Below are 124,444 nucleotides of genomic sequence, written 5' to 3'. Positions count from 1 at the left end.
TGTTAGAATTTCTGTCAGTGTGAAAACTGTTATGATATGTGAAGGTGGTTGAGTGTTACCCAGCGTAGTTATGAGAAAGAATCTCATAGGAGGGGAGTCAATATTGAGAAAAAAAAGGTTTTCCTGAAATTATTGTGTTATGTTATGACCTAAGAGTTTTGAAAAATCACCATAGGTTTTAGGAGTGCAAAATTTGCAAAACAGTCTGTTTCAGAAACCACAGTTGCCATTGAAATGTTCTTCCTTTTCTGTTGACTCCAGCTGAAATTCCAGCTCTTTCTTTCCTGTAGCACTTCGAAAGGGCCACGCCTCAGATCTGCTGACCCTGAAAAGTCTGAGATGAAAGCACTGACATTGGCACTTAGGAGTGCATCTCCCAATCATCAGTTGAATATATATTTTTTTGATCCTACTGAAGAAAACAAATACCTTAGACACCATCTGAGAAATAATTTTCACACAGTGGTGACTTGCCATAATTGTTAACATGACTTGTGAAGTATGTCAGCCATTTTTGTGGTAGCTGTAGTTTGTTTGTGCCTGTATTTCTAGTAGTTCTAATTGTCCTCAGTTGAAAGATTTAGTCTCCAGTTTTCCTGGTTCAAAGTTTAGTTTTCTATTTCATGGGAATTTTGACTGAAAGTTTTCAATATGCAAGATATGCCATCCAGTATTGAGTATATCAAGCACTGGTTGGCCTATCAGTGGCAACAACCATAAAATATCATGAATAATTTTGGAATTAAAAATAGAACTTTAATGCAGTTCTTAAATTATTCAATTTAAGACAGGAATCTGCTCTCAAGGGTTAGAAATTCATTTTGATTGTAGGTGAATAAACAAATATTGTGAGAGATAAATCTGATCTTGAAGATGCAGGGTAGTGACCTTTTTATACAGCTGTGAGAGCCAGTTATGTCTCGAAAAAATTATGGCAGTGGCCTAATTTGACCTCATACTAAATGGTTGTAAAACCACAAAGCTGACTTTTGTACTGCGGCTAGAATGTTTGTATGTGCATGCACACGCGTGTGTGTGCATGTGTGCGTGTATGCATGTTTGCGTATGTGTCAGAACACATGTTGTGACAGGAAGTGAATGCTGTTCTTGGCTGGTAACGACATAAGATTCATACAAAATGTATCTGAGCTGCCAGTGGTAATCAGAATTAGTGAATGCATCAATGTCATTTTTTCAGATTTCTGCTCTCCTCTTCTTCCTCTCCAGTCAGTGTGAGGTTCCATGCATAACTGCAAAAGTGCATAACTGCAACTTGCTCTTGTCAGGGAAACACGAAGGGAGACAGACTAAAGAAAATGTCTGTACATATATATTCAGGTCATTCCTGGAACTTTCTTGCTTTTTTGTTTCAGAGGAAGGTAGAATGCAAACAAGGTGTAATCTTCCACAAGAGAAGCACAGAACTCCAATGCTAAAATGTGTCTGTCTACCAAAAAGCGAGGTTGTGATTTTTATGATGCAATTAAGGTCTCTTTTCCTGCAGAAAAAAAATACATAAGCTATTCTTCTTCATTTCTTTCAAGTACTTTCAAATGTTAGTATTATTGCGTCTGTTCTGTGACACACATTTAAAGTTCCTCTCCTCGGCTTTGTTTCATTGATGCAGGTGGAGGTGGTTGGCGTTTGCTATTGTGCAGTGGAGACAAGGAATGCCTAATATCACTAAAAGTATCTTATCTTTCTAGCCAAAGGCAGAAAAGAATCACTAGCAGGATCTGTCATTCATAAACTGCAACCAGAGAGTAACAACGTGTTTATTCACCAGCTGACCAGATGGTAGTGCAGGGTGCATTCAAAAAAAAACACAAAAGTCGTCGTCTTCTTTTAGGGGTACAGCCCACACAGTACGCCTCACAGTATACCATGAGATGCAGCTAGCATGATGAGCTAAAGATCCAGGCCTACAGCTAAGGGAACCAGTTGCACTCTTTCTGCATGCAGTTCAAGGGAGCCTCCGGTAGAAGACTGCTTAGCGCTGCTATGGTGGCAGTTCATACTGAAGCTTGAAATTGTCTCACTTTGCTGGAATGGCTGTTGCCGTCTGATGTTGATGCCACGGGTCGCCGTCTCTTGAGCCTCAAAAGCCCAGCTACCTCCACTCAGGCGATGTGTGTTAACTTCCTATTTCTACGTTAGTTAAGTCTTTACTGTATTATTTCTTACGGCTCTATTATGCAAAAGAAGACAAACTGAAGCCCCCCCCCCCTTTAAAAACGTGGAATGGATAGCAAATTACAAATTCTTACAAGGTAGCTTTAATGCACTCAAAGTGGCTTCAATGCTTCCCATAAGCTAAAGCATGACCTCTTGATCAGAGGAGTGGACATGCGGAGCAGGGCCTTACCCAGAATGCCTTGCTCTCTGCAGCCTCCCAGGCCCCTCTCTGAAGAAGCTGTATGCTGTTTACTGAACAGCTAGCTCAGCACACTGCTAAGTTTCTGTCTCTGCTGTCATTGCCACTAGAAGTGTTCTGATTCACTGGCTTGACATGCTTCATTAAGAGGAACGTTTCAGACAGATCATCTACGGCTAGCACAGAAATGCAGGCATTACAGGTACCTCCTGACAAAAGCATTTTAGACAGGGAGGTTTTCAAAGGACAGAAGCAACACAGAGTTGAACATCAGGAAATAGAACGTCCCCTGTTCAAGCTACCCACTCCATGCCTGCTATGGTTCTGTGTTTCCATGATGACTGGGGGTAAAAGGAGAGGGTTGTCTCTCAGGTCTCCAGATTTCCCTTCTACCAAATAAGCTTGTGCTCTGTCACTATGGTAGCACGATGACATAACTCATTTTTCTACTGAGCAGTGGTCCGATGCTCTCTAAAAATGTCTCAGGGTGCCAACAATATACGATTTGCTTTCACCCATCTATGATTCTGTAACAGACTTTTCTAGTATTAGATTGTTAGTCATTTTATTGCAAAGTTGCTTCCTTTTTTGCCTCTTAGAAATTACCCTGAATCCCCTGCATTCTGTATTATCTGAACAGATCATCCCCCTGTACATGCTAATAAATTAGATTTGCACAGTATAGTTAACTCCCTCTTAAGGGCTACCATGAGACCTATTTCAAAGTTAACACTTTTTAAATTGATTAGTAGCTAACAGTTGCTGGTTGAAAGGTGGCGCAGTAGGTCTATTGTGCATCTGAAACTGCAGTCCTCACATTCAATGAGGCACAGCAAGAAATATGATCAACTTGCCAAACTGAAGACCAAGCTGTACAGCTAAGGGAACTAGTTGTACTACTATTGTAGCTCCAGGAGGTGGCACCACCTTCTTTTGTGGATGCTTTGCGTATTTACTCTCTTTTCTGAACTCTGTTACACTGGGAAGGTATTAGGAAACAGAGAAGATTTTATGGGGTTCAGAGTCTACAGAGTTTTTACATACCAAACATATTCGCAGTGCATTCCTATGCAGGCTATGCTAATTTCGCAATAAATTTTAACATATATTGTTGCAAAGACAGAAGAGCCACCTCAGCTGAACACAAGGATTGCACCCTCACCAACTTGATTTCAAGATTCTTTTTTTGGGGGGCAGGGGTCTTTTTGGGGTCCTTCTGAAGGAAGCAAACACTGGTTTTCCTATATTCTTTATTTTTTGTTTCGGGGGATGTTGTGGGGGTGGAACTTGCCTTTGTTTTATTTGCTTAACTTTATATATTACCATTGTCCTCACAGGACACAATACGGTATGAGATCATTCAGTGAGGAGAAAGTATGTTTACATGTATAGGTGTCACGTTTTTTTGTGTGAAATAGATTTGCCACATGAATCAAACTCGCTAGACTGGGGTCACAGGCATTTTCAGTCATGTTTGAAACTGAAGAAAAAAAAAAAAAAAAAAAAGCTCATCGCTTTCTATGCGTTTCACAGCTTGTCCTGGTCTGACAAGGACACAAACGCACCTCTGTTTTTTTTTTTTTTTTTGTTTTTGTTTTTTTGTGTTTTTTTTGCCTTAGAACTTCCAGAGGCCATATTCACATTTGAGTGAATTGTGTGCACACAGGGGTGTGTGCTCCCCATCTCAGAGTCAACAGAATGGACTTTCTCACACGTATCTACCTGTAAAATCCGTCATACCTCTCATAACTGGTCAACGACTGTATCGACAAACTGCATCAGGTGTTTTTCTACATGCTTTTTACACGGACTCTGTGGCATTATCATATTAGTAGATTTTGGTGCTTTTTCATTTTTTCGTGTACTGGTTCTTGAGCTTGTAGTCTACAATTTTTTTTCTTTCTTTTGTGTCTTTTTTCCTGAATGACTGTGTTTTGTGTTAATTTACTCAATCTGAGATAGCTGTTATTTGCATATTCTGTTACTAAGAGTTTCTACCTTTTTTTAAAAAAAAAAAAATTAATGTCACATGACCCTAATGAATTTAATGACTTCCTGTACCCATTGTAAATAGAGTATTGTGCAAAAAACTTTTGTTCATTTGAATTGCAAGTGTTATAAAATGAAAATACAATTTTTTGTCTAGACACCATTTCTGTTAATGAAATAAAGAACATATCATGTACAACTTCGTTTGTCGTTCTTTTGGGGTTTGAGTCAGCCGTAATGTTGCTACTTAATAGTTATGCACCACTGTAAAAAAGACATTTGGGGATGACTGAGATTATTCGTTGGTTTGTTGCGGGAGTCATCCACAGCTTAGTCCTTACTTACATTCATATGACTTGTTTCAGTGAAATTAAGTCCTGTGGAAGAAGTCTGTGACAACTTATCTCTTTGGTCTTTAAATTTCTTGCTGCCCTCTAGAGGAGACTACAATATAAGGTGTTTATATGCAGAGCACAAGATCTGATAGCCAACATAGTGTTTCAAGTCAAAATCCTTTACTGGGAGAGTTGGTTTATTACAGTTCCCAGTTTATTCCATGGTTCTGCACCCTGACTTTTGAGGAGCACAGTCTGCATGTTTGAAATTGTGAAACACATTTAAAACTCATAATTTTTCACTACTTCTTACAAAAACATATGTATTACAATAACCTCCTATGCAGCAAAACATACAATGCAGTGCTGTTTGAATGAAGATCATTAAATCAATACACGGTAGTTATGTCTCACAAGCTGAAATATATTGCTTCACTCAAAACATTTCTCTCCCAAGCACTCAGCTAGTTGTGCGTGTCAATCACGAACGTGACAATATATGGAATGAACCAATTGGCTGGGTATACATTCTAACTTTTGAAATATATGTGCCTGATTGCAAAAAGGTATGTGCAGTCTGTTATAATTGAAGCTGATCTTCTGTAGTAAAATAGAAGAAGACTATAAACAGGGTTTTTACCATTCTTTGTAACTAGCACAGTGTTTGCCCAGTAATCCTGCACAGGAGTCTGGAATTCCATGATTGAGCCACGCTGTAAAAGACTTTTTCTGGATCTTGAAAAGCACCTTATGTATGTGAAGTGAAGCTAATCATGAATTCCTAGTGATGTGTTAAAACAGTAGTTTAACGGAAGAGCACACTGTATTTAAACCTGCAATAATGTAGCAGAATTGCAATTGCAATTCTGCTACAGTACTGAAGCAATGAAGCAATGAAGACAACTAATGCATTCCAATTGTTAGCATATGTGTGTGTGTGTGCATATGTGTGTGTGTGTGGTGTGTGTGTGTGTGTGTGTCTGTGCTGTGTAATTCATGATTAATCCTGTTTTTTTGTAATTCTGATTTTATTCTCATCTCTTTGAGATACATGTTAAAAGTCATTTTAGGATGCGCACAAGAAGTCCATCATTTCTTACATTTACAATTACATTAATATAAAAATTTTATAAATTGAGTGTGTTGCAAACTCCTTAATTTTGCAAGCAGGTGTGCTAAAGTGCTCAAGCCATTAACCAGTAAAAGCTAATGCAAAAGAAATGCAATCGACCGCACTAAATATGCCAACAGTATCAAAGTAGAGTTTTGTATTATTGAATCAATGTGTTTTAATGTGACTGTATCAAGCATAAGGGTGAGCAAAGCCGAGTGACTATCCACGATTCCAGAGGGACACTTCAACGATACATCACCGCACATGTCCCGCTCGCCATCTTTTACAACGTTCATTTTTTCATGACAGAAGAGAGTTCCAAGAACACACTCTGAAAGAGAGGAAGAAAAGGTTCATTGTTAAATACGGCATTAAGCTGGTCCTTTTTGCCAGGCATTGCTTTGTAGTGAAATGGACTGTGAAGGCTTTGGTCACATTCATGTTCAAGACGTAACAGTAACACTTCATGATATTGTGCAGTTCTAAACCATGTATAAAGCAGTAATAATCACATTGTTCACTGTTGATGTTTGTATATGTTGTTGCAGATGAGGCCAGGGTTCTTTTGATGCTGTCATCATAATGTCCACCTCAACACTTTATCTCGTAATCTTATGTGGAATGTTATATGGCAACTCTGGCTTCGTCCGTAACCAAACATCAAAAACCTTTATCTGGTTTTGGGCTATACATCAAAAATGTATTATTATGTATTAATGACGTGCAGTTTCATGAATGGTTTATTCAGTATTTATAACCAGACCTCATTATAAGGTGGTAGTGAAATCATTTATAAATGTGTTATTACTCATGAGTAGTCATACAACAGGAGCCCCAGGACAGCAGTGGAAGCTGTAAATGTGTCCTTAATGTGATTTTGATTGTTTTATGTGATAAACATTCTGTGTGTGTGCGTATCTGTTTAAATCAGTATCCCCAGCAGCTGATTCTGTACTGAATACTTGCATCTACTTGCACCTACTGCATCAACTTCACATAGTAAATACTCATCACAGTAAGAAATGTCAGTCTCCAAACTCATTCTAATAATGAATCATTTGCAGCACGACCCAATCTATTTGTTATAATAAAAATGATCTGAAGTAATGCAGCTATATTATCTAGTCATAAGGGAATCAGTTACATATGGGTGATCCCTATTAAACTGGTGTACTGTATGTGTTCATAACACAGTCAAAAAAACATATTAGGACAGTTTGGCAGATGAATGCAGTTAGCAGATTGTGAATTTGAAGCCATCTCTGTGTAAAGCTCACTGTTTAGTCCAGCTCTGAACACAGAACCCTGTCCAGAGATTCCCCTCCTTACTTCTTTTCAGCTTTCATAAAACATAAAGGAAAATACCCTCCCAAACTTGGACTGCAACAAGCGCTCAAAGAACACAAGAAGTCACAACTGCAGCCTTTTTGACCTGTAGCAAAAGTGTAAGACACAGCTGTAAATGTAATAACCTGCAGCAGCATTAATGCTAACCAGTCTATCCTATGGGTCAGGAATCAGAGCTGCTTACAATCTGCTCATGTCTTCTACTGAAAGGAAGTTGTTAAATATTTAATTGTAGTTTTTTCATGTTGCACTTTTGCCCAGTACACACGCTGCAGGGAATCCCATGAATGAAAGACCTTTTACAGGGAGTGATGGGAAATGTAATGATATAGACAACATAAATATATCTTACTGGCAAAAGCATCAGCCAATGTTAACATCTGCCAAAGTTACAGCAGCAACTCCCATGCATTGAGGCATTCCACTCAAGAACATTACAAGCGTTTAATTTTTGCTTCCACAACCACAAATGCACCTGTTCACTATAGGTAGGGTAGGGTTTTTACCAGAGCTTGTCCTGCATTTGTGGGTGCTCTGGTCTGAAAACCCATAAATTGTGTGCTATTTTAAAATTGGCATCATTATGACTTTTGTTCATTTTGTTGCTCTGCATTCAAAAATTGGTAATACTGCCATGTATTTTAAGATAAAAATGTTTTTCATACAGCAGATGATCTTGAAACCCTGATAATACATAAGGCAACACCTTAACAAGTTATTATAATATTTTAGTTCACTGTCAAATATATTTCTTTCCTTTGATATTCAAATGTATTTATTTAGCAACAGATATATCTGTAGGATGTACAATGTATGATTTTTTTTTCTTTTAGAAGACAATTCAATTCAGCAACTAAATAGACTAATGAATGCATGTGAGTAAAACTGACTTACAAATGGCAATGAGTTTGTATTACCGCAGTGCTGCAATGGTTGTAATGCTCTTTAGTTTTAGGTCTTCCAAAAATAGATTCTGACAGTCAGAGCAGATCTAAGTTTTGTTATAATTGTTTAAAATTAAGGTTCAATCACATGCTTATTGAAAGGACAAAGGGAAAAGGTGTGCCTTATATGACGAGGTCAGAGGCCGCCTGTCGTTTGGCTCTACTTGCCATTCTCCTCCCAATGTGGGGTGGGGTCATGGGTTTGTAGCCATCTTGGGAGAGGAAGTCCGACTCAGACCCCAAGCTGCTCCGTGAAACAGCGCCGCTGGACCCGCTGGGTGGCTCGCTGTCGGGGCGAGACAAAGGGTAGGGCCCGCCGTTTGGGGGAGAGCTGCCCCGGTTCCCGCCGAAGTCCCCGCAGAAGCTGGCCCGCTGGCTCCTCGCGCACAGCGCCTCGCGGATGGCGGCCGGTATCTCCGGGCGACCGGACGGAAGGGACACCCTCGGAGGCGGGCAGCGCGTCATCAGGTGGGCGGAGCTCTGCAGCCCGTCCCCGCCATTCAGGTGGTCGCTGCTGTTGGAGTGGTCCCGCTCCTCCGAGGTGCTGCCGCGCTCGGTGGCGGATCGGAGGTGGAGGGCGCGGATGTCGCCTTGGCTGGGTCGGCCGGGCGGGCGGGGGAGCGGGTGCGACCCGTTGGCACAGGGCGGGCCGCCGGGGACGCCATCCCACCTGGACACGTCCTCGTTCGGTTTGTGCCCACCCGGCGGCACGTAGGCCGGCAGGTGGTCCGTCTGCCAGTCGGGCGGGACCTTGAAAGTCGCCTGGGTCAGTGGAACAGAGGCGCGTGGGGACAGGTTGCTCAGTACACATATCTGCTGTATCGTAGGCTTCCTCTTCAAACGGTGGCTTTCGTCGTCTACATAGTCTTTCACAGGGCCGTACAGAGTCTGCTTGATTTTTCTCGCCCCCAGGTGCGTTATCTCGAGGACGTTCAGGAAGAGCGAGACGCCGGCAATGACCAGCATGAAGACCATGAAGATGGTCTTCTCGGTGGGCCTGGAGACGAAGCAGTCCACCACGTTGGGGCAGGGCGCCCTCTCGCACTTGTAGAGGGGATCCAGCCCGATCCCGTACAAGGCGTACTGCCCCACTATAAAGCCCACCTCCACCACCGACCGCGTCAAGATATGCAGAACGTAGGTGCGCAGCAGGGACCCGCGCAGCGGAGCCTTCTTCACCTTCTTCTGCTCCTCCAGCTTCCTCAGCTCCCGCTCGATCCTGCGGTGCTCCTCCAGCAGGGGCTCGGTCCCGCCCAGCTCCTCCCTCAGCTGCACGCGCCTCCGGTGCCTCTCCTTCTCCAGGGCGCGGAGCCGGAACAGGGCGTGGCCCATGTAGACCAGCGACGGCGAGGAGACGAAGACGATCTGCAGCACCCAGTAGCGGATGAGCGAGATGGGGAAGGCGCGGTCGTAGCAGACGTTGCGGCATCCGGGCTGTTCCGTGTTGCAGACGAAGGCGCTCTGCTCGTCGTCCCACACGTCCTCGGCCGCCACGCCCAGCACCAGCATGCGGAAGATGAAGAGGATGGTCAGCCAGATCTTCCCCACGATGGTGGAGTGGATGTGGACCTCCTCCAAGATTCTCCCAAGCAGGTTCCAGTCCCCCATGTCTACCTCCACATATCCTTTTCCCGAAGCAACTAAGTCCGGACGATCTCAATGAAGGCTTTCGTGGTGATGTGGAGCACTGGGTTTAGACATTTTTAAATGGCAAAACCACAACCATGTTGCCAAGTCCCAACACAGCATTATCTATGGATTTATCTGCAACAAGAGTCAGTGAAGAAGCAATAGAGTTATGAGGTTCATTCTCTGTGCCATCAAATCCTGAAAGGTAAAAAAAAATGAAACAGAATAAAATATTTCCAAAGCTTACTTTTTAGTAGAATATCCGGTTCCCTTGTCTTGTTGCACAAGTGACCATGTTGAATGGTGGAAGACGGATAGTGTGTTCGCAGTCGAGTACAAGTCTATTTTTCTCCGCCACAGTAGGAGCAGACGATTCCTCTCTCGACAGCACATGTTGTGAATGCTTCCTAGATCTGTTGCATGCAGGGTTGGCAGAATGCATAGATCAATTTGGAAACGACAGGACAATGCCCTAAGGCCGGTTATACCAGGCAATTGTAGAAACCCATGCTCCACGCTGAAGTTTAGCCACAGTGCCACCCGCCCCCTCGTTTCTCCTGAGCCACACAACAGTGCACAATGTCACATGTTCGTGAATGCAACCTTTAGTTTTGAGCCACAGCATCCATTTTCAGCAATATATACATAAAACTTTTTATGCAGCACTAATAACAGTTTTTCTGGTCTTTTTTGTTGTCTTTTGGAGGTACATCTAATTATATAAGAGTACAAATCTCTGATATTTGATTAATGTAATGCACAATCTATAGAGCCAGACAAAATGATCAATGAGTTACGTCCAATTTCATAGCGGGCTGCGTAGTGTGCTATTTTGAGAGGGAAGCTTGACTGCCTATCAGATGAAAACTCCCCTTAGCGACAGCAGAGAGCTTTTTGTCCCTGTGAGGTCACTCATCGCTGCTTAGGTCAGGAAAAACACATAGGAAAGAGTAGCTAATTGCATCGTGATTGAGAAATTAGCTGAAGTTTGCAGAGTTCATATGGCCGAATGTGCTTCATTTTGAATAATAGAGTAAATAAATGCTATCAACTGTGAATTGATTGCTGACAGATTACAAACAAAAATGGTCATAAATGACCAGTGTTAAACAGCACTGATTGAACCTCAGCATTGACAGAACAACATCCAATCCTGAAATTGTCTTTTAATTCTCTGCTATAAAGTCCAGATTGTGTAATTATTAAACCCTTCAATGCCCACCTACAAAAGCCAGCATATACAATTTAAATATATCAAGAAAGTATGTATAACAACAAATATGTAAATATTAAATGGTATGCATGAAATCAATTTTATGTGGTGAAAAAGCTGATGCAGAAACAAGATCTGTGAAGGTTGGCAGGTCAAATCCAGGGTGGTCAGTGCCACTGTGCATTTATGAAATAGAATTACTACTGTACAATTACTATATAATTGCTATTGTATAATTATCATCTCCAAAGGTCAGTCTCAGATGACTCTTCAATGTGCTTGCAAACATGTGCAGATTTCAGCTGTTACTATATTTATCTGGGGTGAAAAAAAAAACTGACACCAGCTACATTTTACTCTTTAGCACAGATTACTCTTTAACATATTATGATGGCCATTTATAATGTCTCATAGTGTGTGACTCTGTACGCATTTCCAGGGCAGGTTTCACTGTATTTGGTTGCATTCACTCGCATTGCAGGTATTGCATAGATAAGGATCTCCAAGATGAATCTCCCAGGTTTGCACCCACAGACCACTCCTTTCCACCCTTGCAACACTTATGCTGACACTTCAGAGGAGAAAAGATAGCAGGTCACTCACCAAAAACTGTTTTTTGGTCCAAAAATTGTCAGGGATGGGGTTTGGGAGAGACATACTACAACTTGTTTTATGCATATTACTTTCTTTTTTCTGTGACTCTGGTAAGACAAACACACAGATGGAAGGTTAGATAAAAGTGTTATTTTTCGCCTTTCCCAGTAAGTCAAAAACAATGCCATTTCTGTGTCTGCAATACGCACTTCTGAATAAAGATGTCACCTGCTTCCTCATGTGACAAACTTGGTGGGTAGGCTGCTCTCGAAGCTTTAATGCACGAAATAATTGACCTAACCAGCCAGGCTGGCCTTGGCTGAACTTACTGTTTTCATCTGACAGATGTGGCTTCGTTTTTTTTTTCTTTTTCAGCATCGATAGTTATGACTAACGACAAGTGCTTCTGAGGAGGGAACTCAGCTGAACATTAAAAAGCAAAAATAGCAATATTCAGACACAATGCATTTTTGACATACAAAAGAGATATACATTCACCTTTTGGGCCCTAAGATGTAAGAACTCTTTGCTTTAATCATACTGCCATCTAAGATTAAATCAATCATCATTTTGATCATTTGAGAAATGACAGCATGCATGTTTCAATGGCCCAATAGCACTAAACAGTCTTAGTCAACTGATACCCAGAATTCATAGCTGCCATCACAGTGGTTTGGTCTATCAAGAAGATGGAGCACATTTACTCACTCTTCTAGGTCCTACGTCATAGCAGTATGCAATGAGCAAGCAGCCCTTACCCAAAGCAGCTACCAGTTTACCTTTTGCATAGAATTCATTTAAACAGCTGAATATTTCTTGTATAGTGCAAAGTCCCTCCAAGGATTTGAAACTGCAAGCTTTGGGTTAAAAGCCTTTTTGTTTCCTAACCTCTCTTCTTTGCCAGTAGTGGTGTAGTAAGCTCACTTTGCCAGTGCCCACGTTTTAACCAGCTTCCCCTCAGGGCTTTAATTAGCTTTCCATCGGAGCCGGCCCGATCGATGGAGGACTGATTCGATTTTTCTCTGTAGGGGACCCAATCGCAGATGCCAGATGTCGCACTAGGGCAACTAGATTACATAACCAGTCCATACTCACTGATCTCCCCAATGCATTGTCTGCCTTTCCTTCTGTATTCCGGTCTGAGTTTTGTTTTATTTATATATTTATACGTATATGTATGTTAATTGCAGTTTTTTGTTAAAAATACTTGCTGTTGCAGCTCTCTTGCCGATTCAGCTCTGACACATTTTAGATCATCTCAATAAGCCGTGCTCAGTTTAGCTAAGTGGTAATGCTGGGTCATGCTTTTGCTCCCATCTGTTTTGCTCTGATCTGATGGATATTGTCACGCAATGTGAATTTGGAGAGCGAACTGATCTTCAAGGCAGAGCAGCAGCACTAAATTAAGCTTGTTGTACTTAAGTTGTTATTCCTCTCTCATGTGCACCAAAATTAAAATGAACTGCTTATGCTTGCTTTTCCTCAGAAAATGTTCACACAAAAGAATAGTGGAATCATATGCTGTGTAATAGGGTTTGCTGTGGAATAGTGCTTCTTCGGCTTGTGTAAGTAATGTGGCGTAAACTGTTCAGTAAAACTGGGTTTCATCTTGATATCGGTCATTTTAATGGCAGACCTACTCCTGCAAGTGTTTCTACATACTTACAGGGAATAAATACACGTGAATAACTTGATAGCATATTTGTGAAAATATGATTTATTTTACTATACAGTAGGGGTCTGAATGATACAAGACATATTGATGTATCGACAATTGACATAGTGTAAGAGAGGCAAACAGTAGCAGTATTGTTGGTCAGTGAGGGTATTTAGCCATTATGACTTCATAGTCCTTAAATGGGGAATTTTTGCATATTAGGACATGGATGCATTACGTTTTTTTAAAATTTGGTATTATCAAGCAACTATAGTTCATAGGTTTTTAAATGAATACATGATTATGGGCTTTATGAATAATTATATACAATTATAATTATATACAGTATTAAAATACCTGTTCCTAGATGGCTTATATATTAGGTAGTAGCTCAGGTGATGCATACAGTTTAATCTTGCTTTTTAAAAAATTGTTAATTAAATTTTACAAAACCTTGCATTCTAGTTAGCTACAGTAGCAAGTTAGCCACCTAGCTAATAACTAAGGAGTTAGCTCATGTGCAAGCAAGCTGGTGGATAATTGACTAGAAGAACAATTAGTTAGTGATTTAGGTACATAACCAATAAGTTAGCTAGTGAGCCACTGGCTGAAAATATAGCTAACTATCCATTAACTTGTGTTAGAATTAATTTGCACAGCCATGTGATATTGTATCAAAATTCTGTGTTTTCAAACTAGGTTAGGTTAGATGAGGGCTCCTGAGAGGTTCAGTCAGCAAGGCACTTGTCTTGAGTGCAGGCTGACCCTATGGCCCAGGTTCGCAACCGGCCATTTCATTTGAGCCGGAGCCCGTGATACCAGAACAGGTTAGCCTTGTACTGCCAGGAATTGGGGGCTAGAGGTTGGGCTTATTTCTCGAAGGCACCGCGTGATTCTTCAGGCACTTGCGAGTTACTTGGATGATGTCAGCGGTGTAGGACCTAATCTTCTAGAGCCCACTGCATTGTTCCGCACTGTGGGACTTGCAAGTGTGAGAAACAGTCACGTTGGCATGTGGATGTATCAGAGGATTGTTTTCGCCTCACCTGACATGCCGTGAGTGTAGGGGGCTGTCGTGGGAAGGCAAGCCTAAAGTACAATTGCTAACTGCAAAAAGTTGGGTGCAAAACCAGCTGTTATCCAGCTGTATAAATGGATAACATTGTAAAGAACTGTAACCTATGTAAGTCGCTTTGGATAAAAGCGTCTGCCAAATGAATAAATGTAAATGTAAATGTAAAACGAGGGATTCTAGATAGAGGAAGAGACCCCTTTCAGTGTTCAATACCAGGCTCGACACAAAGCTGTACGCATTAGGATCTAGACTATAGGCAGAATGAGGAGCCCAGTCGGGCTGAATGGCCTGTTATCATCATTTAATTTATGGTCTTACACATCTGTTTATCTGGCAGAAACCCTTATCTAGGGCAAATAACAAACCCATAATAGCATATGTTAAATCCATTTCATAGCATCAACAAGGACAAGAATATGGGTGCCAATAACATGGTGACATCAAGCTAAAAAAAAAAACAGTGCAATAAAATGCAAGTGAACAATACTTGGGCTGTTGTGGACATAGTGTGCAACCATCATTGTCAAGAACAACATGCATGATGCTACGTCATACTGTTGTGCATACAAAGATTAATGATTACCTGTACACTGATGTCAGTTAGACCTTTTGGCTCTTGAAGTTTTGATAGGGGTCTCTTTCCAAAGCCTACTGCAAACAGGGGTTGTGAGAAGACCATGGGATGCCCTACGGGCTGGCCACTGTCCTTCCTGGTGAACTTGCCCTGTCTTTCCAGGGTGTACCCTTCCTGGCCAAGGGTAGAGGTAATGCCCTTTTTTCAGCCAGTTTTCAGCCAGAGCCTTGTGTTAATTGACAGCTATTGACCCAGGACATTAGTCTTAACTCCAGTGTTAAAGAGCTGGTTATGCACTGTGATATCTACATAGTGTAAGGAGGACAATTACAACTGACAAAATACAGAGAAGAGCTATGGTTCTTAAATTTAGCACTGTGTCCTATGTGCCATTCAACCACTCAGAACTGGTGCTGGATGCTAAACTACTCCAATCTAGACAGTGATTGGTTGAATCAGCTGTTTTAGTGTTTGACTGACAGATACTGTGTAATAGTAGTATGTAATAATAGTAGTGTAATAATAGTATGTCTGGATACTGTGGCTCTATGTAGCCAATGGCACAATTACTCCAGCTGATTGTCAGACCAATCACACTTTTTGCCACTAGAGGGCAGTATTATATTAGCAATAGTCATTTCAAGGTGACTACTTGCTGAGAAAAACATATAACATGATAGTTACATGCACAAATGTCGTAGTAGCACAGGCTTTAATTTCATTTTGTTACCCAGCACTTACACAATAATGTAACTGCTTAATGCAATTCAACCAAATAACTTCTCAGTGTATGTAACTTCAACATAACATAATAAGAAAATATTCTTGTATTCTCACTATTGTAAGGCACCAAGCTTCAGTATCGGTAATTCTGCTGGGGGAAAAAAGTAAAAGCATTCGATATTTCACAACTGTGATGCTAGATATAGAGAATATCAAAACAGTAGTAGATAAAACCATTCAATGGACCTTGTATCAAACTAGACATGCAGGTTGCAACTCACCTTTAGTAGGAAGCACATAACCTCAACGTGTGCCTGTATTTCCACCAGATGTTTACGGTTGCCTGCTGTGTTCTGTTTAAGAGCTTGTAAAACTCAGATGAAAAATCATTTATATTTTCTGCCTGGACTGGACACAATCCATCTGGAAGCAAGATTGCTGTGCATGATGAAGCTCTGCTAATCAAACAAATGTCTACTCTTTAATTAGGAATGGTCAGAGAAAGCTGGGGCAAAGCTGGTAGAGACCTGTTCAAGGTGCACAATAAAATCTGGTCATTAAAGCTCTTGTTAGAGCGGTGCAATGTTCTCACTGTTTAGCAACCACAGCTATATTTCTGTGCATTTGACTTGTTATTATATATATATCAGTAGGCCCTTAGATTAATAAAACATATTACAGGATTAAACAATTCCAGGGAATAAGTCTATTTGGATGTAGTGTAAAATACACCAAGAAGAGAACCTTCATCTGGCTGATTGAAAAAAGCCCAGCAAAACTCCCTCCTTGTGTCTAATTTCAAAGAAGTGACGTCTTTTTTCAGAAGAAAAAAAGATGCCCTTTAAGACATTTTCATTTTTGACAGTAATAGAATTTTGTGCCAATTCCATAACTCATATGTTATGTTGATAACATCAAAGACGCAAAAGACACAATCCAGCTTATTAAAAAACATTCAACTACCTTCAGACTATCAAAGCAATAATAAGCCTTCCTCTGTATTGAAAATGCAATAACAAAAGTCAATCTCAATTGGGCTCACCTCAATTGCATTTTCTGCCACATCTTGAGGGCACTGAATTTTCAATGCGGTTTTCTCTTTCAGAGTGTTTAGGAAGGCTATACGCAGAATATGTTCATGACCCTGCTTTATAACATGAATAACACTGACATAATGAAAACCAATCCTGTCTTACTACTCACTGTAAAATGGGATATAAATTAATGGAACAAACATTCAGTGCTTACCTGTTCACACATAAACATTCAATTTTCTTAACCCCTCACATTTTTGCCCCCCCCCCCCCCCCCCCTAAAAAAAATATATAACTGAAAAAGTTCTCAGAAGTTCTGGAATTACAGACTGTTTATTTTTAATTTAGTTACAGGAAGGGAATGTTGTTTTTCACAATGGCAGTTTCAAGGGCAGTCTAGGGGGCACACCGTGTAAGTGTTTTTTTTTTTTTTGTTCAAACTTTCTTTGGGTTAATTTGAGCTGTTGATTAAATACTGATCTCTGCTTCTCACCTTTTTTCCAGGTAATCTGTGACCCTACATGAAAGGAGAGTACTGGTTGTGGTTTCAACAAAAGGATGCAAGCAAACAAAGTTTTTTTTTTTTTACCAATGTCTGTCCCTTATATAAATTTCTGTTAGCTGTCTCAATTAATCTAAAAATACTCCAATTAAAATGTTCAAGAGTAACTGGTGGAAAACTGGCTCAAATGGTGAACCAGCTACACACATAATCTACTGCACAGAATCCATTTAGAATGCCTGCAGTTCACCAACTCTCTTAGCTGATGTTAAGGACAAAAGGAAAACTGTCTTCAAGCCCAATTCAGCTCAAGAGACCCTATGGGCTCAATTGGGTCAGACATAAGAGCTTTCGATACTTGTTTCAGGTCCTGCATAGGAAGATACTATATCTGGCCCTCTGAGGGCTGAGCTAGCATTGAGAAACTGTCTAATTATGCAGTTATCCCCGGTGGATAGCCCAAAGGTAGATGTGCAGGCAGCATTAATTGCTAATTTGAAACCTTTCACTGTCCCTGACGACTTTTTACCCCATTGAAAAAGTTCTTGTCGGAGAACTGGGGCAGCGCAGGACAATGAATTCTTTCGTGCTTGGCTTGCATCATGGCTGAAGCGCATGCCACCTGTCGGACCATGCTGCTCATGTCGAAGGTGCCTGGGCACTCTGTATGGTTTGCGCTACAGGTAAGTGTACGGTAGGTCCAGTGATAAGGCCTGGGCCCTCTCAGAGACCATATACATACATATGGGTTGAACCCCTGTGGAAAAGAGGTGAAATAACACAGTTAAGTCTTGAGACAGGACATCCCACTCCACTGGGAAGTCCTCTGGTTTCCTGTCCTGGAAATCCCTGTGTCCAGAGAACCATGGCATAGATCTAGATCATAGATCATGTTCTACGTAAGGATGTTGCATGTAAGATATTTAGCTCCATATTACATTATTTTCATTTAGCAAAGCTTCTTATCCAGAGTGACTTACACATAGCAGGTTACAATTTTATCCATTTATGCAGCTTGATATTTACTGAAGAAATTCTGGGTTAAGTACCTTGCCCGAGCGCACAACAGCAGCGCCCCAGCGGGTAATCAAACCAGCAAACCAGTGTTCTGCATCTGGCCATTTTGTGGAAGCACGTCCAGGTTAGGTGAGAGTGTTCGACTATAATTCATACAGCTGTGTGTTAATTCGTCCTTCTTGTGACAGGCCTTCTGGACAGTTTTCCGCTCACCTTTGACGGAACAAGTTCTACTGGAAACACTTTGGCTTTCATATTCAAATTCCAAATCACCTTTCCTTCCATTGTCCAGATTCCGTAAGGTTTTTATAGTTTAGGCAGCTGACAGTTCACTCTCTACAGGATATAAAATCTATTCTTACACTGCTCTCCAATAGGCCACCTGACAAATGGCACATCCAGGAACAAGTAGGAACTACTTCCAGTCAACTTTGTAGAAGCTGGAACTTTAAAATTGGCAAAAATTGAGCTTTAAGAGACCCAATTCTTGACTGCTGGGTCAGCCTAACCTGCCTGCTTTTGACAACTGTCAAGACCATTTTGTCAGTCCAAATAGGGCCTGTCTATCAATGCCATTTTTTACCGGCAGGTTATTTCATCAAGCTGTACAGCACATGCAGTCTTTTTTTTTTTTTTTCTTTTCATTTTTTTTTGCATGGGACAATTGTAAAGCAGCAGATCACATATTCACAAGGTAGCACTGGCTGTCTTATTCAGTGAAGCTTTACATTTCAGCTTCTTAGAAATAGAGCTTTCTCGTGTTGGCCAAAAATGTAATATCTTGAGCTGTCTTTTTTCCCCCACATTCACATGCATTTCGCCATGTTCTGTATAAGGAGAGGTACAATGGACAGGCCAACAAGTAATTTTCTTTTCTTTCCATTTTTTCATAATTATATACTGTAACACCCATTTAACATAATAATGTACCTTAATTATAGCATATTTATAGCGATTATTTATAGTTTATATTAATCAAGGTGTATTGTGGAAAACAATAATCATAATCAACAATCAAAAACAATAATCATAATCAACAGTCAATCAGGACTTGTTAAGAATAAAAATAGCCATTAAATGAGTCCTCCTGAGAAGGTAACAGTGACATTTTCCTAAATGTCTCGAGACAAAGCACATACTGTCCAGCAGTCATGGGGTATGGGGTCATATGAGGTAGTAGAAAATGTATCCCTGTGTATCCCACACAGAGTACATTAAAGCAGAATTGAGGACGCAGGATATCACAGCCTTGCTCACAGTAAAAACATGAGCGCCCGCTGTTTTAAAATTATTTATTGTGCTGCAAAGGAAAAAAAAATACAAGAAATCGCAAAAAAAAAAAATAATCTGCTGTGATAATTTTACATCATTCATATCAACATTTTTTTGTTTCTCTTTATACAGGAGCAAAAAAAACACCAGGAGGAAACAGACAGTGTCTTGTCTTTTTGAATAATTAAACAAGAGAAGAAAGGGGTCCAAATAAAGGAGTCGCTGGCATCTCCCACTCTGTGGATTTTCCTTTTCTGTCAGGTTAGGTTCTCCACAAAATCTGACAAGGCAAATCCACAAAAGACACAAAAACTGACAAAAGATCAGGAGTTTGTATCCTTAAGGTCTTCCACTACAGATAAACTTTATTTTTTAACAGAAGAGAACAACAGAACTCCAAACCATAGACTCTTTTTCACACATCACTCTTCTCGAAACAAAGGAGGATTGAAACGCCAGGACACTATAATCAAAGGTGGCATGACGTTGCAGTGTCTAAGCACTTAAATAATTCCCACATCCAAAAATGAAGAACTGTGAAAAACTCAAAGCTGTCCTCATCAAACCCTTTTCTTTCACTGTGCATTTGTTGTTTGGAGCCTATTTTAGCAACCTGCTGGGCAGAATATGGCCAGCTGGCTTGGCTTTCCACACCGATGAGGTAGGAAACCTTGTCCTTTTATGTGACAATAAATATGGCGGTAGCTAACAAGTGGCAGACAACTTCAAACATTTCATCCTGCCTTACCAGCTAGGTGTTCAACAAGAGTTAAGAACAAGCAAGAAAGGTAGCTAGCTATATTGCTAAAAACCTGCACATTCAAAGTATGTGCCATGAATGAGGTGGCTTGGTTAACTAGCTAGCTAGTTGGCTAAGTAGGCGACAAAGACTTTTAGTGGTAAGAGATGTCAAATGTGTCTGAAGCTGCATAAAAACCCAGAGTAGCCTGGTAAAAGGTAAATATACTGTAATAGACCAGGTCAGTCTGCTTTTGCATCAGGATCTTTGTACTGTTTAAGGAGGGCTAAGCAAGTAGTTAGCAAGCTAACATGGAAGCCCTTTGTCAATAGGCTAATAATTACCAAAACAGGCTACACTTAGCCTGCAATACAACAGAGGTAGCAACAAAGTAATAAGCTAGCTGGCTATTCATGCTAAAATATAGCCACCTAGGCCGCTAACAAACAAACCAGCTACTTCATGTAATTATCTTTCCGCATAATTGCAGTAATTTAATTGTTGCTTTGCCTTTGTAATTTCACCACATCAGTCATCGAATTAGCTACAGGATCTTGGGTGATTTTTTATTAACTGGAGTTTTGGGCCCCGCAGGAGTGCTGGTGACTGCGACCATGGAGTGCAGTAGGTAAAGCCCGATTCCATGCGACGTAGCAACGTTTCAAACCTCACTTTCAACTCATCCTGGCTCTGGTATGAAGAGAGTCTATTTCACAATGTCATCTGCGTACTCTTCACCTTTTCTGTTTTCTGATTTTTTAAAAAAAATTTTTTGCAAATCAATAAATTATATGGTCATTACACAATAAATTAAATCTTTTTTTTATTTCTCTCTTTAGAACCACTTTTGTTTTGGCAAGTGACACAAGTATTTACAACAATACTTGGAAGATGCACATTTAAAAAAAAAAAAAAAAACTTCAAGACTTACCCTGTGAGACCCATTTCAGTTCCATCATTTATTTCAGCTACTTTCAGTGTTAGGGGCCATGCAGTAGCTAAAATTGCACATTTTAACTCCTTAGACCCCTCGAGTCCTCTTTAAAATCCTTGCAGCAGTTCTTCCAAATATATCATTTTTTTGCTGTTCCTGGAGATTTGAAAGGGTTTAAGCTAGCTGTGTTGCTATTTTTTCACCTCCATTCCAGAATCATCACAAAAGATGCAGATATCTCTAAATTGTCTCCCAACTGAAATGTGTAAGTGTTGTTGGCTTGTCAAACCTACAAGTCCGAGATATGAAGACAGACAAACTCGTCTGTGATGTGTGGGTCTCACAAGATTATTGTAAAAAAAAAAAAAAGTCTACTCTTTCATGAAAAGCGTGAAAAAAAAAAAAACAAAACAAAACACAAACACAACAGGTTATTTATAAAAGTGCCAAGATGTAGGAGTCTAATTACATACTTATCAGACAGAGATTAAGGTACACCCAAGACAAACTATCATAGCTATCACCCCCCCCGTCCCCTTCTGCTCACAGCTTATGTCTGTGAACTTTCCAGTAGTTCTGACATGAGAAGCAATCCATAACAGAGACATGGAGCAAGAAGCTACAAGTTCAGTTCAACGCTTGACAAATATATGATTGGCACCAGGACAGCTTTCTGTCCTCGCTTTGTCTACTCACGGAAGCTCGTGGAAGCAAAGGACATAATCGAGTCGAGCGAATCATGAAAAAACACAAACGTGAAAACAAAAAGATGAAAAATAGAATGAGATGTTTGTCATTTTCTTTCTGTTGTTTTTTCTCTCTTCTGCCTCGAAATTTTTCAAACAGGCAAAGCCTGTTTTGCGTTCCCCCCCCCCCCCCCCCCCCCCCCATTATAAGGTCTCTCCTCTTATCCATAAATACATTCAATTGTAAATTCATAGAGAAATTTACACGTGAAGAAAAATTATGGGTGCATGCATATGTGTGTATACACATATACGTACATACATGCATACACATATACATACACACGTACACACACATTAAACACAAAAAAATCACCTTTTCATATCAGCATAAAATATGTACATAAATGTTCCTATAATGTTTAAGTAGCCAAAAACGTTTGCTGCAAAAAGAAAAAAAAAAAACAAACAAACACAAAAGTGCTTAGGCAACAGAACTGCTCCCAGACAGGGAAGCAGCTGTACAACCGGTAAAGCATTTCTTTTTCTTCCTCCAGACCTTCAAAACCCTCTTGAAGACATACTGACACAGATTTTTTTTTTTTAATTGTTTTTATGTCATTGTTGTTATTGTTGTTTGGGATGCGGGTGTTCCCCAGAGTAACAGCTGACCTTTTCCCTGTGTACTTATATCCTGAAAAAAACAGGGCATTCAGAAACTAAAAGCAGCACTTATAAAAGAATATGCTCAAATTCAACTCATAAGTAGCACTAAAATTTATATTAACTTTATATTTTTTTCAACCCTTTATTTTTAAACATTTAACCGTTATGAGGGTAAGGAAAAAGTGAATCCACCCTTAGATGTGAAATATATATATATTTGCCTATGGCCTTGAGGAACAGAAACTGTGTATACTTATACCCGGAAGAGAAATACTTAAAACAACATAAAACCCAAACAACCAGAGGGGAAAAAGTCAGGTTGACAGGATAGCGTTGCTTCTTCCTATTGTTCTTTAGCGGATGAAGTTTCATTGAAGAACAGTTTTTTTTTCTTAAGGAAAAGAGATGGAAGTGTCGGCTATTGACAGGCAACCGACACTCAGCTTAGCCTTCACCCAGACTGCTCTTTTTCTCATAGCTAACCAGAGTCAAGCAGTTTCCTCAATCACCTTCAAGGGAGACACCAGCAGTTGGTTTGTTTGACAGAAACACAAGCGCTTTGGCATGAGTGTTTGCAGAAACACCTTCTCCAAATTTTTGCATTCTTTTAACTGGAGGCAGGAATGCGGCGAAATGACAGTCGCAAGAGGCCAGGCGTTCCTAATCCCAAAGCTTTTACGTTAAAATTTTGCGCGAAAAAAAAAAACAAAACAAAAACAAACAAAAAAAAAATTCATCCAGGGAAAACAGAAGAAAGATAAATTTTAAACTGTCTCAGCTCGTCCCGTGTCTTTTAGCTTTTTTTTTTTTTTTTTTTTTTTTCGAATTGGAGCGTTTCGTTTGGCCGCGTCGCGACTTCGTCGGACTGTTGGTTCTGTTTTCATTTGGAGCAAGAAGCTTGTCGGGTCTTGTTTTTACTTACTTATTTATTATTTTTTGTTGGGAGTGATTCTCTGGTTCTGGCGGCGAGCGTCCTTCAGTGTGCACGGCCCTCCTGGCCGCCGCTTCGCTCACGCGGTCTGGTAGAAGTTGTCCGCCTGCAGGTTGTTCTGCTTCTGCATGCTGTAGTACCCGCTGTACCTGGAATCAGGATCCGCGATTCGCAGCATACGCTGGGAGCTGTCCACCTGCACCCGAGTCCCCTTCTGGCAGTCCACGTACACGAGCTGGTTGTTCAGACAGGTGGGCTGCTGCAACCAAGCACAGAGCAAGAGGCTCAATACAAATAAAAAAACATTTTTTTAGTACTATTATTTCTTTCAGGCAGGGCAAGGGCATCACTTTATCAGGACTTACACTCCGTAATTCAGTCACTTTGATATCATCGTAGCACTAGCCTGAGTTTGTCTTTGTGATGTGAATGCCACCCGCTTGAAAGGTTTGGAACGATGCACTCAATTCTATGGTTCCGTGACCCGTGTCATTTTTAAAATATGTCTGAGGACGCGGTCAATTTGAACGAATTGCATACAAAAAAACCACTGAAAAAAATAACAATGAGATTCCATTTTATTTCACTTGTTTTTTCATCCTCTCCCCTGCCACAAACTAATTTTCAAACAAGCAACATAACAATAAATTATTTATTTTCCGTCTGGAAGGGAAGGTGGAGTGCTTTACTAGAACTGATGTTAGAGCCCTAGCTGTTCATAATTTAAGATGCTAACTAGAACAGACCACAGAGTAACTGACTTTTGTCACATGAATGTCACTGCCTGAGACAGACAGATACCTAGTTCTTAAACCTATCTTACTGCGGTGAACATGAAAAATAGTTGATGAATAAACATATGTGGTTGCATGAGAAATATAAATGCCATTATTACAAAAGCATGTTTTTAATGGTAATTTATCTTGAAAACATGCTGTACCTAAGCTGACATGATTTAAAATGTCTTTTCCACAATTTAAAGATTCCCTGTAGTATCCCCAACAATTTATAACTGAGCCATGGAACATACTGTAAGTAATAAAAAAGTATTGATTTTGACTGTTGCCTCCAACACGTCGTATGGAAGCTGGTTTCCAAATCTTTATTAAAGTCTCACATTAAATCACTAAACAAAAAAAGACATACTCCTTGTGTCCTGACAGTGAGAAATATCTGGATTCAATATTTCTTCACATGAGATCAGTCAACTTTACCTTCCGATTTATAGAATTATTTAACAGAGCACTGTAACTGTAAGGACATGGTACAAAAAGATTGTTTTTTTAATCGGTGCAGTTTATTAAGCTATTAAACATATTATTATTAGTAATAGTGGTAATAGTAGTAGTAGTTGTCATGGACAGGGGAACAGCTATCTTTTATGAGTCGGAAACATGACCGTAACCATACCTTCGTCGGGGTACGATAGCAGGGCACCGGGAGCCACTGCTTCTTCTGGTTGATGACCAGCAGAGCTGCGATCATGACCACCATCATGAGGACGGGCAGCGCCACCCACGCCACCGAGTGGAAGGTGTCATCGTTGCTGGCCACCAGCGTCTTTCCGTCCAAGTAGGGCATCTGCAGGCTTCCAAAGTCCCCTGCAGCAGCGAGGCATTCGTTAACAGTCAAGACACACATTACAAACACGCACTGTTGCAACACTACTGCGCTTAAGCACGCAGATCTTCAGGTGAGAGAGGTGAGAGAGGTGGGGTGGAATTCTGCCCAGGATGTTGAACAACTAATGTGATCCTAACAATTTTTTTTTGTAGGCATTAAGAAAGCTGACACAGATGTGTTTGACCAGCAAATTAAATTACAACCTCCAACATTTGGTAACAGAAGGTCATATGTGTGTATGTAACATGCAATATAACACCAACGACCGCAAATATCATTTAACAGGTGTTTTCCAATCAATCTTTCCAATGATTTTGCAATGACTGAGTAAAATGTGTAAAATGTGAGGAGAACCATCAGTTTTCCATTGCATCTTGACTGAGAACGCGTATGATGAAATACGAAATGTTTAGGATAAAAACAGCTCTGAGCTCTGACCTCTGAACTGGGGCATGATGTCATTTTCACTCCGTGTTGGCCAGGCCGGTTGGCGCATCTGGGTGTCCCCTCGCTGGTCTGTCTTCTCAATCGGTATGTTTGTTGGGGCGTACATTTCTGAATGAGCACACACACACACACACACACACACACACAAACACGAACACAAAGAGAGATTAATACAAGATCACAATGCGTAACAGAAGACTGTGAGAACACACATAAGAACATACGTTTAATGATAAAAATGAACCATTCAGGGGGAATACTGTGCTGTAGTCAAAACACAGCAGAGAATACACGCTAGAGTACATGCTGCTAGTTTATTCTCTTTAATGGACATTTAAGGGAGCCTCTACTCAACCATGGCATATATAAAATGGTAAAAAAAATTCTTGCCCCAAAGGGATTCTTAAATAATTAATTTTTTAAAAAAAATCTCCCAGGCGATGGCTGCAAAATTAACAAAAGGGGAGAAAGTGAAGTTGTTTTTTATATGAAGAGAAGGAAAGGTGCTTCACATCGATCTGTTGCTGTAGAGTTCAATAGTCAGAGTCTGAGAGGGCCAATAATTGATCAAGAACCGTGACAATGATAATTACTCGGTTCAAACAAATGGGGAGGCATTGAAGCACCAGGCATTTGTCATACAGAAATGTATTACCATCTTAGCGGCCACCAGTCCGAACATTTATCATGACTTTTCCTTGTACTTATTAAAATCCCTATGGGGCACCTCATACTCTGAATGCATGAATTTTGCAATGGCCAAGCAGAGTGTGATGAGCACAGTTTTTGGCAAAAGCAAAGGTTTATATATTCTGAGTCAATGGGGCAAGAACAAAAACTGTCATTTTAACTGATGGCTGCTACACATACAACCCAGCCTTATAGTGTGCATAACAGACCACTAAAGTTTCTGCGGTTTCTGGAAAAAAAATGACAAAGCCTTTGCATGGTTATTGTATAGTTACTGTATAGCTTGGAGAAGAACTAGAAATACAAATATTACATAGTGATTTTAGAGAGGGGTTTGAAAGTGCGGTTACAACTGTGTCCATGAACTGGTACACGTTATCAGCCAGACTGATTTTTTTCTCCACTGCTCCAGGTGCTGTTGCATGGTGCTCGATTATTCTGACTCACATCCACCATTACTTGCTTTTGAATGTAAACCAGCTACTGTTGGAATGGCATTGGATTCTGCTTATACCACCTGAGTTGCACCATTTTACCGGTCATGCTAAAGGGCTGATAGCATAGAAAACTATGGCAATATTGTATTGCTGTATATATATATATATATATATATACATATATATAATATATATATATAGAAAGAGAGAGAGAGAGAGAGAAAATGACAGAGAGCTTCATTTTAATACCAATTACATAAATATGTAAAATACTGAGTCATCCAAGGCATTCAACATTTGTATTTATTATTTATTTGTTTCTTACTGTCAGAAAGACCATAATTTAATTTTATGGGTAGGAGTCAGCTATTCTTTTTGCAGTTAGGAGGAACATTTATGTTACTCTCTCATTGGATGTTAAAATCCAATAACCAACAGCTGAGCCATTAATCTCAGGTTGTTTTCACAGCATGAGAGCGCCCTTAGCTGGCGAAAGTAGAGAAGTGCGAGAGCCGAGTTCCTCCGTCACGGCAACCTGGCATCACAATGCCACTGGCTCTTGCTCCTCACCTGGGCACATGGGGCAGCAGCTGCCCTCCACGGTGATTGGCTCGCGGCAAGGCAGGGCGGGGCAGCTGACGGTGGAGCAGAGAGTCTGGCCCTGCAGGCAGTAGCAGTGGGTGCAACTGTCTATGTCCCAGCGCTCTTCGTCCGCGTATGTCTTCCCATTAAAGTGGCACACCGCCCTTGCGACTGTGTCCTCTGGGAATAGACAAGCCATACAAGGACATGTACTTTAGCATTCAGGTACGTTTGCATGTCTGCGTGCGTCTTGCCATTAAAGTGCCAGACGGTCTTTGGTACTGTGTCCTCTAGGTACAGACAAGCAACAGACAGGGAGGGGGAGGGATTTTTACTGTTAAGACATTCATGTACATTCACATGAGCAAGGACATGAGTAGTTAACTCAAGCCTAACAAGCCTTTAATCCAGTTCATGTGTGTTTTATTCCTTCACACTGACTTCTGGGGCCAGGACTGCAGTTTAACCATTCCTGAGCTAGGGTGTTCTTCCTGGCCTTACCCAAACAGTACACCATTCAGACACACTCACAGATTATTTGTACATGCACAGTCAGCTCGATGCGCTTAACAACGAACATTCTCTATACGCTACTATAGGAGATACAAGTGTTCTGATTTGCTGGATCGTCATGAACATTACAGAAGGGGCGTGGTCTAAGAACAGAACATTCATAGTTAGCAAAGGAACGCAGACAGTAACAGGAACTCCCGTTACCAACTGGAACCTCTGGAAGCGTAGGACTGAGTGAACGCTGGAGCTGGATATCCGTTTGTGGTGGACCAACTATGCACTCTATACTCTACGCACTCTAGCACAGCTCTTTATTTGCCGCTTTGCGTTGCGCGTGGCAGCAGCGGTTCTTACCCAGGCAGTACGGGCAGCACTGCCCCTTTCGGAGAACCGGTCTGCTGCAGCCAACCAGCGGGCAGGACTCCGAGAAGCAGCTGATGACGCCGTCCAGGCAGATGCAGCTGGAGCACATGTTGGGCTTCCAGGACTCGGCGGCGAGGAAGATGTCCCCCTCCTCGTTCCGGCAGTAGCTGGGCATGCTGTCGTTGCCGGGGGAGCGGGGGGTGGAGGGTTCCTCTGCGAGAGGCCGCGCAGAGAGAAAGCGGGGTTAACTCTGTCGAACGCTACCGTACCCTGAGTCTGTTTATGCACTGTGTGAGAAACATGCAGTACTTTCCTTTACAGAGATTACATTACATTACTGGCATTTACATTACATTTATTGGCATCTTATCCATAATGACCTACATGAGTTACAGTTTTTTTTACATGTTACCCATTTATACAGCTGGATATTTACTGGGGCAGTTCTACCCTTTGCCCAAGGGTACAGCAGCAGTGCCCCAGTGGGGAATTGAACTGGCAACCTTTCGGTTATGAGTCCTGCTCCTTACCACCATGCTACAATGCCGCCCCTATGTGATATTTTTATTTAAAACTGCTGTGTGATGTAAAGTATCTTTGTGGTAAATGAAAACATTGGTGATGTTATGAGTCATCAGGCTGGTAGAGATATATCTACAAATGTAGTGGGATTTCATGATTGTCACTGTCATCTCCCTTCATTGATAAGCACCTCCATGTGAAATATCCAGGGATTATGGCCACAAGCCAGCCCTGAGGAATGGAACACCTTTCAGGCACTTCAGCGAACACCTGTCTGTTGCATCAGTTTCAAACTGCTATTTTTTTAGTAGAAGATTGACATTGTGTGATCCTAAAAGACTGAAAACACTGGACATTAATATAACAACAATGTGGGTGTAGCCCTTGGCTCTCCCTGTGCAGTGAACTGTTCTGATCCGACAGGAACACAGGTGCACCTTGCTGTGCTTTCCATCTCTTCCTTTACAGAGGGTAAATTCATAGAATATGTATTTACTGTATAAACATATTAATGGATTGAACTGAATAATTAAAATGATGATATCAATTATACAGTGAAAACGTTCATGAAATAATCATGAGGTGACAGATACAATTAGGTTACACGCAATATCTTTCCTTAAAAATTCAAGCATATGCTTTGTGATTTACAAGAGCGGTCAAATTGTTGTACATCATAAAATATGACTGCTGTATTAGTATTCTCAGATTGTCTTGGGAGTTCAGGCTTAAAAATGTATTTACTTGCAGCTGACTGTGATACTGGCTATGTTTGCTGTCAAGAAGCACAATTAATTTGCTTTGGATGGAGTAAGACAAGTGTAAGTATTAAAGCTTGTAGCACTGTCAATAGCTGTACTGCACTTTAAAAACAGGAGGAGCAGGTGTTGCTGAAGGTTGCATTTACTTGGAGTTATAAGTCTCACTTCTGTTAAATGAAATGTGTGCGAAGCGGGAGATGACTGTCTCTGTCTCTGAAGTGCTCAGCCTGGATACTCAGCTACATTTCTGTGTACCTTCCGAAAGAAGGGGAACCTGGGAGCTACCTTCAGCTCTCCCCATCCCAACGTACTGTGCACCGGTTGGAAGGTAGGAGTAGCATTGAATAAGGCTCTACATTTTGACATTCTGTCAAGTTTGGTTTTGCCCCAGGTGAGAACCTTTGTGCTCACCTGGCCCATGTTCCATCTTACCTGGGCAGTGCGGGCAGCAGGAGTCCCGCGTTCTGATTGGGTTCTGGCAGAGGAGGGGTGGGCACACCTCGGTCTCGCACAGCACCCGGCCGCTGTGGCACGTGCACTGCGTGCACGAGTCGATGTTCCAGGTCTCGCCCTCCACGTAGTACTCCCCGCCAGGGGCGAGGCACACCGAGGAGTCGCCCAGCTCCGTCCTGTGGGTGTTGGGGTCATCTGAAGAGGACGCAAAAACACAGGGGCCAGAGATGAACAACAGTCCTCAGACTGATTAAGATGAGTAGAAATGGCAATAATTTACTTTCCCTGTAAGAAAGCATCTTGTGTATTAACAGGCATGCTGAATCTAGCAACCCTGTAACATTACAATCACTGAACTGCACTGGACTGCAGTTGTAAAGGAGCAAACATTGCGAGACTGATTAATAAAGATTCAGCAATTTACACTTGCGAGTGTGGAAGTTGTCCTGTAGTGTCTTACCAGGGCAGGACGGGCAACACTGCCCAGGCCGAATGGTGGGGTTGGCACAGACCGGCACGGGGCAGGAGATGAGGGCGCACATCTCCCGGCTGTTGTGGCAATAGCAGTCCCGGCAGCCATCGTGCCAGTTCTCTCCATTCTCGTGCCGACGCCCATCCATGGAGAGACAGGACCCCTGCTTCACCGGGGGAGCCACAGATGAGACGCTGTGCTCTAGGGAAGGAGAGAGGTTCAAAAGACAGCCGGGGGAGACGTGAAGTGCATGTCAATCCTCAGAAGAGAAGTCAAGTAACAAGAGGGGTCAAAATTCTTGGAACAGAAGTTGAGTAAGTAAAAAAGTAAAAAATTTCACCAAGAAACCTGCCTTGGCTTCTTAACACGGCTGCCTCACCATAATTATTCCTCATGTTCCTCCCAGCCTGACAAAATGACCACCGAATGCAGTGAAAGAACTCGGACTTAAAACAACAATGAGGTGGTGGCCAGGGCTGGACATGTTATCCTGAGTCGGGAAATGATTTCCTGAAGGTTGTTAAATCCAGCTAACAAATTGTTGATTTGATTTAAATAAAACTGCACACAGCAGAACACAAATAATAGATGATGACATGGAATATATCGACTTCCATAATAAATATTCATGATCTACTAGGAGCCACCTCTCAACAAAGGTTACGGTTATTGTTTATATTCACCCTTTGGGAGGATGACTGTTATATATTGATAATAAAATATTGAATAAAACGAGCCAAAAAGATAAATACCCTATTGACAGCACAGTTGTGAAAAAATGTAGTTCTGGATCTATAATCTGTTAGCCACACCCTGGCATGTTGTCCTTGTCTTGCACTGTCTAAAAGGTAGCACCATGGGTCTCAGGGAAGCATTATTTCAACCCTACTGTATACTTGTAAATGGATGGGCTGACAATAAAGCTCTCTTGACCTGACTTGGTAATCCTGCCCTACCAAAACCAATCACAAATAAATTATTTCAAGAAATCAAAAGCTGAAGTTGACATTACATCACTACAGCATTTAAGCATATATTTAAACACACCTACAGGTCTGAAGGGTTTCAAAAGCTTTTTTTGGGGAAAACACTATGTTTAAAAGATGGAGGCTTGTGCATGCCCCTTTCCTTTTAAACTTGGGAGAAATTATTCTGGGAAACAGCACTTGAGGCTGACCAAAACTGACACATCCCGAGTTAACCTCCAAGTTCCAAGCGGACAAAGGAGCAGAGTAGAATGTTACCTCACATATGAATCATTATGTTGAGCTTCATGTTATGTTCAGTTTTACTTGTACATACAATCAAAACATACCTGGTTTAGTAAAATCCTGCGCTACAAAATCTGGCCATCCATGGATGGCAAAAAAATCATCTCTCAAGGAGTATGAAGTGATTAATACTCCAGAATGAACTAGCTCCTACAGGGAGCACTTTACTTTTAACTCAAGATTTCACATTTGAATGCTTTCAGCCATCTATTTTGGCGAGCTGGCTCAGTGATCCCATTGACAATGCACTCCGCGTATTGACCTGCTTTCCTTCCATCTTCGACCACATCCGTGGCTCAGACAGTGAGCATGGGCCCGTCTTCACAAGCTGGTCAAACGTGCCGCTGCACTGGGGTACTTTGCTTTTCTGCATTCAATGCAGCCCGGAACGGTTTGACTGCGTGTTCTGACCACAATACGCTGTTGCTCCTACTCCTCTGGGGCTAGAAGAGCCTAGCACGGTGAGTCTTAGCAACATTTCTGCAGTGTGTGCAAAATACATACTATCAAAATATTGCCAGACAATGGATCTTTTCTGATGATGCAGGTGACACTATGCGAAAACAATTTAATTATAAATGAATTATGGTTATGAATGTTTTTTTATGGTTTCAGGCTCCAGACAAAAGCAAACGCTGCTGCCAGCTTTACATTGCACAATATGAAAAGTGCACTTTCGTTAACCCACAAAAGATAGTTATTACAAGCAACAGCAAGTTTTAAAGAGTGAATGTTCATTTAAATGCATTGTTCAACCCAATTGTTTTCCTATAATTATTTGTTGATCCATTACATTAGCATATTTCCAGAGGTGCTATTAACGTTCAAACACTTGTTCTGTTTGAGTTCATGACTTGTGTCCATCTCTGATACAATGCTCTGTGTTGTCAGCCCTGAAGCCTTCCTTCCCTCACATTAAAAGCTCTGCCAACAACCTTGTCCCTCAAAACCTCCGTTTTAGAAAGCTCTGCCAACAAGGCTGAAATCAATATGTCTATGCAAAAAAAAAAAAGATGAAAGAGAGAGAGGGAGAGAGAAAACACACCTTGATTTACATCCTGCAGTTGAGATACAGAGAGGATGCGTCATGTTTAAAAATTAAAATGGGAGATTAACAGAGGGGCCTCATTAGCCAGAATGCGCTGCTCTCTTTCATGAATATTTCACACTCAGAATTCATTATTTAACGCCAAATCACATATAACATCAGAAGAATATAAATAATAAAAAAACAGGGTAAACAGCACCTGCCCTCTCTGGACAACAGGTGGGCTTAAAAACAAAGCAGAGAGGACCCTATACCCTTAAGCCATTGTGCGGTACCTGTCACGGTCGATGTGTGGATTCAATCGTGTAATGTAATGTAATATAATGTGAATGTAATGTAAATGTTCACAGATATTGTCAGAGTGCTACCTTCATTTCTTTGTCCTTCTATGCCACTGAAGTCACAGGGTGCAATAAACTAACACACTTTCTATGAACTGTGTGTGAGATGGGGCCAGAGACAAACACACACAAACTGAGAGTCTGTGGTCCTGCTTCTCAATAACACACTATAAGCGCACCAAGTGTGATCTTAATGAATGTATTCACAGACTGACATGAAAAAAATGACATCACATCCTACTGATTTGAACTCAGCAGAATAAAAGAACATTATGTGTACATTATGTGTCTATCTGTAAAATGCGGGGAGTTAAATGTTGGGAGTATGCAGGTCACAATAAGTCATGCCTAAAGATGGTTGCAATGTTACTCACGTGAAAAGAATCACTGCCAAGTGCACATATGCACGATGAGTATCTGGAATCTTACCTAAACCCTACCAACTGCACCCTACCTAAGCCAAACACAAACTGTTTCATGGAATCAAAACAAAGCTTTTGTTAATATTATACTGCTACTGTATGAAGTATATATTTAAATGTACTTACAAATTTTGACTGACAACTTTTTGAGGCCACAACTGTTTTTCTTTTCTTTTTTTTTTTTTTAATAGGGAGACTAGCAAGCCACCCCTGTCGGAAATTTACCTCTGCACTGACAGATGAGGCAGCCATGTTCATCCTGCTGGAAGCCGATTGGACAGGACTTGTCACATGGTAGCTCCGGACACTTCTTGCAGCGGCAGATGTCACAGCCATGTTTGTTCTTTCTGAGGGCAGACAGTTCGTGGTTCAGAACAGACAGAAGAATATTTAGGAAAGTTCCACATAAAGAGCCAGTGACCTCTTAGAGGAAAAAAAAAAATCAAAAAAACGTCTTAGCTATCATTGATATAATAATTCTAAATATTTGAAATGCTGAGATCCAAGCAGTTTTTGTTGGGTAATGAAATCAAATTAAAAATGCAACTAAACTTTGGCTGTAATATTTCCCCAAAATAATGCCATTCACTCATTGCCAACCTAAGGGAAGGAGTATGTCTCAGGTTGCCAGATACTTTGGCCTGCAGACATGATACAACAGCCAAGACCATGCTGGATTAACTACACAGGCGAACATGCCACACCCTTAGGTCTTATACCCCTCACAGGTCCAGAGAATTGAGGTCAATCTGGACTGCATACAGTCTAATCATCAGTGAAACGGTAAATATTAGACACCCACAAAGATATAGATGAACAACGACACTAAACATAACAACAATATATGCTTTTTATAAACATTATTGCACCATAAATGTAGTCTTGCAATGTCCTAGAACACCCTTTCACATGAAGTACAGGGGCATACAGGTACATTGAGATATGAGTTAATTATCCACCAAACACCAAACATTCTGCCTAGATACTTTTCCAGCAAAGTGTTCTAAGGGTTTTGGAGGACCGACTGAGAGGTCTTGTGCATGCTTTAAAATGTTTCAAAGCTTGTACAAAACCAGCGCTGTTCTGAATTCATTCTGCACAATGCAGGAATAATATGGGGTGACAGCAGCCAGGGTTGAGCAGGTGTACTTGGGCCACCGATGACACGAGCAGTTGAGAGGCGGGAGGTGCTGCCTGTGCTCACAGCTAGCAATTATTGCAGCAATAGGGGGACTCGCTCATGTGCAGTTTACCACAAAAAGCCTCCTAGCTCTGAAGCAGCCACTGTCAGAGGCGGCCAGTTCCTGCTCTGGAGATGTATGGGCCGAAGCACTTTCATCTCGTCTCCTTCAGATGCAGCGAGCTCAGTGAATAGAGTGGGCGGTCCAAGAGATTTTAAGATCCGTGAACCTGCACAGCACTTCTCTATAAAAACAACCGTTTATTATAAACAGTTTTTCTTTTTCCTATGCCAGGAATAAGAGCCTTGTTTTTTTATTTACTTTTTTATCTTTTTTTTTTTTTTTAACACTGCAGTACATTCTAACCGCGAAAATATAATTCTTTAATATGAAACAACATTCAGAGTAGGGTACAGGGTAATACAGTTTTTTTAATGTACTTTATTGGTAAGACACTTCCAAATGTAATCAAAATGCTAACCTCATTCAAAGGTTAGGTTTACTCATACTATTTTGGATCTGAACCTACCCAACGCAAGTACCATGAGCCCTTTGAGTCTCTGAAAAAGACATCAGAGATGAAGACAAACAAAACTCTGTCCCAAGCGTGCAATATGATTAACAATGGTAGGCTTGCTCATTTTATCTGTGGATCTGTACTTTGCCATAAACATATCTGTACTTTGTAGTAACTTTTTTCCCCATATCACTTACACTACATACAACTTTTACATGTTATCCATGTATACAACTCAATCTGGGGCAGCAGTGTAGCATAGTGGTAAGGAGCAGGACTCGTAACCAAAAGGTTGCTGGTTTGATACCCTGCTGGGGCACTGCTGTTGTACCCTTGGGCGAGGTATTTAACCCAGAATTGCCTCAGTAAATATGCAGCTGTATAAATGTGTAACATGTAAAAAACTGTAACCTATGTAAGTTGCTCTGGATAAGGGCATCTGCTAAATGCCAATAATGTAATGTATATACAGAAATTTGGGTTAAGGATCTTGTCCACAGGTGCAACAGCAGTGACCCACCTGAGAACTGAAATGGCAACTGTTAGGTTACAAGTGCTACTCCATACAACTATATCACAGTTTCTGCCTATTTGGCTTTCCATTTCCAGTACAATTTTCATTTATTTCCTGTGTAACACACTGTAACATACCCATTACTGATAGCCATAAACCAAAATGGTTCCACTGCATACCATACAAGAAATAACAACTTTGCAAAACTTGCAGATAATGAGCACCGAGTTGAAAAAGTTCTGCTGGAAGGGTAAACCTCGGTCTCTGTACAAATCAACTGCATGCATTCCCAGGGAAGATTAGGGTGTTTAAGGCAAATTATGTAAAGAGAATGGTACCATTTGCCTCTCCCCCCTGCAACCAATCACAGTGCAAGCAGCACTCTCACTCATTTGCATTCGTATTAACAGCCTGTCACCAAATTGCGGCACCAAAGTGAGGCCACTTGAGGTTAGAACAACCTTAAATAGAACTCATTACCATTCTGTGACAATTGGATGGTCGTCTGTCCCTCACAGGTGTAGCTTAATGAAATATTTTACTGCCAACATGAGCAGGGAGAACAATTTCCCCTTCTTGAAATTTGGAGCTGTGCATTTTTAGCACTCACGTCCATATGTTTAACTCTGATGACTTTGAATAAGGCTCACTCAGTAATATTGTATTTAATATTGATATGATTTAAAAACAGCAACAACAACATAGGAAATGATGTTTTGACTGCACTGGGACTCTATATCACGTAAGCACATTTCTGTTTTATTTCAGAAAACGTATATACAGTATGTTAACCTATTCCTACTGCATGGGGATCTGAAAAAAAAGAAAAACCTGATTGCATTTAAATGCCTTTTCAGCATGATCTACCAAATTGGATCTCTGTCACAGTCAATAAGGAGACATTGTACTGAAAATTTGCTTTTCAAGGTGCAAAAATTGCATTGACCTCAAAACCACAATACCAAAGACTGATCTTGAAATATTCACAGTTGGTTTAAGGGAAAAAATTAAGCCATTAGAAAGAGCAACAAAAGGTGTGTTATAATAGAGCTGAATAATGGCTTTTAAAGTCTTTAAGGCAAATTCCTGCAGGAAAAACTGCAGAAAAAAATGTATTTTTTATTTTTTGGGAAACCGCAATTTTTCTAGTCACAGTAAAAAAAAGCACACAAATCATGTAAAAAAAACTATTTTTTTAGAGCAATGACATAGTGGGTCTCGGTTATTGATGGTGGATTGTCAGTGGGCTGAGGAGTATGTGACCAATCATGGAAAGGGGGTGGGACTCTTACATGAAGCCAAAGGGACAGTCCTTGTCGCACACTATGGGCTTGCACTTCTTTGGGCGTGGGCGACATCGGCACACTCCACAGCCGTGAGCGTCAATCTGGTAGCCAAAGGGGCACTCAAGGGTACACCCTTCAATGAGACCTCGGCAGAGCTCTTCTCCTGGAGAGAGAGAGAGAGAGAGAGAGAGAGGGGACAGACAAAGGACGGCATCAGTATAGCTGACATTCACCTCAACATGAGAGCGCAGACCGCATTTATTTTCATTACACAGTATTACACGGGCCGACTGAAACGACCTTAGCGGAGGTTTAAACCTCAGGATTAGACCACTAGGCCACTGAACTCTCTGAGGCCTGGAATGGCTGTTCCGAATGCCATTTATTAAGAACACCTGTTCCAATTCTGATAGAGTGCAGTGGCCTCATTGTTTAAACCTGTGGTTTAAACCCCTGCTAATGCCGCCGCAATTTGCCCGTATGCATTTGCCTGCAGAGGGCCCCTGTCAGGATTAAAATACTAACTATAACCAGAATGCTTTTATCACACTGGATTGCTTCATTGTATTCCATTTAAGTTTTAAAATGCTGCTTTTTTGAGTACCATTACAGCTTAAAGCATCCCTTAAACTTAAAATAAATACTGACCCTTTAGAACAAATAAAAAAAAGAACTAGATGAGTTCAGTGTTCTCTTTTATCTAGTCCTCTCTATATAGTACTCTATTATGTTTCTAAAAACCATGTTTATAAATGCTCCTCAAGAACTGTACTCTTAAACATGTTTGAAATGTAATAAAAAATCTCATATCCTCCACTCATCCCACTTTACAGTAATTGTTCTTTAAACTTAAGTAATAAAATAAATTGAGTTTACTTTATCACATGATGTTATTACCAAGGCTCTTGGATCCCAAATTAATTAGTTGAATATACATTTTTCTTTCATTTGTTGATGATACATTAATATAGTTTTTTAAATGATAAATTGCGCGTGCGCGCACACACACACAAATACACATTATATAACAGCATTAATATACTTCACGTGTCACACTCACATGTTCCTGCATATGTAAATATTGTCATTCACTGAGTGCTAACAATTTGATTCAAAAGGGAGGCATGGGCATATTGACAATACATGAATTAGCACACACTGGCTAAGATGTAATGTTCAACCACCTAATCACAGACTGATTACCTGCTTCAGTATCTGCACAACTGTTAAGTCAAAACAAGGAAATCCATGGTTGTATTCTTTTTCGTCAATATTCATGAGTGATATTCATGACAAGTTCCTCCACTAATCATGTGACCGAATGCAAATCTCCTTCCAGAAAGTCCTTATTTACACAGAGCAGGAGGTTCATACAGTGCTTTGGGGAAATATACATGTGCTGGGTATATTTAATGGGAACTGAGACATAGAATATTCTAATGTAAAATAATAGGAATGCTCATCCCTTGAACGGAACATATTTATTCTCTTGCATATAACCAATCTGATAGAGTCGATTCACAGAGCTACTAAAATGAATGGTACAAAAAGGCATCTTTATTACTCTTTTATTACTCTTTATTACTCTTTAATACTCCGATCAGTCAGTCACTCTGGTCACCAGCATTGTCTCTCGTGTCTGCTTCCTTGCTGCTCCTCCTCGGCTGGAGACTTTAAATTGATGGTAACGGGATTCAGCTCATCTTTTTTGATCAATTTTATTCATTTACCTTACTTTGCATTTTCTTAGACGATGCTCTTGTCCTTGGGGATTTGCACAGCACACAAGTTTTACATGTTACCCATTTATTTACCCGGGTGGATTGCCTCAGTAAATAAATCAAGGGTGTAACAGCAGTAACCCACTTGGAAATCGAACCAGAAACCTTGGACCTATGAACCCTGCTCCCTACTACCACGTCACATTCCTACCCATTTAGGTCAAGATACGCAAGGCACAGGGAGGACTACAGTGGGACATGACCACTGACATAGACGGAAGCAAAATGAAAAGGAATGAACAGAACAAAATAAAAAGAAAATTCCTGATGTTGAAAGATTTTCCACACTATTTTACCATGACATGAGTTACATACATCTACTCAAATGGAGAGAAAGAAAAAGAAAACACGCAAAGGCATATGTAAATAAAAAGCAAATAAGTAACTGAATAACAGAGAGAGGGGACCTCATTCATTACATGTCTGCTGATGCCATGGTTAGCTGAACAGATAGCAGACTACAGGAGTGGAGGCACAGATGTTGCTTCCAGGAGCCTAACCAGCAGCCTCCTGGGCCCAGCCCTGTGGACCTGGGCTGTAAATCACCTTGGCTGAATAACATCCAGAAACATGACTATCCAATGAGGTCAGGGCAAGGCGAGAAGCAGCTGCCAGCACAGTGCAGGCATGTTTTGGCCTGCTATGAGGCTGGCACATCTTCTCTTATCTTATCTTACTTCTGCTGGGCAGCTGCGTGGACATCCTGAGATGTGGTTCAGAACTAACATTCCCACACAAAGCGGGGTCTCAGGGTTATCAAAACGTTGAAATGAAACTGGTGCATCAGAAATGCACTACAAGTCCCACGGTGCATTTCAGCACATCTGTTGATGGCAGTGACTTAAGTGCACGCAGGCTGCTTATTTCCAATGAGATGAGGTACCCTGGCTGATGTACAGTGATACAACCCAAGGTGGCATGAAGCAGCTGTCAGTTTAAGTCACAGAATACTTGCAGACCATCGCCCGCCACACAAATTCCCCTTTCACTGCACTTAGGAGGCAAAAACGGACGGGCCCCGACCAGCACTGAAAAATTTACATGAAAAAATTGGAAAAACAACGGTGCTACTCTACAGTAGATGTAATTTTCCTGCTGCACTCCAGGTTGCAAGAAGGCAGGAAATTATAGGCCTGAAATGTACTGTAATCAGGACTGTTTTTAAAAAAAAAAAACGAAATACCAGATGATATGGAGCGTGTTCAATCTTGGAATTTCAGTGGATGTAGTATGCATCTCCACAGGCCTTCAGGAGAATGAGGCATTGTGGCCCTGCCAAGGTGAATGAGGGTGCCACACCAAAGAGGGAAGGACAGACGCCCAGTGGATCTTCCTCGCTGTAGTACAGCAGAATTAACACAGGGATGTTTCCCTCTCCATGTGAGCTTCAATGGGAAGTGCGGCTATTTAGTTAAACTAGTCCATTTACTTAAAGCTATGTTATTGTGTATTTTTATGTGAATATTCCTCTGCAGCCATGATTTAGGAACCCATTAACAACATTACCAACCACAGAGGCACTGGTAGGGGCAGTGAAATAACCTGCACACCTGTGGTGACATTTTAGAACTGAACATAAAATAGCAGCCAAAAGAGTATCATTATTTCACTGATGAATGCAGCAGACCGAAATGCTGGAATCTTGCAACCCCTCCAAAAATGTTCCTTGCTGATATTTTATGAATTAAATTTAAAAGTTATCTGGAAAATTATTCTGGGTGATCTAATGTAGCGAGAAATGATTATCCACACCGAGATATTTTAAGTGTTTGACCGCTGGGATCTGAATGTCTAAGGCAGTATTATTCACCAGTGGGGTTGGAGGCATCAATGTTGATTTATTTCACAGCCTGAGATAGAGATGAATTCTGCTAACGTAGACAGTAATCAGGGGGCTGATAGTGGTGCATTATTAAGGAATAATAACATGTCAACCGCTTGTGATATATGGTGAAGAGTATCAATAACACCAAAGGGAGAGATACTGTATGTGTGTATGTGCTGCCGAACTGCTCGAGAGGGAGCAAACCGGCAAAAGAGAGAACCCTTGACAGTTACCTGTCGAAAGAAGAGGACTAATAAAGGAACTGAGAAGAGCCACTGCTGACCCTTGAAGTTACATCACTGAAAGTCAATGCACTCACACACCTGAGCTCCAACACCAGACCTATATGATGGTTCCATCCAATGGTTCTCCCTCTCTCCTGTCATTAATATACCCCTATTCTGCAAATATATGAATAGAACTATGTAAATATGTAGATAAAAGCAAATAAGTAACTGAATAACAGAGAGGGTGGACATCGCTCAATACATGCCAGGTCAGTATAGATGAAGTATAGTATAGATGCAGTATAGTATAGTATAGATGAACCCCAGACCTACATGATGCTGGACTTCCCACAAATTCTCCCATTATGATTGTCTACCGTGGCTTTTTCTGTACAAGAATACAGAACAGTTCATATTGCTGGCAGAAAAGATGATGTGTAGAGGCCAAAGGAGAAGCTTAGTTCTCAAAAACTCTCAAAAACTGCCATTGCAGTGTCTCAAAAATTTCCGCAATTTTTCTCACTGCACATAACACAAATAAAGCCACTGATTACCACAAACAGCCTTGAGTATGTTGGCCCGTTGGTGATGTGTCAGACCAAATCTGTCAGCGGAAATTGTTGAAGGCCAGGTGGTATTTAATAAAGCAGTTCGAGGCCCGTCACGATTAAAAAGTTTAGAAAGTTTGACGCAGTTTGAACAAACCTTGACATGAAGTTTTACATCAGCATTGATCAATGAGAGAGGGAGGTAGCTCGCACAGTTAGCTGGGAGAGAAATAGCTGAGCTTAAAATTGAGGTTTAGTGGCAAAAATGTAGTCTATCCTTGGGTATATTTTATGCATGACTGAGACGAGGGTGGTTTCCTTGGAGGCTGATTTGAAAGGTGCTATACAAATCTATCACATTAAAATCAAAGACCGATTTTTCTGTTAAACCAGTTGCTTGAGATTGAGTATGCATGTTTTAATGATTACTGCAATCGATGGTTGGGTTCAAAACTGCATTCAGATCAGACCCAATAATCAAGAGAAAGTCTGACATCCTAGTACCGTCAGCAGGGGGGTTGGGGGGGGAACAAATCCCAAAATGACTGTGGGGGAAAAAAAAACTACTTAGATCTTTGCTTCCAACAACGGTGAGATAATAGCTTTTTTGCAGAGCCAGGAAAGAGTTCATTCACTTGCATGGCAGCGATGCTGACGTGAAAAGGTATTTGAGAGGGGGAAACACAAGCCGAGCAGAAGCCGCAACTCTGAGCTTTTTCTGGAAACCCAAGAATTCCTTCAATAATCAAGAATCTGCTGCTGAGCCCATGAATGAGAATCCATTTGAATTGGTTGCAGGTAGACAGCAAATCCTCCATGAAATCAGAAGCAAGGGTGGCAACACCGGGCTACATCATAAAGACGAACATGAATGCGAAAGGATATTGCCATTTTAAGAAGAATGTCCTTAACAATACAAATGTATCAGGGAATAAATATTATTTCAATGACCATATATGGATATGATTGCCCCGTAGCAAGGATTCAAAGGCATTAATGTTTACGGTCTTTGCATCGGCATTCATACGGCTCCCTCAGCTGTTGTCCCACTCTTGTGCACTGATCTGTAAATGTATCATGCATGTTATTTATTTATTTATTTGTTTGTTTGTTTATTTTTCCTTTCTTTTTAAAGATGCAACACACACTGCTGAGCGTAGCGGACTGAAATATCAGATGATTGATTTTACTCGTGCCTTTCTGAAAGATCAAAGCTTTAGCTGCCCAAGCCCTACCTGCCTGCCCTTTGACATCCACCCCCCCATTGCCACGAACCGATCAACCCACGTAACTACCCCATAGCAAATTAATAAAGTATTCTATGTTTACATTATGCTGGATCTGCTATACATGTGTGTGCGCTGAGAGGCCCATTAAAGCCAATTTGTCAGAACAGGAATATGCCATTGAATCTGACAGGGGGGCTCTTACTGCACAGACTAGATGCGTAAGCAAAAGAGGACGTGGCAGGTTTGCAGAAACCACATGGTGGGACTGCAAATAAAACATAATACTAAAATCAATCAGTTTCGTCTCTTTTATATTTAAAACACTGCTAACATTTTTAACTCAGAACTCGGAAGTTGGGAGTGAGGATGGAGATGGAAAAGGAAAACTGCTCACTACAAGAGCCACAGGGCGTTCTTATTTGAACTGGTGTGTTTGCTTTACGCCAAAAATGTACAAACCACAATAATGTTTACTTCTCTGTCAATACACTGTAAAGTTCTGCTCATTTACTGGAATTACACCCCCCCCCCCTCCCCATATTATCTTGGGGACAAAAATTGTCCCTGAAAAATAGTAAAAAAAAAAAAAAAAAATCTCTACAGTACAGGCTTTTCGAATGTTTGGAAACAGCACTCTAAGGAGTGTGTCAGGTAAGCAGCTTGTCACCATCCTGGGGCTGACACAATGTCAAGCCTGTCACATGATAAAGTCCCCTGGCACTTTGCAGCAATCCGTGACAAAATAAATGCGTATGCCAAATGACGGATGTTTCAAAACACATCCACAGGTTTCACACACTCAATTCTAATATCAGGGCTGTAATTGGTCACGGCTCTACATCTTGCCACACACGGCACAGGGTTTTAGGAGAGCTTAATTTAATTGACATACTTGTTTGTGTTTCATGGAGTTAAAGGGGCCGCAATAAAGATTTGTTTAGAGAGTTTGAAATACAATACATTAACAATATATTACAATTACAGAGTATAGGATCATTCATAAATCATATATCATGAGCAGAAACATTTCAGACAAGCAACCTCTATCCTCCCACAAATATGCATTTCCTTTGCTCCAGTTCATCTCATCTGTCTAGGTACATACATTTCTCAGACGCAAACCTTGCATACACACAAAGGCAGGGGCTTTATATAGCTACATTCACAGCTATGTGAATGTTTTATAGCTATATGGCAATCTTTTGTCACAAACTGAAAACAGCATTTTCAGGTTGCATCTTACATCGCTGAATGCAAGCTTCCCTCCTCTCTCCTACCACTTTAACCATTTTTCACTGGGCAGCCTTAGCACTAGTGTGTAGACCTGGATTATTCAGAACTGTAGCACTGTAAACGCAATAAATTACAATTCTTTGAATGTCTCGCTTGCACATGCCTGTATTAATGCTGATGTTATTGCTCCGTATGATATGCACTGAATGTTCTCCAACTTGTAAGTCGCTCTGGACAAGGCCTTCTGCAAAACCAATAAATGTGTGGGTGCTGTACATATTGGTGTGTGATAATCTGCAGATTTGTGGCTCATATGGTAATGGTATCCAGAGTCAATTTGTTTAAGACCCAATAAAATTTTTTTTTAAAAATTCACAAAAAATGCGGGATAGGAACTCACGTGTTTTGCACCTGCAGATGCGGCAGCTGTTCTGGTCCAGCTGGAACCCGTAGAAACAGTCCTTCTCTGTCAAGCTGCAGTTTTCCATGGAGCCACAGGCAGGGGGCGCCATAGTGATGTAGGTGGGCTCTTGGGGGGGGAAGAAGAAGAAAAAAAAACATTCAGAGATGGGAGTGAGTCACTGAAGGAGAAGGAGCACAACTTCCCTTCCTTGATGGAATTTACAGCAGTGATTATGAATCTAAAGCCTCATACGTAACACCCCACTCGCTCTGACAGCTCTGTCAATGTATTTCATAAGGTCTGTCACCTTGATATTAAATATTGCATTCCGAGGACTGCAGATAAATACGTAAAGGTTCCGAAGAGATAGAGGGATGTCGTAGTATATGGTGCGAATAATGTTCAAGGTCACTAGCGGATTTCCTGCTGCGTAATCGTAAAAAAAAGGAGATAAATTCTCAAATCAACCGCGAGAGTGATCGAAGAAATGTGTCAGCCCGTGGCTATGGATACTCAAAAATTACTCCCCTCAGGACAGAGTGCCAACTTAAAGATGAAACCAGATGAAATCTGTTGGCTGACATGATATAAAAGACATCCAATTTAATAATAAAAGAAAAAAAAGTAAATTAAAATGAAAAACATTTATTTCTGCAAAGCAGTAGGGGTCCCTTTGGTACAGAGGCCAATTCTATGCATGACGAAACATTGACAGCAGCAGTCCGGCAGCAATATTTCTCAGGTGAGTTAATTAAATAAAAACACAGAAACAATTGTATTTTTTTGCAGTTTCTCATTCCCCTGTGGTTCTTTCGTATTGAAAACAGCTGCAAATGCTTTTTCTTGATACAAATAATTATACAATAAAGAATTTATTTTCTTTCTGTCGGCATAGGCTCTGACTAAACACATGAGGTTTCCTCTTTCCATCTTGATAACAGACACGTACATTATTTTCCATCAGCCAAAGAGGCAATTGAAACTTTGCACTCAGCACAGTCTTTACTCATGGCCACAGGACATTCTTGTTCTACGGTAAGATTATGTTTAGCTGTATTGAGTGTTGTATAAAGCAACTGCCACTGGGAGCACAACCTTCAATATTCAAGACTCAAAGACATCAGTTTAGTCCTAGAACTTCTTCCAAGTGTCTACTGTGTCTAAAGACCCAGGCCTTACTTGACCTGGAGTAGCATCAGAGTCCGTTTCTGTCTTAATTTCCCACCAGCGTTTTACCATAGGGAAGTGTGACACAACACATCTCCAACATGCTACACAGTACACACACAAACAAACACAACCCAAGCACACACCCACTCTCTGTAAGTGCCTCATTTAGGCATCGTATCCTGTCTCTCTGAGAGGCATGTTGTGATAACTGCCACAGGCCTCCAAGGGGTTTTTTTTCCCTCCCACTCTGATGGCCTTCATTTACTTAATTACTCACACTGTGCCCAACAGAGTAACACCATGGCAGAGAGAGAGAGAGAGTGAGAGAGCGGGTGTCACCTTCAGGAAATGAGGTCTCGCAACAAATAATAATTAGGAAAATAAAAATGCATAATTCAAAGGCATGACATTGAGGGTGCTATATTAAGCCTCTCGGAGCAAAGACGTCAGCGGACCCATGCGAAGGGGACAGGGGCAGCTATGTCAGGGGTTGGCTTCCGTCCAAGGTTTTAGCCATGTTAACTTTGGCAGCGTCAAAATATGATCCATGCCTCGCCTTGGAAACTCTTCTCGGACATGAGTCAAGGAGTCAAAAGGACCCAGTCCTGTGCTGTTACTTTTATGTCATCTGTGGATTTGCTGAGCACATATCCATATCCCGAGCCACTTACTTAGCTTATATTTCCACCCATTTTTACAGTATTGCTGGATATTTACAGAAGGCACTCAGGTAAAGTGCCTTGTACAACCAACAGTGCCCCACCCACTAAAACATTTAGATGTGCCCTCCCCCAAATTCCAATGTGGAACACTGCAGACAAACACCCATTCCAAGACTTTTCAAACAGATGGTTGCAATTGCTTTTTTTTTCTTATGACATCACAATGCACTTATGAACTCTTTCATAAGAAGCTGAGATACCATCCCTGAAGGAACTGCATACTGATGTGAAGTGCATTAAAACTGACTCAAAATCAGACCAGACAAGCAGAGAGAAGGGAATCTCTCTACTGGGTGGTGAACTGATGTTACAGATCATTACTATAACTACTCTGAGCCATTTCATTTGACTGATAGCTCATGTGAAAGTAATTAATACTTACAAGTTAAATAACAATGCTACCAGGAGTATGACTCAGATCTGCAAAAACCATAAAAACCAAAAACCATAAGGCTTTGCAAAGCTTCAAGTCACATCTCATTGACGTAAGATTTTTAAAAGGTTACAGGATACAGCTTGTCTCTCAAATTTGTGACAACATAGAAACAACTATAAATAGAGCTTAGAGCATTAGATGTTCTTATCAGACATTTGGTAACAAGCTGTGATCTTTGCCAACTCACAAAACAGTATAAATCATATGCTAAATTTTGACAGTAGCTTGAATAACTCTTTGGTATTACAGAAAACATTTTAGCCATACTTTACATTTTATCACCTTTTATTAAGTTCACATTTTTCAGTAAGTTGACATGTCTTGACTCATCTATTATTACACTTTAGCTGAATATGTGAATAAGATGTAATTTGCAATTACTGCTGAGTTTCATATTGGCACACAATTTCTATGAGTACGTAAAGGGTTACGGCTGATTTGTGGTTAAGATTATGGTTGATTTGTGGTTAGATTTAGGGGCCACATCGAGTGAGAGATATAACTGAGGTCAGAGTGAGGGGTCAGGTTGAAAGGGTTGACAAGACCCAGATAACCAGGGTAATTACACAAACCACACAGCCTTGTCTACAGCCTTGTCTATGTGTACAGCAAAGTAAAAACGTGACACCAGTTCCGAAAGGAGTCACAATACACTGGCATAAGGTCAACTTAATGTAAAGTGTCACGTATTCTTGACATTTTCGACGAGTATGTCTTGGCATATTTAACCAGGTGCAACAAATGCAATTTCATGGCACTTGAGACACATTGTTGGGATGCGTTTTGCTGCATAATGCATCAGGTTGTATTCTCCCTCCACTGAAAATGACTTCCCCCTTCGGTCTTGGCCTCGGCCAGTGGAAACCAGCGTAGCCGCTTCTGTTGCAAGCCTACCCATGAAAGATTAACTGAGTGGGTGGAGGTGAATGTAAGACACTTCTTCACATTTTGAAAATAACCCACGGGCATAACGGATTGCCCGCGTCCACTCGAGAGTGTTTCGCCACCCGAGGCTGTCATTAAAGTGGCTCGGTAACTCTGATCCCCTCGGGCCTTTTCGCCACTCTAATTGAATCCTTTTGCATTCTGCTTAAAGCGAGACGAAAACTTCCTGTGAGGTTTAACGTGCCCCCCCCCCCCCCCCGCCACCAAGATCTCACATTTTATTAAGCTAATATGAAACGAAGCTTTGTTGTTTAGTCGGAACGTGCAATGTTGCAAAAGCAACAAACTGGCCAGAATTTAAAGGGGGGGGGCTCGATTGTGCCACTGAGATTATTGCCTCGGTTGCCAGATCAATACGGCGCTCCCGAGATGAGAGTTCCCCTAATAATCCCCCACCCAAAGCCAATCATCAGTCACCGTGTCTGTCAGAACGGCCCACGGCTGAATTAACAGTATGTGTTTTGTTTTATCGTGCAAGTGCAAGGGTAATAACCGGAGACGTCGCAACGCGAACGGGCAGAATGGCTCGTCCTATGACGCATCGCCACAACAAATCCTTCTAGAATGATCTGAATGCGCGCCTGGGGTTGTCCCGGCAAGCACCAACAGGTCGCGGTAACCTTGGAACACCATGTGGCACAAAGGTATTTTAATACAGGATGAAAGCGCATCGACTACATCGTCATTTTATTTGACGCAGACAAGGGTCAAAAAAGCAGGTGCTGGTTTTGATTTGTGGTGTGGTGGTGGTTGTTTGTTTCATATTGCCACTTAAACGGCTTCAATTTAATGGCTTTTAAAATGCATTTTTAATTAAATTAAAACTCAACCATTAAAAAAAAATGTTTTATTCAATTTCACTTTCACAAAAAATGTACTTATCAGCAAGGATACAAAGAATTATTTTTCTAAGAATACTACTGTTGACCATCACTCAACCTACCTTTGTTCCAGTCCTTAATTGGCCTTAATGGTGCTTTTAAATGAAATGTATATAATGAGCACTTAATTAATCACTATACACAATGTACATTTTAAAATGCATTCAGCCGCACTGCTGGATATTTGTTGAAGGAGAGGCGGTGCTTAGCTCAAGGGTACAACAGCTGTGCCCCACCTGGGAACTGATGACCTAACCTTTCAGATATGAGTGCAGTTCCCTAAAACTATACCACTCTACTGCCCTGCTTTCACGAACCACTGAACAACTGTTTTCCAAAGCAAACAAAATAAATACAAACAGAACTGCATATATTCCCCTAAAAGTATCACTATAAAATTACATGAAATGTATTTACATGTCAATGAATGACAAAATGGCAGTGAAATCTAATAAAAAAAATATATTTCCAACCTCAGATCAAGAGGAGTTTTTTTAGAACAGCAGCAACATCTTTCTCAAGCAACAGATAAATATATGACAAATAATATTGTCCCTCTCCCACTCAATCTGAGTTGAAACAGCGCCTAATCAGGTGGACCAAAAGAATGTGGGAGCTCAAAAAACATGGCCTGATTATCAAGAACATCTTGACAAAAATTAATAACTATAGGAAAGCTCCTGACCACCCTGTGACCTATAGGTTACCAGCTGTGATCTATGGCAAAGCATCTTGTCTTGTCTTCTGGATGAAGATCCACACGAATGCAATCCGAAGCACTTGACTGTCCCTTTCAGAGACAGCCAAAAAACTTACAGGTTTTTACTTTTACTTTTACAGACACAGGAAAAAAAGCCTTATTATACTACAGTATATTTAGTATCAATAACAACAATTACGTTTTTTCTTCTCAGCTGTGTTTTGAATGTCATTTTATGCTATTATGTTTGCAATCATGCCCGGTTCAGCTTAAATTAACTCAACATTAAAAATGTAACTCTTACACAGCAACTGAAACAACACAAAATTCCTTGCCACACTTGTTCTGTGACTCTGACCATATGAAAAGAAATAATACAATACAGAACAGTTTTATTTGCGCTTGACTTTTTTGTTTCAAGTGTGCAAATATTTCTGTCTATATCTGAAAATATAAATGTTGACAGTGCACAGCCAAAACTGCAAACTAGCTAAAACAATTTTGACTTGAAATCAAAAGGAATGAGCGTTCTGTGTCTTGGCTTGACAAGACCCTGGCATGGACGTACGATAAGGACACACATGCAAACACACACACACACACAAACACACAAACACACACACAGACACACACACACACACACACACACAGTTCAGAGACAGACAGCAGCCGTGGGGTTTCAGCAGGGGGGGTTAGCGAGCGTTACCTTCGCAGACGGGGCAGCACTCGCCCGGGACGGTGACGGGGTTGGCGCAGCTGTGCCCACACGCCGCCGCCACACAGCGGGCCTCGCCACTCATGCACTGACAGAACGTGCAGTCGTCCTCCCGCCAGTGGTCGCCGTGCGCCAGGATCTGCCCGTTCACGTAGCAACCGGCGTAATTCTGCACGGGGGAGACGGGGTCTGTGGGGATATAGTGAGAGGTCACATGACGAAGGTCACGATTTCAAAACCAAACATACACACGGCAACACAGTACCTAAAACTAAACTATTTCAGTACACTTCAGAAATTAATTGGATGATTTGTTCAATCAGAAAAGACTAAAACAAGATTGAAACATTAAAAGATTAAAAACACTGAAACATTAAGATTTAAACAAAGGATTATGATTATGATTATGATTTCAAAATTAAATGTACATACAGTAGCATGCTACCTAACATTAAACAGCTACAGTAAATGAAAGGAATGAACTGGACTTTTTACTCATTCAGAATAGACAAGGATTAAATCAAAGGATATTTAGGCCATTTTCAAAATCAAAAGCACCTACAGCAGCCCACTGCCTAAAATGACATAATGACATAATTGCAGCACATCACAGAAATGAACTGGAATTTTCCTTCCCTGCAAAAAGACAAGGGTTAACACTTGCTGTTTTCCCCTCTTTCATTCCGTTGATGGGCAGCTGGCTGTTGGCGCACGCCAATCCCAGACACGCTCGGTGAATCTCCAGCGGATTGAGACATGCCGCGTGAATTATTGAAGCGGGAGAGCCGGGCTCGCGGAGAGCCTGTGATGGATTTCGCACCTGCGTGTCACCGTGGCGAGCCGTCAAAGGCCACCCGACCCGGGCCCGGGCAGCTGACTGACAGCCCGCATTGTCACGTATTGACGTATGGATCTGGGTGTCATCCGCCACCGCGGGGCATCGCGAAGCAGACGCCGGCCGACGGATCGCCTTCGCGGCCTAACGGCTGCTAATGAGGACGTGTCAGTCACTCGCGTGTCGAGGGCCCGCCTCAGGAGGGATGACGCCTCACCCCGAGCGCTTTTGTCACTTTCGTCACTTTTTGACCTCAGCGAGGGCTAGACTGCCGGAGCAGGGCTCGGATGCAGGATGATGCGATTGTACCCGGGCCCCCGAGAGTCGACAGGGCGGGGGCAGCGATTTAGCCGGGAGCGATTCTGCTCTGCCATGTGCCAGAGGGAACCCAGACCCCGCCTCAGGCCAGGTTCGGGGCGCCGAATCAATGAGAGCGTGCCGGCGCTCTTTAGGGGAGTTGACACGGTGGCGGCGTGGCTTCCTACCTTCGCAGACCGGGCAGCACTCTCCCTCGGGGATGTAGTAGTGCTCGCAGTGAAGCGTGCCGCACTGGGCCGAGAAGCACACCGACACCCCGCCCTGGCAGCGGCAGAAGCGGCAGGCGTCCATTCGGAACATCTCCCCCTCGCGGTACTCCACGTCGCTGAAGACGCACACTGGCTTGCTCTCTGGGGGGGAGGGGGGGGCACGACACATAGTTGAAAGTTAAAACCAATTCATTAACTCAACCTGTGGACTGGGGCAGCAGTGCACCGTAGTGGTAAGGAGCAGGGTTCAAACCTGAAAGGTTGCTGGTTCGATTGCCTGCTGGGGCAGTTCTGCTGTACCCTTGGGCAAGGTACTTAGCCCACTATTACCTCAGTAAATATCCAGCTGTGTAAATAGATAACATTGTGAAAAAAAAATCTGTAACCGATGTAAGTAGCTCTGGATATGAACGTCTGCTAAATGCCAATAATGATGAACATTTTATGAATGGATCAATAGAAGCACAGCACAGACTACACACATCATGTTATTGTCATTTGCAGCCAGATCACTTTTAGCTGGATGCCAGGTATACCATATGCCATACACCTATAAAGTGTAGGGAGTTAGGCAGAATTCCTACAGTAATAACAGCTATGACCCTGAGGTCTGACCTTTATTTCTGTACCAATGTCATTTCAAAACTTCAAAACAAAAATGTGGATTCAGTCTCCAACAATCACACATTAAATGCCCAAAATCAGACCATTTGTACCCCTTTCCGCGTCTCATTTTTATTTCCCCACCTAAATACATCATTGCAAGACATCCAATGCCATTTCATAGGCCAGCTATTTCCTTATCTTCAGACAAGCAAACTGATTTAATCGATCCAGCACTGAAAAGCGCCTTTGTGTCTGTTCTGAACAAGAACACGGTGTCACTCAGTGTTGGCTGCGCCTGTGTGTGTACATGTCACTCGGTGGCTGGGTATTTAAAACATAAAAAAAAAAACATTTGAAAAGATGGATTGTGATGTTTAAGTCTAAGCGATGTGTTGTGACTTGCGGTCTCCCGGACTGCGGCCTATCGCTGACGTACGAGGGGTTTGGCTGTAACGTCCTGCCAAGTCAGATACCGCTGGCTTCAGGCACTGCAGATGGAGAGCGTGTGCGTGCCAAAATGAGCCGTCAGCACACCGAAGGCACAAGAAGATGGGCACGTCTGTTACCTCACGTCCTTCTCCCGCGATTTTCACTGGGCTTGTAGCTAAGCAGTTTAAATCTCATCATCGCCCGAGCCAAGACACTGCACCGACTACTGAATCCCCGCAGTAATGGATGATCAGTTCACATAATTGACACCAAACATTTAATCAACATACGAAACATGTATCCCCTGTAATTGCATAAGCATACATGTGAATGTTTGATAGAGTAAGGTGTCAACGGTAAGTGTCAAGACTGGATTCTCTTGATGATCAGTATAGCTGGAACGCATTTTCAACTGGAAAGAGGCAACTTCATTCAAAGGTGGAAATGGATTTCTTTTCTACTTTCCAGCAGTCTAAACAGGCCCATAAATTAAATGTGACCACCAAGTAAACGACAGTGAAGACAGGATGCCTATTATTGCTGTCTTTAATAAATTAAATATACGGTACATTAAAGTTTGCATGTTTATGTGGGCACATTGATTTTTATTCATATGAAATCCATTTTAGAAGTCATCATGAAATATGCACGGGCATCGGTGTAGTGCTCGAGAGTTGCAGACAGAATTTATAGGATGCATAATTCATTATCCTCTCAGACAATGACTGCCTGAGGACTCTCTGTTTAAATGCATCTCTGACGCTCCAAATGTACGCTGAGTGACACAGCTCACCCGTGGCAGTACTAGCAGGAGCAGGGATTTGACAACAGTCACAAGGGCCACATCTTTAGTGTACCTGCTGGTGAGTCTGCTAGGCTGCAGCATAAATGTTTCCATCAGGTCACCTGTTCAGGCTTGATCTAGATTCTCAATTCAGTAGGGTGGCAGTGGTTGCTGCCAACTTTTTCTTGACGGATGGGCTTTGATTTACTAGGAAGTGTCACCACATTCATGTCATGCGGTGTCTACTACGACGCTGTTACACAGACGTCACGCGTTGTCTGCATATCCACCAGACTTCCATCCACTGCAAGATTTCTTCCAACGGCAGATGATTTCAGAAAAATTTCAAAATCTGTACACTAAATCTGCTTTTGTTAATTTTGTGGCTGTTTCTGTTCTATCAGGTCAACATCAACAATCATGAAATAAGTGGGAGCAAAATTCCACAATATCTCGATACAAAACCCAATATGACAGCCGTGTCCTGTCAGTCACAAGTACACATTTTTGCTGTGAGTGGACAGCCCCCTGCCCAAATAAAGTAAAGTAAAAGGCCTACAGTATATTTTATGGCCATTTCAAGTCAGACATGAAATAGCAATAGTACAGTGAATACACAATAGTGCAGTAGTTGTAATATTAATAATAATAATTAAAGCTAGAAGAAAAACAATGGAGATTCTTAAAGGGTTATGTAGTAGCTGTTCCCTATTGCATGCTATCCTTACAGGCTGATTTTCAGTATTGACATGGTGCTCCATTCATAGCTGATTAAGCAACATGCTGGACCAGGGTCCCTGACCTACAATGAATGTCTAGAGTTCTGTACACAGCGTTCGCAGACTGACCGTGTAAAGACCACAGTAATGTGTTCAGACTGTGACGAGCCGCCTCAGTGTGTTGAATGGGAATTTCCACCATATTACGCCGTGGCTGCAGTTCACCCGGTGCCCTCTTTATGAAGGCTTCGAAGACGCACGGCACCGATGACTGGCTTTTGATTCCAGAGGAGGAGGTGAAGTGCAGAGTGAAGTCAGTGAGTGATTAACCCTTTCGCACATATGGTCACACCGGTGTGATTGGCCCGTTTTGATTAGAACACTAGATTGGAAAAAAATCTAGCTTTGAGGAAACAGTGATTTAATGTTACAAAGTAAAGCAAATGTGGCGGTGAACAATATGAGAAGCTTAATAATGAAAACATAAGGAAGCATGTAACGTACCATGTGTGCTTCATTGCATAAAATAAGGCACGTATGAAAGGATTAAATAATGAGAAAAGGACATGGTCCCACTCTCAAGTACCAATCCCTATCCACCACTCCAAGGTGGTTAGAAGGCACTGCATTTGAAAACATTTGCCAGTCCCTACAAGTACCCTCAATCCACCCATAATGACCCCTTCACCACCTTTGTTTTATGCTTAATCTCACTTATTTAAATTCCACGGCCAGCTGAACTGGAGTTATGGTTTTTCCAATTCCCACTGGAAAACTAATTCCGGCCAGCAACCTGTGATATACCATGTATTTACAGTGTGGTATCAAGTAACAAATGCTAATTGACTAGCTGGCTGTGTGGCTGGATGGTTGATTGATTGATTGATTGACTGATTCCTTTTTATGGGCGTGCTTTATCTTTCATTACTATTGATGCTTCACAGCATTGTGAGACTGGGATTGTGAGCAGCACGCTGTGAATCCTGTTGTCATAACAACACATCTTCTACAGTGCACCACTGTTTCTGTCCCATTCCCAGCACTGGTGCTGCCACACAGCCATGTGTAGTTTTTCTCTTTTCTGTTTTTTCTTTTTCACACCAGTGTACAAATATTATTTATATATGAATTGTACAACTACGCGTCAATCAGGCTGAGAGGGCCTTGGTTGCCATAGCAACGGTAATCAGAAAAGCTCTGGCTTTCCGTGGCGTGCCCTGCGGCGACCGAAACAGCTCTGGAAGGGGTTTTCACACTCCTGGAAGGTAACCATTAAAATTGCGCTCCCTGAACCCATTCCCTTCTCCGGCTTAAGGTCTGTTCTCCCACTGTTTCTACATAAATACAACGAATGACAGAGTCAACACAATCTTGGCACACTGAAGCTGAGGCTTCCTAATAAAAACACAAAATGACCACAGCGTCACAGACCACACACCTTAGCCTCACGGGACCCAGCATTTTGAATAAAAAAGGCACATTTCCATAAAAATACATTTAGAGATTTGAATGACAATCTGCCTCTGTACGCACAAGGAAATGTGTGTTCTATACTTTGTATTTCCTATATTTTGTATCAGTTTTCATGGCAACTGTAAAAACAATATGCACAGAAAATTAAATGGTCACCAGTTTGGGGACTTAAGGTGCTAAAAGTGGTTTCACATAAACAGAATCAGAATTTAGATGGGCCTCCATTCCCACTCTGAGTATCTACCCGAACAAATCAGAGGCATTCAAACCTTGGCCCAGCTGCGAACACACCTGCAGGATACAGCGTATGGAAGAACGTGTGACCTACAATTCTGACCTCAGCCATTACAAGCTGAACAGAAAAACTGGTTCTGGATCAGCTCTTACAGACAGCTTCCGCATGGAGCCAGAACCCACGGTGGAAACCACGTCCTGAACATTGAAGGGCAGAGGATGGACAGCATTGAACCCATGTGAACTAATCAGTCTAATTTTTCGCCCCCTCGTTTCACATGTGACACATCGTCTGGTTGGAATTCAAGCAGCACATGTGGAACGGCCGTAATGCACAGGAAATGGAGACAGGCACTGAGCTTATACCGGAGCCTTAAACTGTTATACGGGGACCTTCCCTCAAGCAAAACAGACATGGCTTACAGCTGTCAGGCATGTGGTATACCATCAGGGCGTCAGCCTAGCTCACATGAGCACAAATGGTACAGAGCTGTGTCCAAAAAGAGACCACATACAACTCCCTGATTTAAGAAAGGACTGCCAGTTCAGGTGTCTTCATGGAATGAATGTGAACACATAGTAACTGTTGGTGTAGCATGTAGCAGTTAGGGCCGAGGAGGGAAATTACAGTTTTCAAATGCTTTCCGGAAAATATCCCCACCTGTATAGAGTGCATTTATAGAAGAACCATTTTATAGGATTACCATGTGGGGAAAAAAAAAAAAAAAACATTAACACAGGAGCCTTTTCATGTCAGTTTTACCAATCAATTAATTCACTGCAGAGCTTTATGGCTGGGGAAGATGATTTCTTTACCAGAAGCCCCATTACTGCTTCTCTGACCAGTGATTCCCTGTTACTTCCTCTCCAGCTGGTTTCTCACTTCTGTCATGTGTTAAAAGCCAGCAGCCGAGACCACCTTGAGGAAAACAGCATTTAAACCGCAGTCTGCTCAAGAGTACCCCCCCTGCCGTGAGTCCATTTACACATATTGCTTTATATTTTATTTATTATTTTATTCGATCCATTTTAGTTTTATTTCTCTGTTACTGATTTTCAAAATGTGTATTTTTATTCAGAGGCTTCAACACTTTAACATGTTGATACTGGGTTGTCTTTAACACTGGGCTTTAACATTTTAACACTGCAGTGTGGGACCTCAAGAGTTTGGTGACTTGTTAGTCATTCTACTCTCACTATGGGACAAAACAAATCCTTCCACTAAGTTTGCAGCCACAGGTTCACCTGCTCCTGGTTGTTTGCCTCCACGTCTGTGAGGCGAGGCTGTTGTTGCTCTGCAGATTTATACCTGGTGATATAATCTTTATTTTCAAGCACAGGAATCCAAGGAACTCAATGAGATACAGTCCCCACCCAAACCTGATCTAAACCTCCCCCTTTCACCCCCCCCCCCCCTCCCCTGCCCCCCCACTCCCCACCATCCTCCCCTACGCAACGCCATTCTGTTTTGACTTTGAAGGAAACAGATTAAATAATGTGATATCACGCAATGGGCCAGGTGTTCTCTCACAGACATGCCCCGACTCTACACTCATCCAGTGGCACCAAATAGTTTTTTGTGGGAACAGCCTGTGTTTTTTTTTTTCTTCATGATGGCTTGTAAACACTTGCAGACAGGCGTACATTTGTTCATTGGAGGGGGGAGGGGAGAGATAAAACGAGCCCCATAGTACGGCTGTTAATTTGATTTTTTTCACATTGGTTCTTCATTGATGCCCTGAGAAACACCCAGCAGTGTATTTTCAGCAGAGAATGCCAGCTGCGAGCTATGCTGCAGGCTTCAGCAGGAGGCGGGTAACAGACAATATATCAAACATTACAATCTGACAGCCCTAGCATCGCAATAGGATGAAGGTTGGATCCCTTTTGAACACGTTCCCTGCTTAGTGAAATATTTTTCATCAGGTTAATCACCTGCCAATACTTCTCAATCTGTTATTAGTCATGATGCTAATCATATATTTGGTAATGGATGACTTGGGTTGCAGTAAACTTCACGTCTCGGTTTTGCGTAGCGCTAGTTCTTGTGGCAGCTTCTGCTAGCCCAGCTGGCTAGCAGCAGATATTCCACTGTAACTTCACCAACACCTCATATAGATATCTGCACACCAATGTGGGATCGTAGCCATACTGACCCAGAGTTTACATTGTGACAACTTGGATGGTGGTACCTGTTGCGCTTTCTGACCTAGTGACAGCTCATTGTGGGGGCTGAAAAAAAAAGAACTGTACCTCGCATTCATTACAAACACCAACACACAGCCCTACTTATCAGGCACAAAAGCCATAACAGCAACAAATACATTAAATTGGGGCTGTTATAGGCATCTATAGGCTTCCAAGATGAGGATCCCCGAACAAAAACATCTAAATTCAACATTTTCTTACTTTGACTATCATTCATATCTGAGGGAGTTCTGAGAAGCTCACTTTCCAACAAAATCTAGGATTTCACTCTTTTGTTTTTGGGGCAAATTATGACTGGTTTAATAACCTGATTCCAGTCAAATGTCTCCAAAATAGAGCCTTTCTGGATCTTAGCCAGAACACCATTGTTGGTGGAGTTCCGAACACTGAGAACTCCACCATTACATGTTTATGTAAAAATAATAATAAAAAACAAACAGGTTAAGTTCTTTCCTCTGGCTGAATTCTTTACTGAAACTCTCCCATGCATACTCCTGAAAAGACAGCTTGTGCTACAGCAAGGCCACGCTGATGGAGACATAGCTCCGATGCATCAGCAACTTAAAAACCCCAAGCAAAATCATTTGAACAACTTGCATCCCTGTCTACTGGAGTTGCTCTGGTGGGAGTGGACACCAAACAGGAAAACATTATGTACCGTGTGTGTCCTTGAAAGCACATTGACACTGGATTTCAATAGCTTGGCATGCATTATTTTGTGTGATATCCGGACTGCGCTTTCTATTTTTTCCTGCATTTAAGCCCATTGTTCTTGGCCTGTGGGGAGCAGGCACTTGCATTGGGGCTGAGAATTATGGTCAAATTAAAAAAAAGGAAACAAAGAACAAAAAAGTTCCTAAATGGACCAGCGGAAACAGAGCAAAATCACAGCCAGAATAAAAATTATCTTCATATCGTATTAATGCATTGGTTAACAATGAAACAGGTGCAGGGGATCAAGTATGCAATAAGAAGAATAACTTGCAGCGTTAAAGGCATTATTATTCACCACTGTCGACCCAGACAATCGTGGCATATAAATGAATCACAAACTAGGCATTTGCCTCATTTTTCTACACACTCCCTGGTATTAAATCCTTCAGTGTGGCTTAGTGATGTGAATCTCTCCATTACTTACATAAAACTATAATAGTAAAGTCTCAAGAGAAACTTTGTGTGCATACGAAAGCCCTTTTTGTATAAAGAACTTAATATGTGTTATGTATAAGTTTTTTGGAGAGTATAATATAGGGTGGGAACGGGCAGGACGGCACGGGAACATTGTTGCAAAAGTGAAAATTCAAGCAGGAATGATGTTGTCTGAGAGACAAATGTTTTCATCATTGACTGCAGACATTTCATTCACCCAACAGCACGTCTGAGCTCTCACAGTCTGGTTTGCCTCATTCTGGCTGGCTCACCTGCATGCCCTTTTCAAAGTTTCCTATCTGCATATCTGAGACAACTGATGAGATGACTCACTCGGTTTATCACTGTCTGTCTGAGGGCAGGCTAGTCAGGTAAACATCCTCTGTCTTGATTACTTTGATAAAACTAGCTATACAAACACCCCCTACAGTACTATATACTGTATATGACATTACCTGGCATTTAAACTGTCAGGGTGTAAACACTGATGATTAATGACAGGTTATGTAGTTAACAAGAGCACAGCAATAGCTTTATTAATGGAGTCTTCTGCATTAAGCTGTGTGTGTACGTGTGTGCATGTCAGGGGGCTGAATAACAGCATTATTATCAGAACATAAACATGACCATTCCACTCTTTTAAGCCTGTGACTGAAAGTTCTGATGTCCTGTCAAACTCTTAATTTATGCATAGGGGCCACAGTGTAGCACAGTGGTTAGGCACAGGGCTCATAACCAAAAAGGTTGCTGGTTCGAGTCCCTGCCGGGGTGCTGCTGTTGTACCCTTGGGCAAGTAAGTATGCTGTAAATTTTCCTCAGTAAATATGCAGCTGTATAAATGGATAACAGCATCTGCTAAATGTCAATAATGTAATGTAATAGTACTGGCAGCATACTCATTGGCTGGCAGATCTTCATAAAATACTACACTATTGCGGTTTAATACAACATTCAACCCTCCCCTGCCAAACCGTTATCAAAGAACCAGGCACATCCAATGGCATTACATTTTTGCACTGGCTTCCACTTAAAGGAATGCATTTACATTAAGACTATGGGCTGCTTAATACAAAAAGCTTTGGTCTTAAAATGTTTTGATTACAAGAGGAATCAAAAGTGCACACTTTTATGTCAGTCACTGTGGAAACTGGACCAGCCTCAGAATGATCAGGCTTAAAATATCACGTTTTGTGATCTGGCTCTTGGTGTCAGATAAGAAAGCATTCATTGTTCTCTGGTTTGTTTACTTCATGTGAATTGGAACAAAGAGCTCCCATCTGATTGGATTATCCCTGCACTAATTTCTTAAGGACTGGTAGATTACCATGGTACACTGGAGCTGATGTAGCATTATAATGATGGTGAAAAATGTAGACTACTTTTAATGATTGCAATTAACATTTACTCTTGTACAGATATTTCTACTGACCTTCCCCTGTTGTGCCCAGCAATTTTAATGCATATTAACACCTTAGACAACTAAGGTGTCACCACCTGATATTGGATCAGCACTTGCCGATTTTTACTTTACACTTATGTGCAAAACCAGTAGTTTTTATATCCCCTAATGCTGAGCCACACGCACTGTCGTTAAGGCAGTGAGCGAATGACACAGTGCGATTACCTAAGGCTGCTTAGTTACCACTGAAAAAACATCCAAGAGCACCACATGTTCTGGTTGCCCAGAAATTCTGAAATCTACAAGCCCCGTGGGCCAGTGCAAAAGTTTCTTTATTGTCAGGCCCTGTAGAAATAAGTGGAGATTTTTCCTTGGAGATGTTCTTCACGGAGAAATCTCATTCCTTAATCTTCAGTGTACTCGTCTAGGCTCTTCCCTTGAATCGTGCCCCGGTTATTGTCTAGTCTGAATTGTGCTCATTCTCCCAGCTCACTTTTTTCCTTCCCTTTTTCTGAGTCACTACCTTCCTCTCTCTCTTCCCCTAGAGTTATGTTCTCTTTCTCTCTCTCCCAAAAGCTTTCTCCCCGTCAAAAAACATTTCAGTCAGTGATCTGCTGTGCATTGCGCTCTCCCTGACTCATCAGCATAGTGTTACGCTGGCATTCATTACCTTTGTCACTGCCTTTAATTAAATATCTCACACAGACATAATAAAAATAATCACCATCATCATCGCCACCATCATCTTCATCCTCGTCTGAGCCTTTCTTTTAAAACCTATCATCTATGTGTTTTTCTGCCGTTCAGCAGGGTGTGACCACACCATATGGTGCAGCTCTGTGCATGTCATGGGGAAGAGTGTTGTCTTTCCGTCTCCTCGGATGTTGCTTCCTGTCTCTGCGCCCTTCGCATGCACTCTCACACAATGAGAAACAGACTTCGCACTCTAGCCTTTGGGACTCCTCAGACTGTCCCAGGATGATGCCTTCCGGTCAGTTACGCTCTGTATTGCCACCATCTCTCTGCAAGAGCACACGCAGGCTATTTAGCACAGTGTAACAGCCATCAGCTCAGTCAACCGGATCAGCTCAGTCAACACCCCCAGCAGAGCGTTTCTTTCCAAGTTACATTTCCAAGTTTACATCAACTGCAAATCAGGTAAATGGGGAGTCTTTCTGAGGTTAACCTTCAAGGTTACACAAGCAATGGTATTCACTCATATAGGCTCACAAGGAGGACAGGGGAGGCACACGACTTAGTGTAAAGTAAGTCAGAGTGCTGTGTTAAGCTCTCGGTACTGCAGCATAGGATAAAATGTATATCTCACACTGACACTTCACACTTCACGCTGAAGTAGTTTTTCGTGCAAAGTAGTGACCTCCAGGACCACAGCTGTTGCTTAATCATGACAAGTGCTCTAATAATTATTATTTTCATCTTTCATCTCTCACCTCCACAGTTCTACTGTCTTCATCCATTAGCTGTCATTGCTTACACTGACAATGTATACTGTAATACATTATGCTATCACCACTCGTACTACAAGTGTTCTGACACAAACATATCCACTACATCATTGCAAATGCAGATTTATTTGTCTCATTTGTTCTTATTAACAGAATACAAATATTTCAAATGTCTGTAAGTGACTACTGGGTCAGCCAGCATGGAATTATTTATGTCAAAATCAGTGTTACGCCATCTATGGCGAGCTCTATAGCGTTTGGCTCCCTAAAATGAATAATCAAAAAATAATCCTAACAAGAATAACACAGTTAGTAGGTACCTAAGGTACTTAGTTGTCTAGCAATATTACTATGACTATTGCTACTGCTATAATAACATCAACAGGATGATGAACTGTTGGTATTTGGCATTCAAAAATTATTCATAACAAAAAACAACAGGATTCCTACTTTGGTCCCCTAACTATTGCCATTCTTTTACCATAAACAGCTTGTGATTTACAAAGGTTTCAAATGCTATAATCTGCAAAGAAGCCTGGGGGAACCACAAAAAGTACCAGCGAGGGGGGCTTGGCATGTTTTCAGAGTAAAGAAATACAGAAACAACCTGAAATAAAATGCACCAGCACTTTCATGTTGCTCCTTTCTTTGTTTTCAATATAAGCACACATTATCCTCACATAAAGTGCATCCACCACATAAGGACGAGTGGATTATGGTTCCAGACTGGTGATCTTTTCCATGTCCCCCTGTCTGTCACCATCTCTCTGATTCAGCTCCCTGCTGCCACAGCTAAACACACAATCTCATTCTCTCCTGGTGCTCTGAATGTATCTCCACGCCTGTAGCTTCTTCAGAAACACTCACTGAATCCTTCAGGACTAGGCTTTAACAGCAGTTCATCACCAGGGATATGCTCATTTCCTATGCTTAAAACTTCCTGTGTTTCATTTTTTTTTTCCCTCCCTGCTTTCTCTCTTTCTGCTCCACGCTACAGTTTCCCCTCATCGATTTCGTATTACAAAAAAGCTTAGTTTTTAAATCCTCCTTTTGCACCCTCTTGTTGTACAATATGAATACAAAAGAAGCCTACGGTATTTTTCCAAGAGGAAGAGTAGAGAGAGTTTGAGAGACAGCAAACGCTTACCGTTGACGCATTCGAACACATCGCAGCACCTCCCAGGCGTGCCGTCACCATGGGAGATGATACGGGGAGTGCTTCCTGCAGCACACTGAGGAAAGCCGCACAGGCCAGGTAAGCATTCACACCTGGAGGAAGCGAGGGACAACAGAGGGACAAAATTTCAGCTAACCGCATTCTTTCATGGTATCATCTGCGTAGCAACAGGATAATGCCCTGCTAAACATCAGCTTCCTTTGGGGTTGCGATGGGGCAGAGCATCCAGACAGCTTGGTCTGAAACCTGAAATGTTTTGACAGCTAGACAGAGGACTGTCTTTGTAATCCTAAGCAGTAAACTTACCACAATCACTTCAATCTCTGTGCAAACGGATAAGTGAAAGCTGCGTTGTTGCCCTGAATAAGGATGCCTGCTGTGGGATGTGAAGTGTACACACACACACACACACACACACACACACACACACACACACGTGTGCGTGCGCTGCACACATGCACACACAAACACAACGGGCTGTCAACTGATCAAGAATAGTCTGCTTTTGTAGTTCCTAATTGCTTCAACTGCACTCCTGCAAGATAAAAAAGGCTTCAGAACATAACATATACTCATAAAACATAGATAACCCCATTTTGAAAGAGAGAAATGTATACAATTACAATTTCAAGTCATTTTTCTCTAACGTAAAGCAACGCTGACGCAGATCAATTCAGCTTTTCGGTGCCTTCATCCGACACTGAGCTGCAATAACAATCTTTTCCTCCCTCTCATCTGTCTATCTCGTCTTTAACAAGCATAGCAGAGTGGCACAGGGAAGTAAGGCTCATAACCCAACAGCTGCCAGTTTGTTTCCCATGTGGATGATGCTGTTGTACCCTTGATCAAGGTACTTAACCCAGACAGCACTGGTATTTATCTTGCTACATAAATGGATGCCATGCAAGTTGCTCTGGAAGAGGGTGTCTGCCAAAGAAAACACTGTAATGCAAATACCAAAGCAAATGATGCCTGCTCCCCTATCTGCTAAGGGTATGTAACAGAAGGAGGGAATCACTGTTAGGTAGTACACTGTTAGGTCCTGTACACGCTGTCAAACTACTGTAGTGACTTTATTGGTGATGCCTAGAGTGTGGGAAGAAGGGTGGTAAGGAGAAGGATAGATTATAATGTCATGATTCTGTCTCAATCCTTACCAAGCAGGAGGGTATGAAAGTACAGAGTCTGAGACCAAGCTGAAGCAAAAAGAAAAAAAAAATCCATACCAATTTTCCTTCAGCTGACTGAATCTGACGTGTCAGAGAAGTGGTTTGTTGCAAATAAGCCTGTGCTGAAGGAGGCAGACTCCTTTACCGTGTTATTTGGCAGGAGAAACACAACTGCATCCGTGGGTGACAAATTTGTTATTGAGGCAGAAGATGGTAGCTTCTGTAAACACTTAGGCATATGGACTGATTCTGAGCCATCCCATGAGAAACACAACCTAGCGTAAAGGTAAACGTTAAACTGAGACCAGTGTATGGATCTGAGCTTCGTTTAACAATGAGCGCAATGGGAAATTTGGTCATGCGACTGTTCACGCTTACTTTAGACTACAGAAACAAAATGTATCATAAAAAAACGTATCTATTGCAGTTGTAGCCAAAACCTTTATTTGTTCACGCTATGCTTCTTGTGTCTGGGCCAGCATCACTTGGTCATGCTCCAACAAAGCAATAACTGAATGAGCCAAGTGTGGCTATCACGGTTTACGAAGGAATCAGTAAGACAGTATTTGCAGCAATGTATACTTGACACAATACTTCAGATTTAGTAGTAGTAGTAGTAGTAGTAGTAAACTAATAGTAAAAAGTTAAAAAAGCAGTAAAGCAGTGAAAATGTTCATATAATGTGGACGATGAACCCAAAACACAATGTAATTACACTCAGTGAGAATGAGGTGAGGTGAGTGGTTCCATTGCACATGCTAAAACTCATTTAAAAATTCCAAGATAACTGTTACATAAATATATTCTGCACAAAGCTATTATAGGATAGCTTAGTTATATAATAGCCTCCGGATTTATTCATACTCTTGATAAACTGTGTGATAAAGATGAACCAACAAAAGAAAAACAGAAACCAAGCAGCATTTTAAGCAGATTAAATTCAGAATTGAACATGCTGAGCAAAACTGTACCGAACCAGGGTTTAAACTATATACCTACAATAAAATATACATTTAAATACATTTTTCCTTCAATTTTGTCAAGGACATCAGAGCCAGAAGAACCACCCCGATGTACATTAGGACCAGAAGACTGCACAAAACACTACAAATCCACCTCCAAATGGGAAAGGAGGATGTTCACCTCAACACAAGCTTCACTATTTTGCACTATTCACTATTCACTATTCACTATCACTTCACTATTATGTCTTTATAGCCCAATTTTTGGTTCATCTTACCACAAAGCATGGTAATGTCAGGAAGCTGCAGCCCTAATATCTCTGTAGGGCTGCTATTAACCACCACGGCTTTAAACAGGCTCACCTCTGCTTATTATAACAAGATCTCTTAATGCCCTGCAACCCACCAAGACTGATTTTGCTCACGAGGGGCTGGTTATTTGGTCGTTCCAAAAATAGCAAAACCCAAATCAGGTGGTAGAGCCTTCCTCCTAAGACACAGCCTCACTGCTCTGAATTCAAAGGCCAAATTTTGTCAGGGAATCTTAGAAAAGCTCAGTTCTTAAGTCTAGATTAAAATAATTTATTTAGCGGGCCCTATTCCCTCCCCCTCATACCACCTGGGTCCACCTGCAGCCCAGGCTCAGTGTGCAAAGGGTTACTGTAACAGCATTTATGTCACATTATTGGACCACATCATTGGATAGGAATCCAGCTGGATCAATGGACAGAAATAACCCTGTATCCCTCCCAGCTTACCCCTGGTTAAGGCCTTGCCCTGCCTTGAATACTTGGGTTTATAAAATAAAAACTCTAAAACCAAGGGCTTTGTTCTAATTAAGTCAAACAAACCTAATATTCACACGGCCTACTGTGATCTAAAGACTTAGCAATATTGCACTGAATATAAGCCAGTCCTGACTATAAAGTGACCCCCCTCGTGTTCAAAGAAAACTGTTTTAAACAACATATAACAAAAAATGCACTTAAAACCAAAAATTCCATAAAACCAAAAAAGTAACTATGGTAGATATATAATGGGACACACATGGCCAAGGAAAGTGGCTATAAGGCTCTGGACTTTAAAAGAAAAACATATGAAACAATAATTAATGTAGCTGTATTTAAATAACTAGGACAAAATGATGCAAAGGTTTGACCTGGAACATTGAGATGGTCTCACCTGGTCGGTAGGGTGCAACAGCCATCTGCCGTGAGGCGTACCTGGGTCTCATAGCTATCGGGAGGACACAGCACCTGCTGGACCGACGGGCACTCCACCGTACTACAGTCCACACTGAACACTGGAGAGGGAGAGAGAGAGGCATTTGGATACGGAGAGATGAGCGTGGGTCCATTTTGTTGCCCATTGCACTACCAAGGTCCTGCAAGTAAAGCAAAGTCCAAAACTCTCAACATCTTCAATTTCACATAAACCCAGAGTTTAAATAATTCTGCCACACAGAGTGTATTACATTTGACAGCCTTGTGTGAAAATGTTATTTCTTTTCTGTCAAGTCCAGTTTTGAAAAATCCCAGGATCCCTTTCTCTGACCACATTCATAGAAAATGTCTGAAACTGCAGAAAGTCGCTATGGCTGACTTACTTTACTAATCTTCTTCGTCCCGGCCCAGGAACATAAGGTTGTAACCCCCAAACTGGTGGGCCAGGGATTACCTTTTCCCTTGGTCTTTCACCTTCGACCTTTACGGCAGCGTAAGAAACGCCACGGACTTGTGAGCCCAGCACAGATCTCTGGGGTATCGAAGCATGCAATCCTCTCCAGAGCTGCAGGCCAGCACTGTGTGAGAGGATGCTGCGCCAGGCTATTCCCTAATTCAAAGCTCTGACATATTTTCCAGATGGTTTTGACAACGTTTTGTTTCACATTTATTGTACTCAATAAATAGCACAGGCTTTTTCTGACATACAGTATCACTCCATTTATTGTGCACTTTGTGTAAAAGATTGAATTAAATAAGTGTGATGTTTAATCAATGATCAATGCAGATTAAGCAAATGCTATCCATATGCATAAGACTGCTTTTGAAAACTGCTTTCTGTGTCAATCACATATAATGACATATTAATGCAAAGACAATGAAATATATATGCTCACATATAACTAAATACAGATTAATCAATTGTCCTTGTGGTGATAAATGTCTTGCTGCATGCATAACTTTGGTAACAAACATTAAAATGATGGCTTATTATTACTCTGATGGTAATAACAGGCAAGACAGTATACACTATACGCCACTACTCTTGTTTTAAAAGCAGCAGTTAAGCAGCCCAGCCTGGTATACCAATGTGGATATAAACCCAAAATAAAAGTTATAAAGAACACTGCTATACTGGCACAGTTAATGCACTTTACCCTCTACTCTCACATTTTACCTCACATTACTGTCCACAACCCACCAACTTAATCACAACAAATCCACTTTTTTGTGGTTTTCAGCATTGTGGCATAGTGGTAAGGAGCAGGGCCTGTCATTCCCAGGTGGGCTTCTGCTGTCATTTCCTGGTTCAAGGTACTTGAATATGAACCACCTCAGTAAGCATTCAGCTGCGTAAACGAACAAAATGTAAAAATCGCAAGCTACGCCAGTCTCTCTGGATGAGAGCATCTGTAGAGCTAAACGCCCTGCAGCGTGGTCTAACTGTCTCATCTGTGACCGGCCGGCCGGCCTGCCCGTACCTGGCTTGCACTCGTAGAGGTCGCAGCACTCGCCGGGCTTCCCTGAGCCCTTGGAGACCAGGATGTTGAGGTAGCCGGGCTGGCACACCTTCCGCAGGCAGCCGGCCGGGTTGCAGACGCAGCGGCTGGGCAGCGGGCAGCACTCCCCCGGCGGGGCGTACCCCTCGATCAGCACCGAGTCCTCGGGGCAGCGGGGCGAGAACTGGACCTCGCAGCGGGCCTTGGAGCAGTCCGGCCTCTCATCTGTTTGGGAGGGGAGAGGGAGAAATGAGAGTGACGTCACGTCAGAGCAATGTGACATATTGTAGTATGGCTTCCCTTGTCTAGTCTGGATAACACAAGCTTACTTGTGGTAGGGCTTGAACAGTGTTATGCTCACACTCACTGGTCTGTTCTTTTGTGCTGGAAGTCCCTGGATAAGAGCATCTGCTAAATGAATGGAATGTAATGTAATGTTTCCCTGGTCTAGTCCCGGGAAGGTTCTCTGTATTTCAGTTACCATTCGAATCAAATTCAAATCAGTGAAGTCTGACTGAACTGCTAACTGAATACCAACACAGGATTTGCTATCACTCGACAGTTGCTCCAGTTCTCCTTGAAACAAGGAAGATGCTCATAGTGCTACCATTAATAACAAATGAAAAAAGAATAATAAATTATTTAGGAAAATAAGATAAAAGAAAAGGTTCTACATATTTTTGGTAATATCTGCTGCTGCAACTTAAGGGGAGTTGTAATTAATCAAGCCTAATCACTGTTGACTTGTTTGAGACATCAAAAGATGGAAGAGGAAAAGATGAAAAAAAACAACAAAAACAGATTTGAATATCTTTACATTTATCTATTTGTAAGCAGAAATGCATATCTAGCAACACATCTTCCACAGAGGGCTCAAAGCAGGCATCAGGAAATTTCAGATCAAGATCAGTATTCAAATTAACAACCTGATTAACTGATCCCAGCATGATCAACCACTCAAAAGACTGTAAAGAAAGTAAAAAAGACAAAAAGTAAGGAAAGGCAAACAAATGCACGGTATTCCCTGTGAAAGCATCCATCAGACAAGCAGTCAGGCTTCCATAACAGAGCGATGAGTTCCCTCATTATGAGAGTACAGAGGGGCTGTTATGCTTAAGGGTCTACCTTGGCTCCCCTGTCTTTCAAAAAATGCTAATAATATCTACAACTAGCACAGAACCCCGTAATTCAACAGGGCTTTAGATCTTCCCAGTCAAAACCAAAGTTTGTATTACTGACATCCATACACCAGAGCAGCCTTCAAAGCATTAATGTTTTGACTACTGTGAGTGAGAGGAAAAAAAAACAAGGATGAAGGAATGAGGAAAATATACACTGTACAAGAGGGATGAGAAAAACAGGGACCCACACAACACTGTTTTTTTTCCCCCAGGGACAATAACTATAAGTGGTCAACCTTCAGAGTGCATAGTAACCTGGGTAGACTCTGGGCGTCAGTTTGTTTTGAAAAGTGCTGGGGACAACGACGGGTTCACACCTATTTTAAAGTCGTGGGGATGAAATGGGCCACGACAAAAAGTGGCGGGGACATGTCGCCAGCGTCGCCAGCGTCCCCAGCGCAAATGACACCTATGAATGTCAGCCGGAATTACAGTGTGTAACAGCTGTGTTTCCTGCAAAGCCCCTTGGCCACGCCAGAGCAGCAAGCAGAAGGACTGGCACAGCAGCTCTATCTGTACGGGTGCCGGAAGGATATCTGCAGCCCCGGCACGGCCGTTTTTAATGCACATCTCATGAGAGCCATCCATCCAGAGCTGCAGTCCTGCTCAGCCCCTGAAAATGTCATCCTTTCCAACCATAACGAGACCACCCAAAAGGGTGGGCGACAGTGATGAAGAGGGTGGACAGGGACAAATACAAAGACAAACAATGATGTCTCAAAACAAAAGAAATTTCACTCTGTTTGGTCTATGTTGTCTGAATTACTGCTGAGCCTCTACACGCGAGTCAAAAACAGTCACTGGAGCTAGACAGCTATTAGCCTTAATTCCAGTTACAGCCAACTAAGCTAACTGCAGTTGTGTGGATCCTTCAGCACAAAGCTTGGCGTGAGTGGTGTTACACAGAATTTTTCAGTGTTTAGACATTTAACAGAATACAGTAATTCCCCTGAGATGTAACATCTCATTTTCAAAGTGAATGTATTAAGGTCATACGACTGTAGCTACCCACTTCTGAATACCAATCACCATTTTCAGGTGCTGGCTAATGTTGTTTCAGACTGTGGCAAGCAAATGATGTTTTTGACAATAGCACACCGCATGCAAGGGATGTGAAATGAATAACAGCTACTACTTGTTTGAGGATATTCAACATACTATAATCACTTCTGCTATTGGAAACATAGTTCTACACTCAATGTTACTGTCTGGCTGACCCATTCAACCAGTGCTGTATATGGGGAACTGTAGGCTGACTTGATGGTTTCCTTGGACCATTTTTTTTATTTGATGCATTTTAAGATTGCCACATTGCCACATTGAGGTTATTTGAGAGTTGTTTTGTATGATTATTTCTGTTAAGAAAATAACCAATCATATAACAAAAAATAGTAATTACACTTTTTCCCAAAATTTAGCTTTGAAATTCAGAATTGCAGAATTGTAGAATTTCAGAATTGAAAGGAAACACATTGGTACAGGGGAAATTAATGAAGGAAGCTTGTGGCTGTGGACTACCACCTACTCAGGAAGCGTTTGCTACAGAATTTTTTCTCCCAGAAACCACCTCCCCGGGAGCTGGCTTCTGATCGCCTCCAGTTAACCCAGGGCTGTGTATTAGTCCTGTTATCCACACTCGGGGGGGGGGGAGAGACAAGCATCTGAACGCTGGGGGAATATGCATAAGCCCTCTTAATGAACATCATTCTCACAATGGATTAGCGCAGTGCTTCTCAGCTCCAGTCTAGGGGACCCTCTGTATGCAGATTCAGATTCCACATCAGATCTTAATTAATTCAGTTTGATTGAGCTGTCAACTGAATGGCCCGGAACTTGATATCTCAGCATTAACTGAGATTAATAAGGTGTCAAAAAATAATTAATTAAATAAAAGCCCTGAGATAATTAATAAAACAACTAATCACATTTAAGATTAATATTAATTGGGATTACTGATTTGTGAAAGGACCAGACATCTGCATAAATAAACCTAAAGAAACTTTCATATGTGTGTCTTGTTTTAAGTAGCATCAACATCTATCCATAAGAACATATTTCTACCACAATGAGGTTATGGCAAGAGAACCTGTCTATAGTCATGTTACAGATTAGCAGGTGATTATGCATTTCAAGTGAGGTGTTTATTTGCTTTCAATCACCAGCTTTTTAATTGCTTATTTAATTGCTGAATTTTGTAATCGGAACGGTTCAGACCAGCTCAGGAGCAATCTTATGTTCTGCATTTCAAATGTCTGCTGCCTTGTGACAAACCTTTCCGAGACAGTTTGTTGGGATGTGTCAGAAATAACAAATTGAGAAAAGAAATTCCGATGGGACCTGTGCTATATTGGTAATTGTTGCAAGGTTTTCTTTCATACAGAAGCAATTCAAGGCCAAAAATAAAAATGACACATTTCACCCATCTTGCTAGCTATCAAAGCAAACTCATAGATAAGACTGGAAGTGCTAGTACATGGAGCAGATTATCAGTCAAGTCAAGTCAAGTTTGCCTGGGGCTTGTCTTTTTTTTTTGAAGGGAGATCAACATCGGTAGGTTGGGGAGGTTATATCTACCTTTATAATAAATAAATATTATCACACCTTCGGACGCTGCAAGTCAAGTTCCGCTCTGATACACAGTCTGTCTGTTGTTTTGCTATAAACACCTCCTTTTTCAGGGCAAAAATATTCGGGGCTAGGCTTAAAATATTTGGGACCTGATGATCAGACCTAACAACACCATTGGTCAAGCTACTCAAGCACCTCTTGAACTGCTCACTGTTAGTTGTAGTCTAAAATGACTATGTATTATAGTAATCCAGTCATAAAAGTGTTATAAATACTATGCTTATCATAATGCTTTTTTCCTCTTAAAAAGCCTTTGAAATGTGGCAATAGAGATGTGACTAAACTTTTTAGATCCAGAACAGGTGTACCATGGCATTTAAAAGCTTGAAAACCACCGCATTATGAATCTAAAAATGTTGGTTTGTGTCAAACTCTTGTATGTAAGACTCTGAAAGCAGATCTGGCCATTCACCCCCACTGTTTCCTGTTTCCTGCCTCCTGCCCTGTTCCACTCGGCCCCTGAAATGTCAGTGATTGAAAGATGATGATAACGCACAGACTCATGGGTGATTCAATTCAACTGAGCCTATCAAAATTCAGACTTCAGGGTGGTTGTGGTCGAGGGGGGGGATGTGAATGGCATCAAGGGGGCTGGCATTTGCCAACTTATTTGTAGGTATTTGTACACACTTTCTGTTGAACTTTTGATCACTATTATCTGTGAACCACTCTGAGGAGGGCATGAGCTGCTGACTTCGATCTGGGCCACACATCTCTTCCGCACAAAATGTAAACATAATGTGCAATGGTGCCTGTCCTCCAGGGTAATGCTAGCCCCATTGACTGTTGCGGTTTCATTTTGACCTTGTCACTACGGCAACCATTTCCACTGGTTTCTCTGGCAACCACTTCCACCGCATGTTGTCCCTTCTCAGTGTGGACAGAAAAGATTAAGAGCTGATCTGCTGTGTGAAAGTAGACACAGCAGACCCATGTGGACCAAATTTATGGATGTCACTTGAAATTTAAATGCATTGATGCATATTTCAGTCTTTTACAGGATGAGACCAATATTTAATAAAATGGGTTTAACTGTATTCATTAATGCTGTGCTTCCTTGCATTCTATGTGCCATGTCACATGCATCTGAATCATCCAAAAATGCTTTAATGATTTTTATTGTGCACATTTTGAAGGCTTGTCAGTTCATCCCAGTGGTTGCTAATTATTATTTCATATGTATTCATATTATATTATCACTTATTAAATCACAGCAATACCTCCAATTAGTACACACACACCTGATCACAGGTAGTTATGGACACGACAAAACATTAAAGATTCACTGGTGGAAAGGAGAAGGGATACAAAAAAAAACAAAGAAAAGCCTCAATGAACAATTTCAGTGTAATACAGCAGGTATTAGGCAAGCATTTCACTGCAACGATACTAGAAAATTATTAGTGTAACGTAATTATGACTGGGCTGTAACTTTAATGTTGTCCTCTGGGGGTGATTAAGGTTGTAAAATCTGTCATAATTCTTTTTGTAATAGGGAAAATTGATTTGAAATCAACCTTTCCCTCCTGATTGGCATGGACCATTCAGATGAAGTGCTTCCTTCATGTCACACTCCTTTGTCTAATATTTGCTATGCCTTAGTTTGTAAAGTTATGTAAACTGTTGTTTATCTCTTGTAACTACCTCTTGTAACTATTGTTAAAACTGCTGTTCTGGGCCCCTGTGGGCCCGGAGCATAACCTGGCCTCACTATCACTGAAGCCTCTCACTGTGGAAAATTTCACATGCCAAAAATCACACACATTTATCTGGAGCACAACAGACCACAAGGGTAGTCCTATATTATTGTGGCCGTTTTGGAATAGATGAAACATCAAGCTGAAGCTATTCTTTCAATTTCCGTCAATTCTGTCAGAGGCTTCTCATCAATTTAATTATTCAATTCAAATCAAACTAGCCACCATTAGTTAACAATGAATATTTCCTGTTGAATCCGTCCACTGACTTGTGCTGTAGCGTGATCTCTAAACACTGAATGTAATGGAAAGCTTAGCACCTGATCAATCTGTACAACTTCATCAGGTGGAACCATTAGTGAAAGTTATTTAAGGATGCCAACAAATTACAGTTTAATACGGACCAATTAAAGAATAGGTTTCCGACAAACAGCTCCCTGGAAACGCAGCTGTTTGGGGTTTGCATAGTAGGCATTATTAAAACACCTTTTCCAAAGAAATGATTCTGTGATTCAAGTCACCCCCAACCACCACCCCCCTCCCTTTTTAATGGAGTTGGCATGCTGTTGAATTGATCAGTCTCTGTTAGTAACTTCTTATCAAAATGGCAGCCATTGGTCTGCTGTGGAGACATTTCAGCATTCTGTGGAACCCCACCATGCCATTATCCACAAAATTGCTTATTTGCCCCACCCCCTGCCACGAGTGCGATCCAAACAACCGACCTTGTCTCGCTCTTTGTTGGATGCGTTAAAAAACCCGATCGTCAAGCCCACTTCACCTGAGGTTTTTTTTTTATTTTTTTTTGCTCCAGCTGAAATCTCAATGGCTTAATCAAACCCTTGCCTGAGCCAACTTCAGTTGATCTTCCCAGCTGTGAATAGGAAAAAAAGGACAGATGAAGTGGTTACTGTTTCCGACCGGGTCATTTACAGCTCAGCTGGAATTGAAGCCCTAAGTAACGTCGGTAATAAAATACAGCTGGCATTTACAAACCAATGCCTAAAGAAAAAAAAATCCACAGCACTTCAGATAGCAGATAATGGCTGTGGGTTCTTATTCTAAATTATATTCCCTGCCACTGAAAGTGCGCATTCCAATTAAGAAGCTCTCCGCACGCCATTATTGCTTTATCAGTGAAAATTGAACAGCAGGATGAAAGATCATTTTTTAGAGTTTCCTTTAACATGTTTAAGTGACTGTGTGGGGAGGGAGGGGTTTCTGTTCTCTGAAGTACGAGCTCGCCAATTGTTAGAATGCACAATGGAGTTTGATGTTCTGGAAAGAAATGAAAGCGTGGCATCAAATTCACCCTCGGGCAACAATCAGAGGCTGAATCTACAAGGTCAATGGAAGCTCGTGACCGCTGTGATTGAGCGGCCTTTGAATGGGCCGACCAGTCTCTCCATCCCTTTATCACAGTTGTGGCAGGGCATTTAAACCCCCCGCAACACTCCATTCAATGACAACTCTTAGCAGTGAGTGCCTTTTGAGATTCCAGGAAATAGTACAGGCTCATGATCTGTGATTCTTAAAGCATACATGATAACTAAGAGATGAAATTTTGAGATGGAAGCAGATTCTACTTTTGGGAGAAGTACTGGTGGTGATTTCTTTTGTTTGCTTCTTTGGACATTTACAATTTAAACCTGAACCAGTGGCTACATGACTCCAAAAATATCATTTTGAGGAAACAAGTTTTACATATAGTCTCTGTAGTGAGTAGTTTTGCATGATTTGCTTAACCTACTATTACAGACACCAGAAAAAAAGAAATGATTCCATTTAGGCCCCCTAGTTGTTCCAAGATGTGAATCTACTGCGTGATTACTACTTCAAATGGGGGAGCCACCTATAACATGTTCCACAGACTTTTGGTTTCAGGCATACCAACCTACTGGTATTTGAATGTTAAGGCTCGGTATTTCCAGTCTCTTTCTCACAGATGAATGAGCATTTCAGTGTACTGGACCCTCTGTTTATGGACGCATCTCTGCCATTTTTGCTCCCAAGGTAAAAGGAACAGCGGCAGTGAGTCATCTCGACAACGGCTGAACTCTTTTACATGTTTATCTTCATGGCAGAGAATTGAGCAAGGATTCTGCATCTCTGGCTCTCGGCCCATAGAAACCAGGATCAATCTGTCCTGGCCCTGCCACGAAGACGCATATGAGTCCCATGAATAATGCAGTTTGATTCCCGGCAAGTTTGCTGTTACTTTGCATATGCACAATCATCTCAGGCTGATGAGCATCACCTGCAAATATGACATCGCTGTGGATTCAATACCCGGCTCAACGCAACCTTTCTACCGTTGCACCCATTTCAAATTATGAGAATTTCTTTTTCACTATCATTTTGAGAAACTGTTCCAGTGGATGCAAATCAAAATTTTAAAATATCTGTTGGGAAGACTCCAGTGTGGAAAAAAAGCAAAACAACTGCCTGAACCAGGAGCAAAAGGCGCCAGATGGCTTTATACCACAGCACACTTAATTGCTCAGATACTGTCAGCCACATTTAAGCGTCATTATGGGAGGACAAAAATGCTCCACGTTGATTTAATTCAATTAACCGCTCTTCAGCAGAGAACAGGTTCTGCATATAATGCAGCACAACAAGCTCCTGAAACAAATGATTTCATTCCAGCCCTCAATGGGGAAGTTCAAACACAGACACTTATCATGGTTCACTCTCCCTGTCTTTTGTGTTTCTGTGATAACACCAACACGGCTTTGTGTGCTAGTCGACAATGCCAAAAACATGCTGTCACAACCACCAAAATGGAAGCCAAAATCTCAACTATATTCCTCTTGGAAAATGTTCCAAAAGACATTCCAAAAAAATTCCAACTGGCTCCTTACAATAAACCAGCCACTACGGAAATACAAACATGACTGCTCAGAAAGAAGTCTACCTTTATACTGTAGCTCAAAAGGCTCAAAAACAGTCAAAATGACTGCTGTACTTTTCAGTTCCACATATATGTGTAAAATCAGGGCAATTCAGCCAATTTAGCTGAAAAAAAACAAAACTGACAACCATGGAAAAACACTGACTAAATCATAGCAACATCCAGACAAAAAACTAAGTAAATAAAAATAAATAAATAAATATAATAATAATAATAGAACTGGCAGAGCTGGAAGCACGTACGCTGCCTCCTGTTGGTTTCCACTCAACATTCAGAGTGATAAGGCACACAAGCCGCATACCAGCAGCATGATAGGTCAGCCGTCGCGCCAATCGCACACGCCAAGCCAGCAACACAAAGCGAAGATCCCACCACTCCACAGCGCCCCAGTGGAACCCGGCATTTCAAACTGCGCTCAGGCGAAGATAACGGTCTAATTTCCACACCCGAGATCGCATCATCGCTGTTGCGTAAACAGCAACCTCCTTTCACAGGGATGTCCAACTGGGTGAAACCCCGTCAGGTGGCAGACAGATTAACGCATTCCATTTCGTTAAAATCCCTCTGCGCTCAGAACCGCGTTCTGCATGACTTCCTGAAGGAAAGCGGAGCGTGAGCTTCAGAAAAAATCTGCAGTTCCGCCATAAGCAACAACCTCCAGCTGAACACTTGTTTACACAAACCACTGAGCTACAGGATTATTATGTCTCTGCGCTATCCATATCAGTGGGGAGGATGATGTTGCTTTGCCTAACTTTGCAGCTATATTAAAGCTCAGCCTAAAGCCGTGATCTGAGGATAACTGATCCATGTGTGGTTATGTTATGCGATTTTTGATTTAGACCTACAAAATCTTAAAATCAATCTCAAAACCATGTTAAAAGGCAATTTCACCAAAACGCTGAGGATGGTTTCCCATCCTGTTCTGGAGCACCTGCTGGTGCTTCAGATTGCTTCTGTGGCACAACCACCTGCTGATCTACCGGCCACAGCTAACAAGATGCCTCAACCATCGCCACATTGTCTATTGTCAGATGACGGGCCCACACGCATAGCCTGCCTGAGACCACAATGCCAACCCCTGCCCATCTCACTCTCTACGGACTGGGACTGCGGCAATGAGCTGATGCCTTTTATGTGTTATCCCAATGTTAACATCTCCAGTATTTTCCAGGATTTTTTCCCTACCTTTTTTCAGGATTAGTGTATAGTTTTCCTTTTTCCCCCCACAATTGGCCTGGGTTTTCATCATGTTTTACTCACTCTGGAAAATCCACTGTATCACAAAGCATCGCGCAGGCAGAAATGTCAATTATAAAAATGCGCTATAACAAATGAAATTTCACAAATAGGTTTACATGCAAGGGCCGCCATTTTATTATGACACTGCTGAATCTGGCGTTAAGCAAAAATAAATAACAAAAATATTGTCATGGCTTACAGAAAGAAAATCTATTACTTTTTTAAAGAATAAACTGCTACAACATCTAGGTTTGTTTGGTCATTGAAGGCCCTCCAACAGGTTGACTCCCCCTCAAGCAAGGACAACATCTACATCCCCCACAGTAATGAGCAGGCACTTCAAATAATGGGCTTCAGTCAAGGAATGTTAGAGATATGTCTCAGGCAAGAAATCACACCAACGCTTCTTGAGGTATGAAAAAAACACCCATTGTTTTTTTGCTGGTGTGAAGTTCCATTTAAAAAGATTGAATGCCCATGTGACTGCCATATTTCATGTCTCTCAGACAGAGCAGGCCATTACAGTAAATACAACTAATTAGCTGAAAATTAATGTTCTGACAATGTTCTTTACAGCAGTGTCTTTCAAGGGTAAAAAACCATGGCAAGCTCAGCGTATTCACCGACGCGTGTACTAACAGTTTCATTATTAATTTCATTTCATCATTTCATAAGTCATTATTAATTTCGTGTGCGTCTACCCAGAGTACACCACTGTCTATTACCAATTAATCGGTGAGCTGATGATTCTTTCAAAATCATTTTGAGGCAGTAAAGCTGGCATCTGTATTTAGCCTTACAGTTGCAGCCACTTGACACACGCTAAAGCCGCACGGCTTCAAAGTTACCCTGGTATCGGAAAGAAAATGAACAGATTTTATACACAAGGACAAAAGTCGACTGGAGGTTTCTAGCCGACGCTCACAGTCTTCCAGTGTTTGTCCATATGATTTCATCTTGTAAGGCTGTCAAAGCTTTACTTTTTAACCAGGATAAATGTGTGTCCCCTGTCTGCAAAATCTGACAGTTAAACAAGACACTGCTGGCTTTGACATGAACATACACTAACATTCTGTGCTGGCTCAGTCAACAAGCCAGGCAAGGAAAAAGTAACACTTTTATCAGTAATTTTATCATTTTAAGTTGTGCAGATCAATAGAGATATGGTTAAAGACATGGCCACTCGGATGATAAGCACAACCCAATCTTAATTCTTGCACATCATAGCCTGCTTGACATAGGCAAGCCTAAACTTACACATACTACCACACTCACAGTGGTTATCAAAAACCTGCAGGAGCTGTATAATACTACCACGCTCACAGTGGTTATCAAAAACCTGCAGGAGCTGTATAATACTACCACACTCACAGTGGTTATCAATGACCTACAGGAGCTGAATCATACTACCAAACTGATAGTGGCTATCAAAACCCTGCAGGAGCTGCATAATACTACCACACTCACAGTGGTTATCAATGACCTACAGGAGCTGAACCATACTACCATACTCACAGTAGCTATCAATGACGTGCAGAAGCTGCATCATTCCGCCATACTCACAGTAACTATCTGATGTTACAGTTATCTGATGGGGCTGCTTCATACTTACTTGCTATGGCTATTAATGATCTGCAGGACTTATATCATACTACCACACCCTCAGTAACTATCAATGGCCTGCAACAGCTGCACTGCACTACAGAAGAATTCACTTAAGGCAGTGTTTCTCAATCCTACTCCTGGAGGCCCACTGTCCTGCATATCTTCTATCTATCCTTGTTCCAAACACACCTGATTAGTGTAGTTAACATGCTCTTGATTAAATCAGGTGTGCTCAGCTAATCAAAAGTGCCACAGATGAGTTCAGTCAGGTAGGTAGAGCAAGGATATATAGAAGATATGCAGGACAGTGGGCCCCCAGGAGCAGGATTGAGAATCAGTGACTTAACGCACTGCATGTAGTATACACATTACACTTATACACTTAAGTTTAAACATCTACTGTTCGAAGTACAATTTGGCCACAGACATCGAACAGTTAGGGTGTGGCAAGAAGATGAAGGAAGTCATAGAGAAGACAGAGAAGTCAGGAAGTCACAGAGAAAATCACTTGCAGGCTGGTTTGTGGGTTAACGCTGTCCAGAAGCCACAAAGTGTAAGACATAAAAAGCATACAAAGGAGTGCTGAGGAATTCTGTCCCACGACCATGTAGTGGCCAGAGATGGCACCATCCATGCTAATGCTGGCCAATGCAGTGCCACACTCAACACCCAAACACCTGGGCTGTGTGGGAGGGATGGCCTTTCCCAGGTAAAAATCACCAGAGGCAGACTTGTGAACTCGCCACCACAGGACCAGGTTCGATTCAATCCCTCCCAGCTTAGAGGACCACCTGAGGGCATGTCCGGGTCTGGGGAGGTCCCGGCCTGGCTGCGTGGGTCCATTTATTCCAAGCTTCTTCCTCTGGGGTGATCCCATTGTCCCCCAAAGACTCCCCTCTGCTGCCCACCAAGTAGGGCCCAGTAGGGGCCCAAGGTGATATTCTCTGAACTCTGAAGTCCTGAACCACAGCCCCACTTTTAGCAATCACCATGATATTACATTACATTATTGTCATTTAGCAGATGCTCTTATCCAGAGGAACTTACATGGGTTACAACTTCACATGTTACCCATTTATACAGCTGGATATTTGCTGAGGCAATTCTGGGGTAAGTACCATGCACAAGCTTACAGCAGCAGTGCCTGAGCGGGGAATTGAACCTGCAACCTTTCGGTTACGAGCCCTGCTCTTTACCACTACACCACACTGCTGCCCCCCACCCCCACCCCCAACATGTCGTGAAGCGCTTGAACAGCTCTCTCACATCCCAAATGTGGCCAAGGCAGAGGATTTTGCAGAGGTCGTGACATTCTGCACCCTCTGATTTCTTGGTAAATTATTTATTCTTTCGCTTAAATAAAAGCTTTTTGACCTCACAGTTATTTTGAAGCAGTCGGTCAGCACCACCGCGTAGGGAAAAAAAAAACTCTGCAGAAAGATGAGCAGGATATATCTCAATCTCAAGCCTAAATCATAACGCTGATGCCCTGCAAAACTGAGAAATTCATATTATTCTGAGATAGATTCTAAAAATGGTTGCTCCTTACAATGAGATACAATTTAAACTTAGACTGAGCACCTCATAACTATGACTTTTTAAGTGAGTATTTCAGGATGATATCTCATAATAATGATGAGAAAAGATGTAATAATAATCACATTAGAATTTTATGGCAGAAATGGGTTCCAATATCATTTCTCACATGAACTGCATCAGCATGTAATGATTTCTGTCCTGCAGGCTGTATCTTGTACAGTCTCTTCCAACTGTATTTAATTTACATCAGGCAAGGAACACATCTAATGCTATGTTACTGCAGTGAGAACAGAAATTTGATATTGATCCTCACTGGTATTCAATCAATAACCAACAATGACTTGACCGCTACCACGCTCTATTAACTGTGATTGAGCAAACAATGACTGAAATTCATATAGGCTTTGTGCAGAGAGCTTAAGCACGCAATTCAAAATCGCTGCAAGCTACAAAAACCGTTGTGTTGACATCAAGAGATACTTAGGATTTTGAACAAATCCGTAAAATATTTGATAACGTCAAAATCCTGACCTGCATATTTCACCATCTCCTGACAGCCAAAGCCTAAAGCTTCGTTATACCACAAGGTCAACAAGCCGCCATGCGTTTAACGCTCTGCCACGGGGATTCACTTGAGAACGTTTCTAATGAGACCGTGGCTAAAACCATTACATGCGTCGGTAACACACGTCCACAGTGACAGCCGAGCAACACGCTTGGAACAGCGGGTCTGTTTACTCCATCGTTTACTCCAGAATGACAATAACAAATCTACCCAAGACATGACAAACGCGTTAATGATCCTTCACCGCCACCAACTGTGTTCCTAATATGGAACGACAAGGAATAATGGAAGCTACCGTCAGAATATAACCAAATGAGCACAATAGCGATAAGCAAATGCTGATCATAATCAGAACAAAAACGTATCTCCTGTTACTGTTGACGTGATGTGGATGATGTGGATCACTGGAGCAGGATAAGTGACACACTGAAATGAGCAAACTGGTGAGGGATTTGGTGATTCCATCCATCAGGTGACATTTGGGAATAAGACATGCCCACACACTGTACTTGACAACATGAACACATTCATGTAAAGAAAAAAAAAAAAAACACAGACCTCGACCCTTCCTTTCAGCCTCCAACGCCACACAGATTTCACATTTTCTTTGCTACGTTCAAAAATATTTCTTTAGAATTTCTCTCTACTAATGTGTCCACTGAATGAAACAGTGATGAATCGCCAGTTCATCTGCCGTTACACGAGCATGGACATGCCGTCTCCCAGACAAGGGCAGTTTTGTCTCGGCCCTGCACACATTTCAGCATCAGGACAGTGAGAGAACCTGCCACTTAAGCCAATTTTGAACTAATTTAGTGCAAATTTAGCCTAATCACCTCCATGATTAAAGGGCTGAATGGTTTAAGGCCACTTATTTCTCAGCACACACGAGCCAAGGTATATACCCCACCGATCCACAGTGTTATCTGACTGGCCCAACAAGCATTTTGGAGCTGGACCAGGGAACTGAAATACATCCTCAGATTACCTGGAGCTCTTCAAAGTCTCTCCAAAAAAAAAAAACGCTTTTCTTCTGCGCTTCAAGGGTTAAATGATAAAAGGCACTATGATGTCACGGTGTGGCTGCAAATAACACAAGGGAAGAATATGGGGTACAAATAGAAATGTGACACCTTTTGAAGATAATGCAACCCTTGCTTTACTCAGCTATGCATGAAAAGGTTCTACCACAAGCAAAGAGCAAATCTGTCGGGTGCATGCAGGCCTACATGATGTCACCGGGGCTTGAAGCTGGAAGCGCGGCATACAATGGCACACAAGGAATGACTCAACACATACCCATGTATAACATACAGAATATCAAATTATAGATTTTGATCAGCAACGTTCTTTAAGATACAATATCTCTTCATTGTTTTGTTTTTTTTTTTGTTGGTTAACTGAAGCAAGATGAACATGTTGAAAGTAATTACATCTATTTTTTATCGCTTACGGAGCAGTACAAGCATTCTCTGAGAACAGCTCATAATCTTATTTTGCACGTATCATAAAATGCCTCATCTCCTCGAAACCGGTACTCCTGGTACCGTTGCTGTCCATGACATGCAGGTCACAATCGCACAATAAAACAGCACTTTCCTTTCAATTTTCACATTTTCAAAATGCTAAAGGTACCTCCAATCTCCTACTACACGCAACAAACATTGATTTTCCTTTTTATTGTTCTTCAACAAATAAAGAGAACAATGTCATATTTCCAATTTATGAACATTGTATGGATACTCATACAGTTCACAGATTAAGAACTTTCTAATAAAAAAAACTTACTATCAATCACACTGAAGTGCATTACTATCGATATTCACAGCAAGAGAATGGTCAAGTGGGAGGCTTCACCATTCCCACACCTTTAAGTGAACACAGAAAACAAAGAAACCGTACATGGGAACCAAACAGTACACTTTGTGAAGGTCTGGATCAGAAACAACTGCTGTCACATTTTATTCACTGGTGGTGTGTCTACTCTCATTAACTTTAATGAAAGCAATGGTAAATTTTGCACTCACTGTCATTTTCTTGCTTAACGTTAAACACCTGCAAGGCCTTGCCCTTCATCAAGAGCAAGAAATCACTTACTCAAAGTTAGGGCTCATGTCCCCTTAAGTGAATTATAACTGCCTTACAAAATAAATTACAAACACCTATAGTATGGCAGAGAGATGAGGGCATTGTGGCCTCTTGCTCAGTTTTCAATTGGTTTATTGGCTTGTTTCTCTGTAAATTGCTCATTAACTCCTCATTTCCATTTTTTTATTTTATGTCCACTCAATAAAATTTTCCTCCACCATTTCACACCTTGATCTCTAGCCATTTTCACTGCATGTCAGACTGATCTGTCAGACATGCTACGTTGAGAGTAAAGACAGAACCAGAAATATCAACATATTTTACAAGCCTGTGCTTCGCCTTGACACTAAAGTACAAGCTGGGTTTGAAAATAAACATTTTGGGCCTGGCAGGGGGTGTGCCCAATCCCATATAATAGGTTTGCAACTTGGGCAATAAATTCAGCACAAACTCTTCATGTTTAGAGCAAAGTTTGTCCCCTACTCTAAAACAAAAGGCCTGTTTTGCCAAATCCACCATAGTGTTTATACCTTGTTCATACACAGCACTAGCAAATACATTACAGTCCTATATCCCATAATCCTCCAGTCCCAGCACTAAGAAAAAAAAGGGTTCCATTTAAAAATTACTCCTACGTGTTTTTCTCCAATATACCTCAGTTGAAATCCATACTATGGCAAGTAAACAAAAATGCAGGTAAAAATAGAACAGGGGCTCAGGAAAGTACCAGGAGAGGGAAATAAGGCAAAAATAAAAAAACAACAACAACTACATTTGTGACTGAGAAGCCAGCGGTGAATCAGGAGCCAGAACGGTGGCCCACCCAATCAGAAGTCACGAACCATTAGCCAACTTCAGCCTCGTTATCGACAGACATTTTGACTCCCTGTGGCGAGATGTGATGTGTGTGACTCAAACTCAAACACTGTTGTTCCTCTCTTGCTGCCTGCAGTGAATGCAAGTGTCTTTACAGCAACAGATTAGCACTGATATATATTTAGAATAAACAGATCTCAAATCTGTACAGTATTCAGAGGTAAATCCGTGAACATGTTAGAGATATAGTCTGATCAGTACATAGCAAATGGGTTATGATACTTTCATTGACTTTTTAATATTAATATTATTTCTTAACATTTTTTTCATATTCTTTCTTTTCTTAATATACCATGCTGAATAAAGCAGTCCTCTGATAGGGGATGGGTGGTGTAGACTAAAAATAACAATTTATAATCTGTCAATAATTAACAGATTAATGAAAACTTAAAAGTAAATAAAGTAATAACTATGCCATACATAAATTAAAAGTAAACTAAAATGTGTTACATTGGGGGCTTAAGGCAAAGGCTAGACTATTAATTTGAGGGACTGTCTGATGCCCTTTACGTAAATGCATTCACATACACACACTCCTATGGCCACTCTACCACAACACACAATAGCCACTAGGTGGCAACAGTTGCTCAGAAACACTCATACTTAAACTGGGACAAAAACAGGGAACGTTCTAACACATACGGGTCTTTGAACATGCCTCATATCACTATTTGCTCATTTTTGCTAGGTTTAGCTAGTTTATGTGACATTTATTTATACCTTTATAATGGTTATTTATGTAACTAGGGTTTGTGAGCTGGTTTTCTACTTTGGCAAGCTAACTAGCTGCTACCAATAGCTATGCTGAAATAGCTACCAGCAGAGATGCTGGAAATGTCTGCACATCCTATTCAACAGCTGAGCCAGTTCTAGCCAGGAAGACACTGGTGTTACAGCTCACAACATATAGAAACAGGTGCTCTAGGTATACAAAAACCAAACTCGAAGATTATTTTTTATTAATATTTCGATTTATGCTAGGAAAGACAGAATTTATGGGAGATGGCATGTTTATTTTTCTTTCCCCAGGTGATTGATTGAGATTGTGAATAGGTGAATTACATAACTACCATCTATGCACAGCAGGGCTTGTAATGAAAATACAGAGCACCCCATTCCCTTTAATTGGGCCTATATTCTCCTGTCCACTAGAGGGCAGCAGTCGTGAAATTCTCATACTTATTGTGAATGACAGGGGTGTCAGTGTCCTGTAAGCGCACAGCTGGGAGCTGCTGTCAACAGCCAAATCCTCTGCAATTAGGATGTGACCTTCGTTGACTACCAAAGGACATCTGCTTGAACTGCTTATGTCCTGTCGCAGTTCACCCGAGTCCTTTGGTAGCCCCGCCTTTCTGTGTGTGTTGATGAAGCAGAACGTGACACCTCTGAACGATTTGTGGACGTGGAAAACATTTGATGCTGAGGGTACAACAGAAATGCAGGGCTTTATTCTCTCTCCCTCTGGTTCTGACCTGTGGGTGCTTCAGGAGTGAAAAAGCCTCCATGTTAAAAGCTATGAGCGCCCTGACTTAGGGGGATATCACAATAAGAGGCACCTGCCCAAGGCTTCGGTATGACGAGACGTTGCTATGCCTCAATTTTTCTACAAGAGAGTTTTGGCCTTTCTGTTTAAATGTTTCAGGAAAAACTGTGCATAAAAATACCATGTCTACTTCGACAAATACTGCTTCTGCTATAATTTCACTGACGGCGCTGACAGGGCCCATCTTGCTCATAAAATGGCAGCTAGCCAAGGAGGCCCTGTGGCTGAGCGCTGCCTCAGGCCTGTTAGCAAGATAAAAAGGGCTGAAAACCCAAGGTGTCTCTTTTGCCTTCCAGGTAAAGCAAGTCTCTGGAAAAGCCCACTCCTCTTACACAGAATACAAAGCAAGTCAGGGTGTTTTCCCTAGTTAATCACAGCCATCCCACAATGCACTGCATGATTATTCCAAATCAAAGGTGCATTAATTCACTGTATTGTGAGCTGCAGTTCTGATACTTTTGTATTGCTCTGCCTTGTGTGTTGCTGTTTGGGCACCCCGCCTTGGCGGAGCAACCAAAGTCCGTCTCCATGACAATCTCCCGCTCGACACGCTGAAAATCCGTCTCCACGATGCTGCAAGGGGGGAAACGCGGTCTTTATCTCGGCGGACCCGCCTCAGCCTCTGATCTGCTCTCCGCATCTCGATCAAACACTAATATCGCTTTAACAAACACGGAGACTCTGACTAACTTATAACAACCACCATCCGGCTGTTATTGCATTGTGGGAGACCGTGACCGTTCCGTGATTATTTCCGTCTGTCCCCGGCGCTGCGGCTCATAATGCTGCAATTGCTTGTATCTGTCGCATCCCGCTTTCTGCTTGGACGAGCTTACCGCTCTATTCCGCTAAAAGGCAAGGTTGATTTGCTCTTAAAGCAAAGTCCTGGTTCCCTTCAGGGGCCAAGAGGGAATCTGCCACATTTTCCTCATGCTGTGTTCTTTTTTTTCCTGAGTGTGTGTTGCTTTTTTTTGGTCCCTGAAGAACACTTCTCACAAAACATCAAATTACCTTATCAGATATTTTTTCCCTACAGTTCATGTCAGCTTAGACTTATGAGGTTATTCACCCCCTTTTCCATTTCTGTGATTTCAATTTTATTTTTTCCCAATTTTTACTCTGTGGTAACATTATTGAACCCCACCATACCGCAACTTAACACATCTTGTTTATGTTGTACAAAAAACCGTTGTGATCCAGTGTACTATGTGACAGCTGTTTTCATTAAGCAATATGATTTGTTTATATAAGACTCTTAATTGATACTAGCTCTGCGAGAAGCATTCTTTTTTTCGTCCATTTCTTGTATCAGCTGTCTGACCATCAAAAGAATAAATCCATAAGCACTCTTTTCCCAAAGTCACAAATTACTGGAAATGAAAGCTAAGAGCTTATTTCTGTATACAGGAACTCCCCTCTTATATTACCAAGACAAATGGAACTTGACAAATGCAAGCTGACATTAGCCAGTTGGAAGCAGTCCTGTGCTATAATCTTGTCCGCTGAGTTCAGAACAAAAACCTGCTGCAGACTCACATGTCACAAGCCTGTCTGTCAAGAGCAAAGCGGTCACACATGACGACAGAGCGCTGTGCCATGGGAATTTGCCGTGCCTCTGGCAACGGCCACAGCCCACTTAAACGTCCTAGAACTTAGAGATGCTTTTGCTCGTTCAACATCACACACATGCAACATTCACAGAAGACAGAGAGACATTATCATTATCGATGACACCCAGCACCCTCGACAGCAGTCTGCAGAGGCTAAGCAGGCCTACGTGAGACAGGGTATGACTGCCATTTAGTAAAAAGGAAAAAAACACTACCTACTGTTCAACTCTGAGATTTCCTGCGGTTTCCTTTCATTTTCTGTTTGTTTGAAGTTATGAAAACCACCCTTTTCAAAGTCTAACGAATCTGAATATACATACGGTTATCTTAGGGCCATCTGTTTACAGGCTGGCCTTTGGTCACATAAATCACAAGCGTTACATTTTACTGTTTACTGCAGAGAACACAAAGCTGTACAAGCCAATAAACCCGGGTGATAATCAGAGAGGCATCCGCTCTTTGTGAATGCCTCATCGATCAGCAATCCCGGAGAACCCGCTCCAGTATGGGTAAACGTGCAGGGCTGGAACTCTACGCTAGGTACTACCTTCCACTCCAAAGCGGTCCTTTCAGAAAACTTTCTGGAAGGCATCCCAGGCATGCCTCTTCCAATTAGGAAAAAAATATTCCAAATTAGATCTTTGCTAGCATCCAAGGACGCTGACAACGATATTCAAGCTTCCACTTCCTCTAAGACTGGATCATGACAGCCCTGTTTTCCTGTGTCAAACTAGCCGTGATTTGTCCCAGTTACCACAAACAACAAATCTCTGCTGCACGAGGTCTGACCAGTACAAAAAGAGGACACTTCCCATTCAAATACTGCACTTTCATTCACCATCTGTTTATTGTTGTTTTGCAGGGGACATAAGTTTTGTTTAAAGATTTTATAAGTAGGGGGCTCCCTAGTGGCTCAGTCAGATGCTCGCTCTGGTCACAGAGTGAGGCCTACGGCCCAAGTTCAAGCCCCTCCTGTGCTTCAGTAGCATTCCTGCATGCCGGCACTGGTCTCTGCGGTGAGGGCCAGCCCAATCTGTAACACTGGCAATTCCAAAGCTGTAGGGCTTGTAGTTCCAAAGGGTGCACGCTTAAATTTGCATTAAAATATAAAAAAGCAAGAATATTTCAAACTGAATTTAAAGTGATTTTTTTTAAGATTTATGTTGCTGAATCTAACCTGATAAGTATTGGTTTAAAATCCATTTTTTACGGCAGTGAAACCTATGGCCCAGTGTGACAGAGCACCAACAATTAAATGAATACGCTGTGATCTGGGCTGAGGCAGAGAGCAGCCAGGGACACATGACGAACATGGGTTTTATGGAGGTATCAGGCAGTAGCATGATGGCTGCTGGGAGCAAAAAAAGGATCAGATTAGGCAAACTGCTAATTCTCTGTGGTGCTGAAGAACCCGTTTCAAACAACTAGAATATTTGTTTCTTCTCCACGTTCTCAGCAAACAACCAAAGCCAACTTGTGAAGATGGCTTGAGCAACAGCCTAAAATTGACAGCATCGAAACTAACACTTCAGAACTTCCTGTCCAGTAGATGTTAAACAATGTTACTACTGGTACTCACTGTCCTTTCTACCATTCCTTTCTGAAATTAGCATGCAGTATGTATGGCAGTATGGCAGTATCACTTCTTCCAGTGTAGAAAAGTCCAGTTTAGGAAAAGTGATATACCAACTGCCACAAGTCTTTAAAACAAATAACTTTCCTATTGTGCTGGGCTGTTTCTTTTTTAAAATCAAGTGTCAAAATCATAATTGTCCTGCGGCTCTGAATTGTATCTTCTTGTGGTTTTCCCCCCTCCCGTCCGCAAATGAGCTGTGAAAAGAATTTCCTCCTGCGAGGACGGCCGGGGAGATCTGAAATCTGAAAATACGAAATGACACTTGTCAGGTATGCTCCGCCGGGGCACGACACGGCTTCCCGCACATGAGGAATGTCGGGGGCACCCGCCCACTCGAAACGGCGCAGGAAACGCCGGCGATTCAGCGCGGCGCAGCGGAATGTTATTCACTCCGTGGAATGTCCCAACGCTGCATCTGAAACGGGGCCGCTCAGGGACTTTTTTTTTTCCTTTTGTAGTCCGGCGAGCTTTCATTACATTATTTTAACGCTACGGTTTCAAATTAGTTAACGCGGGCTGACCACTGCAAATTAACACTGATTGCCCGTGGCAACAGGCCCTATCTGCACAATCTTTGAATGTATTTAGTATTAAAAACCTGTGCGTGAAAAATTCATGTTCCATTTTGGTACTAGTCCAAACAGCCAGAGTGTGTCTAACACAAGCTACATGGATTCTTATTTTTAATAAACATACTTCATTACAGTTTGGGTGTAATCACTCAGATAATTACAAGTCCATTTTTCATTTGTAGAAAGGTTTTAACACCCAAAATAGCATATGTGTGGTCTAAATTTCACCTTTTTCACGCATAACAAGGCGCATAAAATACATTTAAAGCTGAAAGGTCTTTGACAAAAAAGATCCAAAACACAACATGTTTACTGCTACAGAGATACTACCGGTACATTTTCTGTCCAGGAATTCTTTACAATGTCTTTAGATGTCTGATGTCTTTGCTCACAAACTGATAAGCGTACTAACTGATAAGACTGGACTGAGCTTGTGATAATGTAGACATGATCCTCAGCAAAGGAACAGAACACACGCAAACCGTCTCAAGGGTGATACATCAGAAGGCAATTTCTGCAGTTTGGCGCGCTTAGCGTTTGAGGAGTCAGGTTGATGAAAAGGACACAAATCTGTGAGGTACTTCTGGTGTCGGACTTTCTCAAGGTCTTTGCCTCCAAGCCCCTCGACACTCCAATTCTCCGCTTTTATTAAATTCACCTGGATCAACTGTTCCCCTTGTGTGAAAATGAGCCTTTGTTCAAAATTAGTCATTTAGTTGCCATGATTGCTGGAGCTAATCTAAGCCCACTGCAGCCTTAACCACCCCCCCCCCCCCCCCCCCCAACCCCACATCTCCACCACCACCACCAATCACCACCTCTGCCCCGAGCTAGTGTATATCAACACCGCAGCCTTCAAAGAAGACAGGCACGACATACAGCATTAATCTTGAGATCCAAAGCAGTGCTGGAAGTCAGGTTTTATAAATGAAGGACACCAGGAGAGCAGCGGAGGGAGTTTTTGCAGAGGGTGCACATACAGGCCAGAGGGATGCACTTGTGGGTTGGTGTTTGGTTTTTTTTTTTGGGGGGGGGGGGGGGGGGGGGGGTGGCAGATGAGTGATTCAGAACTCCATGGCAGCCAGTCCACACCACACCCCCCTCACATGATGGGGGACAAATAGGGAGAAGTGCCGATGAGCAGACAAGCAGAATGAGACGGGTTTATTTATCACGTCTTTATCCCTGACGTCAATGCTTTTTTTTTTTTTGGTCCGCAAACACATCCTCTGTTCTTTGAGTGGCAAAGTGCCAGTTTTTGTTTAAACTATTAAAACAGTGAGAAAACAAAGGCTTAATATCAAATCCATGATTCACTAATGATTTAAAAGTCAACACATCACTTTTTTAGCGCCAGTTTGTATTTGGTAGCAGAACTCATCACGATCAAGTCATCTAATCGCCCACATGCTGTGACTCCTATCTGTCGCCTTGCTATTTATGACTGCATTCCACACAATGCGATGTGTACATTACAAAGGAATTACGTAGACAGAATGCTAAGTCATAAAGGCTGGCAGATAAGAATAAAGACTGCTGAAGAAAACCAGAGCCAATTACTCCTATTTGGTTTTTTTTTAAGATTCAAAGTCTCATCAGAAGAAAACCCTCTCTTCACACATGAAAGAAGATCAGTCACGCTTAAGATTCAATCCATAATTTCGTCATGAGTCAAAGACTTTGAGCTCCATTCTGACTCGACTTGCATGTATGAGGCGATTATGTTTTTTTTTCTGCTTTTTAATGAGGAAGGCACCTTTTCCACAGCTGCACACTCTTGGACTTGGAGTGCTTAGTGCTGTATCTCCTCCAACAGCATTTTTCGTTCACTTGTCCTCAGTGCTTCCTCTCAAGATGGCAGTGAATTACAGAACTGAGGGTGTCCCAAATGAGAAAGAGGAGCCTTCCCTTGCCCTTGTTCGTGCCCTCCAAAGGTGTTTTTGTTCACCTGCCCTAAGCACTTTCCCACGAAATGGTGGCAAGTCACGTAGCCAAGGGTGTCCCAAACAAGAAAGAGGCACCGTCACTTGCTCTGGATTCTGCCATTCAACCTGAAGTTTATGCAACCCTACATGTTTATGCAGACCTCTCTCTGAGAATTTCACAAGACATCCATTCAACTGCAGTGGCACCAAAAAAAAAAAAAAAAAAAACTCCCCATTTTAACCAGATTTACTATAGACGAAATTGAATCACGGTATCAATGAGGTTGTTTCACACACTAAACGAAACCGCGGTAATGTTCAGCCCAGCTATTTCAGTGTGTTTCAATTAGCCAAGTTAAAAGAAAAAATTACGACAAACAACTTTGCCACTGGATTTCAAGGCTAAACCAAACTTGAAACACTGCGACATTTATCTGGTCATCATGCAGAATTTGTCAAGAGCAAACCTTTTACACCAGTCATTGGTCTTATTTAGCAAAAAAGCCAGATTTAGACAAAATGCCCTTCCAATACAGCTTCCCAGTGAAATCATTTATAAACAATGTAACATTTACATTGCTGGGAGCAGAGGTCTCACATAAAAGCAATGTTGAGCTCTTAGTAAGCTATTCCTATCGCATCAAAGGTTATTTCCTGCAGATTGAGTTAAATGTTACCTCCGTACAGTTACTCAGTGATTGCGATTAATAGTGTGGGAACAGACAGATTTTAAAAAAAATTGTATGTAGTGTTAAAACCCACTTTCATATTTGTGCTTAATATTAACATTCTGACACAATTTCCAAAGGACACCATTTCTGCCACTTACATGGTTTTGTGCTTGGGCCTTTTTTTATATTGTTTTATTTTAATTTGTTTTTTTGAGTTTCTCCAGCTCTGCCACAAGGCAAAGCGCTGCAACGAGGACAGTGGAGTCTGTCGCAAATGCACTTCTGAGCAACACCCTTCCCCTCATTCCTCAAGTATGTGTTTGTGTGATATCACAGGAAGTGTGGAGTCATTCACTTGCACTTTTCTCACTGTGATCGGGACACAGCTTCAGTCTCATTGAAAGTGATGCACAGCTTGGGTGTAGCTTATTAAGTAGAGGTTCTCCACGCTACACATCCATTCTGACTGATTGCAGTGTGCCACTGAGGATAATGGCTTTGAAAGTTGGAATTAGAAGTTTTACACCCGCTTTTGAGCCCAGGCAAATATACCGCATCCAGCTGAAAAGAACTAACCTTATAAACAGATATGCATGAATGATCAAGACTGACTTGTCCAGCATTAATCTGTGAATGTATTCATATCATTAAGTATCCTTAAGATTTTCATTTCGATTAGACCTATATACAAAGTCATGTCTTGTTTCAACATTTTACACTAAATCAGTAGCAGTATGATCAAAAATAGTTTATACAAAATGAATGAAATGTCACACAATGCACTGACACACAATACCTCACGGCTACCTTACCACTAAAAACAAAAGGGCCTGCAAGCTATTGTTTTCACGTGAAAACAAATGTCTTTTATTAAGCAGACAAAAGTGTCTGGATCAGTTCCTGCTTAAGAAAGAGAATCAGAAGGAATTCTTGGCAATTACTTAACAGCCACAGACTAGGACTGCATCACTTTTGATGCCCCCAGGAGAGAAACGGGTGTGGTGTGGGTAAAACAGGCATGCGTCATTCCTCTCCACTCCCTGCTCCGTGCGTTACCTGATGTGTGCAGACCTGTTTGTGCGGCATCACATTTTAGTAACACGTAAGAGCCGAGCGCTGCAGCGACCGATCTTTCGCTTGGATTTGAAAAGCGGTCAGGATTTAAAGATTTAAAGACTGCCTTCCCAACCTCGCCCCCAAAAATAGGAATCTAAAAAAGAAAATGCGACAAAAGCAAGCAGCCACAAAAGTTGCAGCATTTAAATTTTAATCAGACTCGTTTCAGAGGACACAAATTCACTTTCAACATACCAACAAAGATATTGGTTTCCCCCGAAACTATCATAAAGGCAGCCCCACCACAGAGAAGTTCCAACCCTGAGGTAGTGACATATTTACACTTTGCTCTGCAATGCACTGGCTGTGTCTTAATGCATCTTGAAATCTACTCAATATTAAAATTGTTATTAATAATAACAATGATAAGAGCCACCCTCTTCACCCTAGTTAAAAGCTAAATAAATATGTTTTGGGCAGCAGTGGAGCATAGTGGCAAGAAGCAGGGTTTGTAACCCAGGGGTTGCTGGTTTGGTTCCCAGGTGGAACACAACACCACTGTTGTAACCTAGAACAAGGTATTTAACCTGAATTGCTACAGAAAAAACCTGGTGGTATTAATATGTGAACCATGCACCTCATCTAATCAGCAAACAGAGTAAAGAAAACATCCATTCTCACAATAAAAATCTGGGAAAATGTACAAAAGGTGGTTTGTTAATGTACCTGTGGTCGGTCCTGGAGGTAACCTCAGCAAGAAACGTGCAAAAACCATCTCAACATGTTTGCACCTCCAGGTTCCACACAAAATAAATTCTGGCCAAACTTATTTTGAAGATACAATTAAGCAATAAAAACAAAAAGTGGAAGGCTAGAACACCTTATCTTGAGTAAGGTGAGTCTAGAGGTCAAGACGGGGTCTGCAAACATTCCAAAATCAGGCTTTTATTTGCTGACCTATATAATTATCATATTTCAAGCAATGAAGCGATTTCAAGTACACAAGAAATCATGCCCACCCTTAATATCAAGTTAAAAAACCAAAACAAACTAAACAAAAATCAATATTGTCACAATCTCTGCTAACAGAAACCCAGCCCAAAAACATCTCATTCTGGCACCGAAATCTGATATGACGCCTCAGCAGACGGTCCCTTAATACAAGTGCCTTAGTCCCAGCAGTGAACCGAAGTGGGTACTTTCGAGAAATGGCTCTGTTTTCCTGAGGGGACCTCAAATGCACCGTACCGGTTTAATAAATCCCCAAACCGTGCGTGTGTGCATGCCATCTAATTAATTCCTGCCCAGCCCGGTGTAAGAATGATGTAAACACCATTAAATCCTACTTCCTCCATCTCCCTCCAGCTGAATCCCTCACACCAGTTACACCAAGTAGCATATTCGCACTTCTACACACGGCAGGTATTTTCACACATACAGAGTTATGTTTCATATGACATCTAGGAAACTGATGTGTGTTTGAGCAGTAGTGCCAGAAGGACCTACACAAAAGGGAGGGTGTGTTCATTCAAGAGGTTTTGTTACAGAACAAGACTTGGAGCAGTGGAAAACCAACCAGAAGTTGGAGTCTTCGAATTGTCAATGAGACACGCATTCTCCTGGATCGGTTTGTTCTACCCATTCTGTTGGATGACATTGGCAAACTTCAGATCACAGACTGATGTAAGGCACCACATATGACTTGCATAGTATCTTCTCAACGGCTGAAACTGACATACTCTCCACTTAGTTCCTGGTCGTCACAAAACCATTCCTGTTTTGCTTGCTTTTTAAAATTATGTCATTATCATGCTTACTACAGGACAGACTAGCCATACAACGAGGCTTGTGGAAGAGGCAGAATGTAGTTACAGGAAAGGTGAGACATGTCACTTTGCAAGGAAAAAGCCTCAGTGTTTCTTAGCAGTTATCAAGCTAATTAGTCACCAAACTCCAGGAAGAAACACTGAAGCACTCATTGTAGCCACGCAATAGCAAACACTCCCCGTTAGTCGTTAGTGCCAGTAACCCCTCAAATTGCGCAGTTTGGTTTCGTCATTGTTAGCTATAAAAAAAGACCTATTTAGCGCTAATTAAGTTGTTCAACATATACACACGGCTTGTTTGCTTGTCAGCAAGCAAATAATGGTACGCCAGGCCGTATAATAATGTGCCATTTTTTTGTCTTCATCTAGCGACTGAGGAATCAGCGGCCCACATACCAGCCTGTGGGTAGCTGCGAGAGCCAGAATCTGACAAGAGCTTTGTCTCGGTTGCAGCGCTCTGTGAAGTGCTCTGAAACGTGTTTGTTTGAGATCCCAACTAAGACCATACACCATTGATTGGGATAAAACACACAACTGACTTCTCATCTAGTTATGGTAACTGGCCCTCATCAGTCCCTTGTTAACCTGAGGAACTGTCAGTCAGCACCCCCGAGACAGTGTCACGGCTGTCCATCAAACAGATTTCAATGAGTTTATGAACAACCTGTTTCAAACAAAATAACCAACAAACACATCCAGTTATTTGGTCAACACTGTGAAACTTCATGTCACATGATTCAAAAATTCACAAAAGTCATGTGAAAGCCAAAAATCATATTACATTACATTAGATGTAAAAAACATCTTAAAGTGCACTTTTTGTACAAAAAGCGTGATTTTTACATGTTGTAACAAACAATTCCTTTTTTTTAATGTGGAAATAACACTATACTGTAGAGTATATGTGGTTTAATACGCCTACATATTGTAGTGAGGCATACTTAAGCTTCTGTGTGTACTCTTTTTTCCAGATGGTTTAAAGGCAAACAGCAAACAGCAGAAGCCAGATATGGAGGTACTTTATCTGAGTGTAATATCAGCCAATACAGTGGTCATCAGTCTACCTGCTCTCTAGAATATCAACATCGGCATCAACCTTTAAAAAAAAAAAAAAAAACAAATGCAACTGATATGGACTGACCTCTAATCTGAACTCGCATATGCATCTTTACGCTTTCGTTTCTACTGTTTGCTTACTGGTCACAGCTGCCATTTGGTGTTGCACCTGATCCAAACAATGCCGAACGGTTACAATTTCTCGGCAGTGGCTCGATTCCTCATTATAAATGCCTTGCTACCGGTATGCAGGTATGCAGCTCAGTGCAGGGATCTTGGCTGGGTTCGGGCTGAATTGAGCTACAGATGTTGAATGAGGCTCAGTTTAAACATACGAATGTTTACAAACGACCAGGGCCCAACACAAGATGTTCCGACAGGCGAATCTGGAAATGTTCCAACTACATTAGCAGCCAACAGAGATACAGAAGCAGCCTTGACTGGGGATAATTTTGGCATTTACACAGACTGAGGAAATTATCCTTTATTAAGGCTCCTTTTTGTGCTTGACTCGATAGGATTCTATCTAAAATTCAGACAAATTCAAAGCTACTCTTTTCACAGTCATGTGGACCAGGTATCTCCAACCTAATGTTTCTCCCTCGTAATCCTGATCTGACCGATTACGTCTCAACACACCAGTGCCAAATATGACGACACCTCACCATGAGCCTTTCCTTTGCCGTTAAGATGATGACATCACAAAGAGGCACTCCCACTCTATCAAATGCTTTACAGTCTCCAAGTCTCCTTTCCTGGTCTGGACAACGGTCTCAACCACATGAACGCAGTCAACCTCGGATGTGTGCAGCGGCTGTATCATAAGCGTTTTCGTTAACAGCCACAATGCACTGCAACAAAGCACCCTTGACACGGCTGCCTCACTAAGGCAAAAATCGGTTTTAGCCATGAGACACCTGCACTCTGATGCAGTCAGAAAGCACATCTGCTGAAGTGGTCATATTGCAGAGCAGTGCTCAAAGGGACGCCCGTGGTGCTGGAAATTTTCTGTTCCGGTGCAGAAAGACTTGGGGGGAGTTTTTGTGTGACTCATAAAATGCTTTCACAACCCCTACTGACCTAAGGTCATACTCCTTTCCTGACCACACCAAGGCCAACAAATAAATAGAAAATTTCTCAGGCACAGCCATAAGTAAAAAATAAATAAATAAATAAAAATTTTGGACCCATCCTTTTCGATACCTCACAGACTCACAAATAAGAATCTCCTTTTTTTTCTTTTACAAAATAATGATGACATTAGAAAAGCAAATCGATTGCAGCTGTGACTGCAAATATAATAAATGCAACGGATATGGTCAACAGCTCTCCTCGCTCTGCTGGGCCAGGGCAATTGTTGGTTGTTCTCCTTCACAGACGGGTCGGAACCAACCTAAACAGCAGTGACCTCTGAATTCTCTGAGCGTTTGTGTTTGGGGTATAAGTACGGCTTTAACAACATCAAATGCCACAGAATGCCACAAAAGTCCAGTCACTAGCCCACAGAGTTTACACACCCACGGACGAATGGGAAACAGGGCCGAACTCAGAACAGCGCAGGCTTGTGCGGTGCCAAAAATGTTAAGCGGTCACGGAACTGCTCAAGCAGTTTGTCTAAATCCATAACACGCTTTGCTGAAAAAGGAGGCTGGCAAAAAAAAATAACATTTTTCTTCGAGCAATAATTAACCAGAATCTCACTGTACCTGTTTGAATTGGCGGTTTGCAGTTGCGACACGGTAGCTTCACACCAGTTAACCAGAGATGGCAACAGCCCTGTGCTTTACGCAAGAAGGGTGTTCTGGGAGATTGCAATTTATTACTTCGGTACCGGTAAACCAACCCGACTATTCTCACAGCAGTGTTTATAAAGGAGTTTACTGGACGTGGTCGTCGTGGCTGTTAATGCGTATTTATGTGGATGTGTAATATTCCCCCATTTCCCGGATAGTAAACGCAAATTTCCATTCGAGATTGACCATAATTTCAGCTCCCCGAGGGAAATGGGCCATAAGCATAGGCCTTGTTTTCCTGGGCAGTGATTCAGCCCAGCTTCCTTCAAACATTCATTTTCTCACTCAGCCTTTCAATACTTTCTTTACTTTGAATTACGTTTCCCACAGACTCTTTCCCTCTCTCTCTCTCTCTTTCTCTTTCTCACTAAAACACATGCACTCACACGCGTGCGTGTGCACACACACAATGGCTTAGGGCTATTTACTCTGTAAACAACAAGAAGTGACCTCTCAAGAGCTGTTCTCAGTTGACAGAGAGCACACATTATCAGCACTTCACAGCTATTTTCCCATTTCAGTCATCTTTGTCTTTGAAGGGAAGAAAATTTAAAACGCTCCATGCATTAGAACGGAGCCCGCAAACAGGGGAGCTCCTTTTGAACGTCAACCAAATCAAATGGGATGAACGCTACAATTATGGACCTGAAGAATTCAATTTGAAAGGAGCTGCTAATACCACAGTCTCAAAATGAAGTCTCTCTGTTCAGTTGATTTTATCAGGAAGAAAAAAAAAAAAAAAAAACTTCAGCTGGTAACTGGATGTGGCCACTCTTAACAAGCTGAAACACACTCACCTAACAATGGAGTCACGCCACACGGATAATGGCACAAGCGCAACACGAAAACAAACAGACCACCAACACATAATACTGTCTCGTGATGTAGAACTTGTTTTCCCAGAATGTGCTTAACTGCGATGATAGACTGTTTTGTTCATCAGAAGTAACGTATTTTAGAGTTTTAAGGATTGTTACCAAAGCTAAACCATGTTATTTATGATTTCTGAGGGATATAGAGATATGTATCATGTTTGCATATGGGTCACGTGCAGCACTAATATGAGATATTTTCTTTGAGGCAATGGGGTTTGAAGCACAATGCCAATGTATAAAATTTCCTGACCTGAGGCTACAAAACTGCATTTGTTATAGCTGGAACTTCCTGTTTTTTCCCCATTCCCCATTCCTTTCTCTGTGTGTGACGTATACCAAATTCAGAGTTCCTACCATGTTTGGTTCAGTAGATGACATTAATAGTATTAATGCAAAAATGCACGGGCGCATTGCCTGGACAGGGGTACTTGTACTGAATGACGTGTATTTTTCCATCAAAATTCTGTGGGCCCTAGATAACAAAGTTATGTGACTCTTGGGACTTAAATTTTACATCATGATCCAATACATCTTCAACTAGTCAACAGATGATTCCTCAGTAATTCTAATATAAAAACCCCTTCTGACCACAAATTACATATCATTCTATATATAGCCAAAAGTAACTTTTATTAATCTAAACATTAGCCAATACTCAATCATTCAAAGGAATAAACATTGATTCATAACATTTTAAATTCTGTGGAAATGCTGAGTGAGCCATGTATGAAAATCGTACAAAGCCCTTACAGTATTATTTTTTTGTTTGTTTGTTTGTTTGTTTTTAGGACAAGGACAAAATATAAACCACTCCACTCAAATTAACAGTGTGAAGCACATTTTCACTGGAACAGGAACAGGAAGAGTAAACAATTATATTTTACCGTAATATCAAACTTATTTTCATGTCTGTTTCTAGGATCTGAAATAAAACCTTTAACTGCCTGGCAATAAATAAATAAATAAATAAATAAATAATGTCCGACTGAGTAAAACAAGAGATCTTCAATGCAAACAGCACAGTACTGGGAAACCTCCTTTTTAACCCCTCACACTGCTCTCAGGTATTGTCATACTGAAAGAAAATTGTGTGTTCTGGTTGTGCGGTAGCGCCGAGTTGCAAAAATATACTTTGTATGTACAACAATTACACCGAGTGTTAAAATGCACAATTATATGTTTGGCCTTGCATGAAGGAAAAGAAGAAAATTTGCACAAATTTGGCGTGCAGTCTGCCGTGGGCCATACAGGGTCATAAATTACACACTTTATCTTCCACAGCAGAACAGTGAGCTTCAGTACCCTAGTATCCCAGCTGTCATAACCATTCTGAATGAAAAATGTGCTTAACCAACCCCCCCCAATCCCCCACAAAACTATTAGAAAGACGTTGTAATTACAATAGGGTTTCCACACAGATGCTGCTTGACCCCCCTAATAGTAATCCCTACCAATACAATATGCCGCCTTAGCACCTGCTTTGCTTAACTCCCTCACAAAAGACAGAAGAAAAACAATATGGCTCCAGTACTTTCATGCTTGCCCCCCCCCCCCCCCCCCCAAAAAAAAACAAAAAAAACACGGTTCTTCAGCTTGTTCCTGACTGAGACCATTTAAGCTGGCAAACTATAACCAGGCATTGTATCATTTCGGATGACAAGTCATCATTGTTCTTAATATCAAGCAGAAAGAAATTCAGTACTGTGCAGTGGCTAGTCACTTAGACATGTAGCCAGCATTACCAGAATATTTCAAAAAACCATTAACAAGACCAAACTTCTCATGTAGAACAAGCAAGCCATCCTACTACATTATCAAACATTGCACAAAAATTTAAGCTTACAGCATGTAAGCTGTAAATACGCAGCAAAACAGCACCCCTAGCAAAATAATAAAATTCACCACATTACCTAGAAGTGGTTTTAAAAAGTTATAACCAATTTCACGTCAACTCTGACTGGCTATGGGTTATCAGGTGTTGGCTCCATTGGATCAAAGATCAACCAAACGGTCAACACCATCTGAGAACTAATACATGGATGAATAAATGTGTGCTTAAACACATTTTTGTCTGAATGTTTTTTGTTGTCTTTAAAAATGGCAAGACCAATGACAGACACGCTCGGACACATATGGTCTCTATCTCTTACACCACACCCGAAAAACATACCATCATGCTGGGACTTCCTGAGCAGCCTCACGGGTCAGGAAAAAAAAAAAAAAAAAAGACGGATTGGAGGCGGATTTTAAAAATACATAGTGAGTTCCAGTCATCAGAAAGATTGCCATCCACGTTAGTACTTCTCATATCCCAACTGTATAAACCATTAACAGCTACCCTCCAGAAGAATAAGAAAAGCAAAAAGCTTTACACAAAAATAGCCAACTCACTGCCCAAGGAGCAAAACTTCATAGGTGATAAATGACTGTGTCTGATGGAAGCACATCACTGCCCTGAACATCAGCTTTCATATCTTGAAATATTTTCGACGGACAAAATATATATATAAAAACTACTTTGATGTATTGTTCTGTGGCCTAATTTGTTATTTCCTCCTGACTGGCACATTTTGCACTTGCAGTGACTTGGAGTCCCAGGATGAAAGCAAAAACACATTGAACTTTGCGTCAAACTGTGCAGACGGGTCCGCTTCAGGGATCCGAGCATAAAAATCACAGCATCTTAAATCATCGTATGTTAACAGCACTTTCCCCATAGCTAAAGTACTTGCAGGCAATAAATTCAATTAAATCTCCATGCAGACTCACTAGGGATTTTACACATGTCTCAGCAATGAACTGAAAAATTGCTAGCTGGTTACATAATTGCAGTTGTAAAGAAATAAAGACAGAAAGGTTATGTCAGAGAGATCACTGTAATACATTTGACTTGCAGACTCATAATTCTAACTTTGCATTGACCAATCATTATGCTGCTAGTAGAGCTAATCTAATCAACCTGATTTTGTGTGGCTAATATTGGCTGATAGTTGGCATTTTATCTCACCAATAAGGGTAACAATCAGATAAGAACAACGGCAAAATGTCAACCACAATTTAAACTAAAGAAAAGCGCACCAGACATAAATTTCAGACACACACTGGCAAACGGAACAAGCTACATTAGCTGGTTTTATACTGACATGTATGGCACAAAGCCAGCATCTTTACTTTCTTTATCCAGAAAGTAGCAGAATAAACTTCTTCATCACAATATCCGCAATTGGCTAATCTTGCTTAAATATAAAGTGCAATTAGTAGAGAGACAGCTAATTAACCACCATCTCACCCATTTTCAAGGTATATTAGGTCTCAGAAGTTTCTTTACCATCTTATTTTTGATCTTTTTAAGGAGAATTTTCCATAATTACCCTGTTGTCTTGCACCACCTATGCAGGCAATTACTAGTATGAACCAGCAGCTGCCCTGGTTTATAGACTACATGACGGCAATTTACTGTATTCTGTCATAGTTACACGCAACAACATGATCCAAGGTCCAGGACTACAGGACTACAGTGTACAGCATTGAGAGGAGGCAGGACTATGGAAACACGGTTGTAAGAGCCACTAGAAAATAGGCTCCACAGTGTTTCAAGTACCGTACTGATGGCTGGGTATTTGGTATATATAAAGGTCACAGAGGGTCACTGTAATCTTTGATACTGTGTTCAAGACTTCACAGGTCAAAGTAAAGATTTTTGTTGTTCCTTAATGCTTGTAATTTCATTTGAAACATACTCTGTGCTGGGGTGCAGAAGTTTAGATGAATAACAAAACCTTGGAATACTGGTCAGGGATGTGCAGCATCTACAAACACATATCAAGATTTAATTCGCACTTTCACTTGATGCAATATGTTACAGGTTGCAAGTAGGAGAATGCAAACGGTCAAGGCTTATGGGGAACCACAGTAGCTTTACTCAAAACTAGACTTATTGCGTCTTCACATGCGATCCGTCCTCTGCTCATCTATTCAATCCGACCCTTAGGGCATGTGTCCGATTGACCTTGAACTCTCGCCTCAGAGAATACGCCAATGCCATCCATATGCAAAGCAACGCGATTACTGCTCTAGGACCCACAGAAGTCTATGCGGCTGGTAATTGCATTTCAGACAGACACTGTACCGCCGGTGGTCATTATAGATAATTCAATGGGCTCTCTGTTTCAAATCGTAAAGGGTGTGCCATGCGTACTACTCAGATTCTTTGCTTAGAGAACACACCTCACTCAAGAGACTGTCAGTCGTTCTCTTTGTTGTAAGGGTGTTTAGGAGACTCTGGATGTTCTCGTGCTATTCTGTACTCTGTTACTGAGCCTTCATTGTATTGAAAAAAAAACAAAAACATGACAAAACATAAAAAAGAAAAGAAAAATAACACCTGGCCCTTCACCAGGCGTCAACAGAGGGGTTTTATTTTCATATGATTTGAGCAGCAGCATTCTACCTCAATTTTATATGGTTTGCATTTAATTGGTCTGAATGTGTAAGCTAATTTCGTGGTCCCTGGCATACAACTGTCTCGTGTCCAATGTCTGCTCCAAAGCAAAAGTGTGTGCAGCTGTCTCAAGACAGATGCAAGCCAGCACATCCGTCAAAACATGCACACAGTGGACTAAGCTACAGAGCTAATGGCACACTGAAAAAGTACAAAGTGGCTTTGCCAGTATTTAAACTTTAAATGGCTGAAAAATTTCCGTTTTTGCTTATGATTTATTCAGCCTGTAAAATGCCTTTGCCTCCACAGCTCCTGACTTGGCGTCAAGCCCTATTGTTAATGGTTCATATCGTAAGGTTGTACAGCAGTGTCTGTTGTATTGCTAGTGTCTGTTGTTATTAGCTTGTTTTGATAGCACCTGAGGCTAGTCTATTAGCCACTGAAGCTGCATTTGCCCTATTAACGTTGCTACTGTCAAGCTATCTGTAGTTCTGTGTTTTTTTTCTATTTGTGTTGCCTTTGTACTTCACTATGATGCAAGAAAACCTGTTTAGCGTGGTTATTTCCTACCCAGGTCTGTACATTACGGGAAAGTAGGTTTGTCTCCCGGGGATTGCTCCTTCTAACCCCCAATATCAGACCAACTCAAGCCCTCGCCAAGTTGGGATTCGTCAACCGTGAGCTAATTCAGGAATGCAACCCCAGAGGCTAGCCAGGAACTACTCCGTTGCACTGCATAGTTTTTAAATTCTCATGTATCCTACCTCAGAACAGCTTGATGTGAACATCACTCACAGGGGCACAAAATATTAGCTAGGACAGTTGGGACCGATCACATTTAAGCACTTTCATGGCAGATACTGATGTACCAGTCATTTCACACCCTCAAGCCTAATTACCACATAATTATTTTATGATGTGTTGCACACACAATTACTGCCCTGTGCTCTCTCTCCCTCTGGTACAGAGAGTGCTGTGTTTTTAATGAATTAAATGTTTAATAACACTGCAAAGGCAAAAAAACGAAGCATAACATTTCATAACATTTACCAATAAACTCTTCAGGCATTCCGTTCCCAGGTGAGTCCTCTAACCCTTTTTCCCCCTCTAAAAAACAACAAACTGTTTTTGACGAAGCGAGGCAGGAGGCACGCCACGAGGAAGCACGTTGCTTGGGGTGGGGGGGCAAAAGGCCCCCCAGTGCTCCCCGCACAACAGGGCCTGCAATTAGCACGGCGGGCTCCCCAGTTCAAATATTCGCTACTGTAATCCTGCCAGGGAGCAGAGACACAGCGCCTGAGAAGGAATGCGAGGCATTTCCTTTAATGTCCTTTGGCTATGCTGGGTCAGAGGACCAGCTCTGCGGAATGATCAAACTCCCCAAGAACAAAACTTCCTCCGCCACAAAAAAGGGCCTTCTCCATTCCTCTCCCTCTCTCTCTCTCTCTCTCTCTCTCTCTCTCTCTCTCTGTCTCTCTCTCTCTCTCTCTCTCTCTCTCTCTCTCTCTCTTTCTCTTTCTCTTTCTCATTTATATACCCTGCATTAAAAAAAGCAGTCTCTACTCCTTCTTCTCCCTCACTCTTCCACTGTGTATCCTTCTCATCTGGTCAACCTACAGAACTCTTCCACTCATCCTTATTACAATAATGATGATGATGATGATGATGATGATTTCTGGATGGCAGTCCTCACAGCATCCAAAAAATGGTTTGTCAGTATTTAATGGTATTTTATTGTAAATACATCATTTCATTTTCAAGCAATGTATTAACATACACCTCTGCATTAAGACAAAAATCTAAACATGATAGACTGAAAAATATGAAAAAATATGAATAAAAATTGGCCTTTTTCCGACGTGGTTCTGCATGTACTGCAATAACCCTTAAAAGAGGCATTTGGCAGAATGTCCTGTTTATTCACCACACCCTCCTTTATGAGGAAAAAAATAAAGGTACACCGTTCTGAAGAGCTGAAATATTTATGCTTCTGGAATTACATAAGGTTAGAAGGTCCCAGTTTGTCAAGTACACAGAATAATCTCTTCTAAATCCACACATGTGAGCCTTACAAATTCCCCAAATATATATTTTTGTTATTTCAGTGTCTTCACTTAACCAAGTCACATTCACCTCTCCCTGTTTTTCTGTGCTTATCCTGACAAGCTTCCACTGCGCTTTAAACTTTCCTTTGAGACCAACACTGTTTCAAACACCAGCAGACCTGCTTGTGAGAAGGAAAGTGAGAGAGGAGTTTAGCTAATGACCCAGTTTCCTGGCTGCATTCACATAATCAACATGATTTTCTAAGTCTTTTCTTTTATTTTCAGTCTGGATATATTATGTTTTTTATTTTTATTTTTTCTTTTGAGGACCACTGTAGCGCTTGTCTTTCTTGAATGCTATAGAGGGACCCACAGCTGAACCTACATTCTGCAGCTCATGTCACAGAGTAAAGGTATGTGACCTTCCATTTTGCGGGACTGGAAACAAAAGGCTGGCAGCAGAGAAGGATGTTTAACCCTTTTCCCTCTAGAGGAACGGATTATAAACACAGAATATAATGTAATATAATATATAATACATGCAAGATGGTGAAAAAAAACTACCTGTATCAGTCAGCAATGCAGGAGTTTTTCCCAGCTCTTACATTTACATGCAGATATACTGCATGTGCACTGTCTGAGGGCTGTGTCATCCATAACAATATTTTAGACATTTAATCACACTTAAACACGTAATACCAGCATTATTTCACTTGTGCTTTGTATTGCCACATCACAGTGCAATCACAGACGCAATTAAAACCACACAATCAAACGCATACAGCTGCCATTATTCAAATACAAAGGTTAGTCATCATAAGGCACCCTGTGTTTTACACAGGATAAACAGAGATGCCACTCGATCGCCGGCGGCATCAGCCGTTCTCAGGATTCGATGTGGAAATGTCTGCTGCAATTTTACGCTAAGTGGTCCGGCACTATCGGATTTGAGCCTCTTCCAGCGGGAAGCAGGATTCGTCAGTTTAGACGTCCTGCACCCACCCATCAGCCTCATCTTGAGAAAACGGGAGGAGGCTTTTTTGTGTGTGTGTGTGTGCGTGTGTGTGTGTGTGTGTGTGTGTGTGTGTGTGTGTGTGTGTGTGTGTGTGTGTGTGTGTGTGTGTGTGAAAAATCAAGAAAAATCAAGCTCAGTAACAGTGATTCAGCTGACGAATTCTATTCAACCTGACAGCGCTCCATTTCTCCTTTAGAGCAACCGGTGATTCTTCCACCTAAATGATGCCAGGACTCATGCCTCATTTGCCATTTACTGTTTGATTGAATGAATCTTTTTTTTTTTGTTGCGTTACATTACTGAGGCCCATTATTAAACAATATATTCAATCAGACAGCCCTTAAGTTTTTATTATTTTGATCCACCGGAGGTGAGCCCATCATAATCTTCACAGGACTTGTGCCTACCTGTGGCTGGCTGCCTGGCTCCTACCCCTGAATGAATAGAATGATTTGTACCGTAATTTGATTAGTTAGCTATAATTTGATAGTTAATACAGTGCTGCTGATTTTTCTAAAGATGATTTTTGTACCTTCACAAGGCAATATGCACATTTGAGATACACAACGTGTGTGTGTGTGTGTGTGTGTGTGTGTGTGTGTGTGTGTGTGTGTGTGTGCGTGTGCGTGCGTGTGTGGGTGTGCATGTGTGTGTAAGTGTATACATTTGACACTTATAGATATCTCATCTATTTCAGCAGCAGGGATTTCAGGAAGGGCTACTGGCATAGTGGGGGAAAGGTTATGGAGAGGGAAGGCAAGGTGTTGTGGGCAGGGTGTGGTGAAAGGAGAGGTAAAGAAAAGAACAGATACATACATCTGACATCTTGAAGTGTCTCTGCATGTACTTTTCAATAAAACAAACTGCTAATATGCATGTAATGTGTCCATAGTGTATTTTTGAAACTTTGTTCTATAACCCATAAAGCTGGTGTCATCAGGTAAAGTTTTATAACATTTAGCCAACACCTTTTTTCCATGTGTAAACTAAAAACATTTCGTCTAATTCTTCATGGACAATTTCACTTTTCCTAAGAGCCGAACCTTTCTACTTGGCATTGATAAAAATTTTAAGCATCTAGGATAAAGTTTTGGTGTGTTTTTGGAACTCATGGAGAAACAGTTTGAAAAACCACCCAACTGCTTTTTCTGTCCTTTAAAATTTAAGCGGGGCCTACAAGAACTAAATTTAGCTTCATATAATCAACCTAAATCCTGCAAGTCAGTGCAACAGTGTCTTTTCCTAGAGACATACACCTGGAATTTAATCTCTCATAAGTCTGTTCAGCAGAAACAGGCAGCTTCAGCCTGAGGGTTTATTAGTTTGAGGCTGTTGGACTTTTGTTGCTAATCCTTTCTACCCTGTTAATGTATTTGCCACAAAAAACTAAGTGACTATCCTTCTTCTGCTCCTGTGAGCTCACCAGTGCCCCCATCATCTGATGTTCAAGTGGAGCATATGTTATTTGGCTGGCCATGAAATTGCAAGTCAATTATTCATCATCCTAAAAAAATGTTCTAATGTTCTTAATGAAGAACACGAGAACTTGAGGGTATATTCATGCTGATTAATGTGGAAGCAATACACATAGTGAAATATAACTATTCATTGTAAAAGATGCAGAAAAATACTTTTGTGGCCTACACTTTTGTGACGCCCAGATTGGTCTATTGCAATACCCTTAATATCAGCCTGTTCAAACGTCACTATAAATATCCTTTAACCTGTACAAAGCACTGCTGCTAGGATCCTGACCAAAACAGAGAAAAATGTGACCAAATTACTCTTTGCTTCACTGACAACCAATACAATTTCAAACTGCTGCTCTTAACCTGCAAGGCTTTAATGAGCTTGCCCCTGCTTATTTACGAGATCTCCTTATCCCCCACAATCCATCAAGATTGCCTGGTTCACATGGTGCTGGCTATTTGGTTATTCCAAGAATAGCAAAATCCAAACCAAATGGTTGAGCCTTCTCACACAGCACCCCACTCCTGTGGAACAGCCTGGGAATTGGACTTTTATAAATCCAGATTCAAAATATATCCGTTCAGTGTGCGACAGTCAAAATGGTTACTGAGATGGAGGGTAGCATCAGGCTGTAAAAACTCCAAATACTAGGACTGCTCTCTGTTCATTGTAAAGTGGACTAACCACCATTTTAGTTGCGGCCCACGCTATCAGCACAGTCTCCTAAGAGCTTCATGGCCACATGTCCTACGCTTGTTTTTCACCTCTGCTGATATGGTGAAGAACAGAGAGGCTAAATATGTGTTGCTGCAACCATTATATGCAGCTCACTCGATGACATTCCCTTCTCTTCTGACCACCCCTTCTGTCTTTCTCTTACCCCTCCCTCTCTCTCTCTCTCCCTCATGCTGTCTAAGCAGCAGGTCCACCTGTGACTCCGCCTTCAGCCACCAAAAGGTCACCAAGAAGAGCATTCAGTCACCTGGTTTCTTATTTACATTATAATTATATATACAAGGGTTTGTGTTCTGTGATTTACAAATGTACTGCTACGTATAAATAGTAGTATGTGGTCTGTCTATGTTCTTAATACCCCCCCCCCACACACCCACACACCCACACACACACACACACACACACACACACACACACACACGAACATGCACACGCTGCTCGCACGCACACCCAAAACCCTTACAGTAAAAACTCTATCATAAAAACAAAATTCCACTTTGGGACATCGTTCTGCTGGTGCTGTGATCATGTGCAGGCAGGACTGAAGTATATTTTGATTCTTAATGACAGGCATATCTACGCTTATCACTACTGGTTAGAATCAAAATCAAAAAAGTTATGATCTCACTGCTGATTAATTTCATGACTGGAGGGGCTTTTTCTTCAAGTCTCCTACCCTGATATGATTCTCATTCTGGCTAATCGCAAACAACCTTACCCATATGTACAGCAGTACTACAAAAGCTTAAAAATATCAACACAGTGTTTTAAATTAAATTGTTTCAATTAAAAATGTTTAACAATTTACTAAAGCTATTATTAACTTGTTACAGGGACTTGAAGAACCAAAGTAATGCCTTCAAATGTGAAAAGCTTATTCTGAATTTATCAACAAGAAGGCTTCAGCACAGGTGACAGGCATTCTTCAACCAACAGGAATATTGCTCTTTAAATATATCATAAAATGGTCATAAAACCTCTAAAATACCTTGGGGCGCAGGGTAAAAGAGTCATCTGACAAAGTAAAACAAGTGTAGGACTCCTCATACATGAAAATCCATGCCTCCCAAAGACCACTGAACAATCTAAACACCTTTAAATACGCGTCTCAAAGACTTTAATCTGAAAACTACACTCGCAGACAGACTCTGAAGGTGAAATTCCTGGTGTTAAGGTCTTAGGTATATGCTTGTTATGAAATTCCAATGAGCAACTGTAAGAGATCATAATCTATATCTGTAACCTTTGAGCTGACATTTTGTTTTTTTCTTCTCTCACTGTTAATGTTATAGGCTGTTAAATCTTTGAGGGGTAAAGGGTAAACACCTGGCCATCCAATGAAAACCTGTGACAATGGCACACATCTACAAAGTGGAACGAAATCACAAGAGTCCCGGCCAATATGTAACTGCGAAAGAGCAGTTCTATTCACTTCAGTGGAACAGAGAGAGAGGCCATGGGGAGCTTATGGACCACAGACACAAAAGCATGAACAACAACAGATGAATCACAGATGTGATGTCCTCTCCTAATGCAAGTGATGTCATGCAGAACATCACAGCAAAAGACAAAAATCCTCCATTCCAAACACGCCACACACATGCAAGCCCAACACAAACACTGCAGGAAAGGGGGACAGCCATTTAAGTCTTTTGTTAAAAAAGAAAGCATTTCCAAACACTCCAGGGGTATAAAAAAAAAAAACAATCCTCTTCTGCTACATTGCAAGCTCCCGGTAATGCCACCGGTAGGTCACCACCCCCGCCCCCACCCACCCTTTTAATCTTTTAAGAACCATAGTTTGAAAATGACTCAGTCTATGGCAGTCGAGGGTAAAAAAAAAAACACACACACACACATGCACACCTCTCTCCTGCTAGGCCACAGTGAATGGAGGAGCCTTGCAAAGACAGACACTGTCCAGGCCACAACCAGCAAAGGGAGACAAATCAAGCCATCTAGCTCACTCCTCCCACCATAGCCTGAGGGGAACTGGCAGCCAGCAGAACAGCAGGGCATCACAAATTTATATAAAAAAAAACCAAACCCAAAAATAAACGGATGAAAAGAGTGCCAGTCACAACAAAAACAGGGGCCCACCATCCCAGTCTGATGGCTGGGGTACCAGTATATACTCTCACACCTCATTCTGGAGCCTGGCTGCCAACACTGTGGTACAAACATGATCTGCCCACATGAATGAACACAGTGCATAGGGGGGAAACGCATTCACCAGGGATGCCTGAGACAGATCGGCTGCTAACCGCACTACTGAAGATCTCCCATCAGTTAACAGTCTTCCTCTCAAAGGCATGTTTAAGTTTCAAGTCAGCCATACCGAGAGGAGAGAACCTACAAACCAATGGAAGAGGAGCTACTAGGTTTAAGTGATTTCAGAGTTTATTCTCTTCATTTCTTAATTACCACTCTATTCTTAATAAAAACATTTTAATAATTTAAACTTAATCTTTACTTCAGAGCTCCAGAGCAATTAAGAAGTATCAATTACTTACTTAAAAGGCCTGTAAAGATAGATGAGATATGTGGCAACCCTTTCATTTTTATCCACAGACAGGACACAAACACTGCGAGACTAATTTTCTTTAAAATATATATTTTATAGAGTTTAATAAGCACTTGAAGTGGAACTAACATCTTCTTTCAACTGAAGAATGAAACTAAAATCAAGGTCAATCCATGTCTCCTGAAAACAAGAGGACATAATGACTTCCAGTGAACTAACTTCTTCCATAAACAATATCTTACCAGTGTGTCACCAGGCACTTGAGGTAAAAAAAAAGAGACCAAGGACTGACATGTATTGTATGGAAGCTCATGGTGGCTGAAAACAGATTTAAAATAGCTTCTGATCGCTGAGCAAATTCTTCATATGCAGTTAATAATGCCTTCAACTTGATTTAATTCCAAGTTCATAAATTCCAAGTTCATTTAATTCAACTCTCATTTTTCTGCATGCTAAACTGCGGATTAACAAATCGACCCAGTCAAGCAGTCATTAACTGGGTCTGCACGGGAAAAAAACAGGCATTCGTTCACCAAGCCCCATAAGGAAATGGGCCTGTAACATGCTACACCTACCATTTTTAATTACACACAACTGACTATAGGAATTGTTGGGTTAGTGGTAAACTACCTGTGTAAATGAATTAACACAACAGTTACAATTTATGCCTCATCTGAATATTATATGCAGATCCCATACACTGAATATATCAAAGTGGCCATTTTGTTCAAGCGGAAACAATGTTTGAACATTTGAGGACAAGCATCCAATGAACAACTTGGTGAAGGCTGATTTTAAGTATGAGGTATGGTTCTAGAGTATGTTTCATAAAGTCTTTTCACAAAAGAAAAAAAAAAAGAATAAAAACCCAATATCGTGGACTTCATTAGCCAAAATGAGCAGAAATGTTCCTGAGTTCTAAGAGGAACACACAACAAAAGGTTCTGATTATTTTTAGAAACTTTTGAAAATCTCCCTATCAGGACATTGTGGGTTTGAGCCTGGGCTTTGTTATTAGCCACCAATGACCAGGAGTCCGCAGCAGAGGAATGTAATTGGCTGGGGACTGTAATAATACTGATACAGAAAAAAAAAGCCTACGGAAAGCAGGTGCTTAACCCCCTAACAATGAAAGTCAAAAGAAACAGGTTGCCTAGTTACTGTAAGGATCCCTAATAGGGAAAATAAAGACCAGACCAAAAAACATTTGTGCATTTGGGCACCTCATAGTAGTAATAATAAAAGGTAATAAATCATACACTATTATAAAGTAATAACAAGCTAATAAAAAAATCCAAAATGGTGCCTAGGCACCAAAGGTGACCAGTGTCCTAATAAAAGATGTATTTGCCTGCATCAGCTGTTATTACATTTTAATCTGTGAAAATCGATAAATAAAAAAAAAAAAAAACCTAGTTTGCGCTCCGGGTCCAGTCTCCAGCACACATTCGACGGAGTCAAAAGGCTCGTTGAGAAACATAGCGCGTGCCAGACCTGAGAGCCGTGGCGGCCTACCTTCAATTTTCTGCAGCGCAGCTTGGCAAGCCCCCTGGCTGTGGAACTCGAAGGGGTTGTTGCAGGTACGCAGGCTGTCGCACTCACACCTGCCGTCGATGATGTTGCAGCCCGTGATCAGGTTCTCGTTGCAGGGCTCAAATCCCAAGAGCTGATCGTCATCCCAGTTTTCATCTGAGCGGCGAGAACACGAGAAAAACACATGTTCACGCATTACCGCTGAAGAACAGGGGTGGAAGAAAATACCCATAGTGCATTTCTCCTTCTCCAGTGCGTCCTACAAGAGACACTCATTACTTCTATCACATCTCATCATCAAAATTCCATTTAACATAAACATATAGGAGATTTAATTACGCAGGATTTGTGTAACAAGGGTAATATTCCAAAAGTAATTGTGATGATCATGAAAGAGCGATTTACTGTAGTGATTTCTTCTGTTTAACCAATTTATTTTGTCTTACTTCTTAAACATGAGCAATTAAGTACTTTTTAAATGTTTTATTAACATAACCTTCGCACAACAGCAACGCAAATTACATGATTTGGAATTTATTGGTGCTCATATAATTACCACTAATGTAACCCACTACGGTACTATAATGGTTCATATCACTACTTTGTATTTCCCCCGAGCACTTTAAACACATGGCACAATGCCATGCCATTTTAGAATGCATATTCAACTGGGACGGTCACCAAGCACATTTCATACAAGCTCACATAATTGTAACAGTGTGAAAGCTCAGGATATTTTATAATGTAGCTTAAACACTTCCTCACACTTATTGGGTCTTATTGAGATGATGTGCCACTATGTGCCTAATGAAAACAACTCTAGAATCATGGTTCTGAATATTCAGTGCACTTCATAATACATAAATTAGAGACACTATTCCTATATGTCTCTGTGGGACCCAGGCTGCTACCAAATAACAGTGAGACAATACCTTCCTTTGAACTTTATTCCTTTTAATGCATGGCAGACATAAGAATCGATTTCTACGTACGAGTTCCCCGATTAAACTCTCCCACCCTAACACAAACACACATACGGTACACACACACTTGAACATCAATACATGATTGTCTCATATATCTAAAGTTCACTATCCCCAAAGAGTAAACCACATTTTAAAAACTAGGACATCCCAAGACCTCCAGACACAGCTATGTCAGAGAGCATTACCACGTCTTATTTACAACATAAAGATATTTTCAAATAGGGAACAGGCACGTAATGTAGCTGCCTTATCACAGAATGTTGTGTGCATGTGTGGGTGTGTGTGTAAATCAGGATGACATCAGCCACATACGCCCATGCACACATTTTCCTGTATCTATGTCCATAGGTGCATGTTTAATTCCAATCATGGCAGGTTGCCACCTGAAGACGCGATATTACACATCACACAGGATTCTGCCAGAGTCTCTTACATGCAATTACATTCTAAGAACATCACGTACCTCATTTACTTTGTGATTAATATGGCAGCACAGCGCAGCACCTACGCTGTTTTGATATGTGCTTTGATCCCAGGTCACCATCATAGAGCTGCATAGTTTGAATATTTATATTTTTTTCCCCCCCATCAAAATAATTCAACTAATTAATGTAAACTACTCTAGAGTGACTTCACATTATCAGATGACTCCTGTCATTCTAAGCCGCCACCAATTTTAAAAAGTGACAGGTATGGATCTCCCTTAGAAAAGTGGCTTTTAGAATACTATGTTGGCCAGCTGTATCAATATGCATGGCAAAAACAATACTAGCCATATACTAGATAAAGTTAAAATAAATAAGTATTCATATCCACTGACAAACATTTCCAACTGTCAGTCGTGGAACTAGCAACAGCAACAGGGCAGCAAGCTGATGTAGCCAGCTAGTGGTTTAGTTAACAACACCACACCTTTCATTTCTTAACCACTTACATTCAAGCTACCTGTAGCTTGCCATATCTGTGAAGAATTCATATTGAACGGCACGCTGTCCATCTTGTCATACTATGATTGTAACTAGCTAATTAGCTACAGTACTATTTAAATGCTATAACTGGTTCTGTCAAATGCAGGCAAAAGCTTTAAAAAGTTCTATATTAACTTTTTGGTCCATCAAACACAACAAAACAATTCTTCAATATATTGTTTAACTGCATAAAACATGACTCTTATTAGCATACAAATAATCCTCAATTTTTTTATTTCAATATTTACACAGGAACATTGAGTTAAACTGAGCGCTCACAGCCTCCAGAATATGCAATATGAAATTAAAGATTTAGACTGCCCACACCACAGCATATTCATTCCCAAAGCAGTGCCTTTTAATGAACAGATTTTGGTCGAAGTGGTATGATTTAATGCAGACGTGTGACAGTCTACAGCCACTGTGGCTCATTTTTGGCTACAGGCTAAAATGCACTTAGTCAGTTATACAACAATAAGATTTGACACTAATGACACTGAAACTCCTTATGCTCATTGTCTTAAAGTAGCTCAAGGCAGAGTTTACCCATAAGTGCTGATCTAGAACCAGATTCCCCAACCACAATTCTAAACTTATAACCATTATAAGATGAACAGCAAAGCTGGTCCTAGATTAGCACTTATGTGCAACTTTCTCCTGGAGAGCCTAACTTATCACACATACATTCAAAGGATCTGAGGGTCACCAGTGAGCAATTTCCACTGTACACTAATATCCTAAAATTTACCCAATACTAGTTTTCCTGAGCCCATCTTACCAAAGGTAATGGGAAACCACATCTGATAGCAGGAAAACTATGCGCATAACGATGTGTGGTTTGAAGAGAATAACACCAGAACATTACAGTGGTCAGCACTGTTCCCAGACCTTAATCTGATACAACAGCTCTGGGATGGACTGGAATGCAGAATTACAGCAAATCCAAGCTGGCCCTCTTCAGATGTAGAAAGTACTAATGTCTTAAGAAGGAGTGGAGCATATCACCAGCCTCCCACCAGGTATTAGTAGTCTTCTACAATACAGTGAAGCAGTCAGAGGTGGGCCAGTACACTCTTATTGGAATAAAAACATGTCTTCAACAGGATGGAAGGACAGTTGACTTCATCAACCTTGGTAAATGTACTTCAGTAAGTGCGGCTCAGCTGATAAGGTACTTGTCTTGAGTGCAAGCCGAGTTCAAAACTGGCCATATCATCTTCTGACAATGACTGGAAGCCCACAGCAGTGAAACAAACTGGCTTTGTTCTACGGGAGACTTGGGTGGGGAGGTCAGCTAGGGTAACCACTCTCGGGCACCCTGAGATTCATCAGGTGCCTGCAAGTTGCTCAGATGGCGTCATGGACATAGCACCTATCTTCCAATTGGTCGCCCACTTGACTATGATGCACACTCTGTAACTTGCAGTGAGAGAAACAACCTCTGGCTTTGTGAAGGTGTACTGGAAGATTGCATTCATCTCACATCTGTTGCGGTGAGACAAGCCTGATGTACAATGTGCAGTTCAAAATAGGATTGTATAAAGGGGACCAAGCATTTAAACAAATGTAAATCAATTAGACTTCCCCACTCTGGAAAGTTTCCTTGTATTATCCCAGGCAGTTTTACTTCACAGTTAAATCACTGTTCTTCCATTTCATGTCAATTTCACATAATTTATGACTACTCCCCTTACAACATCCAGTTTGATGCCATTCGCTCCGAAAAATTAATCATTATTTGCATAGCACCTTTCATATATTTTTGTACTTCAAAGTGCTTCACAAGCATATCCATGAAAATAGCTTCAAAATTGCTGGAAAATAATGACAGAAATTACACTTGTTAAAATAAACAAACAAATTTTCAAAATAAAAAAGTACAAAAAACAGTTTTCTTGAAATAAAAAGCTTGTTTATATACATATTTTAAACAATGCACATTGCTCTGAAGCTGCTACATTAGTTCGATTCATGTTTGCCAAGGCCTGCTTGCATGGCTGATAATTTGCTTGTTTCTACGAACAGAGTAACGTATAGAGAATTATAACAATGATCATAACATATTGCTGACGATTTCAAGCGCAAAATGTTCCTTTATAGCCCTTTATTTCTGCTGACACAAGCTGCACATGATGACCTCGTACGTATAGTGTCTCCCCAATGCGTCTGGCATGAAATTTATGGTTTTCTCAGCTGCTTTCAGTCTCAGGGACCGCTGCTCTTCAAATGATGTTGTTTATAGCTCCCAAGATTAGATTTCCATCTTCTAATGATAGAGGAGCGTGTTTAAAAGCGTGATTCTTCTGCAAGCGGCAGTGTCCGATTTACCATGGGAGAGCCGCGGGGGGGGTGGGGGGGGCAAAACAAGTGTATCGCCAAGGGAACGGTTGCGTATTTATTCACCAGTGTGCGCTACCAGAGTGCTGCCGAGCTTCATGATCAATGTTTCACACAACACTGGAGCAAGCAACACTTTATTCTCATGCACTCCTGGTGGTAGTGACCAAGGCAAACCAGGATTTCAAAAAGTTAGATTTCAAAAAGTTAAATGTCTGTCTGGACCTTCTAGGAGCTAAAACACAAAGGGGGGGAAAACAAGATTGGAAGTATGAAATGTGAGGGAAAAAAAATCAAAATAAAAGCGAGTGAACAGCACAGTTATCTTTGTGGCCCTGCTGTGTATAGAGTTGGCTGCTTTGGAAAAGTTGTTCCATTTTGGCTTTTGAAGAATTGAAAAAAAAAAAACAGGAAGAAACAATACCTAGACTCATGTTAACAATTGTAAGACCAAAGAATTCCCTCCTGTTTCATAGCCAGGAAAACTTCAAATTCCTTACAGCAAAGCACGTTTTTAATATTTTATGGTCTCCAATGGTCATAAAAATATGTATTCATGCATTTTTTTTCCTTTGCTTAATCCCATATTGATTTTGTTTCTATTGAAAGCACTGCCATGCTACTCTGAGCAAGCAAGCACAACAGAGTGGATTTGCTGCAAAATCGATGGCCCAGTTTCCGTAACACGTTTTCAGCTTTAACCATGGCCCGCGTGTCTGAGGTGAACATTTCCACAAAGGCAACGGACCGAAATTCAGTTTTGGCCCGTAAGACCTACTGTATAAATGCAATATGAGAATTCTTCCTCTTGCCAAAGCTGTACAATGCTATGAGCGTTACAAAGTAATTGGTCAGACAAAGTTCACATCCAGCTGGTAGCCATCACTATACCCCACACAACCTTTACTGTCAACTGAATGACCTTTTGTTGGGGGTGGGGGGTTTGCAACTTGACAGGAACACAGACTTTAGAGTTCTTTAAAGAAGAGCACACGGTGTTAACAATGACCACTAATGGATTCTTACATATTTATGTGTATTTACTGATAGTAAATACACAGAAATGTGCAAGAATCTAAGATCACATATCTCAGAAAGACTTGATGACCCAAGAATACAGAGTATACAGGATAAATACTCAAAGATGAGTACTTCAAGGAGGTCCTAATGAGAACAGGTCGGTTATTTCAAAATGTCTGGGCACCCATCACAGGGGACAGGACAATGGTAAAATGTCCTAAGAAAGGAAGACACTGATCCCGACTGGGCCTTTCAGAATTTGAACTGGCTGCTTCAGGGTGACATTTTTCATTAACAAGGAGTGGCCCTCAGCTATGTATATCATGGACAGCTGTACACATCTGTGAAACATGGTGACGCCACTTCAACAAGTCATCAATCTGACAAAAAGCAAGGGTCTTGATGTCCATAACTGTCCCCAGTGCATTCGCAGAGATGATGTACAGGTCTGTCGCACATGTTCTCAGCAATAGGTGAAAGCACGTACGTGCTCAGAGTTTAAATGTTAAATCTAACGTAATAAATCGAGGGGGTAATCTCGTTCAGACCAATGCTTTGGATTCGCAAAGTGGCCCCTTTCAATCAGAAAGATTTACCTGTTTAATGCCATTTTAATCAGACTGTTATAATTTGATTTTCTCTTCTCTGTCATGCCAAAGCATGCTTGCAGCTTGGGCATAATACGACTGAAGAATGTCAAACAAAACAAAGAAGAGGCGGCATTATCCGCTTGCTGGCATCGGTGCACTGGCTTCCTGTCTAATGAGGGATCCTTTTCATAATTGTTTTTGTTTTTAAAACACTGCACTGTCACTAACATCCAAAAGTAACACTTAGCAAATACTGGTCAAATGCATCTTCTAAGACTCATCTTTAAAAAAAAAAAAAAAAACAAAAGAGGGAGGTGCCATGTTCCGATGCACCCAGTCTTTACCAACTCCATAACTTTCTGAAATGACTGTGATGGAAGCTGCTTTTAACCCTTTTAACCCTTCTGACCACACCTTATTTATCATCTATGGCGCATGAAATTCTACAGCATTTCACAACTGTGCACAGGTAGCTAAATATACTGAACAGGCCATACAGGTATGAATGTTTACACATACCTAACCATAGCTAACCAATGATTCACAATCAGTTATTCCTGCTGCTTTTCAAACAGACAGGATATCCTGGATTACGATATTCTATTACTATAATAAACTAGCTAATTAATAAAATAACCGCTAAACCAAAAAGGTACCTCACAAAATACTGGAAAAGGGTATTATGAAGTAACCAAATCATAACCAAAATCAACATTGAACTTCATGTACACAATTATTTTTACCATAATGTTTACAAGATTTTAGTGACGTGTGAAATGTGAAATGTACATGCTAAAATACTTTTACTGTTTGGGATATTACATAAGTAGTTTTAACACAGGCTTTAAGGAGAAAGGCCAATGTCATGCATAAACAGGCATTGCATATATTATGAAATACCATATTCAAACTAGGTAGCAGATTTAGAACATATGCAATTCTGTATGTATACATGTGGACATATACACACATTATCCCACCAAAAGTCACGTGGCAGCCCAAGGAACATGGGTGTGAACACGGGGCTACATATGGTTTTAAGAGAATCACATCCAAGCATTGCAGTGGCCAGCACAGAGCCCCAGCCTCAACCCGACGACGCATCTTTGAGATGAACTGGAGCAGAGAATTAGGGCAAGGCCAAGGTGGGCCTCTCAGTAGTAGAGCTAACCAATGCTTTAATAAAGGAATGGAGTACAACACCACCCTCTTTCTACCACAAACCGGTAAACAGTCTTCCACAGCACATTAAAGAAGTCATTAAGGGCAAAGGCGGAGTAACATGCTATTAATTCCATGGAACAAAGACATGTTTTATTCATAACTACCCATTTCCAATGACCTTTTGTAGGATAGTGTATACAAAACATGTAATGTTTAAAAATAAGATCATTTAAAACATAACATTTAAAAAATTTACCTTAGCTACCTGACTACAGAACACAGGCAACCATGGGGATGGGATGGATTCCAGACACCTGTCTTTTCATGTCAGTTTCACCCCCAGACACCATTCCCCCATAAATGACAACTGACAGTTTACACCTGAGGCAGGGTGTGAACATTCAGAGCAAAACAGCTCAGGTGTACCAGTGTGCCACTGGCGGGTGGTAGAGAAGGTAAATTATTACAGCCTGACACCCTATACCCTTATAGAGAGATGAAAGGAGCTATATGAATGTCACTGATTATCCTTTTCGTTATCATCATCTCACATGTTGTTTCAGTACAGAAAAATTTGACAATACTGCAAGCAAAGTAGTGTGGGTGATATCACCCACAAACTTGTAGGTTAAAATTTAGAATCAACAACCAACACCTTTTGAATCTATTAATGGGTGTCATTTACAGTATCAATACTAAGTGTAATGCATTCTCATTTGCACTAAATCAAGTAAAGCAGTTTTTAATGAAAATGTAGAGGCAAGCACACCGTGTGGATTTTGGTGTTTTTGCTTTAAAAAATACCCACTACAATAATAATAATAATGATAATAATAATAATAATAACAACAACAGTGAGTTAGTATGCTTGCAACATGTATATATCAAATATCAGAAAGCAATGGCTACAATTACATATTACATAGTTACAATTTAAAATCTGAAAATACAAAACAATTTTACCAAGACAGAAAAACTCAAGGAACGTTGTTGTTGCAGATGCACACTTAAGAGTTTACAGTTCCCAGGGGGAAGGTGGAGAGTTCATGCTAACGTGGAAGTAGGACATGGATATACTGATTTCCCAAAGAGTGAAATATCTGGATGTGTTCACCATAGCCTCAAACACCAATCAGCACTGAAGATGTTTAATGCCACTGCAAGGCAGCCCTCTGCCAATCTCCCAGGGAGGACTGACTGACGATGGCAGGAAAGCAAGCGAGCTTGCTACACACGGATTGACTGATTTACTCTGACAACACACTTTTGCATGGAATCTTGTGACCATCCCTTTCCATTTCCGTTCCACCTGAATGATAATACTTTATTTTTGGCTGCATACATCAATCTACATCTTATATTGATTTTTATGACATCTTCATTCACCAGCCTCAAGGCAGACATTCTCTTCAAACTCATCTTTTGTTGCCATAAGGGCGTGGAATGGGGATTTCATAGAGTTATCATTGAAACTTGTGCTAAGAGAGCTTACGTCTCCGCACACATGCTCTAGAACAAATTTTTAAACCTCCACTCTAAAAGGCAATACATATAAAGGTGCAAAATATTACTGTCCCTCGTGGCAACAGCTTGTACCCACCCTCCCCCCCCCAAGCTGCTGGCACCATTCATCTGGACTCCACTTTAAAAGGAAAAAATGTATTATCCATTTGAAAACTGTCTCTCACCCCCCTGGGGCATCTCACATTTTGAAATGAGCACAGTATTGCTTACAGTTTCAAAGGAAAAATTGGGTCTGTTCATGTCGTGTTTCTAGTCTTTGGGGCGGATTCAATATAACGCGGTTTTCACGGTTCATTGCTCTCTGGAGGACCTGAGAGCATGTTACGTTTGAAGAAAATGCATGCGGCCCTCCTGTCCGTCCTTAGCGCCTCTTGAAACGCATCCAAATTTGAATCACGGCCACATCTGCAGCTAATCAGGAGCTGATCTTGGAGGGGGATCCTCTGGGAACCAAAAACCATTGGAGGGTGGGAGTTACACAGTCAATACTCTGTACTGCCGGTCGCCGCTTTCATGTTGTTGACAGTACATGATGCATGCCTAAAATTGCTCCTGCAGATGGCTCTTGCAAGATATCCAAAATATTTTCGTGACTGCTTGCATTAGCTTCACCTGAAAGACTGGCGCATCTCAGAACCTGTCATGTTGAAAAGCAATTCAAGTGCTGCATTGTTTTCATGCAAAGGAGCATGAATGATTGTTTTAGATGACCCTTCATAAACAATAGGCCTCTGGGCTTAGGCAATGGTCAGTTCCAGACAGCTACTACCTGTGCTTAAGTTAGTTTCTTAGTCTGTGCCCTGTTGACAGGTGTGGCCAGTCCTGGACACTTAAACACAACGTTCTAGCATAAAAGTTACCTCACTGTAAGACCGTCTATAATATTCTTTTATTTTTCTTTCATTGTATTCGCAAACATTGTAGAAATGCCAGTCTGATAATTGCCGCACCACCGCACCACGGTTAACCATGTTCTGTTCTAATACACAGGTATACCTGTGTGGTCATTACTTTCGCCCCATGAGTCACAGTCTAACTCACTGCTGTGAATCGTGAAGCACCTTTAAAAAAAAAAAAAGAAAAGAAATAATCGTTTTAAACACGAACGCATCTTGTTCATTTAAATGACGTTTGTTTTCTGGACACTCTTTGACACGGTCACCTTATGGTCTCGGCGCACCGTTGACTCGCAGAATGACAACAACGTTCTTTTCTTTCTTTTGCGTCGGATTCCATGTATTCGGAGTGCACGTCTTTCGCTAGGCGATGTAAAATAGACGGGCGGACGGGCAAGAAGCGCTGCATAGCAGACATTCCAACGAAAAACCAACAAGCCTCGGCGGAAAGACTGAGGCTGGCACCGCGTCCAAAAACAGCACGGAATCCGTTAGCAATACCCAAAAGAAATGGAAAACCAACATGCTGCAAACACATTAACTAGCTTGCTTACTCAATCTCCGCTTCTTCTCCGCTCCTCTATTTCAGTCTCGGTCACTACACATGTAATTTTAGGCTGTTATTTGAATACGCAACCAATGCCATCAATTCCACTGCCACAACTATCACTGATGATAGCATCAACATCAGTACTGCCACTACTGTGGTCATTATAATCATCACGATAATCACTGTATTGGAACCTTACTGGTAAGAACTAATCATTTTGATATGTATCAAACAAATCATGCTGTTCAAAACAATGACAGACACATCATGTTTTCTTGTTTAACACGTATATCTAGCAACCTAACTAACAGAGATGTATCATGATTAACTACTTCTGTTTGCGATTATACCTTTGCTACTGGTGCTTTACATTAATTTTGTGGTACCACCACTATAATGTGTGCTTTCTACTGTTTTTTTTCCTTCAGTTCTATACAGTTAAAGATGAAAAAAAGTGGACTGCTTTTATTTGTCAGCCGCAGGAAATCGTTTAACTTTTCAGAACAATAAAAGGATAATCTGCATACACACCTTCACAAACCCCGACCTCATACTGGGTGATGGAGCCGCCGTTCAAAGGTGGTCTAATGACGCAGCGAAGCCCCCGGTCGCAGGTCCCGTACAAACCGTAAACGCCACCGCAGCTCTCGTTCTTTTGCTTGGCACAGACGGAGCAGCAGCCGCATATCCCCAGCACCACAGTGCCGGAGCAGTGTTTCGGCTCCTCGCACTTAGACTCGTCGCAGGGCAGACACAGCAGCGCCCGGCTGCTTTTCGCTAGAAGGATAATAAGTTGGGAGATCAGAATACATTTCGCAAGAAAGTACATCCTGGAAGAGGCCATGTAGGAAAGAGAAAAATATATCCAAACCCGCCCCCCGAGCCCCCAGTCAGTATTGTAAAATCTCCCACTGCAGCAGTTAAAATAACAAAAACAAAAAGCTCCGCGTTCCAAATAGATGCGGAAAGTGACCAGTTCCAAAGGAATGTCTGCTTTTGTTTGGTATGGCTTTAGATTTTCCGTTCGTAAAACTTTTGTTGATGTGTTGTGTGCCACCAAAAATGACGATTCTTTAAAAGACAGAAAGCAACACAAAATCAGCGCCTATCCCACCGCAGAAAAGGAAAGCACATTATTTATGCACCGCGGTATTAGCGAAGTTCGGTTGCTCCTGATTGTTTCCACCACGCAGAACTTTCTTTTCTGCCCTCATGCGTCTTTTTTCCTCTCTCGGTTTTTTTTTTTTTTTTTTTTTTTTTTTGCAAGCTAGGGAATTTCTTCCTGTTCAGCGCGCCCGGAGCACCACAGTCAACAATGTACGACTTTTTCCCGTTCCCCCCAAAGAAATAGCAATCCTATAATTAAGTTGCGGGCTCGGGCTGACTTAACTAAACCTGTTTAAATAAAACGCTTCCTCCTAACGCATATTTCATGTCCCTCTGTCTCATGTTTATCGCTCTCTAGTGTCGAGCTTTTCGTTTGCCTTCACCCTCGGTTTAGTCCCCCATCGTGACCTCATAACGGAACCCCTCCCACCTTACATTACTTTGCTCGATTGGGTAGTTCATTCCAGATATGGAACACAGGAAATGTTGGCACACCGAGCGCGTATAAACTCAGCCGTAAGCAGGCTGGGAATGTAGTTTAGATACAGGTGAGGAATTTGGGGCTGGCCCAGCCTCGCAAAAAGTTCTGTTTACACCATAAATCAGCCGTCTTTCCAGTCACAGAGAGGGTGCGTGAGAAGCGCGAACAAGAGGACTAACTTTGGTTGGATCACCTTAGGTTAATGCAATGTCTAAAGCTGCTCAGTTCGTGCTGTTGAATTGCGTAGAAAGTACTCACAAATTATAGAGTATCACGGTAATTATCTGCAATTTTCAGTGGTTAAGAACAGTATGTAAAAAGATGAAGCATAAAAAAGTTCCACATTCTGGAATGACATGGCAAAATGACATATGTAGGTTGGTGTTACTGTACGGGGAGTCGCGCAGAGTGTTAGATGGCGACGTTATTGTTAGTAATATCTTTTTTGTGCATAATAGGCTTTCCAGAAAGCTATGTGATGTTCTTAGTACAGGAAGTTACAGGCAAATAATTCCCTGATTTAAAATGAAGAATTCAATCCGCTTACTAGCTAACTTGAAAAGAGTCTAAACTTGCTATTTTAACTTTGTTTCTCTTACTCTAGTGGGTGGAAAACTGCCTGGTTTGCTTTAATCTGTGAATATGAATTCAGTTGGATCTCTTTGCGCATTGACTCCCAGTATTGCTTTTACTT

General features: G+C 41.4%; 2 protein-coding genes across 3 annotated transcripts; both read right to left on the bottom strand.

Annotated features, from left to right (window-relative positions):
• Window positions 1-8,226: 8,226 nt before the first annotated feature.
• gja10a (gap junction protein alpha 10 a) lies at window positions 8,227-9,711 on the bottom strand. Its single transcript, XM_036542198.1, has one exon. The coding sequence runs from the start codon at window positions 9,709-9,711 to the stop codon at window positions 8,227-8,229; it is 1,485 nt and encodes a 494-aa protein (XP_036398091.1).
• A 12,394-nt stretch (window positions 9,712-22,105) lies between these two features.
• Window positions 22,106-123,677, bottom strand: crim1 (cysteine rich transmembrane BMP regulator 1 (chordin-like)). Of its 2 annotated transcripts, none has more exons than XM_036541871.1 (17): window positions 122,694-123,677; window positions 112,110-112,283; window positions 67,449-67,691; window positions 65,927-66,047; window positions 62,584-62,705; window positions 50,928-51,110; window positions 49,599-49,796; window positions 44,036-44,164; window positions 36,799-36,955; window positions 33,520-33,641; window positions 30,201-30,413; window positions 29,720-29,935; window positions 27,996-28,217; window positions 27,117-27,308; window positions 25,411-25,527; window positions 24,760-24,950; window positions 22,106-23,608 (listed from the first exon to the last, which is right to left on the bottom strand). In XM_036541871.1, exons 1-17 carry the CDS (start codon window positions 123,004-123,006, stop codon window positions 23,429-23,431), a joined length of 3,093 nt encoding a protein of 1,030 aa, XP_036397764.1. In that variant the 5' UTR covers window positions 123,007-123,677; the 3' UTR covers window positions 22,106-23,428. The 2 variants fall into 2 exon arrangements, with proteins under 2 accessions (XP_036397764.1, XP_036397765.1); XM_036541872.1 differs by having other exon boundaries at window positions 22,106-23,605.
• Between the last annotated feature and the right edge of the window lie 767 nt (window positions 123,678-124,444).

This window comes from Megalops cyprinoides, chromosome 12, assembly GCF_013368585.1.
Source record: "Megalops cyprinoides isolate fMegCyp1 chromosome 12, fMegCyp1.pri, whole genome shotgun sequence".
NCBI classification, from domain to species: domain Eukaryota; kingdom Metazoa; phylum Chordata; class Actinopteri; order Elopiformes; family Megalopidae; genus Megalops; species Megalops cyprinoides.
This window is presented reverse-complemented; position numbering and strand designations above follow the sequence as displayed.

Excerpts from the sequence above, each read along its gene's own strand:
- crim1 (XM_036541871.1), bottom strand. The coding sequence starts at position 123,006 with ATGGCCTCTTCCAGGATGTACTTTCTTGCGAAATGTATTCTGATCTCC. Across the intron at positions 25,528-27,116 it reads CTGCTGCCCCATGTGCCCAG|AAATGTACGCCCCAACAAAC; the intron begins GTGAGGAGCAAG and ends GTGCTCATTCAG. Across the intron at positions 24,951-25,410 it reads CATCATGCCCCAGTTCAGAG|GGGACTTTGGAAGCCTGCAG; the intron begins GTCAGAGCTCAG and ends TCGCTGCTGCAG.
- gja10a (XM_036542198.1), bottom strand. The coding sequence starts at position 9,711 with ATGGGGGACTGGAACCTGCTTGGGAGAATCTTGGAGGAGGTCCACATC.